The sequence below is a fragment of the Phascolarctos cinereus genome, unplaced genomic scaffold (assembly GCF_003287225.1).
Source record: "Phascolarctos cinereus isolate Bilbo 61053 unplaced genomic scaffold, phaCin_HiC Scaffold_3;HRSCAF=262, whole genome shotgun sequence".
NCBI classification, from domain to species: Eukaryota; Metazoa; Chordata; class Mammalia; order Diprotodontia; family Phascolarctidae; genus Phascolarctos; species Phascolarctos cinereus.
In genome coordinates, this window is record NW_027555736.1 from 144322965 (window position 1) to 144460383 (window position 137419).

General features: G+C 40.9%; 3 protein-coding genes and 1 long non-coding RNA gene across 10 annotated transcripts; 1 reads left to right on the forward strand and 3 right to left on the reverse strand.

Annotated features, from left to right (window-relative positions):
• Positions 1-19614: 19614 nt before the first annotated feature.
• ANKDD1A (ankyrin repeat and death domain containing 1A) lies at positions 19615-74580 on the forward strand. Of its 5 annotated transcripts, none has more exons than XR_013485337.1 (15): positions 19619-20191; positions 27615-27718; positions 30238-30336; positions 33544-33642; positions 37407-37511; positions 43249-43347; positions 56414-56512; positions 58585-58683; positions 60111-60209; positions 63699-63797; positions 64573-64671; positions 66601-66696; positions 67877-68078; positions 72575-73023; positions 73385-74580. XR_013485337.1 is itself a non-coding variant. In XM_020983538.2 (15 exons), the coding sequence occupies exons 1-15, from the start codon at positions 19897-19899 to the stop codon at positions 73444-73446; spliced, it is 1788 nt and encodes a 595-aa protein (XP_020839197.2). In that variant the 5' UTR covers positions 19629-19896; the 3' UTR covers positions 73447-74580. The 5 variants fall into 5 exon arrangements, 4 of the variants coding, with proteins under 4 accessions (XP_078007335.1, XP_078007334.1, XP_020839201.2 ...); XM_020983538.2 differs by having other exon boundaries at positions 19629-20191; positions 72575-72706; XM_078151208.1 differs by lacking the exon at positions 73385-74580 and having other exon boundaries at positions 72575-73378.
• LOC144456312 (uncharacterized) lies at positions 56132-63702 on the reverse strand. Its single transcript, XR_013485338.1, has 3 exons — positions 63488-63702; positions 62792-62909; positions 56132-56494 (listed from the first exon to the last, which is right to left on the reverse strand). It is a non-coding gene; the product is annotated as an uncharacterized LOC144456312 (long non-coding RNA).
• A 1257-nt stretch (positions 74581-75837) lies between the features above and the next one.
• SPG21 (SPG21 abhydrolase domain containing, maspardin) lies at positions 75838-95220 on the reverse strand. 3 transcript variants are annotated; one of them, XM_020983567.2, is made up of 10 exons: positions 95130-95145; positions 93954-94000; positions 90289-90375; positions 86704-86865; positions 84491-84571; positions 83873-84018; positions 81242-81350; positions 79949-80056; positions 76938-77078; positions 75838-76521 (listed from the first exon to the last, which is right to left on the reverse strand). In XM_020983567.2, the coding sequence occupies exons 3-10, from the start codon at positions 90349-90351 to the stop codon at positions 76402-76404; spliced, it is 930 nt and encodes a 309-aa protein (XP_020839226.1). In that variant the 5' UTR covers positions 90352-90375; positions 93954-94000; positions 95130-95145; the 3' UTR covers positions 75838-76401. The 3 variants fall into 3 exon arrangements, with proteins under 3 accessions (XP_020839226.1, XP_020839221.1, XP_020839233.1); XM_020983562.2 differs by lacking the exon at positions 93954-94000 and having other exon boundaries at positions 95130-95220; XM_020983574.2 differs by lacking the exons at positions 84491-84571; positions 93954-94000 and having other exon boundaries at positions 95130-95220.
• Positions 95221-104906: 9686 nt separating this feature from the next.
• MTFMT (mitochondrial methionyl-tRNA formyltransferase) lies at positions 104907-122177 on the reverse strand. Its single transcript, XM_020983516.2, is given in 10 exon segments — positions 104907-105148; positions 105151-105321; positions 107116-107198; positions 107928-108006; positions 109369-109460; positions 110252-110327; positions 117651-117753; positions 119037-119159; positions 119894-120103; positions 121897-122177. Coding segments are annotated over 10 exon segments (1245 nt in total). The 5' UTR covers positions 122142-122177; the 3' UTR covers positions 104907-105085.
• Between the last annotated feature and the right edge of the window lie 15242 nt (positions 122178-137419).

Here is a 137419-nt window from a genome sequence, read left to right on the forward strand (position 1 = left end):
TAGTAATTGATGATGATGATGATGATGATGATGATGATGATGGAAAGGAATAAACATTTATGTAGTGTCTACTACATGCCAGGCATGGTGCTAAGTGCTGTTCAAAAAAAACCATCTCATTTGATCCTTAAAACAACCCCTGCAAAGTAGGTGCTGTTATTATACTCATTTTACAGTTGAGAAAACTGAGGCAAATGAAAGTCGAGTGATTTGCTCAGTCTTAATAGCTAGCAAGTATATGAGGCTGATCCACTGTGCCATCTAGCTGATATTATTATTGTTGTTGTTGTTGTTATTATTATGATTATTATTTTTCAGACAGCCAGCAACTCATAGTGGATAAAGAGCTGACCTTTGAATTAGGAAGATTTGGGCTCCAGTCCTGTGTGTGATACATACTGGTTATATGACCCTGGGCAAGTCACTTAATCTATCTCATTCTCCAAGTGTCTCTAAAACTAAAATAGAAAGGAGGTGCCAATATGTACTGGTAAAGGGAATTTGTCAAAAGGAGTTCTCTAGGCTGATAAAATCACAGGTCCAGTTAAAAAAAAAAGATGATAATGATTATCATTATTTGCTTCTGGGGGCTGAAGGTCTCTGGATGTACAAAATGGTAGCTCCCAACTTACTAGCTGATAGATGCAGCCCTGTCCTCCTATCTATGTGAACAGGAGACGGGATTTCTGAAAAGACTTACAGGGAGTGCATGGGGAGGGCCTCAGACCTCAGAGTAACTGGGGCCACAGAGGTGGCCAAGACTGCCTGCAGTTACCCTTGGTTTATCCGGTAAGGAGAAAACACAGAAACCTCTGTTCTCTTTGAAATCCAGTTCCCCACCCTTGGGCATTTTCTGTGTGGGATTCTTTTTTCTCTTTTGGTTTCAGCTGCTCGGTTCAGGTTTAATTTTCTCTTCTCTGCCCAGTTTTGGGGACTTAGTCTTCTTCTCGGGCCAGTTTTTGTAGTACTATCTTTATACTATTCAGAACAGTTTATCAGAAGCATGATATAAGCCAGAGTCCACCAGCTCCAGCTGTCCCCAGGAAGCCAGGTCTTAAGGCGGCAGAGTGTCCAGAGACCCAGGCCACAGCTGTTCTCTTCTCAGTCCCCTAGGGAAAGGACTAAGAGGATAGGATTCCCCTGCAAATCCCAAGGCCTGGCCTGGGCTGTCTTCTAAAGCTTTCAATGAACCCTTATTCTTGAAGCCCTCCCTCTCTGAGGGCACATTCTCCTGCTGTGGCTCTACAAAACATGGCAGATAGGCACTTCAGTGGAGAGGTTCTGGCCTGAAGTCAGGAAGACCTGAGTTCGAATCCAGTCACAGACACTCACGAGCTTTATGACCTGGGCAAGTCACTTAACCTTTCTGTCTGTCTCAATTTCCTCAGTTGTAAAGTGGGGACCAACAAAAACTACCCTGCAGGATTGTAGTGAGAATCAAATGAGATAATATTGGCAAAGTCCTTAACACAGTGCCTGGCATATAGCAGGTGCTTAATAAATGCAAGTATCCTTCCTTTTTCCCTTCCCTTTTTTCACCCCACCCAAACTAACTTTCTTTCCAATTCTAAATTCTCCCTCTCTCCTCCCTTCCCCTTCCCTTACCATCCCCAAAAGACTCCTTTGTCTTCCTCCATCAGAACTCATTCTCCGGGTGCTCTGCCTCTAGCTAAAGAAGTGTCATAGGCACTAATTCACATAAAAGTATGGATGATTTGAAAGAGTTTCACTCTGGTTATCCCCTCAGGACTCTCCCTTTTATTATTATTATTATTATTATTTTGGTGAGGCAATTGGGATTAAGTGACTTGCTCAAGATCACACAGCTCGTAAGTGTCAAGTGTCTGGGGCCACATTTGAACTCAGGTCCTCCTGACTCCAAGGCTGGAGCTTTATCTGCCGTGCTACCTACGTGCCCCAGGACTCTCCCTTTTAAAGGGGAGAGCCAACATAGCACCTTATTTTGTAGCTTTCTAATGCCCTTACCATGCATGTTCTATTCATCTGTGTTAATGTCTTATCTACCTACAAGAGTGGAAGCTCTTTGGGGGACAGGGACCTTGTGTAATTTAAATTTTCTCTCTCTCTCCTTTCACCTTCCTAAGTACCTAAACACCATTAAGTGCTGAATAAATGTTTGTGGTATACTAACCCAAAGAAATGTGTCGCTGCAAATCATGGAATTTCAGGCATTCTTCTAACTGAAGATATGGAAGATATGTTAAAGCAGGACGATCTCAGCACCCCTAAAATTATGCCCTTTGACTGAGTATAGGCCCCACTGATCTCTGAGAGGACATAGTTGAGACCTACTACAAAGAAGACTCATTTTACAAAAAAGACAAGAAGGTGAGCAATTAAATGAGTGGCTTCAGTGAGGGTTTGGGGTGGGTGTCAGAAGCGATGTCCAGGCTCACAGTACCAGCCTGGTAGCCTCCCCTAATTATCAAAGGGTGGCCTCATGATGCGGGGTCTCAAAGTGAAGGGAGGGGGCGAATGTTTGATGTGATTATCCACCCTGATACCCTGAAAGGGAGTATTCATCAGTCACCAGAGATTATCTGGGCTTCTTTGCAAGAGGACTGAAGAAGACTTGAGTTTCTCTTAACACTGTCCTCCCCTCCTCCCACCTCCTTCTGAGTCATAGAATCCTATACTCAGAGCTGGATGGGACCTGAATGATTATTTAGCCTCTGAAGTCTCCTGACTTCTGTCTGTTGTCCTATAAACCGCAACGCTTGTGCTGGGACAGAAAATTGCATGTATCTCCTAAGTACTCCAATAGTAGTGAGGGTGGGTTGAGCATTTTGGAGTAGGAAAGCCCTTTTGTCCCTCACATCTAATACTCCTCTTATTCCCACCTAAAATGCTCCCCTCTTCCAAAGCAAGCTCCCTCCCTTCCACAGAACCCAGCTCAGAAGAAGCTGTAATTGCTTGGTACAAGGCACAGACTTCAGGCTCTGAATCTCATTCTGGCCTTTGGGTGGGGAGGAGAAGGAGGGCAAGGGGAAAGAGGAAGGAGAAATGGGAAGTGGGAAAGGTCGGGGAAACAAGGAGGGAGAGAATCCAGAGTGGTAGAAGGGTAAAGTTGGAATAGATGACCCCCGAGGTCCCTTCAACCTCCAAGATTCTGTGATTCTGGGGGAGGAAAGGGAGAGAAAAGGAGTGGAAAGAAAAAGGATCAATAAAGGAGGAAGAAGAAGGAAAGAAGAAGGAGTTAGCGGAGGAAGAAAGGAGGAGGAGAAAGGTAAAAGAGGGAGGGAGGAATGGATGAGGGGGAGAAAAGATGGGAAGGAGGGAAGGAAGAGGTAGAGAGAAAGAATGATGAGAAGGGAAGGAGGAGGTTTCGGGGCAAAAGGAAGGAAGGATAGGGAGAAGGCAGGAATATGTGAGGGAGGGGAAGAAAGAAGAGGAAGGAAGAGATGGGGAGGGAAAATCTAGGGGAGAAAAGGAAAGAGGTTAGAGGGTGGAGGGAGAATGGTGCATAACTAATTTAGGCTTCCAGAAAATGAAACCAAAAGTACTGCCAGGTGATAATCTGAAAGAGGATCTATTGCTGAGCTCTTACACCAGCAAATTGGAAACGAGGTTAATGGTGATCGCCAAAGAGAGAGACTGTCCCCTTAGAAGTAACCTGAAAGTTCTCTGTGCTCTTCATATAATAGTAAGAACAGACATTTATCAAGGACTTCAAGTTTTTGAATCTCCTTACAGACATTATCACATTTAGTCCTCACAACAACTCTGTGAGTTATAGAGGAATGTGGAAAACAAATTTCCCTTCCAGATCTTGAAGCCTAGGGCCATCACTCCCAGCATCAATCAGTAGAGAGAGGAAATAACAGTGATAGGAGATTTCCAGTTGACAGTGGACTAGACAGGCTGGCTTTCAAATGACCTGGAGTTAAACTACATCTAGATATGAGGTGCAGTGGGTAGAGTGCCCGGCCTGGAGGCAGGAAGACTCATCTTTCTGAGGTCAAATCCTGCCTCAGACAATTCTTAGCTGTGTGACCCTGAACAAGTCACTTAAACCCTGTTGGCCTCAGTTTCCTCATCTGGAAAATGAGCTGGAGGAGGAAATGGCAAACCACTCCACTATCTCTGCCAAGAAAACCCCAAATGGAAACACGAAGAATCAGACTGCAAAATGACTAAACAACAGGAAAATTATCCTAGCAATTAGAGCTGTCCCAAAGTAAAGTGGCTGCTTTGGGAGGTGGTGGTGGGTCCCTCTTCTTGAAAGTCTTTAAGTAGAGACTGGGTGACCAATGGTCTGGTATGTTATAATGGGAATTCCTTTCATGTATGGGTTGAACCAGATGGCTATTGAGGTCTGTTCCAACTCATAAACTCTGTGATTCTATGTGAAGGATGGATTGGAGGGGAAAGAAAATGAAAGAAGAGATGCCATTGGGAGGCTATTGTCATAGTTTAGGCAAAACATGGCGAGAGCCTCTACTAAAGTAGAGGTTATTCAAGTGAACAGAAGGGAACAGATGTGAGAAATGCTATGAAGGTGGAATTGACAAGACACATGAGAATACTGAATGTGAGGAATGAGGGAGAGTGAAGAGCTGTGAATAACTTTAAGGATGTGGATCAGGGTGACTGGAAGGATCGGGGTGCTCTTGACAGAAATGGGGAAGTTTAGAAGAGGGATGAGTTTTGAGGAATATAAAACAAGTTCTCTTATGAATCCATTACACTTCTTCCAGTGTTAGGAAGGCTAAGGGAGTATATAGCCAGGAGAAAGTGGTTAATGGTATCAAAATTTGCAGACAGGTCAAGTCAAAGTGAAATCTAGGAATCTATTCCCTTTCAGAGACGTGACCTCTCCTTCCTCTGAAGCACTTTGTCCCTTTTGTGACACACATCACATTCTACTTTGTTCTGTAATGATTTGCTTACATGGATCAGCCCTACTAGATTGGAAGCTGCAGGAGGGAAGAGGCTAAGTCTCTGTCCTCTTTGCCTCTCCCACAAGGCTGTGTAAGCAGGAGGCACTCTATAAACACCACACATCCACATGAAGTAAACCAACTCTATCTCACTAATATTTGACTTCAGAAATGCTTTGGGGTTTTTGTTGGCAAAAAACGGCACCTCGCCCAGTTCTCCTGAACAAGGCATTCCTCTGTGAAATCTGCCTTGGTGAGTCTTGGACAAAACTCTTGGGCCTCTACTTTGGGCTTCAAAGGAGTGTTTTATCCATGGCGACCCTTGTTCGTCCTCTGCGGGATGATGAACCAGGCAGAGAATTCTGGCTTCCTCCAGACTATATTGGGGGATCTGTCTTTAGAGTCCCGATAAAGTAGGGAGAATTCGTCTTCAGTGACTTCCTATTTTTCTCTTTGAGTTAGACTTAAACTCGTGTTTCATGACAACTCTGACTTTTTGGAAAGTTCCTCTTTTTTGACAAGTATTAGCAATCCAGGGAGTTTATTACGACTCCAAATCAATGCACAAGGCTGTTTATGACTTCTCTGCCAGCTGCATTGGCTCCCCCGTGTGGAGAGAAATAGTATTGCATCCTGGTAGTCAGCTGTGTCTCTGAGGAATCCTAACGGAATGAATCATTCAACAAGCCTTTGCTATGTGCCAGGCACATACTAGATGATGGAAGAAACTGATCTCTTTTTGATAGTTTTCTTTTCTTATCATGTTTAATCTAAATTTTAATCATCCCCTAGTGCTTAGCATGGTACTCTGTTCAAAGCAGTAGTTTTTTTTTCTTCTTTTAATAAATGCTTTATTTATTTTTAACATTCATTTATAATTTTTTTGAGTTCCAAATTCTCTGCCTCCCTCTAGTCCTTCCCCTGCCCATTAAGCAGGCAAACAATATGATATCAATTACACATGTGAAATCATCCAAATCATTTCCATATTAGCCATGTTGCCAAAAAAAAAAGGGGGGGGCAAGAAAAAAAAAGTGAAAAAAAATGCTTTCGTCTGCACTCAGACTTTATCAGTTTTTCTCTGGGGGTGGAGAGCATTTTTCATCACGAGTTCTTTAGAACTGTCTTGAATTGTATTGCTGAGAATAGCTAAGTCATTCACAGTTGATCATCATACAATACTTCTGTAACAGTGTACAATGTTCTCCTGGTTCTGCTCACTTTATTCTGCTTCAGTTCATATAAATCTTCCCAGGTTTTTCTGAAATCATCCTGCTCATCATTTCTCATAGCACAATAATATTCTATCCTAATCGCATACCACAACTTATTCAGCCATTGCCCAATTATTTCTGATAGTTTTCTAAAGGCAATATTTAATTTCTTATCTTGTGATATTTTTCTGATCCTACTCACAGAGAGGTAGCATGCTGAAGGGGATCGTAGGTGGGAAGTCTGATAATCAAATCCTGGCTCTTACTATTTATGCGACTTTGGACAAATCGCTTCACTCAGTTTCCTCAGATAAATTACTAGATATTAGTTAATGTTGAGTTAAGATATGCAATGATTAGGGGCAGCTAAATGGTGCAGTGAATAGAGCACTGGTCCTGGATTCAGGAATTCCTGAGTTCAAATCTGGCCTCAGAAACTTGACACTTACTGGCTACATGACCCTTGGCAAGTCACTTCACCTCATTGCCTTGCCAAAAAAAAAAAAAGTAAAAACAAGATATGCAATGATTGCCTGGGTAGCCCATTAAGTTAGCCCATCATGGAATCAGAATTGACTGTATGGATTTAGAGGTAAAAAGGACCCCAGAGGCCATCTTGTCCAATCCCTCATTTTGCAGATGAGGAAATTGAGGCTCTGAGAGGTCAAGAGACTTTCCTAAGGTCATACAGATAGTAAATGACAGTTGAGGTTTGAACTCAAATACCAAGACTCCAAGTTCAGTCCTCTTTCCTATGTACATGTATTGTTATTGTTAAGTCATTTTCAGTCCTCTGACTCTTTGTGCCCCCATTTGGGGTTTTCTTGGCAGAGATACTGGGGAGGTGTGCCATTTCCTTCTCCAGCTCATTTTACAGATGAGGAAACTGAGGCAAACAGGGTTAAGTCACTTGCCCAGGGTCACATAGCTAGTAAGTGTCTGAGGCCAGATTTGAACTCAGGTCTTCCTGATTCCAGGCCCAGCGCTCTATCCAGGAATACCTATGTTTAAGTCCTCTTTTAACTTCTCAGTACCCTTAGACAACTCTCTAAATGACCATGAATTACAGATAAGCTGCCCATAGTAGCTTCCACACATAAGGAGTTGTCTATACTGATGAAATTACATGTCCAGACTAAAATAAAAAATGGAATTGTCTGTCTTAATTTTTTTAAACGAATGTAAATCAGGGTAAATCACACCTTTCTGTACAGCATCTGCTGATTTCCAAGGCATAAATGTTCACATCTAAAATGTGAGAATCTGGCTCTAACATACCATTGCCTCTAATCCAAGATCCCCATGAAGGCCATGAATCAAGTCAACAATATTTGAGTGGCTGCTGTATGCTCATTGCTTTACTGGGTACTCTTGTACAAATCATGTTCTCTGCCCTTGTGGGGCTTGTAGTCTATTTCAGGACATAAGATGAATATATACATATATATATATATACATATATATATATGTATATCACAAACAATGAGACAATGATACAAGCTGGTTTAAAATAAAATGCCAGCCTTTGTGATATATAATAATAGAGTCATAGACACAAAGCAAATGCATTATTATCTCCTTTGGACCTTGTCACAGTCTTTGGAAGCCTGTAGCAGCATGACTGTTGTTAGCTTCATTTTGCAGATAAGAAAACACATGCTTGGTCAGGAAACAAGGGCATCTACGTGGTGCCATAGTGCATAGAGCACTAGGCTTGGAGTCAGAAAGACTCATCTTCCTGAGTTCAAATCTAGCTTCAGACACTTACTAGCTGTGTGACCCTGGGCAAGTCACTTAATCCTGTTTGCCTCAGTTTCCTCATCTTTAAAATGAGTTGGACAAAGAAATGGCAAACCACTCTAGTATCTTTGCTAAGAAAACCCCAAATGAGGTCACAAAGAGTAGGACACAACTGAAATGCCTCAACAACGTTAGTAAACAAGCATTTATTCATCACCTACTATGTGCCAGGCAATGTGCTAAACACCAGGGATATACAGTCTCTGCTTTCAAGGAGCTCCCAGTCTAATGAGGGAAGCACTGTACACACGTGTGTGTATAGGGCAGCTGGCTGGCACAGTGGATAGAGAGCCAGTCTTGGAGTCAGAAAGACTCATCCTGAGTTTAAATCTGACCTCAGACAAAGAAAACCCCAAATAAGGTCACAGAGTCCAATACAACTGAAATGACTGAACAACAACAAAATGTACAAACAAGACATGCATAGGATAAATGAAAGATAGATAATCAACTAAGGGAAGGCAATAAGATGAAGGAGGACTGGGAAAGGCTTCTTGCAGAAGGCTTGCCTTCAGCTGAGACTTGAAGGAAGCCAGCAGACAGAGATGAAGAAGGAAAATATTCAAAGGTATGGGGGATAGTTAGTGAAAAGACTTGGAGTTGGGTGATGGAATGTCTTACTTGAGGAAGAGCAAAGAGGCCAGTGCCTGTTAACAAGGAAACACTAGAGTTGACTGACTTTGGGAGGGGGAAGGTGACATGGTCAGACCTTTGTTTAAGGATGATCGATTTGACAGATGAATGGAGGATGGACGAGAGTGGGGAGAGATTTGAGACAGGGAGACCAACCTGAAGGCTACCACAACGATCCAGGATGGACCTACGCTGGCGTAGTTGAAGTGTTGGTGGAGAGAAGGGGTCACAGTTAAGAAAAGTTATGAACGTAGAATTGACAGGACTTGGCAACAGATTAGCTATGGGAGGTGACAGATAGTGAAAAGTTGGGGAAGACACCTAGGTTACAAGCCTGGGTGATTGGGAGGATGGTGGTGCCCTTGATAGAGATGGGGCAGTTAATTTTAGACCTGTTGAGTTTAAGATGTCTATGGAACGCTAAGTTCAGGATGGCCAACAGGCAGCTGTAAATTCAAGATGGAGAGCAGGAGAGAGGTTAGGGCTGGACACATAGATCTGAGAATTAAGTGCTTAGAAATAATAATAGAATCCCGAGAGTTTGTATGACTAGTCTATGTTTGTACGGCTGGGGCGCAAACCAATGTGTTTCAATCATGGTCATTTATAGGTTGAACTGGTCAGGAAAATCATAGAAGAGGTAGAGTTTGAACTGAGCTTTATATTTTTTAATTAAATTAATTTTTTTCAATGAACAAAAATCAACGTTCTCTTTTTCCAATAATGATGATGATGATGATGATGATGATGATGATGATATATAATTTCCAACTTTCATTGGAAAAAAGAAGAAAAACAGATCTTGGTAATATAGTCAATCAAAACAAATTTCCACTTTTCTATGTTGAGCTGAGCTTTGAATGGCAGTTAGAGGAGCAGGGCATTCCAAATGGAATTTTGATGGCAATCAGGATGGGGGGAGGGGAAGGAAGGGAATATGCATTTGTTAAATACCTACTGTGTGCTAGGCATTGTGTTAAGTGCTTTACACATTTTACCTCATTTGATCCTAACAACCCTAGTATGTAGGTGCTATTATTCTCTCCATTTCACAGTTGAGGAAAGTGAGACAGAGGAGTTAACCTCAGAATTGCCCACGACCACATAGCTAGTAAGTGTCTGAGGCCAGATTTGAACTCAGGCTTTGCTGCTCCAGGCCCAGTGCTCCATCCACTGTGCCACTTACCTAGCAGAGAGAGCACTAGTGACCTGAGCCAATAACGCACAGTGAATAGAATATGGGTTTGGAATCAGGAAGACCTGAATTTGCATTCAGCCATTGACATTTACTATTTGTGTAATCCTGGAGGAGTCTCTTAATCTGCCTTGGTTTCCCTCTTTTCAAAAGTAAAACGAAACAAACAAACAAACTGTAATACTTACCTTGCAGGGTTCTTATGAGGTTTGAATGAAACCAAAAAATTAGAGCTCTAGAGGTGGAAAGGGCCTCAGAGGCCAGATGAGGAAACTGAGGCCCAGAGAGGTTAAGTGATTTCTATCCTAGGTCACACATGCAGTCAGCATCGTGCTATATGTAAAACACCACCACCATCATCACCAACAACACCTGCTTTAACGCGCTAAACAGGATGTCCCAAAAAACTTGGGGAAGTTTTAAGCTACTAATATTAATTGTTGTTGTTGTTGTTATTGTCACTGACGCCTCCCCAGTGTAAACCATATTTCCCCAGACTTGTGATGTTTGGAGGCTGACCTGAGGTCCTGCACTGTCTGACTGATGAAGATAAATTAGCGGAAGGGCAACAGCCATCAGCACCACTCGGTTGCTGGCTGTGTGTCTGGAGCTCTGAGCTCTAGGTCACTGGCTGGTCCTCTGGGACTTCAATGTTTCCTTGTAGCTAAGACAACAGGCTCTACTGGGGCTGGCCCACAGCAGAAAAGATCAAAGAGCAAGACCCGAACTAATCACTGTTAGTAGCAGGAAGAGATTTCTTGCCAAAAGTCACCCTGATTTGATTTCCTCTGTGTGTGTGCGTGTGTGTGTGTGAGAAGGGGGGGGAAGAGACAGACGCAGAGACAGAGAGACAGAGAGATAGACAGACAGACAGACAGACACACACACACACACACACACACACACATCAAGGGAAGGAGATGTTTTCCGATATTTTCCCCTGGGTCACATTCATTCAGCTCCACGGTCAATCTGCACTGATGCAGGAGAGGGTCAGAAGATGAAAGGGCGGGTACCTCAACCTCAGACAAGTAGCTCAGAGATAGCCATTGCTGTGGAAACAGGGTATTGAATCAATCGGCACATTCTCTTTCAAGAACCGAAGAAAATTGGACTTAAGAAAGTGAAAATCAAAGATTAAGGCTTGGACTCGAAGTGATTTAATGACACTTGTGAGAAGGTGTAAATGGTTTGTCAGCCTTGGGCCTGACGGCATGTAGTTACTCCAGAGGTCCATGAGGTGGCGCCCAGGTTGGCTCACAGGGATCTTTGCCCAGGCTCTTGCTGGAATCCTCCCAAATGTGCCAGTATCTGGTGAAATGGGAAATGTCGGAATCATAGGATCTCAGAGTCGGAAGGGACCTCAGAGCCTGCCTAGCCCTGAGTAAGAATGCTCTCAGTAATATAACCAACAAAAGCGCATCCGGACAGCGCTTAAAGGCCTTCAGTAAGAGGGAACCTCTTCTCTGCCAACGCTGCCCATGCTCCTATTTTGATAGCTCTGTTGGGAAATTTTTCCTGACATTGAGACTAAATTTGACTTTTCTGTACTTGTATGCATTGCTCCTTCTTCTACCTTTTGGGGCCAAACAGAGCAAGTGCAATCCTTTTTCTACCTGACAAGTAGAAACAATTTTTTTTTTATCAGCAAGCATTTATTTTCTCTTTTCCCCCAACAAATTGGAAAAATAAAATAAAAGCTCTTGTAATAAATATAAATAAATAAATGTGTCAAAACACATTCCCTGAATTTTCTATGTCCAAAAATGTATGTTTCATTGTGTATCTTGAGCCCAACATTTTGTTGGAAGTTGGGAGACATGCTTCATCATATGTCCTCTATAATCAGCTGACAATTTTTAAAATAGAAGACCTGGCTTAAAATCCTGTCACACACACACACACACACACACACACACACACACACACACACACACACCAGCTGTGTGACCCCTGGCAAGTCACTTAACTACTCTGTGCCCTAGTTTTCTTAGGGATTGGATTTGATGGCTGCTAAGATCTATTCTAGTACTAAATCTATGATTCTAAAAGTAGTAGAAAACAGGTATCATGCCCCTCCTGAACCTTCTTTTTTCTAGGCTAAACATTCTTTGTTCCTTCTCTTGATTGTCATATATTCCATTCATGATTCTGGTTGCCTTTGATTAGATGTTCTCGAGCATTCTTTTTATAATTATTTATACTTTTAGAAAGAGGAGTTCTCAGAACTAGATGCAAAGATCCAGCTATGGTCTGACCAGAGTAGGGTATAAGCAGGATTATCCTCTCCTTATTGCTCAAGTCTATATCCTCTGAATGTAACCCAAGGCTGCATTTGCTTTTTTGACCGCCACATCATACTTTAGAAATCCACTCAAATTTCTAGGTCAGTTTTCAGACAAGCTGTTTCACTCTGCCTTCCTGTATTGTACTTGTGAAATTGATTTCTTGATCCCCAATGTAAAATTTGACACTTATCTCTGTTAAATTTCATCTTATTAGATACAGCCCTGTTTTCTAGGCAAATAATAACTAGCATTTAAATAGCATTTTAAGGCTTGCAAAGCAACTTGTAAATGTTATTCTCATTTCTGGATCCTGATTCTATGAATGAATGAATAATGAATAAGAACTTATTATGCATTTACTATGTGGAAAGCATTGTGCTAAGCTCTGGGGATACAAATAGAAAAGTAATCATATACATACACACATGTGTGTGTGTGTGTGTGTGTGTGTGTGTGTGTGAAATGGTGGCCTTCTCTAGCATGGGGTGGGGAGTGAGGAAGGGAGATAGTTTAGAATTTAAAATGTAACAAAAATAAATTAAATTAATTTAAAAAGAAAAGCCATCATATTCTAAAGGAGAGACAACACCCATTATCCTGTGTGTTAACTCTCATTTCTAGCTTTGTGTCATCTGCAAATTCAATACGGATGCCCTGTCTACCTTCTTTACCTTTCTACTCTCAATCTCTCTCCCCTCTCTATTCCGTTCCTTATACAGCTGTCAGATAATCTCCCTCACGCCCAACCCTGAGCTTGTCATTCCCCTGCTCAAAAACCTTCAGCAGCTTTCCAGTAACTATAGAATAAAATCTGAACTTAGCCTGGCATTTAAGGCTCTTTACAATATGCTTCCAACTTACTTTCAAGTTTTATTTCACTTTATTTTTCTTCATGACCTTTATTTTTGCTGTACCTAGCATATCTGACACCCCAAGTAGATAATTTTATACCCCCTCTTCAACAGGAAAAAATTATTCTCAGTAATAATTATAAAATGGAACAAATAATAATGGCCAGAAAAGAAATGCAGTCAGTAAAAATTTTCTTTTATCGAACCTCAAAAATCATGTTGGTTAAAAAAAAGAGGAAAACATATGACAGTTCAACAAAGGGGGTGGGAAGTAATGGATTACACATAAAAAACCCCTCAAAGCAGCAAAAATTAGAAGAAAAGCAGGAACCTGGGGCAGGGGGGAATCATTGCAGTAAATTTCTCTGATAAAGGTCTCATTTCTAAAATATATAGAGAACCGAGTCTAATTCGTAAGGATAAGAGCCATTCTCCAACTGATATATGGTCAAAGGATTTGAATAGGTAGTCTTCAGGAGAGGAAATCAAAGCTATCACTAATTATTTAAAAAAATGCTCCAAGTCACTAATAAATAGAAAAATTAAAATTAAAACAACTCTGAGGTACCGCCTCACACCCATCGAATTGGCTAAGCTGACAAAAAAGGAAGATGGAAAATGCTGGAGGAGATGTAAGAACAGATACAATGATTGTTCTCCTTTGGGTTTGAAGAGGACCAAAACGACACCACTATGTCAGGGCCAAGGCGCAGTGTGTCCGACTGTGGCTGATCAGACCAATGTGAGCTTAGAAGGCTCTACCACAGGTTGGGCACAAATAGTCCGCATGAATATTTGGATTGGAAATGTCTCTAAATTTGTGCATCTCACATATCTTTTGAGCTACTGAAATTCTGCTTCGCTCTTAGGGCACAGTGCCTTCTTTGATGGGAGCATGCCATGCTGGGCAGTTCTATGCCAGTGTCCCCCCATTTCTCACAACTGATTCCAAAGTTCTTCAGAGAGACCTTGAGGGCTCTAAACAAATTCTGAAGCAGCAGAACCCACAAAAAGACAGAGTGAAACAAATTTCCAGCCCAAGACAACCTGGATGATTGATCAGAAAGGTGTATCGCGTCTGGCTGGGGGCGCAGCGCAGCGTGGCATGGGCACTCAGGCCACAGCAAACCTAGAGCAGGCCTCAGAGGACTGAATCTTGGGCAGCTGTGGAGGTTTCCAGAATCCTCAATCCACGAATGCCAAAGACAACTTAGAAGGTCAGTGGGAAAAGTCTGTTTCTGTCGGTGCTGAGAGAGGAAGGCGGGGTTTCAGCTCCATTCCCCCAAGAGCGTGGCCCTGGGGGGGCAGCTGCTTCCTGAGCTTCCAGCCCACAGACTGAGGGGGAATCCAGTGGCTGATCAGAGAGGGATTTCAGGGATCTATTTGCCAGTGCTGAGGCAGTAGTCTCTTACTTTGCCCGTGTTTGGATCTGGGTCACAGTTCTGGGTGGCGGCGCTGGAGTGAGGAGGAACGCTGGCATGGAGGAGCTTGTAGTGGCTGTGGAGAGGAACCCCTCCTCACAGTTACGGGACAGAAAGGAGTACTTGTGGTCACAGGCCAGGAAAGGAGTAAACACCTCGCCCCTTATCACACCACCTTGGAAGAACTGAAAATTTACAGGTCCCTACAAGTATCTCTGAAAACAGCTATACAAACCCCTGAAGCTTAGGACAGTACGCTCTCCACATCGGAAGCAGACTCTTACCTTAACAAAGAGTTTAAAACTCAAGTAATTGGCTGGGATCATGAGCAAGCAGTGCAAAAAGAGTCAGACTATATTATTATCTTACTTTGGTGAAAAAGAAGATCAAAATATACAACCAGAAGAAGACAACAAAGTCAAAGCTCCTACATCCAAAGCCTCCAAGAAAAATATGAATCAGTCTCAGGCCTTGGAAGAGCTCAAAAGGGATCTTGAGAAGCAAGTAAGGGAAGCAGAGGAAAAACTGAGAGTGATGCAAGAGAGACCTTGAGAGTGTCCTTGTATTGCTTCTCCTGACCTCCATGTAAGCACTGCTTTATGTGAATTCTTTGTAAAATAGTCTTTTAGGTAAATGTATGTTTGACGTTTGTACAACATGGCCAGCCCACTGGAATTGTCTCTCTGCTGTAGAATTTGAATGCTTGGTAGTTTAGCTCGAGAAAGACCTTAGTGTCTGATACCTTACTTGCCAGGTGATCTTCAGAATCTTCCTAAGACAATTGAGATGAATCAGCTAATCACTTGCCTCGAATGCCACAGGTATACTGTCTAGGTTTCACGGGCGTACAACAATGAGGTCAGCACAATGGCTCTGTAGACCTTTGGTTTGGTAGGCAGTCTAATACCTCTTCTCTCTTACACTTTCCTTTGGAGTCTCCCAAACACTGAACTAGCTCTGATAATGCGTGTGTCAACTTCATCATCTATATGTATATCCCTGAATAGTATACTGCCAAGGTAAGTGAACTTATCCACAGCATTCAAAATTTTTCTATTTGCTGTAACTGGTGGTACCACATATGGATGGTGTAGTACTGGCTGGTAGAGAACCTCTGTTTTCTTGGTGTTAATTGTTAGGCCAAAATTAGCACAGGCAGCAAATAATCAATCCCTACTGTGTTGTACCTCAGCCTCAGAGGCTGCATTGAGTGCATAATCATCTATGAACAAAAAGTCGAGCATGTATTCTCCCACCACTTTAGTCTTGGCTTGTGGCCCTTTCAAGTTCCTGTCAGTATAGTAGCTGACCTTGATGCCATTTTCATCCTCATGGAAGGTGTCTGACAACACCAAGGAAAGCATCATGCTAGAAAGCATGGAAGCAAGCCTGCTTCAAGCTATCGGTGACTAAGAAATCATGAGAGCCTTGTCCACTATCCAGAATCCATGCAAGCATGCCATCATGTAACTGATGTACAATACCAATGAACTTTTCTGGGTGACCAAATTTCACCATAATTTTCTACAACTCCATAATTTTCCACAATTGACAGCATCAAAGACCTTCATTAGATCGATAAATGTTGTGTACAGACCTCTGTTCTGCTCCTGGCATTTCTCTTGGGCTTGTCAAGCAGCATACACCATATTGACCATTCCTCAGCCCTTTCTGAAGCCACCTTGCTCTCAGGTAGATGACCATCTTCTAGGTAAAGGATCAGTCTATTAAGAAGCACTCTGGCATGAATCTTGCTGGCAATGGCTAAAAGGGAGGACCATCCCCCCCACACATACACCTGTGATTGTCACAAGACAACCTATTTCCCTTTTCTTTATAGAGATGGACAATGGAGGCATCCTTGAACTCCTAGGGAATAATTTCCTCTTGTCATATAACCCAGAAAATTTCTGTCAGCTTTTGTATCACCAGTGGATCTCCTGCCTTGTAAGTCTCAGCTGGAACAGCATCAGCACCAGGTGCTTTGCCACACAAAAGGAGCCTAATGGCATTTAAAGCCTCTTCTTCATTGGAAATTTGGCTAGAGAGGAATTGACTTCAGTCTGAGGTATTCTTCAGTGGCTTCAGCATTGGTTGCTGACAGTCTGTTGAGAGTACTATGGAGTTTTCAGCCCATCTCTCCAGGATCGTGTCTTTATCATTAATCAACGTGGCTCCATCAGCGCTGAGTAGTTGAACTGCACCATTGGTCTCTGTCCCATAAATAGCCTTCAGGGCATCATGAAAGTGCTTTGGATTGTTACTATCAGCATAAAACTGAATCTCACCTGCCTTTTTATTAAGCCAAAAATCCTGCATCTTTCTAAGTTTTGCTCGTACTTTACTTTTGATCTAGTTAAATGCCGCCTTTTTAGAAGCAGATGAACTATCCTGCTGGAAAGTCCTGTGGAGTTCTCATTTTTCATTTAGCAGCTTCTGGATTTCTCTATCATTTTCATCAACCCAATCTTGATGTTTGTGAGTGTTTTGGCCCAGATGAGTAAATTCGGTGCTGTACACCAAATCTCTGAAAGCTGCCCACTCCTTTTCTGCTCCACTTTTGCCAGCCCTGTGATGACTTCACTTTCCTTCCAAGTTAGCAACAACTGTTCACGGTCAGAGAAACATTCTAATCTGTTGACATTCAGTTTTCTGGTAGTTGTCTTGCCTGGGGCCACTGCTTTTGTTGAACGCAAATATTTAGCTTGGAGATGTCTATGGGCAGTCTAGCACTCTGTGGTCACACATTTTCTTTGTCACTCTCACAGCCTGCCAGTCTCTGCTTCTTATAATGACGTAGTTTATTAAATACCAGTGTCTGCTTCAAAGGTACATCCACAAAATTTTATTGCATTTAGGTAAACAAAAGACGGTGTTGATGATGAGAAGGTCATGAGTTCACAAATCTTCAATATTAGTGACCATTTCTGTTGCTGTTTCCAAACCCAAGGACTCCTTGCCATATCTGATAATCTGTGCCTATTCTGGCATTAAAGCCATCCAGAACTACAAGCTTGTCCTCATTTGGAACATTGATGATGAGGGTCTCCAGGTCTTCATGAAATTTTTCTTTGACCTCATCAGGGTTCATCATGGTGGGAGCATACACATGGATGATGGTGGCGTGGTGCTTTCCTTAAAGTGGCAATTGAATTGTCATGTGTCTGTCATTCACTTCTTTTGGGAGGCATACAAGCTTGTTGAGTAGATCAGTTTTGATTGCAAAACCTATGCCAGCGTCATGGCGCTCTCCTTCCCTGTGGCCACTCCAGAAAAAAACACGTATCCAGCTCCAACTTCTGCAAGCTGACCTTTATTTGCCAGCCTTAATTTCACTCAGGGCTGCTATTTGGATGTGATACCTGCTGAGTTCTCTTGCAATGAATGCTGTTCAACTTTAAGGCCTATTGGATTTTGTGTTGTCCATAAGAGTGTGCACATTCCATGTACTGATGGTAAGTAGAATCATCTTCACAAAAGGTTGTGCATATTTTTTTGTGTGCTTTGACAGCAGAGTAGGACCCCAACCTGCTGAGGCAAACAGGCCAGGATTGGGTGAAGTAGACAATTTTTAGAGCACCTTCTCTAGCCCCTTTCTCACACCAGAAAGTGAGCAGTGTGGTCCTCACAAAGGTTGCTCAGACACCCAGGGGGCTGCTGAATCCCACTGCAGCTTTAGTCCAGTGAGATGACCCTGTGACCGCCTGTGTACAGGGTTCTGACTACAGTTCCCAGAGTACCCGAATCTGCTGCTTCATCACAAGCCTGTTGCTATAGGACTTTGAAGTAGGTAAAAATGGTAAAATGGTGTAGGTTATGTCTTTTGACTTGTGCGTAAATTGGATTTAAGGGCAGCAGAGTTGTGCAAAGTCATTGGCCTTACTCTCTGTGTCATCTGTGTCCCGTGTTGACAAAAGTCAAGGTGGTTGGTGATGGCTCAGGATACAGTGGATGACCTTGGCATCTTTGATGTCTAACCAAGTTCTAAGTGCTCCACAGTACCTACCTGACCTGCCTCACTGGCTTTAGAACAAATTGTTCTCATCCATACCACTAGGGAGATTGTGTATTTAGAGCTAGAAGGTCATCCAATAGCCTCCATTATTTATTTATTTATTTTTAAGTAGATAGACAGTATCAGAGCCATCCTGACAACAACCTACCTGGGTAATCCAGCACCAACAGTGTGACCCTTGACAAATTACTTAACTTTTCAGTGCTTGAGGCAATTTTCCAAGACCAGAAGTTGCAGAAAAGGTGCAGACCTCCACTAGAGGAGGAAGATTCGATACCAGGGAGTTTCCTATATACCAGTAAAATCACAGGTCCAATCTTTTATCCCTATCCTTTGGTGCTGTCCTCTTTCTGAGGTAGCTTGTAAAATATGATTCAATACTTTCAAAACTGTGTGGCCTTCAGAAGGGATTTCCTCTGTGTGTGGTCTTATTTAGGACAGTAGCTCTCCCCCACATCTTAAATGCTATTTTGCTTTTCTTTGGGGTAAAGGTGTTAGGTTATATCCACAGTTATGGACCTACTGTGTTGAGTGCACTATGTTAGATTTTGGGAAAGATGATGATAATATTGTAACTGACATTTCTATACTGTAGCAGTTTGAGGTTTGTCAGAATTATAGGTTATCTCTTTTGAGTCTCACAAAAACCTGATGAGAGGTATTCTGTTGTTCAATTCTGTCCAACCACCGTTTGTAGTTTTCTTGGCAAAGATATTAGAGTGGTTTGCCATTTCCTTCTCCAGCTCATTTTACAGATGAGGGAACTGAGGTAAACACGGTTAAGTGACTTGCCCAGGGTCACAGTAAGTGTCTGAGGCCAGATTTGAGCTCAAGAAGATGGGTCTTCCTGACTCCAGATCCAGCACTCTGTGCACTACAGCGCCACCTAGAGTCCCCAAGGAGAGATTGTCTCTACTTTATGGATGAGGAACCCGCATCTCAGAGTTTAAGTGACTTGCCCATGGTCCCACAGTTAGTAAATGAGGACGGCAGGATTTGAATCCAGATCTTCCTGGCTCCAGAAGAATGCAATGTTTATTCAAGACAGTCCCTGCCCTCCTAGAGGGCAGTCTACTTATAGGAATAGTAGACTTACAGTCTACTACGGGGATAAGAGACAACCACATTACACAAGCTGATATGTTGCCTGCATTAGGCAAAACAAAGTGCAATGAGAGGTCTAAGAGAGAAAGACCATTTACTGGCCTGGGAAATCAGAAAAGCCTTCCTGGGAAAGGTGGCTTTTGAGTTAGAACAGCTAAAGCATGCATAAGAATTCAACAGATGAGGAGAGCTTGGAAACCTGTAAATTACGAGGCAGGAAATAAAGGGAGGTGCCCATCCAGAGGACAAAAAGGGGCTCAGAGCAGTGCTGCGAGCACCCCAGCACCAATTTTCACACACCATTTTTGAAGGCCTGTTACATGTAAAGCTCGATTCCAGGTGATAGATGGACAGACTCCCTAGGGTGCGAACTCAGAGCTGGGAGGTAAGGGAGTACTGTTGCTGCCCTAGCATTGCTCCCCGCCCCATTCCCACCTCCAATCGCCTGCCTACCATTCTTCCCCGCCACCCCGAATGCAGCTGAGGCGCCCCCGCCCCTCCCCGTACGCAGCACTGGCGAAGCTGCCCCTTCTGATTCCCGACAGGAGCGCGCCCAGCTCCAGCTGTTCCCGCGCGTCATCGCCATTGACCCGGGCCTGGGTCCGGCTGCTTCTGTGCGCGTTCGGTCCATCAGGCTCCGCTTCTCTCCCGCTGTTGGCAAGGCCAGGGAGCTCTCAGTACTGGGGGGCTGGAGCCGAGGCGGTGGAGGCAGGCGTTGGCAGCGTCACCAGAGTCATGGAGGAGCAGCCAACCTTGGAACAAGATTGCCGTGAGTCCCTGCGTCTGGGGCGCATTGCCCTGCGGGGGTGCTGTCCTCTTCCCTACCTCTGGGGAGGAGGTGTGTGGGGAGGTGAGGGTATCTTCCCTGGGGAAGGCTCCTTCTGTTGCCCGGAGCGCGTCTGAGGAGGCTCTCGGCCGCCTCCGGGCCCGGCTGTAAGCCCAGTGGTTCTGGGCCACTGAGCGCTTTGGTGCGCGGGCTTTAGCGGTTTCCCTGTTCCCAGACAGACAGGTGGGAGGACTAAAAGTGCTTGGCGAGATTTCTTAAGCCTGTGTTCCCTGTGGGGTTGAGGAGTCGCTTGGAGAGGGGTGGGGGGAGGCTTGCACTCCATTTTGGTTTACAATTCCGATTTAGTCATTTGCAGTCGTCCCAAAGAGCTAAGACACCCTTTCCCTGCTCATTCCAACCCATTTGCACAAACTGACCGTGTTAGATACGTGGTGGAGTGGGAGCAGCCCTGAGCTGATCTGGGAACGATTCCCCACACAAATGATGGAAACAGTGGGAAGGGAATCTTACTTAGAAACCTCAGAGGACTTTTATTTGCACTCTGAGGTAGTTTAGTTTCGAAGTCATGGAATTCCCAAAATTGGAACTGCTAGGGTTCGTTTCATTTTACAGATGAGTAAACTGAGGCCCATAGAAGGCAAACGATTTGCCCAGGCTCAAAGAAGGGTATATGGGAAGGTCGATTCCTAAAAATCATCTTCACTTGGATTATACCCAGCGCTCTATATTATTGGAGCAGGATCTGAATTTGGGTTGGTCAGGTCCACACCACTGGAGTCTGCCAGTTCTTTGTCCAGAATGTCCAACCCGGGGTTCTTCTGAGAGTACTCAATCCGTGTTGGCACCTGAGTGGCTGAGACAGAGCTGACCAGCAGCAAAAAAAAAAAAAAGCTGGTTTCACTATGGTCGGCGTTTGAGGTGTTTGTTCGCTACTGCAGAGAGAGAAAAATGTGTTTGCTGAAATTAACCTTAACTCCTAGGAAACATGAAGAGCCTTGGTCAAGCTGGAAAATGATGAAGGGGGTGGATTGGATGGCCTCCAGGGTCCAGCTCTAGATCCTTGATCTGTGACTGAGGGGGGGGTAGACCAGGAATAGTCACAGCATCATGGCAAGACTTTCCCTGACTAGTGTATCTACCATTTGTCTCTAAAGTTACTCTTCTCCTGGTTTGGAGGCAGGGCCCACACAGGCAAAATGTGTCTTGGGGGCTATTCCCTTCCCCTTTTCGTGCCCCTTTCCTTCCTGGCACCTCCAGAGGCCAGTGCCTTCACGTTGTCTGCTAGCTATCCAAAGCTGTCCCTAGCAGTGCTGCACCTAAGTCTCCCCCAGGTGCCCCAGGTTCAAAAATGACCTCCATAGACTGAAAGGTCAGCCCCTTTTCTCCACCACTTCATCTCTCAGTGGAGCTAAAGATCTGGAGGAGAGCAGTTGCCGGCAGTATAGTATAGTAGGGGTTAGGTCACTGGACTTGGAGGCAGGAAGACCTGGCATCAAATCCCACACAAAATACTTACCAGCCATGTGACTCTGCGCAAGTCAATGTGCCTCGGTTTACTCATCTGTAAAATTATGGGGTTGGACTTTATGGCTTCTAAGGTCCCTTCCAGCTCTAACTCTGTGATCTCATATTATAAATTAATTCTCATTTTGGGTAGGCTGTTCCAGATGACTTCTTAAAGCCCATTTTCTCACCTCAAGTTTCCATAAACGCATACTGAGGTGTATAATCTTTCAAGTCAACAAACCTTCAGAGAATATCTGGAAGGCAAAGTGTATATTCTAGGGGAAAATCGCTGCTTGGCAGTTAGGTCTGTTGCCTAGATCATTTTCTTGTTTTATCTGAGGAGTGTCAGCCATCTGCCCCATGAATACACAGTGGAGTCCAGGACCTATCCACAAACATTACAACTTGACCGAGGGTTTGGTCGTAATAAAACATCAAGATTATGGAGACCTGGGTGGTTCTGCCTCTGGCCAGCAAATATTTACCCTCAAGAAATGGAATATCATGTTAGTGAAGGAAAGAGGTCTACAACTGCCAGCTCCATTATTTTTATTTATTTTTTATTTTTTGATGAGGGCAATTGGGGTTAAGTGACTTGCCCAGAGTCACACAGCTGGTGAGTGTTATGTGTCTGAGGTTGGATTCGAACTCAGGTCCTCCTGACTCCAGGACTGGTGCTCTATCCACTGTGCCACCTAGCTGCCCCTCCATTATTATTTTTTAATAAATGCTTACTGATAATCTTTTGTTTGTACATCATCTAGTTTTCCTTCTGTATCCCTTCTCCCCCATCACATAAGAATTTTTAAAAAGAAGAAAAAAATTCAGCAAAAACTACACCAAAAAAATCTGATATTATATTAGTGCTGCAACAAATATCTGATCAACTTGGAGGTTGCCTTTCTTGATCTAACAGAGACACTAAAATGAGTTATCTCTCAGTCTGTGATGTGGACCCCCACATACTCAAACTCTCAAGTCCTGAGAGTTCATTAAAAAAATGAGTTTTATTGGTGTTCTTTTTAAAAATATCATGATTAAATTTGGAACTCAAAATCTTGTGGAAGTAAATGTTGAAAACTAAAAATAAATAAATTTTTTAAAAAAGAAACATAAAAAAAATCACGATCAATACCAAATGACTCCCTGCCTCTCAACAGAATGTTCCGTTGTAACAAATAAATACCATTAAACAAATCAAATCAACACGCGGGCAGGTCTGAAAACAAGTATGCATTGTCCACAACCTGTGCTGAGAAATGGCAGGCATATTTTACCTTTGGGTCATAGTTGGTAACACAACAAAGCAGGATTTTTCCAATCTTGTTTTCCTTTACATTGTTATGGTCATGAGGGCAAATTTTTTGTTTTTTTCCTGATTCTGCCAGCTTCATTCTATGTTAGCTCTTACAAGTCTTCCCATGTTTCTCTGAATTCTTCATATTTGTTATTTCTTAAAGTACAATATTATTCCGTTAATTCTCATGCCACAATTTATTCAGCCATTTCCTAACCCGTGGGGGTACCCAATTTTCTTCCAGTTTTGCCACTACAAAGTGTTGCTATAAATATTTTAGCAACTTTTATTCTGTCTCTTCCTTGTATACATGCCTAGTAATGGTTGTTGTTGTTTGTCCTTGGCCTTTAAGAGGACCAATGACATCAGGAGGGTAATGTTTTGAGTTGCAAGTGAATTGGATTCAGGCAGGGCTATGAAAAGTCATCAGCCTCACTCTGTCCCCCAGAGAGGGAGTCCAGTGGCAAGACATAGGTAAGGACCACTGGTGATGGCTCTGGGTGCAATGGGAGACCCTGGCTCTTTTAAGCTAAGATCTTTCCCAGGTCTCAGTTTGTCTGAGACAACCCCCATTGAGTGATTAAAGGCTAGGTAAGAATTGAGGCAAAAGATGGCCTAGTTGGACTTCACAAAAAGGTGTAATCGGTCTATAGTGACTTTTGCCACAGGAATACTATTAGAACTCAGAACTGTATTAATCAGATGTCTTGTATCTTCTAGGATTTGACATCATATTCCCTAAATGTTACTTTTGCTTTCCGGGGATCTTCACTAGCACCCTGTGCCCACTCAAATTGGCCTGTACAGGCTGTCTTAATTTTGAATTATCTTCTGTGTTCCTTAAGTGGAAGTTTCTCCAAATTCTCTGGGAATTCATATCCAAAGCCCCCAAATGAACCTTCAGACTGTCCTGAGATCTTCCTGTGAACACCCTTCCACAGCAGTGATTCAATTCAATAAACATTTATTGAGTACCTGCTACCAGGCACTGTGCTAAGTACTAGGGACATAAAAAGAGGCAAAAGGTCTCTGCCCTCAGGGAGCTTACAATCTAATGGGGGGGCAACTTGCAAACAAATATCTACAAAGCAAGCTATATACAAGATAATTGTGAGATAATTAAAAGTTAAGAAGGATTGGAGAAGTCTTCCTGTAGGAGGTGGGATTTTAGTTGGGATTTAGAGGAAGACATGGAGGTCAGTAGTAGGAGTGGAGGAGCTAAAGCATTCTAGGCGTGGGGTTACAGCCAGAGAAAATGCCTGGAGCTGAGAGATGGATTGTCTTGTTCATGGAACAGCAGGAGGCCAGTGTCACTAGACTGAAGAGCATGTACCTGGGAGTAAGTTTAAGAAGACTGGAAAGGTAGGAGGGAGCTAGGTTATGAAGGGCTTGGAGGCCAAGCAGGGCACTTCATTTTTGCTCCTGGATGCAATAGGAAGACACTGCAATTTACTGAGTAGGGGAGTAGTGACATGATCAGACCTCTGCTGTAGAAAAAACACTTTAGTAGCTAAATGGAGAGTGGATTGCAGTGGGGAGAGACTTGAGGCAGGCAGACCCACTAGCAGGTTATTGCAGTAATCCAGGCACGAGGTGATGAGGGCCTACACCAGAGTGGTAGCAGTGTCAGAGGAAAGAAGGGGGCACATTTAAGAGATATTGCAAAGGTGAAATTGGCAAGCCTTGGTAACAGATTGGATATTGGGGGGAGGGGGAGGAGAGTGAGGAGGAGAATGTTGCCTCTACACTATCTCCACAAGTGATCAACTTACATTTGCTTAAAGATTTTTAGTGAGGGGCAACCCAACATCTACAGGAATAGGAATTGTAGGCAGGGGGTGGTTTAGAGGGTTTAAGGGAAAAGATAATGAGTTCTGTTTTGGACATATTGATTTAAGATGTATACGGGACATAGAGTTCAGGATGTCTGAAAGGCAGTTGGAGATTCAAGATTGGAGGTCAGCAGAGAAATTGGGGTGGGAAAGGTAGATTTGAGAATCATTAGCACAGAGATGGTAATTAAATCCATGGGAGCTGATGAGATCCCCAAGTGAAGTAATATAGAGGGAGAAGAGAAGAGGGCCCAGGACAGAACCCTGAGGGATACCTACAGTTAGAGGGCATGATCTGGAGGAGGATGCAGCAAAGGAGACAGAGCAGGAGCGGTCAGAGAGGCAGGAGGAAAACCAGGGAAGAGCATAGTATCCTGAAAACCTAGAGAGAAGAGAGTATCAAGGAGGAGGGAGTGATCAACAGTGTCAAAGACTGCAGAGAGGTAAAGGAGAATGAGGACTGAGGAAAGGCCACTGGATATGGCAATTAAAAGATCATTAATAACTTTGGAGAGAACAGTTTTATGAAATACAGTTGGAAGCTAGATTTTAAGGGGTAAAGAGAATGAGAGAAAATGAAATGGAGGTACCTCTTATAGACGACTTTTTCCGGGAGTTTAGATACAAGAATCAAAAGAGAAACAGGACAAATGAAAAAAACCAAACTACTATCTCTAGAAAATCACAATCTCAGAAGCTCTCTAGCCTGACCTCTCTCTGACAAGAAAGTCCTCTGCACAGTATCCACAAGTGATCGATCAACATTTGCTTAAAGATTTTTAGTGAGGATCAACCCACCATCTCCGGAAAAGGCCCATTATGGAAATTTGGACCTTTGGGAAAACTCTCATTGTTGGTCAGTGTTTCCTTATGTCTAGCTTAAATCTGCCACATTGCAATTTCAACCCATTCTCCTACAGAGCAGAAAATCCCTCTTCCAGATGCCAGCTCTTCAGATGCTTGAAGAAAGTTATGATGTCTTCTCTTCTCCAGGAGAAATGTTTCCAGTTGTTTTTTCAACCAGTCCTCTTGTGGCGGGATCTCAAAGCTCTTCCCTATCCCGGTTGCCTTTCTTTAGACAACTTTCAGTTTGTCAATATCTTTATGAAAGTGTGGCTTCAAGAATGGAACAGGATACTCAGGTGGTCCAACCAGTAATGAGTATGGAGGAGGAAGGACAGTCACCTCCCTACTCCTGCATACTATACCTTTCGCATTGTAATCTAAACTCACATTAAACATCTTTGGCTGCCATATCTCCCCATTGATTCCAATGGAGCCTTCAAAGGTCCATCCACACCCCCACATCTTTTTCAGATGAGCTGCTCTGTGGTGACACTTGTTCCATCTTATACTTGTAAAGCTGATTTTTTTTAATTTTATTTTCATTTTTTAGGCAATTGGGGTTAAGTGACTTGCCCGGGTCACACAACTACTAAGTGTCAAGTGTTTGATCTGAGCTGGATTTGAACTCAGGTCCTCCTGACGTCAGGGCCGGTGCTCTATCCACTGTGCCACCTAGCTGTCCCAAAGTTGATTTAAAAAAAAAACCCAACTGCAAGACTTTCCAATTATCTTTAATAAATGTTTAGATGAAATTTTTATTGATATGTTTGGTATTTTTCACACTACCAGAATTTCTCCCAGTATCTCTCCCTCATCCCAAAGAACCAGCCCACATAACAACAAAAAAAAAAAAAGACAAAAAAAAAATCAGCAAACCCAATCAGTGCATCAAAAAAGTCTGAAAACATATGCAGGGTACTATACCCAGGTACTTCCCACCTCTGCAAAAAAGTGGGGATGGGGTATCTTTTCATAGCTCTTCTTTAGGCCCATGCTTGTAACTTTGCAACATTAGCTTTTGATTTTCTGTGTGTGGTTGTTCTTTCCATTTATATTATTGAAGTTATTGTGCATATCTCTATTAAATTTATTTATTTATTTTTAGATTCATTCCAGCATTGCTGTCTGTCAGAATCTTTTTCTGGATCTTGGCTCTAGCATCCATTATATTAACTCTCTTGATAACTAGTCACTTTTACTGATTCCATCTCCTCCCCCTTCCCCTTTCCCACAGCCCTCCCCGCCCTCATTAGGAACCCTCTCTAAAAGCCTAAGGGGTATAGCTGGAGGTGGGGGTGCCGCAGCTGTAAGCCCTCCTCCCTCAGCACCCAGCTGTCCCCTCTTTGAAATCTATCAGTGTGGTGGGTTTCAGATTTTATCCTAAAAGCAATTTGATGGAATGATGGTGAGGAGAGGGGAGAGAAAAGGGACATTACTAAGAGTAAGGTGGAGCAGGGAAGACCAGAGAGGTCTGCATGGCCCGAGAAAAATGATACTGCCTTTATAAGTTGCTGAGGGCCAATCCTGCTTTCATAATAGGCCATTAAGAAAAACTAGGATGTTTGATTCGTTACCTTTTGAAGTTAATGTTAAGAAGTGCCAGTCATGGGCTCCCAGAAGACTTTCATCAGTCTTCTCTCCTAGCCAACTCCCACTGGAGATTGGATTCTAGGCTCAGTAGACCATGGGTGTAACCCAGAGTGGACTTACTCAGGCTCTCAAGTTCACAGACTGCTCTTTGGTAAGTGACTTGGTCTGGATAGCTCACTTGTGGGCCTCCTTGAGGAACAAAAAACAAAGCTGGGGCTGATTCACTTCTTGGATCCCCAGGCCCTTCATTATAATGCCCACCAGTTGTCTACCCAAACCTTCTTTCTTATCCTTTGCTTCCCTCTATTCCATCTTTCTTTCCTTTCTTCTTTAGTGCTTCCTTTGGAGAGACAGTTCCATGAGGCAGCCAGACGGAACAACATTGGGAGGATGAAAGAATTGATTGGGATGGGGGTCAACATCAGAGCCAAAAACAATGTAAGTCATTTTTCTCTCTAGGACCAATTAACTTTTCTGGGCTCTTCTGGGGGCAGGGTCTATGAATACATTTTAGGCAATCTGTGAATGTAGATGGGGGGAAAAGGACATCTTTATTTTCACTAACCTCTAGCTAAAATTAAACATTTATTTCAATTTTGAATGTTGGTAGCAAAACCTTCTTTTGATAAAGGGTCCATAGGCCCACTAAATTGCCAAAGGGGTCCATGATGCAAAAATGGTTAAGCACTTCTGTTCTAGGTCAAAGTAACTTTATAAGTTGAATTTATTATATACTTTTTGAAAAAAAGTAATTTGTATGTACTATTTTGCAGGTTTACACATATCTTTTTCAATTCTACTTTGTATGTGAAAAAGTTCTTTTTTGATCCTTTAATTCAGAATAAAAAATTAATGACTATATTGGCATGTTAAGAGCAGATGTTTGTAGTCAGAAACATAGCAAGTTATCGATTGTGACCTCACTGAGGTCAGGGACTGTTTTTGTCTTTAGCACAGCGCCTGGCACGTGGCAGTCAGTGTGTAACAAATGCCTGTTGACTTGTCTTCTCCAAGCGTCCACCCTGGCTGGTCCCAGTTATGGGGCACATCTATGGGTGCTGTTAGTTCTGGGATCCAGGGTAACATCAGAGGATCATAGACTGAGCTAGAAGAGACCTTAAAGTCCATCAAACCAACCTCCTCCTTACACAGATGAGGAATCTGAGGCTTAAGGAGGCTAAGTGACTTGCCTAGGGTCACACAGCTGGTAGGTATCTGAAGCACTATTTAAAGTCTTTCTCACTCCAAATCCAACTCTATCTTCTGTGCTCCCTAAATAGCAGTGGGCCTAATAAATTTGGGGGCAGCCTGAGAGCCCAGGATGGAACAGAGGTGCAAGATTGGACTGGACCTTGGCCAGGTCCTAGATGCTGGTGATCAAGGTAGAACCTATCGCACCATCCGAATTTATAGATACACATAGGTACTAGTGGTCAGCTCAAGGTCATGAGTCCAAACCAGGTGGGCAATCTGGAGTCAGATCATATGCCATAAGGAGAGTTTGGGGCAACTGGTGAGAGAAAGATTTGGCAGGTAGCCGTGAATCGGGGGGCCATAAACACTATTGATCAGGGCAAGAAAAGTGGTAAAGAGTTTAGGCAAATACATAGTCAAGAACCAGGAGAACTCAGATTATAGAGGCGAGAGCAAGACAGAGTAAATAGTGCAGACCTATAGTCAGCAACCAGGAAGCACCTAATACACATTTAGGGTTGAAGAAGTAGAAAGCCCAAGGCAAAATGTTATCTTCCTCCTTCTTTGCAGAAGTAGAGCACTATGGGTGTAGAATATTACTTATGCTGTCAGACACAAAGGAGGTTTGGTTTTGCTGAGCTGCCTTTTTTTCCACTTTCTTTTAAAAATTTTTGTTAAAAGGAATGGCTCGGTAGAGAGTGGAGGGAGCAGGGAAATATTTGGTAATGAAGGTTATATAAAAACAAAATATACCAATAAAAGATTCTTAAAAGAGAAAGAACAAGGCATTGGTTCTAGAAATAAAGAAACTGAGGCAACTTGCTGCCTTGGGCAGGAAGGTTTTAAATGCAGGTGCTTATGTCCAGAACCAGCCTGGTATGGCTAGTCTGGAATGGGAAGGTTTCGGAAGCAGGTGAACAGAGGCACCTTTGAAGTACGGAGTGTGGGGCAGGGAGGAGCTGAAAGGCAGCTCCTAACAGCCAGATTCTGACAATACCTGGACCTGAAATACATGCCTGCCTAAGCACTTCACAAAGATCCTTTCATTTGATCCTCATAACAACCTGGGAGATACGTGCTATTATTCTCCCCATTTTACAGTTAAGGAAACTGAAGCAGGCAAAGAGTAAATTACTTGCCTGGGATCACACAGCTAGTAAGTGTCTGAGGCTAGGTTTGAACTCCCAGTCGTCTGGGAGTTCTATCCACCATACCAGCCTAGCTGCCTCAGGGGAAGGTGAGCACAATTATACTGTACCCTACCTGAACTTCAGAAGATATGCCACCTAGGCCACAGGTGATGAGCTGAAAATAATTGCACATCGTTCTACTTTTCCTGCCGTTTCAGTTCTTGGGTCAGTAGGAGCTGGCCAGAAGAGACACTGATGACCATACCAGTGGCTCTCATTCATTATTCCCTCCTCTCCTCTCGGACCTTAGGGTCACTTTTTTTTTCCTCTTGCCCACTCCTTTCTGCCATGCTCAAGTAGAAATCCTTTGCATTTTATATTTTTGAAATACTTCTATATCCATTTAAATGTGAAATTCAATTTAAAAAGACTGTAGCAGCCTTCTTTACCCCAGTGAATAATCAGAAGCATGAAAGGAAGCAAGGAATTGGGAAGCTAGAACATGCCAGGAGCCTACTGGGAGGAGAATAAAGGAGAGAAAATTGGGTGTGATTTTTTGGTAGTTTGCGGATAACAGCCAGGAAGGGGGCAGCCCAGGTTTGAGGTTGACGGATTCTCTGTTCTCCTGCACAGATGGGCAGGACGGCGCTGCACTGGGCTTCCGGGGCTGGGCACGAGCAGGCTGTGAGATTACTCCTGGAGTACGAAGTGTCTGTGGATGACAAGGACAAGGTAGGCGGGGGTGAGGAGTCACGGTCTCTTACTCTGTATTTCTGAGCAAAAAAATGGTCTCTTTGAGTCTTAATCTAAAACTCAGGGTTTTCACTCTGAATTTGTTCCACCAACCTGTAGCATTTAATTTACACCTTCCACACTAAAGAGAACACCATTGTGCCTTAATAGTAAGTTATATAGACACATGGCAGCAGACCCATAGGTACCTGGATTAACACAGACGTAGAGAGACCCAGACAGGTTCATGGACAGTCGCAGCTACAGAGGGCCTGGGAAGTTTTGTCCTGAAAAGGCAATATTTTGTGGGCATATAATGGCTGTCTTGAAGCATATGAAGGCCTGCCGCTGTGTGGAAGAGAAATTGGACTTGTTCCACTGGGTTCCAGAGGACAGAATAGGGACAGTGAGCAGAAGTTACAGTCATAGCTAGGTTTGATGGAAGGAAAAACTTACAATTATAGCTATCCGAAAATGGAATAGGCTGCCTCTGGAGGTAGATTTCTCTTCACTAGAGGTCTTTGAGCAAAAACTGGCCGATCATTTGTCAGATATATTTTGGAGAGATTTGTTATTCAGGTATGGGTTAGATTAGATGGCCTGAGATCTCTTCTAGGATTTTGTAATAGGCAAGTACGTGAAGGGACTGGTTATAAAGAATCCCCAAATGTTAGAGCTGCAGAGCATCTCAGAGCCAGGGTCTGTTAACCTAGGATCTTTGAAATTGCTTTTTTAAAAAATTTAATATTTTGATGACTTATTTCAATGTAATCAGTTCCCTTTGTAATGCTATATATTTAAAATCATTGTTCTGAGAAGGGGTCCATGACACCAAAAGGGTTAAGAACCCCTAAACTAATCTAACTCCCTCATTTTATAAATGAGAAACGGAAACTCATGGTTAAGAATGAGGGAGCAACATGTTCAAAGTCACGCAAAAGGTTTATGGAAGAGCGGGGATTAGAACCTTGATCGCCTGATGACACTTTAGTGCTTTTTCCATTACACTGTGATGTAGTATAGTGGAAAGGCCAATAAGAGGATCTGAGTTTGAATTCTGGCCTTTCTTCTTACTACTGGAGTGATGTAGGGAAAATTACTTCCTGTCTCTGGGCCTCAGTTAGCTCATCTGTAAAATGGGATCAGACTGAGTAATCTTAATGTCCCTTCCAACTCTAAATCCTATGAGTCTGTAAGTAAATCTACGGATTATATTCAGTTGTGTCCAACTCTTTGTGACCCCATTTGGAGTTTTCTTGGCAAAGATATTGTAATGGTTTGCCATTTTCTTCTCCAGCTCACTTTACAGATGAGGAAACTGGAGGCAAATGGGGTTAAGTGACTTGCCCAGGGTCACACAGCTAGTAAGTGTCTGAGGCCAGGTTTAAATACAGGAAGATGAGGCTTCCTGACTCCATGCCCAGCACTGTATCCACTTGGATACCCAGATACATCATATGCATGTTCACTGAATTTAAGAAAAGTATTTGGCATTCAATAAAGTCTTTCATGATATTCTTGTGGGGTAAATAATTGCACTTGGATCTGTAGCTAGCCAAACAACTGCATCTAAAGGGATGAACAGAATCATTATTACTCGCCTTCTGCCCTCTCTTTTGGCTTGCTGTAGAAGCGCCAGGTATTAGCCCCTGAGAGTGATTATCATCTACTCACCACCCAGGCCCTCACAAATCCCTCACTCCTCCCCTTCCCACATTCTGCCCATTGAATCATTTCACGGCTGCAGCAGGCGCTCCTCAGTATGCCACTCTGCCCACCTCTCCCCACTTTTGTTTTCAATGGGACAGTGAGGCATGGATAAGTTGGGTTCCCCCCTCCAAACCCATCCTTCCTCTGCATGTCCTTATTACTGCAGAGGGCATGCCATCTTTCCAGCTTATCCTCCTTGACTTTGCACCTTCCCTCACCCCACGTAGCCATTTGAATGGCCAAATCTTGTCATTTTTACCCCCACAATATCTTTCAAATTCGCTTCCGCTCAGGCCTTCAGCACCTCTTTCCTGGACTTATAACAGTCTCCTAATAGGTATCTTTGCCTCGTCCCTCTCTGCTCCAATCCATCCTCCTCTGAGCTGCCAAAGTGCTTTTCCTAAAGCTTAGAGTATAACCTTGATACTCCCTGGTCAATCTCATGACAGCCTAGTCAATAAGCAACAAAAATTCCCTATTGACTCTGGATCAAATACTGCTATCTTTATTTCATCCTTTTTTGTTTGTTTGTTTTGTTTTTAGGCAATTGGGGTTAAGTGACTTGCCCAAGGTCACACAGCTAGTAAGTGTCAAGTGTTTGGCCGGACTTGAACTCAGGTCCTCCTGACTTCAGGGCTGGTGCTGTATCCATTGCGCCACCTAGCTGCCCGATTTTTTTTTTGAGGCAATTGGGGTTAAGTGACTTGCCCAGGGTCACACAGCTAGTAAATGTCAAGTATTTGGTCTGAGGCCAGATTTGAACTCAGGTCCTCCTGACTTCAGGGCCAGTTCTCTATCCACTGCGCCACCTAGCTGCCCCACATCCTTTTAAAAATATCTATTTTTGTATAAGTTTTATAGTGTGGATATTTAGTACAGTAATATGTGTATATATCATTTATAAATATGTGTACATATTGGTGCATGCTCAGATTTTATGCTAATAGGGTATACCATCCAAAAAGCTTGGAGACTCCTATCTAGACATTAAGCAATAGGGCCAGTGTGTTAGTTACAGTCAAATTTTGCCTTAATATTAAGGGTTTTCGGTAGAACAGGCTGTCCTGAGAAAGTGTTCAAACTGAGGCTTGGATGACCATCCCTGAGGGAGCCAGTGAGTTAACAAAAATTTATTTAGCCCCTACTGTGTTCCAGGTGCTGCGCTAAGCATCATCCCTGGAGAGGGGGTGCCTGCCTTAGGTGGGAAATTGAACTGCGTGACTTTAAAATTCCCTCCTGACCCTAAAATTCTGAGACTCTGCAAGTCACAACCATAAAATTCCGTGACATTTAGGTTCATGGACATGCAGATATAGAATTACACAGACCTATAGGCATGAATGTGTACAGATGCCTCAGCACATGGACATGCAGGGGTGTCTGGGCATGTGATACGAGTACATAAGTAAACATGCCTCTATGGAGCAGGAAGAAATAAGCCACAGGAAGAATGAAGAAAAAACCACAGTCTACATCTTTCTTCTTCTCTCCCTCTAGTTTGGGATGAACGCACTGCTTCTCTCTGCCTGGTTTGGCCACCTAAGGATCCTACAGCTGCTAGTCAATTCAGGGGCCAAGATCAACTGTGAAGACAAGGTGAGACCACTGCCTAACTATGGGGGCAGATGAAGCTGGACTACAGAGCTGCCTGCCCCCAGCTGGAAACATGTGCTGGGAGTGAACTGTAGGGAGGCCTAGGAATGTAAGCAAGCAAGGTAATAAAGCAGGATCTCCACCCCTCACCCCAACGCCGTTTCCCCAACTGCTTCTAGATTGAAGTCTGTAAGACTTAAGCAGGGCTATACTGGGGTCCTGGGATACAAACAGGGCCACAGCCTTGGGAAAAAGTGTTGGTGAGTACAATCTTCATGTGTATGTGGGGCAGGGGAGGAGAGGTGAGGGGATGGGAACTCAAGCGACACCTGTCCTCCTCCCCTCTTTTCTCCAGCCTCCTCTCCTCTCCCCCATCCCCCTCTTTTCTCTCTCCCTCTCTTCTCTTCCTCCTCTCCTCTCTTCTCTCCTCTCATCCCCTCTCTTCTCTCCTCTCATCCCCTCTCTTCTCTCCTCTCATCCCTCTCTTCTCTCCTCTCATCCCCTGTCTTGTCTCCCCTTATCCCTCTCTTCTCCCCCCTTCTCCTCTTTCTTCTTTCCCCTCCTTCCCTCCCATCTCTCCTCCCCTCCCCTCTCTTCTGTGCACCCTGCCTCCCCTCTCTCCCCTTTCTTCTCTCCCCTCTGTTCTGTCCCCTCCTCCCCTTTCTTCTCTCCCCTCTCTCCCCTTTCTTGTCTCCCCTCCTCCTCTTTCTTCTCTCCCCTCTCCCCCTCTTCTCTTTCCCCTCTCTTCTCCCCCTCCCCTATATTTTCTCCTCCTTCCCCCCTCTATAGTCAGGGACTTATTCAAAGACCCAAACCATAGAAATTTTTGCTCCCTCCTCCTCCACAGGCCTCCTTACCTATGACCATATTCATATCATATCCATCTGCCAAAGACTCTCTGAGACCTTTGCCCTGTCCTCATTCCTCTCTGTTGCTGCATGAGCTTTGAGAAGCTCACTCCTGCTGTGATAGGATATAGAAAGCATGGGGAGAGGGATGTTTTTAAGGAATACTTGGAGTCTATCAGCATTGCTGGAACTATAGCTGTATATATTCAGTGGACCTTTTGTGGGCTAGCCTTGGAAGTACAGAAGCAGACTAAGGCCCCTCTCAGCTCTCCCTCTTTCAGAAATATTTTTTCCTGTCTTTTTTTTTAAGATTCATTAATTGATTTATTTTTTGTTTTCAACATTCACTTCCACAAGATTTTGAGTTCCAAATTTTCTCCCCATCTCGTCCCTCTCCAAGACAGCATGCATTCTGAATACCCTTTCCTCTAATCTGCTCTCCCTTCTATCTCCCCACCCCGCTTCCCTTATCCCCTTCGTCTTCTATTTTCCTGTAGGGCAGGATAGATCAGAAATATTTTTTAAAAGTACTTAAAAAGAATATCAAGAGGGGGCAGCTAGGTGGCACAGTGAATAGAGCACCCGGCCCTGGAATCAGGAGGACCTGAGTTCAAATGTGGCTTCAAACACTTGATACTTACTAGCTGTGTGATCCTGGGCAAGTCACTTAACCCCATTGCTTAGCAAAACAACAACAAACAAACTAGGTGAGAACTATATCTTATATCTTATATGAAGATCAGATCAATATGGGTACATGATTTAGACATAAAGGGTGATACCATAAGCAAATTAGAGAGCAAAGAATACTTTACCTGTCAGATTTATGGAGAAGGGAAGAATTTTTGACCAAACAAGAGGTAGAGAGCATTACAACATGTAAAATGGATAATTTTGATTCTATTAAAGTTTTTGTGCAAACAAGACCAATGCAACCAAGATTAGAAGGAAAGCAGGAAGCTGGGAAACAATTTTTACAGCAAGTGTCTCTGATAAAGGCCTCTAAATAACATAGAGAACTGAGTCCAATTTATAAGAATAGAAGTCATTCCCGAATTAATGAAAGGATATGAACAGGCAATTTGAACAGTCATATGAAAAAATGCTCTAAATCACTATTGATTAGAGAAATGTAAATTAAAACAACTCTGAGATACTCCTTTACACTTATCAGATTGGCTAATATGACAGAAAAGGAAAATGATAAATATCAGAGGAATGTGGGAAAATTGGGACACTACTATGCGTTATTGGTGGAGTTGTGAACTGATCCAACCGGTCTGGAGAGCAATTTGGAACTATGCCCAAAGGACAATCAAATTGTGCATACCTTTGATCCAATACCACTACTAGGTTGGTATCCCAAAGAGACTTTTTTTAAAAAAGGAGGAAAGACCTACATATACAAAATATTTATAGCAGCTCTTTTTGTGGTGGCAAAGAATTGGAAATTGAGGGGATGCCCATCAATTGGGGAATGGCTGAACAAGTTGTGGTATATCAATGTAATGGGATACTATTGTGCTATAAGAAATGATGAACAGGTGGATTTCAGAAAAACTTGGAAAGACTTGTATGGTCTGATGCTGAGTGAAGTGAGCAGAATCAGGTGAACATTATATGCAGTAATAGCAATTTTGTACAATAATCAACTATGAGTAATAGCTCTTCTCAGCAATACAATGATCCAAGACAATTCCAAAGGACTCATGATGAAAAATGCTGTCCACATCCAGAGAATGAACTGATCGAGTCTGAATACAGATGGAAGCATATGATTTTCGCATTCTTTATTTTTTTGTGTGTTTTTTCTTTTGGTGTAGTTTCTTCTTTTACAATGTGACTAATATGGAAATACGTCTTATATGATTGTACATATATAACCTACATCTTATTGCTTACTGTCTTAGAGAGGGGAGAAGTGAGGGAGAGAGGAAGGGAGAAAATTTGGAACTCAAAGTTAAAGAAAACGAATGTTAAAAACTGTCTCTGTATGTAATTGGAAAAAGTAAAATAGTATTAAAATAAAAAATTAAGTATTTACAATTATCTTCATCTGAAGCCTTTGGATTAATCTGAAAAATACATTTTATCAGTCTTTCTTTAGCTATCAATTCCAAAACAGTGACCTGCATTGGAATCTTTCTACCCTATCCCCAGAGGAAGGACTCTCCAAAAGTGATTTGTATCAGACTAAGAGAAGAAAGAACTCTGGTTACTTTATTTAATAGAAGTATTTCTGGAAACTTTAGACCAGCTGGAAAGGAGAACTCAAAGGGAGTGGTCAGAGAGATTGAATAATTTTGGGAAAATGACAAGGGTGTGCCAAATTAAGTCACTTATTAGTCTGTTTGATAAAGCAAAATGTTGCCTGAATTTTTCCCCTTGGCTCTCTGTAAGCACAGTTTAGTTTAATGAGGAATTCTGTCTGTTGTTTGAGCATAACCCAAATTGAAACTCCAGACAAGCTTGAGTTAGAAGTTTTCAAAGTAATGAGGTAACTGCCCATCTTTGTTCCTTTCTAAGAAAAAATGCTTAGATTTAGAATCATCTAAAGTAATAAAATTGCTTCTAGCAGGCTCATGCCTAAAATTCAGAGTACAAAATTTTCTTCCATGGAACCTAGCCATCCTTTATAACATCAGTTTCATGTACTTTGGGCTCCCAATAGCCACATTACTTCTGGAACCCAACCCATTTGTAAACAGGAGACTGAGTCACCAAGTCCAGATATTAAGTAACACCAGACGTTAGGAAGCAGAAGTGAGGGGCATAGCCAGAGAAGGAATCAGGAACACATTTACCTAGAAGAGAATGTGAGTGACCAAGGCAGTGAATAGTGACATAGAGATGGAGGCAGCATTAGCTGGGGGAGAAGGCAATGGGTATTGAAGAACACACCTTTTTTTTCTTTTGCAGAATGGTCTGAACATATTGCACTGTGCAGCTCAAAGGGGCCATGTACATGTGCTGGAGTTTATAATGGAAGATTTAGAGGATGTGCACCTTGATCGAATTGATAAGGTAAAAGCTATTATGAACCTACTGACATTTTTCATTTTAGGAAAATGAAGAAGTTTGATTCTGGGAGACTGGTCCAGGGGCACAGTCTTTGTAGAGTAGAGGTCTCCAACTCGCTTTCATCCATTATGTAAGCATTTATTGAGAAGAAGGGAGGGAACATTATTAAATGCCTGCTGTGTGCCAGGCACTGTGCTAAGTGCTTTATAAATATTATCTCATTTGAGTCTTACAGCAACCCTGAGCTAGGTACTATTATCATACCTATTATTGTAGTAAGTGTCTTAAATGTTAGCTATTATTGTTGTTGTTTGTGCTCCATTCTTGAAGAGGACCATGTCATCAGGAAGGTGATGCCATGACCAGCAAGTGAGTTGGATTTAAGTGAGGAAGGGCTGTGCAAAGTCACCAGCCTCACTTTCTCCTCCAGAGACATCTGGGTCCAGTGGCAAGATACAGATCAGGACAACTGGAGATGGCCCTGGATGCAGTGGGAGACCATGGCCTTTTTAAGTAAAGGTCTTTCCCAGGTCCCAGTTTGACTATGGGGCATCTAGGTGGTGCAGTGGATAGAGTGTCTGGCTTGGAGTCAGGAAGACCTGAGTTCAAGTCTGGCCTCAGATGCTTACTGGCTGTGTGACCCTGGGCAAGTCATTTAACCCTATTTGCCTCAGTTTCTTCATCTGTAAAATGAGCTGGAGCAGGAAATAGCAAAGCACTCTGGTATTCTTGCCAAGAAAACCCCAAATGGGGTCATGAAGAGTCAGACACTACTTAATAACTAAAAACCAGCAAACAAATGATTTGACTGGAACAGAGTATGTGAAGGGGGTCAGTATAAAGCTAGAGAGGCATTTTGGACCGGACCTGAAATGAGATGAGACACTCACAGGTCATTCAACAATTAACCAAATATTTACCTAGCCATAGCAGAAGAAGGATACTTGGCAAGATATGTGATGAGAACTTCCAGGGTTGGTTCCGATGAGCAAAGCGCCGTTGCCTGAATTGCCCTTTGTGGCTCACTAGCCAAGCATCTGACTACACAGGGAGCTCCTCAGGGATGTTTTGTACCAAGCAAGTGAATCCAGAAGCCTCAGCTGTGATTTCCCTGAGTCGATCACGTTTCAAGGATGAGTTCTATACCATTTAAGGAGAAATTTGCCTAACTCAGATGGGGGGAAGGGTTAGGATATTGGTCCCAATACAAAATGAGTTGGGATCAGATCAGCTCATACATTCAGTCAATCAATAAACATTGTTTAAGTGCCTACTATGGGCCAGGAGCTATGCTAAGCACTAAGGATACAAACAAAGGCAAAAGACTATCCCTGCCTTCAAGGAGCTCACAGTCTAATCGGAGAAGACAATACATAAAAGTCTGAAAAGAGAGTGAGGGAAAGAAGTAGGTGAGGGTAATGATACAGTCCAGTCCAGAGAAGTGTGGCCGGGTGAGAAATGAGACCACTGCCCTTGATGCTCAGGATAAATGGAGGGTGTAGGAGGAGCTCTCAGAAGTCCATTCTCCACCTTGTCCAATCAGAGGGAAGGAGGGCCCCCAGGGCTATGGAGTACTGATGAGGTGTGAGTCTCAGATGTGATCTTGCTGGATGGTCAGCTTCTGGAGACCGTGATGAAGTCCAGGTGCAAGCTGGGTGGGATCATGGAGAATCTTGAATGCCAGTCTGGGGATTTTTAGTTTTGTTTTTCTTTTGGACAATAGAGGAGCCATCAGCCCTCTCACCTGCAAAATGAAAAAGGCTGAACTACCTGATCCCTGAGGGCCTTTCCAGCTCTGACATTCCAAGATTCCAAGGCATCAGAGCAAATTGGTGCCCTGGAAAGATTAGCTCAGGAAGTGGTCTTTGGAGCTGGGAAAGCCTAAGAATAGAGGGACCAGTCAAAAAGCTGTTGTAATAGTCCTCTTTTGTGAGAAGTCCTCGTTCCCCCAGAGCCATGAGGAAAGGATGGTGATGATGGTAACGATTCCTACTTAGATACGTTTGCAAAGCGCTTTACATATATTGTTGTGTTTGATCACCGGGGAGGACGAAAAGTCCAAACGGCAGATTTCCCCTTCTGTGTGTGGGCATCTACCAGCTGCTCCTTCCTTCCCATTGGAGAGCCATAGAGAGGAGGCTATGACATAAGGCATGGCAACCAGCTTGGAGATCCAGCAGCTTCCAAAATCTCCCGATACTGCCAATGCCATGCATAAAGGCCCAGGAATTAGACAACACATGCTTAATCAATGAAAGGAACTCCCCCAGACCGAACTGCTGCTGGTGACCACACGATTCCTTTGTGGGGCTGAAACAGTATCTGCTCGTTCTTCCTCCATCTTGCTACATCGGGATGTGCGTTCACTTGAGAAACTGTGGACAAGCTGACTCTAGAATTGCAGGAAGGGAGACTTTGCACTGACTCACAGGCTGAGTGGGGCTTTGGCTCTCTTATCTTCCCTCACACCTCCTATTCTTCCTTTTAATTTGCTTTTTGGACACTTCTTGTGTCTCTATGCTAAACTATAGAGATTAAAATTTCCATTCCCCTGGCCGTGTGACTCCGGATTGCCTAAACGACTTATTTCCAAAGCAGTCCAATTGGCCTTGTTTATTAACAGGGTTGGGGAATATGACCCTAATAACTTAATATATAATAAGATGCAGCCTAAACTATCTGAAACATAGCTGAGAAGTTAGCAAAAGGTCCTAGGAAAGTGACGTAGAGGCCATGGAGTGGTAGTGCCAGAGTTTGTGCATTTCCTTCACAAGAAAGCCTTTTGGGGGCTCCTCCAGAGCCCATTTACTCTGATTTTAGATGCAGTTTAATAAGCTTGGTTATCTGGCTGCCCAGCTTCCAGCAGATGAGGAAAAAGAGAAAAGCTGCTGGAGTAGATGCCCTAATAGCCATGAGAAAGAGGCCTGAATATCTGGGGCAATGAGGTGGCATAGTGAATAAAGTGTTGGGCCTCGAGTCAGGAAGACTACTCTTCTTGAGTTCAAATCCAGCCTCAGACACTTACTTAGCTTTGTGACCCTGGGCAAGTCACTTAATCCTGTTTGCCTCAGTTTCCTCCTCTATAAAATGAGCTAGAGAAGGAAATGGCAATCCACTCCAATATCTCTGCCAAGAAAACCCCAAATGGAGTCACAAAGAGTCAGACTTGACTGAAACGATTAAACTTGATTTAGTCCTCTAAACCAACTACTCATTTTACAAATAAAGAAACTAGGGCCCATGAAGGGACACTGTCACTTGTCCAGGGTCACACAGGTAATAACCCACAGGGGCAAGATCGAAATCGGGAGATTTTTGAAGCTGCTGGATCTCCAAGTTGGTTGCCATGCCCTGTTTGCCACAGCCTCTTCTCCAGTGGGAAGCAAGGAGCAGCTGGTAGACAGCCTCCCTCCCCAGCCCTCACACAAAAAGGGGAAATCTGCCATTTGGACTTTTCCTCCTCCCCAGTGATCAAATACAATAATATGTGTAAAGTGCTTTGCAAACATGTCTAATACTCTCATTTTACAGCAAGTGTGTTTTTCTCACTGACAGTATACTGCCTCAAAGGTCAAATATGGGCTCTAGCACTTATTACTTGTATTGCCCTGGGCAAGTCACTTGACTTCTCTGTCCCTCAGTTTCCCCAACTGTAAAAATGAGGGAGTTGGATTTGATGACATTTAAGTTCCCTTTCACTTGTAAAGTCCTATAATAAGTTACAGCTCACTACCTGACTTTTAGATAACAGACAGAAAAACTACAAAGAGCTGATGGAGGGATTTGGATACTTCAGCAGGCTAGAAGATAGTCTCATGCACCTCAGCACATCCCTGAGGGTCTCACTGTGTTTTAGCACACAATAACCCTCTGGGTATTGTGACTTTTCCCTAGGAACTCAAATAGCATTTTTTAAAATTAAATTTTTTTTTTCAATGAACAAAAATATTTTCTTCCCCTCCTTTCCCATTGGGGGAAAAAAACCCAAATCTTTATAATATGCATAGTCAAGCAAAACAATTTCTTATGTTTGCAATGTACAGATAATATGCATAGCATTTTGTTTTATACCACTCTAATATACTTATATTATGTTGTAGTTATATTTTATTCATATTATAGAATACATCTCAAAAAGATTTTTAAAAAGGGAAAAGAATGTTTGTACAAAAATATTTATAGCAGCTCTTTTTGTGTGGCTAAGAACTGGAAGTTGAGGGAATGCCCATCAATTGAGGAATGGCTGAATAAGTTATGATATATGATTATGATAGAATATTATTGTGCTTGTCCCCCCTTGATATAAAGTTTGTGGGGACAAGATCATGCCTTTTCCAAGCTTTCTATCTCCCATAGCCTGAATACAGGCTGGTACTTAATAAATGTTAATTGGTTTAAACTAAATTATGATAACTGGAGAAGGAAATGGCAAACCACTCCAGTATCTTTGCCAAGAAAACCCCATGGACAATATTGGTGTGCTATGGTCCAGGGGGTCACGAAGAGTCAGAGGGATTTGGATACTGAACAACAAATTATGATAATGTAATAATATTTATAATAATGGCTCTGAGTCACCAAGAGAAGGTTTAAATCGTGTTCAAAATTCTGTTTGAGTAGGCAGGGAAGTATATTTGATATGTTTTTGAGAGAATCCTGTCCTCAGATTGCTCTTTTAGACAGTTTTGTTATCAATCCTCCGTTACAGCCTTACTCTGATGCCTTATTGTGTAGCAGAGATGCTTCTAGATTCTTTTTTTTTTGTTATTTTAGGCAACGGGGTTAAGTGACTTGCCCAGGGTCACACAGCCAGTAAGTGTTATGTGTCTGAGGCCAGATTTGAACTCAGGTCCTCCTGAATCCAGGGCCGGTGCTCTATCCATTGCACCAGCTAGCTGCCCCGATGCTCCTAGATTCTTGAAGCCTATCGATTCCAGCAGGCTCTACCAAGCTGGATAGGGTTTGAATGCTGTTTGTTCATTCCCTTTTCAGTTGTGTCCAACTCTTTGTGACCTCTTTTGGAGTTTTCTCTGAAAACTCCGATCTCATTTTACAGATGAGGAAACAGAGGCAAAAAGGGTGAAGTGACTTGCTCAGGGTCACACAGCTAGTAAGTGTCTGAGGCAGGATTTGAACTCAGATTTTTCTCACTGCAGGCCTGGTACTCTATCCACTGCACCAACCAGCTGCCTTAGGGTTTGAATTTGGGCTGGCAAACGTACAAGCCATCTGTGTCTGTTGAGGATCAGTCTAGCTAAATTTGAGCCAGTTTGCCATCAGAAGGGAAATAATTTTTTTTTGGCCACCGCAACTTGGAAATACTAATCTGTTTAGATGTACAGCGTATAAGGTGCTGCGGTATATTTGTCAGTAGGGATTGGGGGAGGGATACTTATGTTGATTAAAATCATGGATTCCTGATGTAATGAAGCATTGATATTTAAAGGGGTGAGTTTCAGTTAAAGGAAAAATTCATGAGTGTGCAACAGCTGAGTGCTGGATGAATGAGGCATGTTTGTACTAAGCATTTATTAACATCAGTCCTTTAGAAGGTCAAAGTTGGCTGCCCTGCTTCATAGAACTCTAGGGGTGGCTCAAGACCTTTGTGGTGCCTGCTGGGGCCCTTTTGCAGGGTCTACACCCAAGGAAATGTGATGAGGGGTTGACGGGGTGATGGAGGCTAGGGAGGAAGGGTTGGGTTGCACTGAAAATAACTGTATTCTTCTTCCTGAAATCAAAGCTGGATCGGACAGCTTTCCATCTGGCGGCTGCGCATGGGCAGCTTGACACTCTGGACTTCTTGATCGGCTTCGGCTGCGACCATGGCATCAAAGACAAGGTACAGAGAGCCGAGCCTAGGATGGCGGAGGGGAGGATGCAGAATTCCTCATCTCTTGATGGGCAGTTCTCAAAGTGTGGCCCGAGGACCCCTTGGGATCCCTGAGACCCTTTCAGAGGCTCTTCAAGGTCAAAACTATTTTCATCATAAAATATTTTAATTTCTAATACATTAAATATTGACAGATATAACCCATATAAACAAAAGCTCTTTGATGGGTCCTCACTGATTTTTAAGGGTGTAGACTAATCCCGAGATGGAAACGTTTGAGAATAAATGCTCTAGAATCATTTGATCAATGAGCACTTATCAAGGGTCCACTACGTGCCAGGCGTGTGCCAGGTGCTAGAAATACAACACTGCCCTCAAGGAGTTTCCATTCTCTGAGAGATATATCTATATCTATATCTATATATAATATAAATTATATGTAGATACAACATAGATACAAGATGATTTTTGCAGAGAAAACACTAGCAGGTGGAAGGGAAGATCAGAAATTTTTTTCATAGGGAAACAGACAAGTAAGACAGCTTTTAAAGTTTCATATTAAATTTATTATGTACTTTTTATTTTGGTGAGGCAATTGGGTTTAAGTGACTTGCCCAGAGTCACACAGCTAGTGACTCCAGGGCTGGTGTACTATCCAGTGTGCCACCTAAATTTATTATGTACTTTAAGGAAAAGGAAACTGTACATAACAGAGATTCATGACTTCATGTACAAATCCTTCGCCCCCTCCATTCTACTTTGTGTATAGAAATGCTTATTTTATTTGGTATTTAAATTCAAAAAAAATTTTTTTAAAGAAAATCCCATATAAAAGATCGCCTTTGAGTTGTGTTCCGAAGGAAACAGTGGATTCCAGGGACAGAGGAGAGGAGGGTGAATATTCCAGGTGCCAGGGACAACTAGTCACTGCTGGAAGATGGGGGGGAGGGTCACATATATGTAACAATAACAAGACCAGTTTGATAGATTACCATTTAGAAGGCCATTGCTCACACCCTCACCTGGGGCCTCTGGCTCTAATTGTGCTCTGAAGGCACTGTAGTGGAGGTTAGAGCAGGGGAGCTAAGACCTAGGAAATTCATTCTACAGTCGATGGATGGCAGGTCCTACTCAAGGTGCAAGTATGCTTTTTTTTCCCCTTGATAATTAATTTATTTTTAGTTTTCAACATTCACTTCCATAAGATTTTGAGTTTTAAATTTTCTCCCCCTCCCACTGTTCCCCTTCCCTCAAGATGGCGTACAGTTTGATATAGGCTCTACTTACACATTCATAGTAAGCATATTTTCCCATGATGTAAAGAACAATTAGAACTAATGGGAGGAACCATGAAAAGGAAGCAATAGAACAAAACAACAAAGGAAAAAGAGAGCAAATAGCATGCTTCCATCTGCATTCAGACTCCAGAGTTTTTTCTCTGGATGTGGATAGCAATTTCCTTCATGAGTCTTTTGGAGTTACCTTTGCATTGCTGTGAAGAGCCAAGTCTATCAAAGTCAGTCATCCCACAGTGTGGCTGTTACTGTATACAATGTTCTCCTGGTTCTGCATCAGTTCTATATATCTTTCTAGGTTTTTTTGAAGTCTGCCTGCTCATCATTTCTTATAGCACAATAGTATTCCATTCCATTACAACTTGCTCAGCCATTCCCCAATTGATGGGCATCCTCTCAGGTTTCTAATTCTTTGCCACCACAAAAAGAGCTGCTATGAATATTTTTGTACATGTGGGTACTTTTCCCGTTTTTATGATCTCTTTGGGATACAGACCTAGAAGTGGTATTGCTGGGTCAAAGGGTATGCACATTTTTATAGCCCTTTGGGCATAGTTCCAAATTGCTCTCCAAAATGGTTGGATCATTTCACAATTTCACATTCCACCAACAATGCATTAGTGTTCCAATTTTCCCACATCTTTTCCAACATTTATCATTGTTCTGTTTTGTCATTTTAGCCAATCTGATAGGTGTGATGTGGTACCTCAGAGTCATTTTCATTTGCATTTCTCTAATCAATAATGATTTAGAACAATTTTTCATATGATTCTAGATAGCTTTAGTTTCTTCCTCTGAAAACTGCCTGTTCATATCCTTTGACCATTTATCAATTGGGTAATGACTTGTATTATAAATTTGACTCAGTTCTCTACATATTTTAGAAGTGAGGTCTTTATCAGAGACACTGGTTATAAAAATTCTTTCCCAGTTTTCTGCTTCCCTCCTAATCTTGAATGCATTGGCTTTGTTTGTGTGAAAACTTTTCAATTTAATATAATCAAAATTATCCATTTTGCATTTAATAATGTTCTCTATCTCTTCTTTGGTCATAAATTCTTCCCTTCTCCATAGATCTGAAAGGTAAACTATTCCTTGCTCTTCTAGTTTGCTTATAGTATCAGTCTTTATATCTAAATCCTGTAACCCATTTTGACTTTATCTTGGTATAGGGTATAAGATGTTGGTCTATGCCCAGTTTCTGCCATACATTTTTCCAGTTTTCCCAGCAGTTTTTGTTAAATAGTGATTTCTTATCCCAGAAGTTAGAATCTTTGGATTTATCAAATAATAAATTAGTATAGTCATTGACTATTGTGTCTTACATACCTAACCTATTCTACTGATCCACCATTCTGTTTCTTAGCTAGTACCAAGCAGTTTTGATGATTGCTGCTTTATAATAAAATTTAAGATCTGGTACAGCTAGGCCACCTTCCCCTGCATTTCTTTTCATTAGTTCCCTTGATATTCTGGACTTTTTGTTCTTCCAGATGAATTTTGTTATTGTTTTTTCTAGCTCTATAAAATAATTTTTTGGTAGTTTGATTGGTATGGGGCTGAACAAATAAATTAATTTAGGTAAAATTGTCATTTTTATTATATTAGCTTAGCCTACCCATGAGCAACTGATATTTTTCCAATTATGTAGATCTGACTTTCTGTGAAAAGTATTTAGTAACTGTGTTCATATGTTCCCGGTTTTGTTTTGGCAGATAGACTCTCCAATATTTTATAATGTCTACAGTAATTTTAAATGGAATTTCTCTTTCTATCTCTTGCTGCTGGGCTTTGTTAGTAATATATAGGAATGCCAATGATTTTGGTGGGTTTATTTTATATCCTGCAACTTTGCTAAATATGTCTATTATTTCAAGTAATTTTTTGCTTGATTCTCTAGGGTTCTCTAAATATAGCATCATATCATCTGCAAAGAGTGATAGCTCTGGTTCTTCTTTGCCAATTCTAATGCCTTCAATTTCTTTTTCTTCTCTAAGTGCTACAGCTAACATTTCTAGCACCATATTGAACAACAGTGATGATAATGGACATCCCCGTTTCACCCCCTGCAAGTATGTTTCTTTAATACTTGGTCCCTCAAGATTCTTCAGGGTCTGAAGAGCTTGCCCATGGGTAAAACCAGTCATGAGGCAAATTATTTCTATAAACAGTCTATTAATTTATTTAAGTCATTTAGCAAACATGACATGTTGCTGAAAAGTTTTGAACAACATTCTATAAGTAATAATTAGTTTTTGAAGGGCTGCTAGATGGTACAGTGGGTAGAGCACCGGGCTTGGAATCAGGAAGACTCATCTTCATGAGTTCAAATCCAGCCACAGACTCTTACTAGCTGTGGGACTTTAGGCAAGTCACTTCATTCTGTTTGCCTCAGTTTCCTCATCTGTAAATCGAGCTGAGAAAGAAGTGAAAAACCATTCCTGTCTCTTTGCCAAGAAAACTCCAGTGTGGTTGTGAAGAGACAGACATGACTGAAAACAACTGAGTAACAATAATTAGTTTTAGGTGCTTATTCAACAAGGGGATAAAATAGAGTAGAATGTAATGGAGAAAGTGCTGGGCATGGGTTCAAATTCTGCCTCTGACACTAGCTGCATGAACTTCTCTGTGTCTCAGTCTCTTTATCTTTAAAATGAGAATAACGATAACCTGAATTGCATTTGCCTCAGTGGTTGCTGTGATCAAATGCAAGCATAAGCGAGGTGCTTTGCAAACCTTAGAATACTATATAAATGCCAGTTATTACTATTAATGTTGTTAGCAGTAGCAGCCTCAGTAGTATTAGTATGAATTAATCAATAGGCGATAAAAATCTAATATTATGTTTGTACTGATTGATCACCTGCCATGATTATAGAAATCGATGGGCAGGGTCGAATTTTCATCATTAGATGTAAGCTGTTTAGTCACAATTTTTAGAGCGGGTAAGGACCTTTAGGTTCATTAAGTCTAATCAGCTTATTTTTCACATGAGGAAACTGAGACCCAGAGAGGTGAAATCCCATTTAAGCACATACAGCTAGTTCATGGATGAAGTGGGACTAAAGTCTCACCTCCTAGAGTTGTTCAGTCATTTTCAGTTGTGTCCAACTGTTCATGACTGCATTTGGGGTTTTCTTGGTAAGGATACTGGAGTGATTTGCCATGTCCTTCTCCAGCTCATTTTACAGATGAGGAAATTGAGGCAAACAGGGTTAAGTGGCTTAGCCAGGATCACACAGCTAGTAAGTGTCTGAGACTGGATTTGAACTCAAGAAGATGAGTCTTCTGGCCAGGTACTCTATCCACTGTACCACCCAGCTGCCTTATCTCCCACAGTACTTCTCTTTAAAGATTTTTTATTGATATCTTTTCTTTTTGCATCACCTTTTCCCAACCTGTTTCCGCTTCCCTCATGCAGAGAGCCATCCTTTATTTCAAAGAACAAAAGAAAGGAATGACAACGAGCTTCAGCAAAACTGATGAGCACATCAAAGCTGACATTTATATGTAGTGTTTCAAATCCATAATCTCCTGCCTCTGCAAAGAAATGGGAAGGGTGCATTCTCCTATCTCTTCTTTGGGGGCCAACCTGGATCATTATAATTACATGGTATTCGGCTTCATTTTGCTGTTGTTTTTATTGTTCTTTCTCTCTGCCTTGGTGTAGTCATGGTGTATATTGCTTTCTGCCAATGCTTTTCCTATCTGGGGAAACATTTTTGGAATGGGTGCATAGGAATCCCTTCCTGAAAGGAAGAGTGCTAGAGTTGTCCAGACCCTCAGACATGAGAGGGGCCACCCCCCCTGAGTCCATCAATGGACATTTATTTTCATTTGTTTTAGCTTTATTTAAAAAAAATTTATTTTCAGTTCCAAATTCTCTCCTCTCCAGCCCCTCTTCCACTCGTTGAGAAGGCAAGCAATATATCAATTATACATGTCAAGTCATGCAAAACATATTTCCATATTAGCCACATTGCAATCAAAAAAGTAAGAAAAATAAAGAAAGTGGGAAAAATATGCTCCAATCTTCACTTAGAGTTCATTTGTTCTCTCTCTGGAGGTGGATAGCACTTTTCATCATGAATCTTCGGGAACTGTCATGAATTATTGTATTGATGAGAATAGCAAAGTCTTTCACCGTTGATCATTGTTACAATACTGCTATTACTGCGTACAATGTTCTCCTGGTCCTGTTCACTTCACTTTGTATCAGTTCATAAGTCTTCCCAGATTTTTCTGAAGCCGTCCTGTTCATCTTTGCTTACAGCACAATAGTATTCCATCACAATCATATACAACTTGTTCAGCTATTCCCCAATGGATGGGTATCCCTTCAATTTCCAATTCTTTGCCACCACAAAAAGAACTGCTATAAATATTTTTTGTACATATAGGTCCTTTTCCTTTTCTTAGATTTCTTTGGTATATAGACCTAGTAGCACTATTGCTGGGTCAAAGGGTATGCACGGTTTTATAGCCCTTTGGGTTCAGTTCCAAATTGTTCTCCAGGATAGTTGGATGAGTTCACAACTCTATCAAGAATACATTGGTGTAGGGGCGGCTAGGTGGCATAGTGAATAGAGCTCCAGCCTTGGAGTCCGGAGGATCTGAGTTCAAATCCTGCCTCAGACATATAACACTTACTAGCTGTGTGACTCTGGACAAGTCACTTAACCCCAATTGCCTCACCAAAAAGGTTAAAAAAAAAAAGGGGAATGCATTAGTGTCCCTACTTTCCCTCTCCAAAATTTGTCATTTTCCTTTTCTGTCGTGTTACCTAGTACCTCCGAGTTGTTTTAATTTAAATTGCTCTCATTATTGCTTTACAGCATTTTTATATGACTATTGATATCTTTGATTTCTTCTTCAAACTGCCTATTTATATCCTTTGTTCATTTATCAATTGAGGAATGGGTTTTATTTTTATAAATTTGACTCAGTTCCCTATATATCTGAGAAATGAAACTTTTATCGGAGAAACTTGCTGTAAATCCCCCCTGCCCCGAGTTCCCTGCTTTCCTTCTCATTTTGGCTACAGTGCTTTTGTTTGTGCAAAACCCTTTTAATTTAATGTAAGCAAAATTATCCATTCCTCCCTCCCCTCCACACACACATATCAGTGAGCTTATGAAGTGCCCACTGTGTGACAGGCATTGTGATGGGAAAACAAAGACAAAAATGAAACACTCTGCCCTTATGGGCAGCTAGATAGTGTGGTGGATTGAGCTCTGGGCCTGGAGTCAGGGAAGACCCGAGTTCAAATCTAGCCTCAGGTACTTACTAGCTTTGTGAACCTGGCCAACCTGTTTGCCTCAGTTCCTCAACTGTACAATGCTGATAATAATAGTACCTATCTCCCAGAGTTGTGAGGACCAAATGAGATACTATTTGTAAGGCATCTTTTTGCAAACCTGTAAATGCTAGCTGTTATTTATAGTTGATCAGACTGAAGGTAGCTGAAGAATTTGGGCTTGGAGTACCATGCTCTGATGATGAGGATGATGTGGGTTTACGTTACATCCAGACAGCCTCAACCTTCAAAGCACAGTGCACTGATATTTATAAACCAGAAGCAAAGGAACAAACAAAGCCCGTCTCTCAACCCCTTTCTGGGAGCGGGATGTGTGACATGCCCCGAGCTTTGTCTGTTTCCTTTCTGTCTCTTTGAATGTGAAGAGTCCATGGCTTGGAGATGCTTCCCACAGCCCTGAGACCAGCCACCCCCTGGTGTGTGTGTGTGTGTGTGTGTGTGTGTGTGTGTGTGTGTGTGTATGTGATCACGTAGAAGGTAGGCTCTGGAGCCACGGTGTAAATAAAGCCGTCTGTCACGGTAGGTTCATATTTTTAGACCCTCGATTATTGTCATGCACATTTTCAGACAGGATTATTTACATCAGATTGGCTAAATGCCGGTGACTTGGACCACTTCCGTCTCAGAGGGAGGGACAGCATCCCCCAGCTTGATCGGAGCTTAATTTAGAAAAGTCGGTGGCTGCAGCACAGATGAGATAGTCCAGACTGCACCTTTCCCAGGGAGTCGAGCCTTTCAGAAACCAAGGTTTATTTATGGGTTGGGAAGTACAGGCTGGTCTTTCCCAGTGTCCTGTCTCACCAGCAACACCTGCTGGTGAGAGGCACTAACCAGCCAACCATCGGGCACTGTGCTGCTAGGCGGGGGGGGGGGGGGGGGGGGGGGGGGGGGGGGGATACAGAGATGAAAGTCGTCGATCTTCTCTGCCTTCAAGGGGCTTAAGGTTATGGGGGAAATAACATGTATCCCCAGATTCTCAGCACTTTAGGGCTCTTCTCCTGTTTCAGTGAAGAGGACCAGGAGAACAGTGAAGGCTTTGGGAGAGCAGCAAGCTGGGGATGGGTCAGGGCCCGAGCCTCCATCATTTGGTGTGAGGGGGCTGCATCTGGTGTGGTTCGAACTAGAATGTGACCATCTCTTTGGGCTAACTTCGCATTCTCAAACACAACTGAAAACAAATCAGCAACAGCAACATCAATGCTTTAAAAAATTCTGTGAGTGTCATGGACCCCTCTGGCAGTTGGGCAAAGCCTATAGACTCCTCAGAATAATGTGTTTTTTAAAGCATAAATGTTGTTGTTGTCGATTAGTTTTCAGTTGTGTATGGCTCTCCTTGAGCCCACTTGGGGTTTTCTTGGCAGAGATCCTGGAGGGGTTTGCTATTTCCTTCCCCAGCTCATTTTACAGATGAGGAAACTGAGGCAAACAGGGTTAAGTGACTTACTCAGGGTCATGCAGATAATAAGTGTCTGAGGCCAGAATCTGAAATCAGGATAGGATGACAAATTAACCAATTTCATTGAAATGCAGTAAGCAAAATATTCTTAAAAACAAGTTCACAGACCCTGGTTAAGAGCCTCTGTTGTAGAAGGTTTGCCTGCATTAGGTCTAATTGACCCAATGGTTGGGCTAATTGACGTCTAAAGTTTCTTCCAAAAAGGGTAAATTACATCACATGAAGAGGCACAGAGACATATTATGGCAGAGGGAAAGAAGGGAGGGAGATGAGCGTTATTTGAACTTTACTCTCACACGATTTGGCCCAAGGAGGGAATAACATACTCAGTATGGAAATTTAACTTGCTGTATGGGCAGTAGGAGGGGAAAGGGGAAAGAAAAGGGAAGGGGAGGGGGACACAAGGGAGGGCAGACTGGGGGGGGTCAAAAGCAAAACTCTAGTGAGGGAATAAGTGCCACCTTGGGGAAGGAGGGGGAGAAAATTTAAAACTCAAAAGTTTATAGAAGTGAATATTGAAAACTAAAAATAAATTAGTATTAAAGTTCCTTCCAAGTTCAAGATTCCAGGATTTCATAGGAAGTTTATGAATAATTTTTTTCCCATTGCTGATGTTTTTATATCACATTATTTTTTGTTTTGTTTTGGGTTTTTTTGTGAGGCATTTGGGGTTAAGTGACTTGCCTAGAGTCACACAGCTAGTGTAAGTGTCTGAGGCCAGATTTGAACTCAGGTTCTCCTGACTTCAGGGCCAATGCTCTATCCACTGCACCACCCAGCTGCCCTGATCATATTGTTTTGTGTCATGGTTATGTGTGTTAATGTGTTGTGGCCTGATAGATTGAAAGCTCCCTGAGGGCAGGGGTCTTGTCTTATCTAAACTCTATATCTCTCCTGGAACCTATCAAGTTGTTTTCTCTAAGGGGAAAAAATGAATGGAAAATTTCAGTTTCAGTTACTGAGTGTTATGAAAAATGAGAGGCAGCATGGCTTCACAGAGAGCTGGTCTGAGAGTCAGGAAAACCCAAGTTCAAGTCCTCTGGCAGGTACTGGCTCTGTGCTTCTGGATTAGTCACATAACCCCTTAATACCCCAGGTGATTTTCTTGCACCATAAATTTTGGCATAGTTGCCAGGTTTCATAGGTGAAGTGGTTCACTATTATAATGAAATCATACACAAGGACCAAAAGTGTATATGTGCATGTGTGTGTGTGTGTGTGCACATATACATGTATACGCTACCACACAGTGTTCTACACACAAATGCACACTATGGTCCATACATTTATATTTGTGTCAACATATATTCATGGATATAATACATACTACGTATTGGACAGATATAATATTGTGCACACACATGTGCTTATATATAAACATATATGCATGTTTGTATATACAACTGCGAGTTAGGCCCATATATGTGTAGTTGCATGTAGAAATAATATACACCATAATACATGTGATTGTGTGTATGCATTCATATGTTCATGTGTAAACACACATGCGTGTTGGTATGTACATGCAGATTTTTATCCATGTCTGTCACTGCGTGAACACATCTATAATATGTTATACACGTTATAATATATGCATATGTTTATATATACACTTGCATGTATGTTTATACACATAAATGCAAATTAGGCCGTGTATATATTTTTATGTGGGCACATATCTATACACACAATTAATACACAAAAGTGTATTATGTACTCACATTAATATTTATACATAAATACATATGCGTGTTTATATACATACACTCCAATCCATGTCTATTCGTATGTAAACATGTGTATAACACATTATGCACATGGTAATATACATACTATTATATGTAAACATGCATGCATGTTTATATGCACTGTGGTATTTATATATAAGCCTGCACATATGTGTTTACATATAAATATATGCATGTTCATATTCACTTTGGTATTTTCATATGTATATTTGTGTGTGTTTGCATGTTGTTCCCTGCCCTCAATAAGCCTATATATTCTGGTCGTGGAGACCTTTGCCTGGGATCCAGAATTCTCATCCTGCAATTAATTACCTCACATAAATTACAACCTCTCAATGCCTTAGTAATTTTCTGTCTTTGCCCCTTTACATCCTGGGGCAGCTTTTTTCTGTAGAGGGAGGGATGGGATAAACGTCTCCAGACTTGGCCAGGCTGTTCCATGGATCATCCCTCACCGAGTCTACACTCAAAAACTTTCTAGCTTGTAGGATGTGTTGTGAGAACCCACCTCTATAGGTTGATGAGATGTCAGGGTAGGGGTGAAGTGTGTGTGTAAGGGCTCATGAAATGTTTAAATATAAGTACAGAATCTGGTGTGCCACAGTCTGTGACAGGCTCTTGAGTTTTGCTGAAAGTCAGGAGGGAGAGGGAGGGAGGGAGGGAGAGAGAGAGAGAGAGAGAGAGAGAGAGAGAGAGAGAGAGAGAGAGACAGAGAAGACAGAGAGAGACAGAGAGAGAGACAGAGAGAGACAGAGAGAGAGACAGAGAGAGACAGAGACAGAGAGAGACAGAGACAGAGAGAGACAGAGACAGAGAGAGACAGAGAGAGAGAGACAGAGACAGAGAGAGACAGAGAGAGACAGAGAGAGAGACAGAGAGAGACAGAGAGAGAGAGAGAAAGAGAGAGAGAGACAGAGACAGAGAGAGACAGAGAGAGAGAGAGAGAGAGAGAAGAGAGAGAGACAGAGAGAGAGAGAGAGAGACAGAGACAGAGACAGAGACAGAGACAGAGACAGAGATCACTGTGGACGTCAGTCATGGAAGGCTTTCTGGAGGAGCTGAGATCTGAGCTAGCCCTTCAAGGGTGAGTGGGACGGAGAAAGTGGACAACCAGGGGGGAATGTCATTTTTAAAGAAAGGAATGAGAGATGAAGAATAAGAAACATGACATGTGTGAGGAACCGTAAAGAGAGTGGCCTGATTTTTGTACGGAACCCCAGGAAACAGAGTAATCATTCCATCCCTGAAAGAGCCTGGGTTTTTCTGCCCAGGGAAGTCCCTGGCTCTCTTTCCTCCTCAGAGTTCACAGAGGTATCAAGAGCTAGTTCTGGGAATCATGAGACGTGGAATCTAGTCTTGGCTCTGCCTCTAACTGTGGTCATGGGAGAGGCATTTAGGTTTTCAGGGACTTCGTTTCTTCATCTGCAACAACAGGAGGTCAGGCCCCATTGGAAGTGGCCATGATGCCAGCACTCTCTTAGTTCACTGGATGTTGGGACAAAATGAAGCATTCACCAGTAATTGAACAGCTAATAGAAGGAGGCTTACTTTGCCAGGATACACAAGATAGGGCTCTCTGAACATGGCCACCCTCATCTATACATGGAAATGGATCTGATTATCAGGGCAGAACATGGTGAAGAATGTGGTGACTTGTGTGGTTGTCGGAAGTCCGCCTTGGTGTTGGAGGGAGAGGTCATTTAATGTGGGTAGGGCTTTTTATGTCCTTAAGTGACCAGAAGATGGAGCAGGAAAATAGGAGTCAGTCAGGTCCTGTTTCCAATTATTGTTGTTGATTCTTTTTCTGTCGTATTTACTCTTTGTAACCCCATTTGGGTTTGTTTGTGTGTCTGTTTTTTGGGGCAAAGATACTGGAGTGGTTTGCCATTTCCTTCTCCAGTTCATTTTCCAGATGAAGAAATAGGGTTAAGTGACTTGTCCAGGGTCACACAACTAGTAAGTGTCTGAGGCCAGATTTGAACTCAGGAAGATGAGTCTGTCTTATTCCAAGCTCAGCTCTCTATCCACTGCACCACCTAGCTGCCCTCATGTCTCCAATTAAGAAAAACTAATCCCTTCTGGGGAAGTGTGCTAAACCCATATTGTGGGGAAATATTGGTAGACATTAGTTCTGTCACAAGGCCCCTAATATGCCCAAATATTTGCAACAGCACTTTGCAAACTAGAAAAGAATTGGAAATGAAGCAGAGGCCCATCCATTGAGGAACGTGGTGCATAAATGTGATAGAATACGATTATGCTGAAAGAAGTAATGAGTATGACAAACACAAAGAAGGGGGGAAGATTTCTATGAATGGATGCAAAGCGTAGCAAGCAAAACCAGGAAAGCAGTATACACAACAGGGTCAGCCACAAATAGAAAAAAACAAATCGATTGTAATTGAATGCTGCAAGCTGCCAAACTTGGTCTCAAAGAAGAGGCAGGAGAAGGTACCTCCCTGCCTGCTTCTTGCTGAGGTGGGGGAGTCATGGGTGTGGCCCACTTCATGTGACATCTGATATGGTGGCTGGTTTTGCTGAAACTTTGCCTTTCTTCTTTGTTATGTGGGAATGGCTCCCTAGGAGGTAGAGAGATGAGGGGATACCTTAGGAAATGTAGGCGATATGCAATATTGCATCCCATTTATTTATAAAAATCATAGCTCAAGTTTATATTGCTTCATGGTTTACAGAGAAGGTGGTTTTAGTCATTTCATTTGTGTTGGAAGGTAGGCAGTACAAATACTGAGACGGTAGGTGGCGCTGTGGATAGAACACCTTGGAGTCAGGAAAGACCTCAGTTCAAATCTGGCCTCAGACACCAGCTGTGTGACCCTGGGCAAGTCACCTCATCCTGTTTGCCTCAGTTTCCTCATCTGAAAAATGAACTAGAGAAGGAAATGGCAAACCATTCCAGTATCTTTGCCAAGAAAACCCCAAATGGGGCCATAGACAGTAGATCACAACTGAAAACAAATCATCAACAACAAAAGGACAAATATTTTATTCTTGTTTTACTGAGAGCCCTGAAGATAAAGGTCATGCAGACGGTAAGTGCTGGAGCAGCAACAAAGCTCAGGTCCCCGGATCCTGAGTCCAGGGGTCTTTTTACTGCTCAGTGTTACCTCCCTATAAAATGGGTGGGTGGGACTGGGCAGTCTTTAAATAAGTCCCCGGGATGGAAGTTTTTTGATTCTTTGGTTAGCACGCAGAACTGCTCACCTGCTCATTCCCCACCTGAACTAGAATCTCTTTGCAGGAGGGGAACACGGCCCTTCATTTGGCAGCAAAGAATGGTCACTCTTCGGTGCTCCAGAGGATCATAGAGCTTGGGCTGGACCTAGAGGAGAAGAATGGGGTAAGTCAGGACACTTGCCATGGGCCCTGCAGACTCCCCCTTGCCCTGCGGTCAGTCTGAAGCCTTGGTTTCCCAAGCCAGCGTCCAGGTTTCCCCTCTCAGCTTTCATAAACATTCCCCTCTGTCTTAGCCCTGCTCTCCTTGTTCATTGACTTGTTAAAGTTTATTTATCCCTTAGAATACTGTTATATATGAATATATATGTTATATATATATATTTATATATATATATATATACACATTATATATAAAAAAACAGTGTTCTATATGAATACTAATGTTTCTAAGGCAGGGGCAGCTTTGCATCAGTAATTATAATGATAACAGCAACGACATTTATACTGCACTTACTATGTGCTAAGCACTTTACAAATCTCATTGGGTCTTCACAACAACCTGCAAGGCAGGTGCTATTATTATCCCCATTTTACAGATGAAGAAACTGAGGCGCACAGAGGTTATATGACTTGGCCAGGGTCACCCTGTTAGTAAGTAGCTGAGACCCGATTTGAACTCCAGTCTTTCTTCCTGACTCCAGGCCCAGCACTCTATCCACTGAGCCAACCTAACTGCCTCCTGAGGTGTGGGGGTCCTTACCCTCACCTTCCCTTCCTTTCTACCTATTCAACACTTAATTATGGTATCTGTAGGGCCTAGCAGAGTACCGGGAACATTGTAAGCATCTAAAAATGTTTGATTAATTTGTTGTTGTTCAGTCATTTTCAGTTGTGTCCGACTCTTTGTGACCCCTTTTGGGGTTTCCTTGGCAAGGAGTGGTTTGCCATTTTCTTCTCCAGCTCATTTTACAGATGAGGAAACTGAGGCAAACAGGGTTAAGTGACTTGCCCAGGGTCACACAGCTAGTAAGTGTCTGAGGCCAGATTTGAACTCAGGAAAATGAGTTGTCCTGACTCCAGGCCTGGCGCCATCTTGTATTTGTATTTGATTAGTGTATGATTAATCCTTTTGTTCTAAGGATAACCCTTGAGATATGGGGAATATTCTCCATGTTAGGGGGAATGGGATTTGTTTTCTAGTTCTGTCTTGCCCTCCTCCAAGTGGATGGAGTCTTGGAATTGTTTACACATGCATTGATGCAATAAAAAAAAAAATGTTGAGCACCTATGCTATGTAGCAATGCTGGCTATGTATGTAAGATATATGTGTATGATTGTATATGTATATATGTAATAAGGCTTATAGAGTTAGAGCCGGAAGGGTCCTTATCAGCCAACAAGCCTTCATTTTACAGGAAGAAAATGAAGCACAGAAAGGTTAGACTAGCCCAGAGTAACACAGGCAACACTCACCTAACGGGGGATGTGGGAAAGACACTGAAGTCAGGTTAAAACAATTCTTTACCCTCAAGGAGTTTATAGTCTAGTTAGGCAAATCCTGCTTGTATCTATGGAACGTTAAATAGCAGTGCCAACGCAAGGGCTGTCAGAAGGTGTGACTGGTTGTAGACCAGTGGAACAATCAGTCACCAAGCTTTAATTAAGCACCTACCTGTGTCACATACTGGGGAAACAAAGACAAAGTTAGGCCCCGCCCTCAGGGAGCTTACATTCTAATAGGAAAATAAGGGTCAGAGGACCCGGAAAGCCTTGTGGCTGGAGGAGTCAGGGAATGCTTTTTGGATGAAGTGGGACTTGAGCTGGCCCATAAAGGCAAAGTAGGTTTTGGATAAGCAAAGAGTAGGAGGGAGGGCATCCCAGGTGCTGGGAAGGTCACAAACAAAAGTACGGAGGTACAACTGACCGTAGCATGTGAATAGGAGGTAAGCAGATTAGAGACTTCCTGTTAAATTATGGGAAGTGATAATTATTCTAATCAGAGGTAAGGACTAAAACCTGTGATTTCACTAATATAGGAAACTCCTTCTGTCAATGAAGATCGTAACTTTCTCTGCAACTTAGAGTTTCCCAGAGCATTAAAGGGCTGAGTGCTTGTCTAGAGTCACACAGCCAGGGTATATCAGAGGCTGGAATTGAAGCTAGGTCTTTTCTGGCTTTGAAGCTGGATTTCTATTCGCTGTGACATGCTGCCATCATCTCTACCCTGTGTTTCAGGAAGGCTTGACTGCACTGCATACGGCCACTGAGGGAGGCCACTTGGACTGTGTGCAGCTCCTGATTCAGGCTGGCAGCAAGGTCAACGCCCAGACCCAGGTGACCCAGTCTGCCCTGTTTGTTTTCAGCCTGTTTGGCCACTGAGGACTGCGTATTGCTGACTTTGCCTGATGCTGCTTCATTCTCTGTCCCTTGGCCAGATGACAAATAGTTAAGGGTCATCAAAGTGAATGGCCAGATGAAGAGGCGGGTGCTTGATGTGAACAATTAGGTAACACAGGATTGCAGAGCCATACCTGGAATGGATCTTAAAGGCCATCTGGTCCAACCACTTCATTTTACAGATGAGGAAACTGAGGCCCAGAGGGGCTAGTGATTTGCTCGGTGTCACACAGGTAGTGACAGTGTTTAGCACAATGCCTGGCACAGAGTTGGCACTTAACGTTTACTGATTGACAAAAGCAAGATGGGAACCAAGATATCCTGTGACTCCAAAGGTGGTATTCTGGTTTTTCAGTGTCTTCCTAACACCCTATCTGATTCGCACGAGAAGTTACAAGAAAATGGGGACTTTTGAGTGTTTAAAGCAGCAGCAGCAGGAGGTCCAAACCCAGGCACCTGAACTGTTTTTAGAGCTTTGGGGTTTGGGGGTGGGTGGGCCTCTGGCCTGGGTTTGGGGCCACCAAGGATACCTGTCCCAGGCTGTGGTGCAGAATACTGCCAGGATTCCTACCAGAAGTCTCTAGACGGAGGCCACAGGGGCTAATTCTCCCTTGGACAGGGACAGGGAGGGGGAACATGACTTTGGCAGTAACAGATCCTAGAGTAAACTGGCCAGATTTACCTCTGGTGTGTATAGTGGTTCAGAAGACGAAAGCATAGGATTGACTTTGTCTATTCTGTTCAACTCCCCCATATCCCATCTTCCTAACACACATAGCATCCACGTACATGTACACACACAGACATGCACGCCTCTCTTTGAAGACGCTGGGAGGCAGGCTGTGGCCATGAAATGGAATGGAGTGAAATTTAACTGACTCCACAGGAATTGAACCCACAGTCTGTCTCATCAGTACTATAATCTAATGCAAAGGGAAAACTCAAAAGTATAGTAGAATTAACCCTGAATTCTGGGTAAGAGGAGCTGGGTTCAAATTCATTCATTCAGCATTTATTAAGCACTTGTTATGTGTGGTATTTGCTGGGGGAAATTCATAGATCAAAGAAGATGCAATCCTCACTCCTGTTCACCCGCCTGTCACTTTCAGTCAGCCAGTGAGCATCTTTAAGGTGCTTACTCTATACCAAGCACTGTGCTAAAGGCTGGGGAGTGATAGAAAAGTTAATAAAAACAGCCCCAGCTCTGAAGAAGCACACATTCTAATGGCGCAGGTGGGATGCAAGCTCAGAGGGAAGGGGCTAGCAGCCGGACGGATGGGGAAAGGCATAAACGGTAGCTACAAATGTTACTTTTTTAAAATACGAGGCCAAGAATCATGCTGTATTTCTGATATCTCCACTAGAAGCAAATGAACTGCCTTCACTATGCTGCCCTTCATGGCTTTGATGACATCGCTCAAGCTCTCATTGATGCTGGGATCAGCGTAGATGCTGCAAATCATGTAAGCTGTTTTTAAAAAAACTTGAAAATCTTACATGCAATTGGTGTTGAGTGTGTCAATAGTGGACAACTGGCTTAAGTTGCTACATTGCATAAAATCGAGTGGTAAAATATGCTGCTTTCCATGTGGTTTTTGGATCTTAGAAAACATGTCTAGCCTGACTCTATTTTATAAGAAAAGGAAATCATTATTTATAAAGTATTTTTAAATTAGCGAAGCTTTACTTACATTGTCTCATTTAAGCATCACTGTAATCCTGCGTGGTTGGTACTAAAGGTATTATCCTCACTTTACAGTTGAAGAAACAGGAGGAACACACTGCTAATAAGCATCAGAGTTGAGATCTGAATCCAGGTGTGTGTGTGTGTGTGTGTGTGTGTGTGTGTATATATAAATTTATATGTGTATATATGTATATATAAAAAGTACGTGTGTATATATATGTGTATGTAAATGTATATGTATAAATATAAAGTGTGTGTGTGTGTGTGTATATATAAATTTATATGTGTATATATGTATATATAAAAAGTACGTGTGTATGTATATGTGTATGTAAATGTATATGTATAAATATTAAATGTGTGTGTGCGTGTGTGTGTGTGCGTGTGTGTGTGTGTGTGTGTGCGTGTGTGCGTGTGCGTGTGTGTATATAAATTTATATGTGTATATATGTATATATAAAAAGTACGTGTGTATGTATATGTGTATGTAAATGTATATGTATAAATATTAAATGTGTGTGTGCGTGTGCGTGTGTGTGTGTGCGTGTGTGTGTGCGTGTGTGTGCGTGTGCATGCGTGTGTGCGTGCGTGTGTGTGTGCGTGTGTGTGCGCGTGTGTGTGCGTGCATGTGTGTGCGTGTGCGTGTGCGTGTGTGTGTATATAAATTTATATGTGTATATATGTATATATAAAAAGTACGTGTGTATATATGTGTATGTAAATGTATATGTATAAATATTAAATGTGTGTGTGCGTGTGTGTGTGTGTGCGTGTGCGTGTGTGCGTGTGTGTGCGTGTGCGTGCATGCGTGCGCGTGTGCGTGTGTGTGTGCGCGTGTGTGTGTGCGTGTGCGTGTGTGATCTCTCTGGTGTTAGGAGCTTCCGTTGAGAAGCTTTTCTGCCAAAGCAGAGCTGAAACATGTAATCTGAGGGCCATCTGGGGCACTGAGCCAGTAGGTGTCAGAGGCCGGCTTGCACCCAGGACTTCCTGACTCCAAGCGCAGCTCTGTGTCCAGGATGCCGAGCTGTTCCTCATAATACAGTCACTACTTCTACAGTGTCAACTCAAGGACGTCTGACTTCAGCTCTGTATCTTCAGTACGATAGTTAGGTTGTGAGGTAGATAGTGCCTGGCCTGAAGTCAGGAAGTCCTGAGTTCAGATCTTGCCTCAGACACTTACCAGCTGTGTGATCCTGAGCAAGTCACTTGACCCTGTTTGCCTCAGTTTCCTCATCTGTAACACGAGCTGGAGAAGGAAATGGCCAACCACTCCCGTATCTTTGCCAAGAAAATCCCAGTGGAGTCACACAGAGCTGGACACAGACTGAATAACAATCTTCAATACCTTGCACATAGTAGGTACTTAGTTAACACCTGTTGAATTGAATTGACTTAAGGGAAAACCAAACATAGTGAAAAGGGCGCCGCACCAGGAGCCTGATGACCTGTATCCCATTTTCTTGGGCAAGTCCCTTAAGAGTTTGTCAAATGCCTCATCCATAAACAAGGGGGTCAAGTGAGACCTCTTAGTTTCCTTTCAGCTCTGAAGTTCTGATTGAGTGGTCGACAGGATCACTAACTTGAAGTTTGTGAAGAGCTTTTTAAGGAAAAGGGGAAATCTTTCCTGTAGAATACTATACTAAAGGAAAATAAGTTAGAGCAGGGATTAGACCAAAAAAAAAGGATCAGAATAAGCATTTATTTATTAATATTTTTATTAATGGATTTATAATCAGAGTAAGCATTTATTTAATAAACACCTACTGTGTGCTAGGCACTGCGGATACAAAGGCAGAATTGAAACAGTCCCTCTCCTCAAGGAGCTAACCTTTTATTGGGGGAATCAACACATATAAGAATATGCAAAAATAGATTTCATAAATCCAAGATAACTGGAGAAAAGAAAGACTACTGCTTGGGGATCAGGAAAGGACCCAACATAAGATGAGCTTTGAGGGACTTTAAAGACTCTGAAAAACTTCTTGATTACCTGGGTGATCAAACACAGAAAAGGAAAGTGCAGTCCCCACCTCTAGAAATTTTCCAAAAGAGACCTCGACGAATATAGTTTAGGTATCACAGCAGGGAAACAAAATGAGACTAGGTTAGATGAACTCCTTGGGGTCCTTCTAGCTTGAGTTTTTTGGACTTTTGGACATCAGAAGAGGGTGAAGTAGTAGTAGTAGTAGTAGTAGTAGTAGTAATAGTAATTAGTAGTAGTAGACAAAGAAGATGACTAGGTCTTTCTCACTTTTATCATCATCATAACCAACAAATGTGGTACCTGCTATGGTGCTAAAAGTGTAAGGGTCTAGTTGGTTATATAGGACATACACGTAAAAAGAAAATATATGTTACCTTGTATTGTTATGAGGCTTCATGGGGCTGTTAGGATTCAAGTGGAGTCTTGACCATCTTGAATGAGAGTGGAGGGTGGGGGTGGGTAGCAGATGGTATTGTCGGCAGGTAATAATGCCTAGGGTGAAAAGTATATGGTACATTCTGGGTATAAGGGAACTAGTCTGGCTAAAGTAGAATGCACACATGGCAGAACAGTAGGAGATGAGATCAGAAGGCTTTGGGATGTGGGATTAATTCTGGAGGGGTTAAATTGTAAAGGGCTTTAGTCCATTTTCCCCTTAACTGTTAATCTCAAGAGTGTGGCTACAACCTCTCCAAGACATAGTTCCTTCATCTATATAATAAGGTGGCTGGACTAAATGCCTTAAAGGTTTTTTTTCATTCCAGTTTTAGATGCTATAAATCTATGATTTTAATTCCATTAGTCCCATGGTGAGCAGCTGGGAGCAGAGAGGTATTATATTACTGAGCATGGGGGCACACATCTGTAAACCCTACTAGGGTAGGCTGAGGCCAGTGGATGGCTTGGGGGTAGGGGGTTCTAATTGCTAATGCAATTAATTACATGTGCACCAAGTGCTACACTAAGCCCCTGAGAGGAGGGGGCCATCAGGCTAAGGAGGGGCAACAGTTCAAAGCTTAAGATTCTGTGCTTATGGGCAGTAGGACCGGGCCCAAGAATTAATGCTGTACCTCAAAAAAACAACCAACCAGGGGCAGCTAGGTGGCACAGTGGATAGAGCTCTGGCCTTGGAGTCAGGAGGACCTGAGTTCAAATCCAGCCTCAGACACTTCATACTTTCTAGCTGTGTGATCCTGGGCAAGTCACTTAAACCCATTGCCTAGCCAAAAAAAAAAGAAAGAAAAAATAGAATTCTTGGGCTCACTCGTGATTTCTTCACAGCAAAACGCATCTCCCATCCATACCGCGGTGCTGAACAACTTCCCTTCCGTGGTCAGACTCCTCATCGAGGCAGAAATCGACCTTGATGTCACTGACAATGTAAGCTTTTCTAAGGGCAGCCCTTTGCAGATGCTAAGTGACCAGTGATCATCTTGCTATTTGGAGTTTGGCGGGTTCACTGCTTGATGGCATGGCTTTGTCTTGGGAATATTTTCTTCCCCTTTTCTGGGACAAATTTTGTTTCCATTCATAAAAATCTATTTTCTCTCCCTCCAACATCCCACTTCCCACCCCCATTTGAGAAATCTCAGCCAAAATGTAATTCTAAGTAATTTTTGGAGGAAAAACGACCAACTTACTATTAAAATGTTGGTTCACTTATAAATATGGTTGCTTTCTGACTCTTAAGCTAGCTATTACAAGTCGTTAAACATGCAGGGTCTTTAATCTGGAAGTGGGATGGTTTATTCCATTTGGGCGCTGGCTGTTTGCCTTAGGCAGGTGCTTGTGAGAGCCTTGCTCTGTCAGTAGCCAAAGACCACATTCTGATCCCAGGGACTTAAATCTTGCAAGGAGAGAATGTGTTGAGGCCGAAGGTGCTGGCTGTAAAGGGGCTCCAGATAAAAACCTTCTCTTTGTCTAGTTATCTTTTTTTGCTAATTTACAAATTTCTTTAAGCGAGCCTACAGCAAAGGGATTTTTTTTTAACCTCAAGGCCTAATCAGAGTGCCAATGGCCAATTCAAAGCTTGGCTTCCTTAGTTCAGGGCCCCCGTGCTGGATGGCCCAACTCACTGCTCTACCATTACATCCCAAGTTTAACAGCTTTTGCTCTGAAATCCATTTCTCATTTTTCATGTTATTTTCTCAAACAGAGGCAACAGACGCCCCTCCACATTGCTGCTGAGAATGCGAGACAAGACATAGCAGAAATGATCCTCCTCGCAGGAGTGAACTTAAATTTGACAGACAAGGTGGATTCTCCGCTCATACTCCTGTTATTAAGGCACTGACCCTTCACTTGCTGCCCAGAGCCAGGTCTCATGGAGATACACCAAAAGTTACATACTCTGGCAAGCAATCATTTAGGCTCAGCTCTCTGTGTAGGGACCATGAACCCTTTTGATATCACTGAAATATAATTAAAATTACTATCAAGTGCAGCCCCGCAGAGGGACAGAGGGGTGGAGGTGATGGGTGGAACAACATACAACATTATGTGTGGAAACGGAGTGAGAGTCGACATAGGCCAGGGCTTTTTCGTCTTTTTTTGTGTCCTGGATCCCATCTCACAAAGATGTTTTAAATGCATAAACTAAAATACCAGCAGGTGGTGCAATGAATAGAGTGCCAAGCCAAAGAACTCATCTTTGTGAGTTCAAATCCAGCTGCAGACATTTATTAGCTGTGTGACCCCGGGCAAGTCACTTAACCCTGTTTGCCTTAGTGTCCTCACCAGTAATGGCAAGGCACTCCAGTATCTCTACCAAGAAAATCCCCAAAACGAGTAACGAAGATTTGGACATAAGCGAAAAAGAACTGAACGTCAAAATACATAAGATAACAGAGGAAACCAATTACACTGAAGTAGTTATCAAATTATTGAAGAAAGCAGCTGAAACTTACAAGTATGAGCCTCATTTTTTCTTAATACCAGACGTTCCACCTGCTGCCTCAGTGAGTCACTGTGCATGTCCAGTGGCCTCTACAATCACAACCCATGGGATCTATCTATTGTATAAACTAGCACTGAGGTGGGGTCTTTCACTATTTAATTGGGAAATACATCAGGATCATAGATTTAGGGTTGGAAAGTACTTAATAGGCCTTAGACTCTAGCCTAAGGGAAACCAAGACTAAGTTAAGTGACTTGCCCAGGGTCATTCGTTCATTAAATAACAATACAAGGCAGTATATGATGAAATGTAAGTGCTGAATTGTGTGATAAAGCCTCTAAGTCACAAAAGAATTTAAGGAAGGGATGGATCATTGTCACCTGTGGTAGGTGGTCATGGGAAACTCCATTTTGGATGGCCTTAAAGGATGGTGGAGCAGGGGGGAGGACAGTGAGGATATGATGAGTAAAACATTACACATCTTCTTAGTAGAGGTGTGAGCCATTTTATCACAGCTGTCCCCAGTAAGCAAAGTCCCAGAGGCTTTCGAGGCAGGGAAGAGGTGAAGAGCACTGTCCAAAGGACTAACTGAGGTATTCCAGCATTCGTAGCTTGTTCAAATTAACTCACATTGCAACCTTTCAGCAGCTAGGTGGCATAGGGGGCTTGACGTTAGGAAGACCCAAGTTCAAATTTGGCCTCAAACACGTACTGGCTGTGTGACCCTGGGCAAATCACTTAACCTTTCTCTGCCTCAGCTTCCTCAACTGTAAAATGGGGATAACACCACCTACCTCCCAGGGATTGTTGTGAGGATCAGATATCTGCACAACACTGTGCCTGGCATATTGTAGGCCCTATGTAAATACTAGACAGTGTTATTGTTTTGAAAATGCATTTTGTGGAGACATCATTATTTACATCACGCTACTTATTAGCTGTGTGACTTTGGTGAAGTCATTTTAGATCCCTGTTCCTATTTTCCCTTCTCTAAAAAAGGGATAACTTGCATTGTAATACCAAAGAGGGTTGTTCGTAAGGAAAATGCTCTATAAACCTTGAAGTGGTATAAATGATGTCTATGAATGTGAATATTCTTACTTGAAAACTTTTTAAACATCTAATATCATACCTAAAGAAACCTCTCATTTTCCACTCCCTAGTATAAGCAGGAAATGTTGTCTTTTCAGTGAAAGGGGTTTACAGAGTATACTAAAAATAATCTCACATCTTCATTTTATATAAATAAATATAGTAATGCCATTTGTTCTTTCCTCTTAATTCTAGCAAGGAAAAACATCATTGGATGTCGCTGCTCGTGGCAACCACATCAGCTTGGTAGATATGATCATAAAAGCAGATCGATTTTACAAATGGGAACAGGTAGGAAAGTTCCTCATTGTTGGTGTGTGGAGAACAACATGAATTAGGTTTCAAGATGGAACCTGGCTACAGTCAGCTATGGTCAACCAGTACTGCCTCCAAGTGGTGATGGAAGAGATGCACGTGCAGGTCAGGGACAGGAAAAAGAAACAGAAAATGGCATGGCCACCAACTATGCTCACTCCTCCCACTTTAACAAACTGCCTTGAATGAATGAAATGTGCTTGTGGAATGGCAGTGTCTTGCTTTAGACCCTGCAAATCAGATCCATCAAAGTGCTTCTAACACTAGGTTTCTAGGTTTGGAAATCAGGGCAGCTGAGGCAGAAGAGTAGGGACTGGCATTGTGGTCCATCAGTTGACAAGATCCAGGTAGAGTTTAGAAGGCAGGGATCAGAAATGAGGACTACAGGTATCATCCTCATTTTACAGAGGAGGATATGGAACTTCAAAGGATAAAAGATTTGTCTGAGTTGCCTGATATCACAGGATAGTAACAACAGAATCAGTGACACCATCTTGAAAATGAGCCAATTCCTATCTCATGAAGCCTCTTTTTGGGGATGGGAGCCGGCCCAGGACAGAGAAATGGTAAATGGGGATAACACCTGTAGATCTTTATTTCACAAAAGGCTTTGCAAACATCAAAATCCAATGCAAATATCAGCTGTTATTAGGATGACTTATTCATTTCGGCAAAAAAAAAAATCATAAGACTAAATTTACACCTAATTTCTTTCAATATTTTATTGATGCACTTTTACATTACTTTCATTTCCCAAGGCCTCCCAATTGTTTTCCTTAAAGCCTCTTCTGTTTAAAATGTCACAGAACATACATGATCATATGAGCTATAATGAATTCCATATGGGGGGGGTATTCAAGCCCAAACTAGATAGCTACTTGCAGAGACAGCACAGAAGGAATTCACAGACCAGGGGTGTCTTCCATGGCCTCCCCTGGAGGCAGGGAGGTGGAAGATGGTTTGCAGATGAAGTGTGGTGCCAACAGCCACTGTGGTCCCATGACGGGAATTACCCTCCCCCAAGCAGAAAGCTGGGACACGCAGCAGATTGTTTCTAAACATTTCTTTTCTGGCCAAGCAGACTCTTGTCCCATGATTTCCTCCTGACAGGCTATTTGCATTTTTCACATCACCAGCTTCTATTCTGCCGCTGCAGGACAACCTCAGAACTGATTCTGACTCTTGGGCTGTGAAACCCTTAACCTTTAAGCAGGACCATGGGGTGGAAACCCAGCACATCCGCTCAGTAATGTGGTGCTTGGCCACCAAATACCTCAAGCACAACGACTGGAAGAAGCTGGCACATCACTGGAAGTTTACTGATGCACACATTCGTGCTATTGAACAGCAATGGGCAGGTACTGATTACACACAAACCTATGTTTCTGGGGGAAACTTTTTTTCCTGTGATGCAGTGGAAAGAACAGTGAAAGGCAGTTCAAGAGGCCTCAGTTCTGGTTTCCTCTTTGTACCTGTTTTGGCTGTCTGACCTTGAGCAGGTCACTTGCCTTCTTCTCTGGGCCCTTACAACTTGAACCTTTCTAATTAGGGGACCCCTGAGCATGAGAATAATTTCTTTCTTTCTTCTTCTTTTTTTTTTTAAGTAAGGCAATTGGGGTTAAGTGACTTGCCCAGAGTCACACAGCTAGGAAGTACTATGTGTCTGAGGCTGGATTTGAACTCAGGTCCTCCTGACTCCAGGGCCGCTGCTCTATCCACTGCGCCACCTAGCTGCCCCAAGAATAATTTCTTCCTCCTTGGCTTTCTCCTGGCACCTTGTACCTAACATGGACTTGCCTCAGGTTACACTCTATTATAGTGATGTGTGGGTGTGTCTTATTTTCTTGGGTGAGTACAGCTGTGACCCGACAGAGTCTAACAAAACATTTGTTGAATGATCTGGGTCTGCCTTAGAACCAACATTCTTCTGGGCAGTAGGACTGAAACAGGCTAGCTCATGACTGACATGTAGTTATGAAGAAACTTAATTTATTTTGGTAAAAGTTTCCCAACCCCTCCCCCACCAGCATTTAAAAATAAAACACCCAGTTTTTCTAAGCCTGTGCTGAATTTAACTGTTACAAAAAAATTTCCAGTTCCACTTATAGTTCTTAAAAAGTCATAAGTGGAAGAAATTTTACCATGCAGATTTCTCTGCTTCCTGCAGCCTAGTAAAATGGTAATATATAATAGTTATATATACAAATGAATTTTTACAAAAATCTGTATTGATTTTATGGTTAAGATGAAAGCTGAGCAGATACTCTGAAAGAAACTCAGTGTGGAGGTAGTGATAATCAACATATGTGTATATACACATTTTATGTATATATATAAAAATAAGATATATATTTGTATGTATATGTTTTTAATATGCAGACACATCCCATACTGCCAGCCTCTCTTATTGACTAACGGCTAAATGAAGAGAAGGAGTGAGTCAGGTGGGAATTTGAAAAGTGTCTGTATATTTCCTCATTTAATAAGCATTAGCACACCTTTGGTACTGACATGTCAGCAAGCTACAGCTCTCTTGCTATAGCCCAGTTCTGGTAAGGTGGTGCTAGTGAGACTAATTTCATGCCACAAGCCTCATCTCCCATTCACCAGAATCAACTACCGACTTCATCTTAGGCAGCGACATTATTAAGCACTCCATAAATGAAAAGTGGTTCTCTTTACAACACTTTTACAGATGTTCTTTGATATAAGCCTTGTGATGACCCTGTGCTTCAGGAAAGGCTGGTCTCAACCCATGTTATAACTGCAGAAACGAAGGCCTAGGAAAGTGAAATTACTCAGTGGCAGCACAGCAGACCTCAACCCAGGTCTCCAGGTTCCAGATGCAGACTGTCTCTCTTCTCTCCCCTTTCCCCTGCTATTTCCCATTATGGCCTGACTGAGAACAAGGCATTAACTAGCCTTTGAAATGACATGTACAACATCCAACAACGAGGTGGTTTTGGGCCAGGATGCAAACTGATGAACAATTCCTTCTCGGTGACGCTGCTGCCTAATTTACCTTCTCTTCCCAAACGTCCTCATTTCTGCTGGGGGAGTCACCTTCAAGTCACCTAGATGCAGAAATCTGGAGCCATCTCTGATGCTTCCCACTCCTTCATACTCCACATACAATTACTATTTTTTTAAATTAAATCTAACAAAATTCTATTTTCTCTCCCTCATCTTCAATTAAAAAACCACCACCACCCAATGACCCTTGCAACAAATATGCATAATCCAGCAAAACAGATTCCAGCTCTGGCCACATCCCCAGACCTGACACCTTCCCCCGTCAGAAATCAGGTGGCAGGATTCATCATCAGTCCTGTTGATCCCACATCCACAACACCTCTTACATCTGCTATCACTCATTCAAGCTTTTACCACTCTTTGACTGAATTACTGTACTAACTTCCTAATTTATTTCTTCATCTCTAGTTTGTCCCCATCCTTCACAGAGCCACCAAAATGATCTTCCTAAAAAGCACAAATTTTGACCCATTATTCCCCTCCTCAAAAAATGTCAGTGGATCCCAACTGCCTCTAGGATAAAATACACATTCCTTAAAGAGGCACTGAAGGCTCCATTCTAGCTTTCCAGCCCTCACATTATCTTTCACTATTGTATTGCATCAGAACAAGACAAGCTGTCCATCTCCCACCTCCAGGTATTTGCATCAGCCATCCTGCATGGTTGAAGTATACTCCCTCCTCCTCTCTACCTCTTAGATTTTGTCTCCAGGATTAGTTCAGGTACCACCCGTGATGTCTTCCTTAATCTCCACAAGCTGTTGCTGTTTTCTCCCTCCAAATAGCTCCCCAAACACTTTCATCTCTCCCTCCTTTGCCCCTTCTACTACTTTATATAGTATAGCTTCTGTACATGTACTACATCTCTTCTCAGTAGAACGTAAACTGGGAAGCACAGATTGTTTCCTTTTTGAATTCTCCGTACTGACTACAGTCCTTTGAACACATGGTAGGCCTTCAAAGCAAAATAAACTTTTGTCTATGGGGTCCCTGTACATATTTTGAAGGACTAGTATAGTAGAGGAAATGTACGAAGTGTATCAAATGAAGATAAGTTCTGGTGACGGGTCTGTGGGCTTAGCCAAAAAGTTCAGTGATAGGTGTGGTTTGTCTGTAATGACCTGTAAAAGGGATCCTTCTATTGGGAAAACATGGCTCCCAGAAAACCAGAGCACCCAATTTAACGACTGCATACCCTGATGCCCTTTCCAAATGGTGTTTTCTAAGTATCTAGTTCACATCGCTGGGTCTTGTAGGGGATACAGAGATCTAAGTCAGGATCCTTGTTCTTGAGGCACTTAATAGTGTATCAGGGGGGACAACACCCCTCTGGAAAAGTTGAACCAGAGTTAAATAATTATAAGGCTCTGTATGCTAAGTACTAAATAAATGGCACCAATTATAGAGGCTGTAAAAGCTCAAAAGAAACAAATGGTCAAAGGATATGGTCAACAAATTATAAACATATGAAAAAACTGTCCAACCTCACCTGTAACCAACTAAAATGAAAACAGCTGAGGCATATATGCACAACTAATTGAAGTGGCAACAATAAAGAGGACAAAAGGCTGAGGGTGGGACTGTAGGGAAACAGCCCAGACGTGGCTAATAGCACCAACGGTCTAGGAAGTACCTAACAAAAATAATAAAACTGACATCAAATTATCTCCATCATCCCACTGCTGGAGATGTGCCCCCAAGAAACACTCCTAATAGCTGCATTCTATGCCACTAGCAGAAAAAATCCTGTCAACAACTCAGATGCCTCGTGACTGAAGAAAGGCTGAGTAAGCTGTTACACATCAATGTACCTGACTATTAAGAGTAACAAATATGGGGACTGTAAAGAAACCTGATAAACTATACACTACACAAAATAATACAAAGCAGAACAGCACACACACAATGACTACAAAAACCACCTCATTTCCAAAAATAAATCATGTAACACTGGTGTCAAACACATGGCCCTTGTGGCCTAACACTGGTGAGTGTGACCCAAACCAGATTAAAATGTAATTGGGAAATATTTAACAAAAAGAACAAAAATACAACACAACAATGTTAACATGTGGTTTTCCAGGTCCATATGTGGCCTGTGGGGATCCTTCCACACACGTTAATGGCCCCCATTTCTATCTGAAGGTAACCAAGTAGCACAGTGAATACAACACCAGGCCTCAGAGTTGGGAAGACTCTGGGTTCACTTTCCTGAAATCTGGCCTAAGACACTTACTAGCTGTGCGACCCTGGACAAGTCACTTAACTGTTTGCCTCAGTTTCCTCATCTATAAAATGAGCTGGAGAAGCAAATGGCCACCCAATCCAGCCAAGAAAATTCCAAATGGGGTCACAGAGACTCTAAAATAACTAAACAACAGAATTTCTATTTGAGTTTGACACCCCTGCTCTCACACAGATATGACAGTGCTGCTGAGAAGCTGATATTGTTATTTGTGGTTGAGCACATTTTTGTTATAGTTTGGGATTGAGTGCTAAGTTTTAACAAAGTAGTCTCATTGTAAAAATTATTCTAAAAGAAAGTTCAGGGGAAGAGATTCCTGCAGGCTGAGGTGATCGCAGAGACTCATGGGATTGAGGTCCGTGGAAGACCTTGACCTTCATGGAGGGACTTGCTTTCCCCGAGTGGCTCATACAGCGGCTGTATGAGCTACCTAGGGAAATGAGCTTCGTGAGAGGCGTCTTTTCATTTTCCTTTAAGAAGTTGTTGGACAGCAGCTGAAAACAAACAGACTCACATGGCTGCTGGCAGCTGCAAGTTATTGCTGAGTTTTTTCTTCCTGTTCTCCATTGTCATCAGGCACTAAAAGCTACCGGGAACACGGCCACAGAATGTTGCTTATTTGGCTCCACGGTGTAATCATGGCAGCTGAAAACCCAAACAAAGGGCTATACGAAGGGCTCGTGGGAATTGGCAGAAGAGATCTTGCTGGTAAAATACATGCTCAGCAAATCTGGCTAAGTAGAGCAATGGCATCCCTTGGCGAATCTGATAATTCAATTGCTTTTCTACACAGCTCCATAGGTAGTGGCCTTGGCAGGGCCAGCTTGAATCTGGACCACCACCAGGTGTCCTTAGGATGCATTTACAAAGGGAATTCGATACAAGGCATCGGGGCACCCAGCTGGGAGAAGGCTAGATATGGGTCTAAATCCTGGTTCTGCTGATTCGTTCTGGGGTGACCTTGGACAAGTCAAGCGCTATGAGCTGTTTCCAAATGAACCTCATTGAATTCTGGTGAAGATGAGGTCATTTTTCTTAGGTTTTTTTTGGGGGAGGGCAGGGCTGAGGAGGCTTAGGAAGGGCATACATTTTTTATAAGAAGGTTTTGTAGGTACTACCTCTCTGTTGCTTTTCCGGTAGGCTTTCCCCTCCTGCTCTCCACTCCTATATTTCTGTATGGCGGTATTTTCCTCTTATTCAGAAATGCAACTATAATATTCCTTCCCTTATGAGTCAGATTATACACACAAGTGTTTAATCTGTCATTTGGGTGAAGAAAGTAGAATAAAGAAAGAAGAGTAATAGGTTTCAGGTCATTAAAATAAAATCCGTTCTGAGAGGTAGATCAGACCCTTCCAACACCAAATTCCTTGTCTTCTTTTACAGAAAGCATCAGAAAGAAAGCAAATGCAGATTCCAGTTCCTCCAAGAAGTGCACAATGATGTGACCTGGCCCAGGGGAAGCTAGTGGAGCAGTCCTCCAGAAAGTAGCTACTGTTTTATGGCTCTGTGACACCATTTCTCACTGACCCTAGAACCTCAAGATCAGCAGCAGGGAAATCTCCTGCCAGTAGCCTCTTCCCCCAGGGTTGTGCAGGGATTTGTTTTACTTCTCCTCAGAAACCAGTCACTGTAAATAGCTGCAGGAATAGCTTATGGGATACACTGGGCTTTAGAATCACACAAAATTGACCACTTTGGTTTTATTAGTGCTGTCTGCTTACCCCACAACCGTTACTATTTATAAGCTAGTTTGTCTATTTTATAAAATTTGGAAGGGAGTACACTCCTTGTTAATTGCAATTCAAGAATATGGCTTTTCTGAGTTTTGCTAGAAGAGGACTGGTTAGGACAGGCTGTTATGAATTCTCAAGTATTACAGAAAGAAAAGGCTAGAAAAAATTACAAAGGCCATTTTGAATCTACCAGCTCCAACATTTGTGAAAATCAGAGCTACACAGCTGTGTAAGAATTTAGAAATGTGGCCTGAAAATTACATATGTCCAATTTTTGCTTTATTGCATAATAACTCCACAGAGGGAGATTAGGGGGATTACTTCTTAGGAAAGTAAATTCATTGGCAACGAATTAAACCTTTTTCTGTTGGCAAAAGTTGCCCATTAGGGCAAAGGTCCAGAGAAGAGAAAGAGACTCAGAATTTAGGGCTTGAAAGAATCTTCAAGGAATCATCTAGTTCAAACCCTCCCTCCCCTTTTTCATAAACATGTAAAGAAACTGATCCCATGGCCAGTTAGCAGAGCAGGGACTAGGATTTAGGTCCGATGCATCATCCAATTTACATGTAGTTGGGAGGAAAGTGTATTCTCTCATAGGTGGTTCCCTCCCCGAAATACAAAAAGACCTCTGGGCAAAAGGCGGAGGGCTCAATGCAAGAATGTGATTTTGCCTTGAGTGCTGGCCATGTAACCATATGCAGACATTGAGTTCTCTGGGCTATATGTGTCAGACAGTACTTAGATCATAAGGAATTCAGATCTCCTAGTAAGATGAGTTTTAGAAATGAAATTTTCTAATTTTTTAAAAAAGAAAAAGCTATTAAATAAAACAAACTTTAAATTCAAGACTAACATCTTGGTTGGCGGTTCTATAGTAAAATTTTGAGTTGGACGAGTGTTAATTAATTCATCAAACACAACAGCTACTCTGAACCTCCTCTCAGCTCCACTGACAAGTATTTATTAGCAGCATCTGGTTGGGGAGAAAAGGTGATTCTCAGGCAAATGATGCCAACAGTACTGGCCCAAAGAGCAGCTCACGTCAGCATTATTGTTCCCGCTGGTCTTCTGTCCACTACACCATTTCTAATTCTTGCTCAGAGATGACTTTTCCGTTGTATACTTGGGCTTTTCAGAAAATGACACCTGAATATAAATGAGGGCCTATATATTTTCCTGCGTTGTCTGTTGTAGTCATATTAGTTATTCCTGAGAGAAATCCACCACAATTCACATTTCCCAATAGCTGGGGATTAGATCTTTAGTTCTCTTCACCTTGTATTAATAAATGAGAAGTCACTGCTTGGGAAAAGCAGAAAACTGTGAGTAACATCATAAAAACTATGCATTATTCTCAGTGGCTATCCACAAAAAGGAAGCCTTTTTAGCTTGTGCAAATGTACAACATAAGTAGGCTATCAAAACAGAAGCCATCGGCTGCCATTTACCCTCTATAGCCACCAAGAAAACAGTAAGAACCACTGTGTTGATCCCTGCATTTGAGAAGGCACCATCGAGAGGCTCATTTCATAACTACTGTGGCTATTTCACACCATTTTTAATCATGTGCTTTACATGCCCTTTTAACAGACTCAGGCCCCCTCCATAATGATTCTGAAGCACAATGTTCTAATAAGGGGGAAACAACTCAGCTCAAACTTTCCTTTAATTATGAGTAGTCTGTTCCTAAAGTATGTCCATTATAGTAGAAGTAGGTAAGAAGTTGAAAGTCAAGTGTACTCAGCATGACTATAATCAACTTCTTCTGGGGCTTAGATGCCCAGACCTGCTTCTTCAGGTCTGACTCAACCTGGCTGTCTCCAATTGTTTGCGAAATGGTAGACAAGAGCACTTTCCCACTTCTTTCACAAAGAAAATAAGTGACAGAAGAAGCAAAGTAAACCTTTTGAATGAGTTCTCTCCACAACACTGATGCCACATATTTCCACTTAAAGACTAAGCCCACCCATATGACTGATCATTCTGGGCTCCTATATGGACACAATTACAAAGATCATCTGATAATCTGACAGCAACAGATCAATTTTAAGGAAAGCCACGTATCTACATGGCAGCAGCAACAATCATGATAAAGAAGGCCACTTCTTGAATCTGATGTTTTATTCAAAATGACTATAATAGCTGGCAAGATGGCAGCTAAAAAAGTCCAAACAATTTGTTTTGATTAGAAATAAAACAAAGAGGCAGATGATAGCCTTGGCACCTTAACAAGTTTTAACCAAAAATAGATAAAAAATAATCAATAAGCTTCTAGTACACAATCTGGATTGGCAGTATTTACAGCTAAAGCATTAAAAAACACCCCCAAAACTCCACAAATTAATGTTCCCTTAAATACAGAGGTGAAGACTTTTGGTAGCAAAAATGTTCACAATTCTTAAAATAGGAGGCTTCAAAGATATTTCTTTAAATTCAAAAGCTAAAAGTCAAACCAAAAAAGATACAGTTACACTGGGCTTGGAGGGCTCACTGCCACCGGTAATGCATTTTACAGAATAATCGGTCCTATTTCAGAAGCCAGTGATGACTGGCTAACAACAAAAAAATCCCCCCAAACCACACCCCAGAACAAAGAGGCAGACTGGAAGGCCCTGATTGTACCGGAAGCCTGGTCAATGGATTCGCTGTTGAGCTGCAAACAACCCCCTATGGCTCATCTTGACCACTGACATTAAGGCCTCCTTTTTGTACTTCAAGTTCTTCGGCACTGACCATAGAGGGATCAATGGCTGCATATTTCGTCCCTCGAAACTGCAGTAAATGGATCTGTAGAAATGCAGAGGAACCACTTAAATGGTTGTAGTACAGGGATTACTTTTTCACATTTCTTAACAAAAGATACTACTCAGCCTCAGACATCTGACACTTACTAGCTGTAACCCTGGGCAAGTCACTTAACCCCACTGCCTAGCAAAAACCAAAACAAAACAAAAAGAAGATACTATTTACTCACCATCACATTTGATTCTACAAGGACAAGAGTCCTTGATTTATACCTTATAATTAAAGTGTTCAATGAGCAACAGCCTCAGAGTAGTAGTCAGTTGCTTTCCAAATATCAGAAAATCTAATTGTTTCCTCACGACAATCCAATGCTTCCAAGTGTTGGCCTCTACCTCCACCTTAGCATTAAAATGAGAAAAACAGCCTAATGTTTGAGAAGTCCCTGAGTTGGGACTTACCTGTACATAAAGGTTCACCTCGGCGCTTCTGCAAAGGTAAGGAAAATTGCCTCCAGTTTTAAGATGTGCTCTCCTAGCATTAGGGTATAATTTGTACATTTCTTCTTTAGCTTCAGTTGAAAGGGCACTCTGGTCAAATACCTTTGAGAAAAAAGGAAAAAAGCTAAACATACAGTTGTCTTTAATGGGGTCTCTTCAAATGAAGGGAACGATCAGAAAACAGGACACCGCAATTTTCTCTCTGAAGCATTCTACATTCCCGTCAAAGCAGCCTACAAACGACATGTATCATTTTCCATACGAGACATTCCACTTCCTGTCTTTGGGCAGGCTCTCCTCTTTGCCTGGAATTTTCTCCCTCATTACTTCATTTGGAATCACCAATTCCCTTCAAGGCTCTAAGAGCTCTTTCCTGATTTCTCCACTTATTAGTTATTATATTATTACAGTTATCTCTGGTTATTATTTCCACTGTTCCCTTGGAATTATGGAGGGAAAACTGAGAAGATCTGGCAACTGCCTAGGTAGAGAGAGTTAAAGATAATTCTGAGTTTTTGAATCTCATTGACTGGAAGGATGATGGTGTCCTCAGCATATATGTAGAAATGTGGAGGCAGGACAGGCGGTATGGAAAAGAAGATAATGACGTTTTGGACATACTGCATTTGAGATACAAACGGGCAGGGATATTTCACAGGTAGTGGCAACATGGGCCTGGAGTTCAAGAGAGAAATCAGGGCTGTAATAAAGATTTAGGAAAACATCTATAAATAGATGATAATTAAATACCTGTGGAATCTAATCAGAGCACTAAGAAAGAACAGAGAAGTCCCAGGACAGAGCTCCTTGGGAGAACATCTACCATTGTAAGGCAGGAAATAGAGGATAACCTAAGAAAGAAGGTAGTCAGACAGGTGGCAGGAGAAATAAGGCAGCAGTGCTACGGAAACCAAAGTAACAGAGCCTATCCTACTATGTCTAGTAGTAAGAAAAGGCCAACCAGGTAAAGCTGCAGAGATCTAACAAGATGACTGAAAAAAGGCCACTGGACTAAGTTCTTAAGAGATTACTCACTGGTAATCTCAGAGAAAGCAATTTCAATCACATGGTAAAGTCTAGAAGCCAGATTACAAGGGGCGGTGAAGAACTGGGATCAGGTGAGAGTAGATGACTTTTTCCTAGGAATCTGGCTGTAAAAGGAGGGAAAAAAGGACAGTAGTTGGAGGGACTCCAGAGTATGCAAGTAGAAGAGAAGAAATCAGAAGATAAAGAAAGATTTAAGATACAAGCAGATGAATGATCAAAGGCTCAAGCTCTAGGAGAAGACTGGAGGGGACTGGATCAAGGGCATAAGGGGCTGGCCCTGGTGAAGAGAAGGCTCACCTCTTCCTTGGAGTCTAGAACAAATTCAAAGAATATACATGTAATTTTGAGTCACAGAGAGCAGAGCAGGTGCCTGACAGATGGCCTCTATTTTATCAGTAAAGAAAGAAGTGAGTTGCTCTGCTGCGAGAGAGGAATGGGGTGGCCTGGCGTCTCGAGTTAAGAAGAAAAATGTTTCAAACAGCCACTGCAGAGACTATGACAGAAAGTCAATCAGGGAAGAATAAAATGATAGCTATGTATCAAGGTTAGATAGCATAAATCTGTAATGCAGCCAGTCAGCAGTTGTATGACTTTCTCAAGCCCTGTTCAGCAGCACGTGAATAGGAGCAAAGAATAGGGGCGGATGATGTAATCCATAGTTAGATTTGGCATGAGTACCAATGGGACAAGAGCACAACGGATGCAAGGGTGGAAGAGAGCATACAGATGAACAGGTCAGCTATAGGATCAAGACTGTGGAGGGAAGATAATAAGACTTCCCTTTCCAAATAAGGCACAGTTCATAGCCCCTGAAAAAAAAGGAGGGATACAGGTAATGGAGGCCACAACGAGGACAAAGAATGGTTGTAGAAGGAACAAAGTATATGCTGGAAGACAGAAAGTTATAATTAGAGGGGGAAGTTTAGGGTTCAGAATCATGGAGGGAACACAGATTTGGGTTGTGGTGAGATCCCTGAGGTTATCTATGGTCAAGTGAAGAGAGCTAGAGAAAGCTGAAGAAACGAACAGTTTGATCCATTTCCAATATAACACTTCATATATTTGAAGATAGTTATCATATGCTCCTTAAGTTTTATCCAGTGTAAACAGCCCTTCAATTGATCTTTATAAAACATAGTTTCTAATCCCTCCCCATTTTAGTCCTTCTTCCATATGACGATCCTTCAGAGCTACCAAATCCTAAGTTCTCTCTTGTATCTTCAACTGATCCTGGAATGGCATGGTCTTCAGTCACCACCATGGGTGCTCTCCCTGGAACCTCTACACTTTGTCAATGTCCGTCATGAAATGCCCTAGAACTGACAATAATGCTCTATATGTGGACAAGGACAGAGCACAGTGAGACTCTCACTGCCTACATTCTGGACACCTGACCTCTATACTACTACACCAATTAATTTCATTGTAATCCTAGAGTTCAAAAAGAATGAACAATATAAGAACCCAAAACTCTGTACTAGCCATAAGGCTATCATGAAACTGCCACCTATGAGAGGCCCAAGGTGTGTTCTGGTCATGTGTGGTCAGTGGTTTGGCCCGGCTGCCCTTACAGCTAAAATACTGTCTTAATTAGCAAGTGTAAATAAAATTTGGTATGTTTTGGTATTATTGCCACAGCTGATGTTCTGTTGACACAGCATTCATCAACTCAGAGTGACCTTCCTTGCCACAAAGAGACAATGAGTGGGACTTCAGTGGAGAAATCAAATTGACAATAAAGCTGTTTCCAGGACAAACCTAGGATAAGTAACCAACAACAAACAACTTCTCATTTTAAACATCCATAAAAGTAAAGTTAGGATTCTGGAAGGTGAGGAAAATTCTGAATAAAAAAGATACAAGGTTTCTACCTTTATGTAAATGAAGGTAAAATATCTACTTTAACATACAAAAACAAAACTTACATCCATAATAGTCACAGGAATGTCCCGAATTTTATGAGGTTCCACATAAGAATTCTGACAGTTCAAGGTAAGCCTAGAAGCCAACTCACTTTGCCCCAAACTTTCCAGCTATAGGAGAAAACAAAGGTGAAGATTTGTTAGTTGATATTTAAATCAACAACAGAGGAAGTCAGTGCTTTCACTGGCATGTCACCCAGAGGGGGTGTTTCAACAAATATCACTGATGATGAAACATGTTTAACATGAGAGAAAAAAGACATGGCCTCTTAGTCATCTGCACCAAGCCACTCAGCCTTAATTTTTTTCTCCAACAATTGTAAAATCTCATTCCTCATTCTGGTGATGGTTAAAAAAGAGATAAACTGCAATAGGCATTTGACAGTTTTCAACTTCAATTAATCCCTCAAATGCATGGCTATAAGTGATGAACCTAATTCATGATGTATATATAACATCAGCAGATAATTCTACAAGGTGACAGTTTCCAAAAGACTATCTACTTGGTAAGTATTTAATAAAACAGATGAACACAAAATGGTAGGACTATTAACCCCTATCCTTTCACAATTATATAAAAAAAGAACTGAGAACTAATAAAAGTAAACCTGCTTTATACCTGTTTAAGTATTTAAGTACAAGACCAGAGATCATTCAGGATGAAGGCCCACAAGTATGATGATACCTACTTTGGGCACAATGAGCAATCCTCCATGGAAGACTATTCTGAATGTCTGACTCATGGCTGCCTCCCTCACCCCCCTACTAAAACTACTGGCACCTCCTTCTTTCTTCTCTTCCTCCTCACCCAGTAGGAGAATACTGTCTTCCAGGCATTGAAAACTATAATTGTGAATGAAAACCAAAAACATTCAACGGACTTAGTGCACCCAAAGGAAGCAAAATACACAGAAACCTTTAGAGTTATGCAAGGACCTAAGCTTCTTTAATTTAAATGCAATATAATGCGCTATTTCTTGAAATTCCCCACCGCCTGAGTCTCTGATCTGCGGATGAGTTAGTAATGACAAAATAGGCGATAGTTAACCTCTAAATAGGAAACTACGAAGCATGGAATGAGAGAGATTTCATAAAGAAGAAGTCTTGGGCAATTTTGTAAATGCATGTTCAGATATATGAAAAAGTTAAAACTCAATAATCACCTCTTATATACATTAAACAAAACAACAAAAACCTAAAAACCCCAACCTGTAATATTCAGCTTTAGGAATACAGTGCCATAGGCAGATAGGAGCATTCTATAGCAAAGAACATGGACAGTGAGATACTCCTTACCCTGTCAACCATAAAATCAATGGCATCTGCCATGACAGGATCCACAGGACCAGATGAAAAGTTTCCAAGTACTATTTTCTTGAGCATAAATGCTGGCATTAACCAAAAGCTGCAATGCACAGACACAAACGAAGTATTTTGAACATTTAAGCATGTAACACCAATAGTATACATTCAATCAATCAACAAGCATATATTAAGTGTATACCATGTACTGGGCACTGTACTAGATACTGGGGATGGAAAGACAAAAAACGAACAGTTCCTGCCCTCCAGGAGTTTACATTCCATTAGCAAGTCAACATTCACATCAATAACTCTATACAAGATAAATACAAAGTGATTTTTTTGAAGGGAGGCTCAGGCAGCTGGGACAATCAGGAAAGGTCTCATGGAGAAGCAAGTGGTGCTTGCCTTAAATATGCTGCAGTCCATCCCTACTAGGCCCTTCTCAGCCTCTAACATCTGTATTAGGATTTCACTAAAAACAAGTCAAGAGGGATTCCCAAGTTGCTTTCTAGGTTTTCTTTTGGGTTTCAAAGATTCTTCTAAGGTCTGGTTCTCAACAGCAATTCTAGGAAGTTACTGATTCTATGGAGTCTTTTCCCCCTGTAGCTATGATTGAGCTTAATTTTGCAGAATAAATTATTCTTGAGTATAGGACTGCCTTTTGGTAAACAAACATCATATGTGCCTTCTTCTAGATCATGAAGGATGACAGAATGTTGTTTGTTACTAAACCATCATGTGAGTATCTCAAAGAATTATGGGCAATAATTCAAAACACTTAAAAAAGATAAAAAAGTTGATTTCACTTGGATACTAGTTTATAAAGACCATTACAAGTTCAGCCTAATCCTGTCAGTGAATCAGGCTCTCCCTTTGACAATACTGGTTGCTCTGGGAGATGCGTTAACCCTTTAAGGTTGTCAAAACACCATTTGTGAAACTGCTGCTTCAAAGAAAAGAAGCCTCCTGGCGATCTGAAAAAACATATTTCCCGAAGTAATCTGTGAATGTGAACATTTATGATTACCAAACATCCATTTAATGGTTTTAAATTAATTTTTTCTCAAGCTGAGAATCATTTACAATAGGTACAAAATGGGTTTTGGTTGATGCTGAAATTGGGAAAGCATTGGGAGAAGAGTAATGACTCTTATATTTAAATTATATTATTTAATTAAATTAATTAAATTATATTTAAATATTGCTTTCAAGTTGACAGTGGTTTCCTCCCCACAATCCTATGTAGGAGGTCTTGCAAATATGATCATCCTCATTTCAGATTTCAGCACTGAGGCCCAGGGGTCATGCAACTAGTAAGTGGCAGTGCCCAGTCTCAAAACCAGGTCCTCCAGCACCAAGATTCTTTCCACAATATCATTCTGTGCCAGGGCCCATGTTATCCCCTCCAGTAATAACCAGGTTCTTTCCTGTTAGCTCTTTAATATTTTAAGGATGATATTAGATCAGGTACTGAAAATAAAGAATGATAATACTGGGATAGTTTAGAGGAATATTTCAAAACATAACAGTGTAACACTACCTGAATTGTGAAAAATATGCCAACAGGGTTTTCCTTATGAGAAAACTAGACCAATCACAAAGGTATGTTTAAGTCACTGGGTATTTTTAAAAATGTATAACCTAACCTCACCAGCAAAAATATCACAGACCTGTTAAAACAGAAGAAATAAGTAAAAATAACAAAACCTAATACCAGTCAGAATGTAGGTGCCCACAGTGATTTATTTAGTTATGTAGCACTATAAACTAGTTCACACCTTGTAAAGAGCAACAAGGCAATATGTACCAGGAAAAGCAAAACTATTAATCTTTTCTAACTTGATTCTTCCAGTACGAGGAATATGCCCCAAAGGAAGTAAAACAAAAGCAACATCAACAAAAAACAAAACTTGGATAAGGATTTTCACAGAGGCACAATTCATAACCATGAAAACCTGGCAACAACCTTTGGGCCCCATAATAAGAAAATGGCTAAGGAAATAAGGGTCCATCAACACAACGGACACTATCTGGTTATCAGAAATGACAAGGTGAATTATGCGGATACATATAATCATAGAAACATCTTTATAAAATGGTGTAATATGAGAGGAAAAGTCAATACAGGAGAGTCCATAAATGCTGGTATCAAGTGTATAAAAAAATATATGTGTCATCAAGGTTTGGAAGAGAATATAGTGTTCATTGGGTTTTTTTTTTCCTTATAAAGTTTTCTTTTTTTTAAAGAGGGCAATGGCATGACCATAGGCAGCTAGATGGTGAAGTGGATACAGTGTTGGCACCTAGAGTCAGGAAGACTCATCTTCTTGAGTCCAAATCCAGCCTCAGACACTTACTAGTTGTGTGACCTTGAGCAAGTCACTTAACCCTATTTGCCTCAGTTTCTTCATCTGTAAAATGAGCTGGAGAAGGAAATGGCAAACCACTCCAGTATCTCTGGCAAGAAAACTCCAAATGAGGTCATGAAGAATTGGACACAAGTAAAACAACTGAACAAAAAAGCAACACGACTGTGAGATACAATTATCCTTCCTTCTCCCTTACTCCCCAAAAACTAGACAGTTTTTAAGTGAAATATCAGTTTCAGCTTAATTCTCTTACCTGTTTGCAGTCCAAGTCTGGTTAAAGATGGAGGTGTCACTGAAGGAATTACAGAGGATAAGGGAATGAACTCTAGGAGATTTGTGAGTGTATTCAGCAAACTTCTGCGCCAAAAAGCCTCCCAAAGAAGCCCCAAAAAGATGAACCTTAATTTGAATCAAATATAAATTACTAAAAAAACAGCAGTAAAATGCCTGGAAATTCCATCCTAAATTTAATTTTAAAACAAAACTAAACCAAGTTTAGCAGCTGTGGCTATTCTCTGCCACTTGACATACCTAAACAGACAGGAAATGTAAGATGCTTTTTGTTTAGCTTTAAGTATAGCTTCAAAAACAAATTTCTAAGCAAGAAATATAACATAACCAAGTTACACCCAGGTTTAAAAAAAACTACACAAACCACACACATATCTGGACCTCTGATTTCACTGGTGTGGGAAGTTGCATGTCAGGAAACACTCTCAACCAATATATATGTTCAACCATTAGGCAACTTATAGAGTTACCTTATATAACTCATATAGATACCTGAGGCACTTGGAGGTTAAGTGATTTGCCCATACTCTCTCCATATAAAGCTAAAAGTATGTTATCTAAAAATTTTGAGTGTACTAACTTTATCAAGTTGTAGATGGTCTAATAGTTTTCTGAATCCATCACAGAACTCAAGGTGGTCCCAATAAACTGGATACTGCAGCTGTAATAAGAAGAATTTTAAAATATGCTATTTAAAGTACTAAAACAATGGAATCTAATCCATGTACATCTGGAAAATGACTCAATATACAACAGCATTTATCATTTGATAATTTTTTTCTAACTGAAAATCTACAATAATGAGATTTTAGTTTTTAGTTTCAAGTCATAATGCATTTTAAAGGTTAATTCTGTTGTTTAATAGAAATTAGAGCTAACATTACACTTCTTTGTAGAGGTGGGAGACTGTGTGTGGAACAACGCTGGCTACTTCTACTGAACTGTTTTTTCTCTTTTTTTCCTTTGTTACAAGTGAAATTTCTTTAGGGTAAAAGAGGGGAAGGAATATATTTAGAGATAAAAACAAAAGACAGCAATATTTTTTTAAATTAGAGGTAATAATGTAGTTGGAACAAAAAAAGATTAAGTTGGTGCTAAAGAATGGATAAATATGAGTTTCCTAATACTATATGAATGACAATTTTAATGCAGATCAATTTTAATCCCAAACACTCAAAAAAACCTGTGAGGGTAATGAGAGAAGAGAACCTTTCTTTGAAAAGAAATCATGATTTTGTTCAAATCAAACTTCCTTCTAGGATAAGAGTCAATAGAACTGAAAATAAAATCTACATTAGGTAAAGGCATGAAAATAAATGAGGGTTGTAGCTACTTTTACACAGCTTCCATTGTCTATTCTTGCCACAACATATCTTTATGGAGCTTTTAAACAAAATGTTCCCTGTCTTCTTTTTGGTACTGAGTTTCACTCTGATTTTGTGCTAGTCTTTCTATCTGTGAAACTGACGACAGCATCATGGAGCAGGAACATTCTCAATTAGTGTTCCCTGATGACGAAGAAAAGAGAAGAAATACAAGTTATTAACTACAGACTGCTGAGAGTGAGCAGTTTATCTCCAAAGCCTTCTGTATGTAAACCCTGCCTGCACTGGTTGGCTGTTCAAAATCAATTATATTCATCTGGTCCTTTAACTGACATCAGGTTGAGCTGAATCAATGACAATTTATGGCTTTTATATAATAAATTCTACTTTTATTAAATTCCACAAAGAATTAGAATTTCTACCATTTTGTGAAGAGGAGAAAAAAAGATTTGAACAGCTGAGCAATTAAAGAACTTGGGTTAATGATGACCCAGATATAACTGTTTTGAAGTAAAAAAAACCCAAAAAACTAACCTATTCAATTTCCTTTCTGGGTAATGAAAGAGAAAAGATATGCACACAGGGTACAGAATTCTGACCAAATATATACTGCAAGTCCATCTAGCTAACAGGATCAAAGAAGCCAACTTGATAGCTAAAACCCAGAGAAGCTAGCTAATATATATATAGATAGATATAGATATAGATCTATCTACATATAGTTAATCTATACCTAATACATCTATAGCTAATAATATCTAGCTTTTCATTTAGGCATAATTCCAAAGAAAAAAGAAAAATCAATTACAGACATTTAGCAGACATGAGAAAAGTTAAGTAATTTATACTATGGTTTTAGAGACATAAACATATAATCAACTTTCAGTTACCTGAATAGGGCAGTGGGCTTGGATTTCAATTCCCTACTTGACATTGAAACTTACACACACACACACACACACACACACACACACACACACACACACACACACACACACACATACTCTCTCTCTCTCAATCTTAGTGGCTGAAATACAGTCAGCTATCCAGCAGGAATTGGAAGGAAAAAGGAGGTACCAAATTCACAATTGGATTATACCTTTACAAAAGGTCATTTCAAACCCTACAATGAATTATCTCACTCTCTCACTCTCCATTATCCAGAAAAAGTCTGAACAAAACAGTCAGTTAATTTAGAGAGGGAGACAAATAAGCTTGTGCTGGTGCTATCAGTTCCTACACATAACCATGTCTTTGGGGCTACGATGTGACCTACAGTCCCATGTATGTTATACATCTGAGTATACATGCTACTTCTCTTCAAATACCTGGACAACTTTTTTAAGCATTCAAAACAACTTCTTTCTTACTGAAAAACCAACTGTGAAGCCTGGATTTTATACCTGGCCTGAAATGATAGCAGAAAAAGAAAAATCTGGTCCTTTGAAGCAAGGTCAGTAATACTTACTGCTATAACTCTGTAACCCCATCCAGTCAATGCCAAAATCTGCCGGAAAAACACATCTGCAGTTCCACTTACAGGAGGAAGAAATATGAGGGGACATCTGATACTTCTGGGGCCTGCATCATAGAGTGACCACACTTTACTATCATCATCATCTACTATAATCTGAAAAAAAAAATTTTTTTAAATGAAGACTTTTGTAATGAATTTCGTTTTTAAACAGCTCTTATTTTACAGAAGTAGAATGTCACTGATAATATTAATAGCATTGTCCTGTTAAAAGATAAAACCAGGGGATCCAAACCTTAAAGCCAAATTCCTATTTAATAACAGCTTAGTTGGTATCTTTTGTTTCCATCTGTGTTAATGCCAATAACCAAACTGTAGAAGATGGCTTTGTATTGCTGCAAAGAATATTATCCTTTAGTAGTGTTAACGTTATCCAAATTCAATTTCCATAAAGTCAATGTGAAGAAATCTATTTTGTAAAATCGAATATGACATCTGTAGCAAACTAAGTCTGGGTAGGCCTTTGTGTACAGATGTTGGGGGGAATGGGAGAGGTGATGGAATAGGGAGGAAGGAAGGCAGGTATTGCAGAATCCTTCACTGGTTTCAGCCTCAGAGTTGGTCAGAGTCAGTTGCTAGAAGGGCCACTGGTGTGGGCCTCTATTATAAAAACAAGCCGTTAACAGTTGGGGGAAAAGCACAAGAAGAAATGTGATAGCTTATGATGATGATGTTCAGAAGCTGTTTGAGACTTGCTCCTGGGAGAATCTCAAGGAGACAGAGGCCTGCTACCAGAAATGAACCACAGAGAGGAAGATGGGAGGGAGAATAGATTAACTTTTGTGACCTTGGGGCTTTCTCACAGAGGACCAAGAGGAAACATTAGCCTAGAATTACAAATGGTTATTTATGAATTTATAATCAGTTGGGGGTGGGTTGTTTGACGGAGGTATTAGTGCCAGCACTAGTCATACGTCTAAAGGAAAAAAGTTCACAATTCTGCTTGCTTGGTTACCTTTTTTGTCTATTCTGTATTTTGGCCTCGTTACCTTGGAAAAAGTACATGAATGGCTTTTGCACGGCTTCTGGGTGAGCCTGACCAAGAATTCCCTCTACAAGATCCCTGATAAGAGGTCCTTCAGTTTCTGCTTGAAGAATTCCTTTGTTGTTGGAAATAAAATTTCATCTTGCTTTTATAATTTAAAAAAAAAATTAAGAGTGATGTGAAATTTCCCAAGGTTAGTTAGAGCAACACAGATTAAACAAAAGTGCCAACTCAGTTTGTACCAGCAAAACAAAGGAAAAGTCCATGCAAGAGGCCACACAACAGGTCAGGCTAGTTTCCCTTGACCCCAACCTGAAAGGATGGCCACTGCACTGACCGGAGATACCATACTTGTGCTTCCATTCACGTGCTCACATACTTCCCCAGTCTCAAGCATATCTTTAAGAATAAACTCCTGCTCTCTTCTTTCACTGAAAATGAAGGCTGTTCCAAGATATCTTACTGAACATACCAATTACAGTCTAAAAATTTAGGATCTTGAAGCATATAGTGTAGGAGATCTAGGAGATATTTTCAATTTAGGAGAAACAAAACAAGACGGTATGTACTAACATAAAAACCAAACCCAAAAAACAGTCTTTCAAATAACCCATACTGTCTCATAGCTATTTAAACATTCACTTTCACTTCACCTTTTTAGGAGATCTTTTCTAAGGAAGTAATAGAAAAAAAATGTTAGAGAAAAAGAGAACTGGAGGTGTTCATATTATCTACTGACATTAAATGTCTATCATAAATTCTTCAGCAAACTTGTCATGAATTCTTTATTAAGTGTTCTGGTAACCGGAGATAATTATACCATTAAATCTAGTGTGCTGCACCTAGCAGGTGTTTAAGAAATGTTTATTGAATTGAATAATTTTATGGAATTCCTAAAATATTTAATTCAATTCAAAAGATATTTAACAAAGCACCTACTACATGCAAGGCCCTGAGCTGGGATCTAGGGATATAAAAATTAAGTCTCTTTTTAGAGGAAAAGACTTTCAATTGAGAAGATCAAGGAAATGGTACCTGAGCTAAGTCTGGAAGAAAGGAAAGCATTTCAAAAGGCAGAGATGGGAGGGGGTGAGTTCCAGGCATGGGGAATCGCCTGCATGAATGTTCTGAGACAGGAGAGTGAAGAACCAGATCAGGAAAGTGTCCAGGATGGCTGGCAAAATACAGCAGATGAAGAGGTACACAAACTATTAAACTTGAAAAGGTACACTAGAGCCAGATTATGAAAGGCCTTAAATATTAGGCTAAAGAGATTGTACTTTATGAGCAACAGGAAGTCACTAAAGGAAGCACTACTTGTTTCAAATTCCATTCTCTACTTTTACATATACTTACAGAAAGGGCTATTGACTTCCGAAAAGTTATACCATAGTCCTGACTTTTTTTCTTCTAGTGAGCCTGAATGGAGTCTGGGGGGGGGAAGAAATGAGGATGTTCACATCACCCTCCAAAGAGTATGTGGGGGGGGGGGACGGTTGGGGAGGAGTTGGAAATCAGCAGCTTGAACACAATAAGGAAGTGACAGAGTGCCTTCGAAAGTTATTTGCCCTGTGCCAATGAAACCTGTAGGTTGATGAATTACAGAAATGTGCCTCTGACTTTCAGTATGGAAAATTATTTTGTAACTACTGTAAACTTGAGTCTTCTTCATTGCTATTTGATGTGACAAAAAACCCATAATTTTGTGAATATTATTTCTGCTATAATAAAGGCATATAATATATATGCACAATAAAAAATCTTAATATAATACACTGACAACTCTGTGACAGTTTCAACTTTGAAGACACTTTGTAATTAAAGAAGCCCTTTTCTCCAACATGATCTCAGAACTGTTTTAAAAGATTATCTTTTATCAACATCAACAATTTTTAAAGAGTTTGAGGCTTTTAAATCATCATAGACAAAGGTCTTCTAAAAGACGAATATGGCACCCCATTTTGCTGATCTTCTATTTTAGTGAGAAAATGCACCACTTAACAATATGTAAAAAACAAGGGGCAATTTTGACCCAAAGTAGTATGAAACAATCCTGGGAATAGGCAAGTGCTTTATAATGAATTTTTACCATACTTTCCAGAATTCTGATGGTAATCCATGTCTTTCACATTAAAAAATACAGCAGTGAATAAGCAACTATTTAAAAAAAGCAAATTCTATTTGCAGGAACATGTAATCTGATTAGAGAAGCATGAGTACATGGGGTGGGGGGGCTTACTACCAAAAAATGTATTTAGAAAATAAAGAGGCCAAGTTATCTGCACTTTCAATCTTGAATTAACCTCAAAACATAACCCTACTTCACAGATTATGTAACTTTTCGGCAGAACAGTAAAGCCACAGTACTTAGCAAGAATGGAAATGAGGCAGGCTACACTGGCGTGGTGTCTAAACCACAAAAAACTCAAACCAGGACTTTATAAACAGGTCAATTCAACAGACAATCATTAAATACCTAGGGAACTAGGGAGAGGGGGAACGATACAAAAGAGATAAAACAAAACCACACATACCTTTTTAAGGGGAACTGTACTCCTGAACCAGTTATAATCAGGAGAGACTTTAATCTCTCCCATGATTTGCTGAAACAGCTGTTAACCCTGAAATAAAAACATGTGATGTTTTATACCAAGAATTCATGTTTATACAAAAACTAAACACAAAAGCTATTACTAGTCACATAAATAATGCTTTAGGCAAGGGGATGAGAGCTATTCTATCTTGTTAATACCTTTTTTTGCTCTAAAGAACACACTGCTGTCTAATTCCAAAGTATCACAACGATGTTAGAGGTAGAAGGTGCCTTAGAAATCATCTGGTCACAAGATTTCTTGGGATCTTAAGAGATGATCTAGTCCAATTTTCTAATTTTTCCAGAGAAGAAAACCAAGGCTCCAAGAGGCTCGGTGATTTTTGCTCAAGGTCATACAACTAATTAGTGGCAATACTAGGGCTAGAAGCCAGTCTCCTGACTTCCAGTCAACAGGTTACCTTTTTAATTTTAATGATTCAGTATAAGGTAAACATTTGACAAAAGTATTTTAAAACTAATTTTAGGGGGTTTTTTTTGGCTAGGCAATGGGGTTAAGTGACTTGCCCAGGGTCACACAGCTAGTAAGTGTTATGTGTCTGAGGCCGCATTTGAACTCAGGTCCTCCTGAATCCAGGGCCGGTGCTCTATCCACTGTCCCACCTCGCTGCCCCCTAAAACTAATTTTAATAAACATGTAACCGTGGGACTGTTTTTATCAGCTACCATAAAGCTGCTTTTTAATAAAGTACCCAGATCAGAGGTGTCCAAATGTTGGCCTACATATTATATACGACCCTCCAGAGTTCCATGTTACTTGAAATAAACACATCATAGGGTCACAGATTCAGAGACACAAGGTGACACCACAGTGGTGACCTAGTTGAACCCCCGCATTTTAAAGATGAGGAAACTGAGGCCCAGAGAAGGTAAGTGACTTGCATAAGGTCACACAGTAATAAAGTCAAGGCAGGATTTAAACCCAGAACCTGACTGAATCCATTGTCCTTTCTTCTGCATAATGTTGCATCCTACATATGGGAAAAAGTACTATTATATAAATTACTGTCCTATCTTCTTCAAGAAGGCTTTTGTCAGTCCTTAACCTTAGTGCCATCCTTCTGAGATTACCCCCAACTTATCTCGTATATAGCTTATTTGTACACAGTTGTTGCAATAGTCTCCCCCATTAGACTGTCAGCTCCAGGAGGGCAGGAACTATTTTCTGCCTTTCTTTGTATCTCCGGAGCTTAACAAAATGTCTGGCACATAGCAAGCAATTTAGTTAACTGAATGTCTAATGTTATGATTAAAAATTGTACCATGCATTCTGAGAGGCCAAACATGGCATCATAACAGACCTGTGAGACTACTACCAAACCAGCAAAAAAGAAACATTATTTAAAATTATATGTCCTTTTTTCACCAAATAAGTCCCACTTTGATGCCTCATGGTGGTGTGAGATCTCCAAAGTCATGTCAGGGGAGTGTAATCTCTGGTAGGTACTACTGAGCTGGAAAGACTGAGTAGAGGTCTGGTGAAAGATTCTGACTCTCCTCTGTAGCACAAGTCAAGAGGATCATGTCAACCATTTAGTGATGAACTTTTTTGGCCACAGAAATTCACCAAAAACATCTTCACCAAGGCAAGGAATGGCTACAATCTGTGTTAGTGGAGGGAATAATCACACCTAAAAAAATTGTATACCCTATGAGGTACTGAAATAAGTCTGTACCAATGAGGTTGATGAGTCCTGGCTTTACAGTTATGTGACCTGGATAAGTAACTTCACCTCTCTAGGGGTTAGTTCTCTCATCTATAACATGAAGTCAGACTGAATAATTTCTAATGTCCCTTCTACTGCAAATATTCTAGATACTTGGTCAGGTTAGCCAGCCTTCACTTAAGACAATATTCTTCTTTATTCATCCACAATGAAACCTGAAAATATGTACTAGTTAATTAGCAAAAACTTTCACCATGTTCATCAGCTGCAAGAAGTTTCAGATACAATCATAGGAAGAATTCTGATTAAGTTCAGTATTAACACCTGCACAACTATATAACCCAATACTCAGCATAGTTTGTAAATAACTATTTTACTACATTCTCCAACTCCATAAATCAACTAAGAACTTAGGAAGATTGGTCTTGTAACTTGTGGGGTCTTTGGACTGTGGGGAGCCTAGATCTGGGCAACTTCCTATACTTCAAACATAAGTGGAAATTCTTCCCAGCCCAAAGTCTGTGGCCTGGAACCAAACTATCTTCAAGAAAAACAGGGTGCTAGAGCAGTTTGTTTCCACAAATTATATTCTATGTCAGATAACTACCTGTTACTTTAGGGTTCTATCAACAAAATGTATGTGACTCAAAAGGTAATTAGAGCTAGATATTCTTACATTTCATTCTCAATCCAGACACTTGACTACCATCTCAATTTGATCTTAAGGTGTACTTTTAAAGCAAATCAATTAGGATAAGACATGAATGACTTTGCAAAAACAAAAAGTCAAAGAAATTATCTCATGCATAAATGTGGCCATTAAAAATTTGTACTAAGCAAAAGAAATTTCATGCTTTTTGCATTTGTTTCTAATTTTCTTAAGAATGCATAATTACAGGTGGAAAACAAAACCCATCCCCACTCCCCAAATACAGTCTTTATCCTTTGGGCTAGATATTTTATTAAAATCAAGGCATCTGGTACATTAACTGGGAGTATTTTTACCTGGACAGATTAAAGCTACTGTCATTTTAAAAAATCTACTTAGTTTACAATGAATTTAAAGTTCCATTACTAAATTACATTACAAGAAATAAATTGTCTTTTCTGAGAAGGCAACGTTCCAATCTTGCTTAGGAATGGAAAACTACTTCTTATAATTATAAAACTGTTTTTAGATAATAAGGCCAACAAATGAGCTTTCCTAATCACCAAACTGAGAGCAAAATGAACAGTTTGGAACTGCAAATACGAACAAACAAAAGACACAAGAAATATATTATATATATACATATAACACACACAAAGACATTATACCTATCCTTAACTTCTTTCCCATAGCATATCATAATCATATATACAAAAGAAGCTTCTTACCAATATTTCTTGGTAATGTAGAAAAAATTATTTCATTTTTAACTTTAGACTCTCTAGACTTAATGATTCCCTGGACAGGGACTAAATTACTGCTCAAGACAAGTGATGTTTAACACTTGTGCTGGTTTGGCAGTATATGAAAGGTAAAAGAGATACCAATTGTTGACTGAGCAACTGACTGCTTAGTGAAAAAGCCTCACAGCTGGGAGAGCAAAACAGCTGGGTACAACCAGCATGAAAAAGGAAAGTCTGTTCTCACAGATCCCTTTCATCCCTTTAGAGGGGGTTTAAATCTTCCAGTTCACATGAGGGATAAACCATGAGGCAAAGAAAGCTTAACAGTCTGACCAAGCTGGTTAGGTTTAATCAACAAAGAACACAAATCACAACATGGTTTAATTTAAGACAACTTACGAGGGAAAAAAAACCTTACATTTTGGTAAGTAATGCACTTCATTTTTAGCTCTGACCCTACTTAGAATATCTTCTATGTATGTGTAAACATCAAAGCTTCTCTGTTTAATCCGATTCTTCAGATACCTACCCCTTAACAATGCTTGGCATTTGTAGAGATTTCAGGATGATGAGCACCTGTCTCATTGGAATCCAAATAATGGTTATCAGCTTATTACATGCAGTGAAATGTCACTTTCCTCATTTACTGTAAGTCCCTTATCCTAATCTATAGCCTCTCTACGACTACACCTCATGAATAAATACTATATGCATAACAGCAATAATCATATTAATAGAAGTCTCATTGCTTTAGGGGGACTCCTGGCAGGCCTGCAAATCTAACTAGGCGGAGGCAAATGGGCCAGCTATTCTATCCCGAGTCACAGCCAGGGAAAAATTTCCCCACTTTTCTGTAGATCCATTTTAACATCTGCCAAAATTTATAACCAGAAAACTGACTACCTTAAATCTTTTCTGAAGCAAATTTAAGGCCATTTCCTCTTGTTCTTTGGCTGAGTGGAGATAGAATAGATGGCATAATAACTCAAAGACTTTGGGAACGGCTATTAAGTTACTTCTCAGTCTTACTTGAATTTTCTGTCTACAGGAGTAAGAAGTACTCAAATAGAGGCAAATTAGCAATGTAAAGTGCATGCTATGGATACTACAAAACCTTTCTGGAAAAAAAATGCATGAGAACCTCGAGGTGATTTTTAACAGATGATTTCTGGGGCATTCGTCAAATCCCACTTGGCTCTGGCCCAGCCCTACAGCAGAGATGAAGATATCGAACTGAAGGCTGTGGAGTGATTTCACCTAGAACCAGTGTCTCTGCTGACGGGGTGAAGGCATTTCCAGCCTGCGTGCCTCTAGAAACGCACACCACGATGCGGGCAAAGACGCCCCGGCTTCAAGCGCACACTGTGCAGACACCCGCAGACTCCCGCGGGAGGACGTGTCTAAAAGCACAGGACCCACATACAGTATCACAGGGGGATACAGTTTTTGTTCGTTCTGGGTCAGGACTTGTTTAATTCCTGCTACCAATGCAGTCCACCAACTTACGGTCGTAGACAGTTGCGTGGGCCACAGGGAGGTTAAATGACTTGCCCAGTGTCCCACAGCCAGTGGGTGTCCGAGGCGGGACTCGGATGCAGCCCGGCGTGCCTGCCTCAGGCTCCCAACTTGAGCCCCCCCACCGTCACACAGCCACTTCCACGCCGGCGCCCCCGGCCACACCCCCCGCAGCCCGAGGCCCCCTCACCTGCCGCAGGCCCGCCCCCACTTCCCTTCCCGGCCCCGGCTTCTCGTGGCGAGCCGCCGGGGGCCCAGGCCGTGGATCTGTCTCGGCGTCCGTACCCGAGGCCGAGCCGACGGGCAGGGCGGGAGGGGGAGGGGCCGCCTTCGGGGGTGGAGCGCGCAGCCGTGCTGGCCCGGGCCGCGCTCCGCTCCGCACCCAACCGTCCCCAGCCGCCGGGCCGCGCCGCTTCCGGGGGCGGTGACGAGGGGCGTGGCCTTGCCGGGCGGCAACATCACGTGAGGCGGAAGTCAGCGCGGGGCGGCCGCAGTCTCCATAACTACGGAAATAGCGGCGGGATGCGCCTGGAGCCCCGCGCCGCTGGGGCCCTGCCGCGTGCGCAAGGGAGAGGCCGGCGAGTTCGGGATCTGCGGCCACGCGGGAGCATCGGAGTGCCCCCGACCCCCCAGCCGGATTGAGTCTCATGCTGGGGCGGCGGCGCGGGATCGCTCTCGTGGGCTGGCCTCAGCTGTCAACCAATCAAGCTAACGCTAACCTACGTCTAGGCCTGAGGAGGCCTGAGCCCCAGGGCCTCGCCCCATTTCTAGAAGTAAGCGCTGGGCGTGTCTGCCAGTTTCCCCCAAACCACGCATTCCCCGCTGTGCTTGACGGTGAGAGTTTAAAAGATGCCCTGTAGGAATGAGGATCAGAGGTGTAATGCCGGAAGGCACCTTAGCGGTCGTCTAGTCCACCCCACCCCCGCTGATGACCAAACTGGGACCTTCAAGTGACCAATCCAAGATCAAGCGGCAACTAGCCGAAGCAGGATCTGGGCCCCCACCCCCTAACCCTGACTCCAGAACTAGCACTCTTTCCATTGTAGTCCTCTAGGTGGCCAAATGGCAGTCAGGATTTGAAACCAGGCCTTCCTGACTCCAAGTCCTGCACTTTATCCAAAAGATCTTAAGAGTCAGAAGTGATGGGCCAACCAAAGAGGACAAAAAGGTACCATCTGCCCTGAAATATTTGCAATAATACTTTTTGTAAAAGCAAGTAACTGGAAACAAACCAGACACCCATCAACTGAAGAACTGCTAAACAAGTTCTGAGCTCTGGAAGTGTGACTTCAGACATCATCTGCAACTGAAACTGAATTGAAATCTAATGATCTCTCAGTCCTCATTCTGTTTGACCTCTCTGCAGCCTTTGACTTCACTGTGATCACCCTCCTCTCTTTGACAGAGTGTGTGTGTCTGTGTGTCCTGACACTGCTCTACCTGACTGCTCCATCTCAGTCTCTTTGCTGTTTCTCATTTAGGTCAGGTCTGCTAACCATGACTGTCCTGGGTCCTCTTCTCCTTCTGCACTCTTTGCCTTGATGATCTCCTCAGCTCCCATGATTCCAATTATTTCTAGGCAGATGCTTCTCAGATCTATTTGTTCAGCCCTGACCTCTCCCCTGACTTCTAGTCTCACATCTGCAACTCCCCATTAGGCATTGATCTCATAGACATCACAAATTCAATATGTCCAAATCCTTCTCCCAAGCTCTTTTACTCTTCCTAATCCCATTACTTACTGTCAAGAGTACCATCATTCTCCCAGTCACCCAGGCTTACAACCAAGGTGTTATCCTTTACTCCTTACTTGTCTCTCATATCTAATCAGTTGCCAAGTCCAGTCATTTCTACATTGGTAATAACTCTCATATATGCCCCCTTCCTTCCTGATACTGCCACCACCCTAGTACAGGCCCTTCTCATCTCATGCCTGGACTGCTACAGTAGTCTACTGGTTGGTCTCCCTGCCTCAAATCTCTCCCCCTACTCCAGTCCAACCTCCATTCAGCTCTCAAACTGATCTTCCTAAAGCATAGACCTGACTATATCACACAAACACCCCTTCAATAAAACCCAGTAATTCCCTGTTACTTCCAATATCAAATATAAAATCCTTTGGCATCAAAGCCCTTCATAACTGTCCCTTCTCCCTTTTCAGTTTTCTTACACCTTCAATCCACCAAGTGACACTGGCTTCCTTGCTGTTCTTTGTGATACTCCATCTCCTGCCTATGCTTTTTCACTGGCTATTCCCCCCATCTTCGTGTCCACCTCCTGGTTTCCCTAGCTTTTTTCAAGTCTCTGTTTAAATCCCATCTTCTGCAAGAAGTCTTTGCTAGTCCTCTATATTCTTAGTATCTTCCCTCTGTGATTATCTCCATTGTATCTTGTATATATCTTGCTTGTATGTAATTATTTGCACACTGTCTTCCCCATTAGACTGTGAGCTCCTTGAGAGCAGTGGCTGTTTTTTGCTTTTTTTTCTTTGTATCTCCAGAACTTAGTATAGTGCCTGGCCCATGGTAGGTGCTTAATAAATAAATGCTTGTTAACTTGACATGAATATAATAGACTATAACTATGCTATGAGAAATTAATATGAGGATTATGGAGAAGCATGGGAAGACATTTGAAATGATGCAGAGTGAAACAACTAGGAAAGTGATAGACTTAATTACTACAACAAAGAAAATGGAAAGACAACAAAATAAAAATTGAACACTGTGAGATTATAATGACCAAGTCTGGCCCCAAAGAAAGGATATAAAAAGCACCATCAGACTCCCAAACCCAGTGTAGAACACTACTTATAGTGCCAAAGTTTTAAAAAATAATGCTTTTGTTGAAATTTTTCCTCTTTTAAAAAATTTTGGTTATAGGGAATGGGTCTCAGGGAGGGATATTTGAGATATATAGGTATAAAAAAAAGATAAAATTTTAATAAAATGATGGGCCAAATGGAATAGGACAAAATACAGTTCATCTGCAGAGGACTTAGGACTTGGAAATTCAATACAAGTCAACAGTATAACTTGGCAGTCCCGAAAAGCTAATAAAATTTTATTCATAGTGTCCAGAACAAAGACTTAGACTTTGGGTGAGAGCACCTGGGTGTAGGTCCCAGCTGCAATACTTACTAGGGATGTGACCTTGGGCAATCAATCTGGGTCTCAATTTCCACATCTATAATTTGTACTACCTGCCTCATGGGGTTATTTGAAAAAATGAATTTGTAAACTAATAGATAAATATGAACTATTATTACTAGCCTACTATTTTATGAGATTATCTTAAATTTTTCTTCCAACAATAAAGTTCTATATTTTAAAATATCTTTTGGCTTTAACTACCTCAGTATATCCCACCTACTCTCAATGAGTCAAACCCTTATATCAAAGAATAAAAAATAAAAGGAGGAAAAAAAACAGTTCAGGAAAACCAGGCAACCTGGTAACTACATCTGCCAATATTTACAAGACTACACTCGAGTTCCCACCTCTGCAAAGGACGGACATATATTTTTCTCAACTCTTTTCCAGTGCCAATCTCATACCATGATTACAAATCATTCTAAAATCATCTGATACTATGATGCTATAATGATGCTAGATAGGACTGAACCTATGGTCTATAGAACCTAAATCTCCAGTGCTACCCACCCCTTTTGCCAGCAACAACTATGCCTTCACAACACAAACTGATACATCCATACTTTCAGGCCTTATCTATATATGTGAAAACTTTCCTTGTTTTTTATCATTACAATATTAAAGATAATATTTGGAACAAATATATGAGTAATTTGATTGTATCTCCTTGAAATGGATACCACTGAAATACTGACATTTGTATTTTTAATTATGCAACAACAAATGGTAGACATAGTCTCTAATTCTTTACAAGAATAAGATACATTTATTATCTGTATGTTCCAGTTGCCCCTAATTCACAACTGTTTGTAGAATACTTTTCAAGACAGAAGCCCACTTAAGTGCAAGGAGACTGCATGGCTGGGATACCAAAAAAATCGCTCACTGTTGATTTAACAGTAAGCAAGAGGGGCTGGCAGCTGTTGTGGGTAGGGTCCACCAGATGGCTCTCACAATACTGTCATCTGTTAGAAACTCAGTCGAAAACCAGAACATCTATGAAGTATCCTTTTTTTTTGTGGGGAAGATAGAGAAAAATTTTATTCTTTTGGGTAAATCTTACAAAGAAGCATTAATTGAGAAATTATTTTTTGAACAACATGTGACATGTACATATATTCCTTCCCAATTAGGGTTCTAAAGACAATTGTTGTATAGTTCTCAGCAACTTCATCAAGATGTCCTAATACCTGAAGTATGCTTTTAACAAATAACCCTGTGGCTTCTCAGGATTTGCAAAGCAATAAGTCTTACTGCCAACCTCACATATAGTAAAAACTTCATGCTGAATAAGCATGTGAAAGACAAAAGAGCAGAGAAAACCTGTTTATTAAAAAAGGAGTAATCTCGATTTAAAACTGTCACTATCTGAATTCCCACGAAGATAAAGAACTGCAGTGTTATGAAACTACATTATATTAAGAGACCTAAGGCAGAATACTAATGCCAATTCCTCATTGCCAATACCAAATCTGCCTTGCACATTGTATTGGGTCTTTGTTTTTTGGGGGGAAAAAGTTTTATTGCTGTCTTGTTTTTACAGAAGTAATTTCTGGGTATACCTTCCCACAACACCTCCCACTCCCCACTCCATACTGATCTCTTGGAACAAAGAAAGAATTAAGCAAATTACTGACACAGTGACTGAATCTGACAACACACATATTGTGTTTCTTAGTCCCTTGCTTCTTTATCAAGAGGAAGGGAGAGTATATTATTTGTAACCTGTTCAGTTACTCAGCTTTCATTTACATTGGTGTAGTCATGTATGTTTTCCTGATTCTGCTTATTTTACTCTGCATCAGTTCACAAAATCTCCCCATGTTTCTCTGAACTTCTCATATTACTGCACAATAACATTCCATTACTTTCACATACCAGTTTTTCTGGCTCTTCCTCAGTTGATGGGTACCCACTTTGTTTCCCATTCCTTGCTACCAGAATGGTTACTGTGAATAGTTTGATTTGGGCTCTTCCTTCTGGGGCCTTAGCTCTGGGGATATATGCCCATTAGTAGGATTGCTGAGTCAAAGAAAGACGAACTGTTTAGTCACTTTTCTCACATAATTCCAATATGTCTTCCAGACCAATTCACAGCTCCAAACAGTGCCTTTATTAGTGTGCCTGTCTTTTCATAATCCCTCCAAAGCTCGTGACTTCCCCTTTTTATCCTCTTTGCATCACATGACGTAAAACTGCAGAGCTGTTTTCATTTGCATGCACCAATGTTGCATTGTGCAATCACGGAAAAAGTTCAGAAGTTGTAGAGCTAAAAAAAAAATTGGATGGCTGTTCTACTATGCCATAAATAAGTGCTATTTAACAAGGATTCATACAAAATATACTACAAAACATCATATAAGGTACTATGAATAGAGTGGTAGTATGCCATAACACTGATGTTCCCAAGCTGGGATATAAGCGTATCATAGGAGCCCAGGGAATATTTGATAAATAGTATTATCCTATTGAAATAAATCTATTCTGTTGCTTATGTGCATAGGCATGGTGAACTCAAGAATTTATTTATTCTCACGTTGAAAAGCATTTCAAAGACTACTGAAAGCCAAGGGGCATAGGGATGGAGAAAGGTTGGGAAACCCTGGTGTAATGTATAAAGAACTGGCTGGATTCAAGTAGAATCTCTGACACACTGGCTGTATGACCCTGGGTAAGTCACTTCTCAGTGCTCTAGGCAATTCTCTAATACTGTAAGTTATAGAGAAGGTGCTCACCTGCATGAGTAGAGGAAGCTCCTCATCAGGAACTCTCTGTATTTGAAATTATAGGTTCCCTCCCCATTCCTAATTACATGAATTACATATACACACACACACCCCAACACAAACACATATATAATGGAAGCCAGGAGACCTGAGTTCCAGTATACCTTTTATCTGCTGAATTCTATGCAACTTCAAATGGTAAGGCAGAACTACATTGAGTAACATTGCCCAGCAATCCAAGTTTCTTGGCTAAAGGATAAGGAGTACATTAAACCTTTTTCCAAACTTTTGAGGAAGAGAAATAATAGAAAAAAAAATAAAATAAGGTACCCCTAAAATATAAAGAATATAGGACCACAAAATGTTTTTTCAAGGAAAATATTCTTAAGCTTATTTATATTTATCTGGTTCCTTACTATCTAAAAGCTAGTGTTGGTATCCAGAAGAAAGGATAATTTTTGTGCTATAAAAATTGTAATAAATTCATTGCTTAGTCTGAATAAAATACAAACTAGGAAAATTATATTCATGGAATGTTTTATGAAAATTGTATGGGGGCATAATTATTTTTGAATGGATGCTATTACCACACAAAGTTCAGAAACTATTTCCATAACGTGTTACCATTACAATCAAAATAGCTGTAGTTCCAGATAAGGAGGTAATAAGCTTAGGACCTAGAGGCAGCTGGTGACTCAGTATACAGAACACTGGGCCTGCAGTCAGGAAGTCTTGGGTTCAAATCCAGCCTCAGACACTTCCTGGCTGTGTAACCCTGCATAAATCACTTAACTTCTGATCATCTAACAAAAGGACCATGGGAGAAGGAAATGGCTAACCACTCCAGTATCTCTGCCAAGAAAAGCCCATGGACATCTATGGTCCCTGTAGTTGGAAAGGGTTGGACACAACTGAACAACAAAGTTTAGACCCAAAGAACAGTTGTTATTAGTTCCATATCAACCTGCAAGGTCTCTGGGTACCCCAGGGACTATGACTGGCCCCGTTTGATTTAACATCAGTGTTTTGAGGCACAGATGGCTTTTTTATCTATTTTGCAGAGGACATAAATCTAATAGTAATGACAATAGCTAACATTTATATCATGCTTACTGTCTCAGGCACAGTGCTTTACAAATATCTCATTTGATGCTTACAACCCTGAGAGGTAGATAGTATCATTACTCCCATTTTACAGATAAGGAAACTGAGGCAGATTACATGACTCGCTCACAGCTAGCATGGAAGCTTTATTTGAACTAGAACACAGCTAGAAAGTGTCTAAGGTCACGTATGAACTTCGCTCTTCCTGACTCCAGGCCCAGTACTCTATCCACTAAGCCATCTAGCTGCCTCAGATAGGGGGAAGGGATAACTAATACACTGGAGGAATGACAAAATTAAAAAAGATCTTGGCAGGCTAGAACAATGGGACAAATATAGCAAGATAAAATTTAACAGGGATAAATGTCAACTCTTACCCTTGGTTTAAAAAAATCCACTTGAGAAGTACAGAATGGAAAATATGGTGAGCGAGCAGTTTGTCTGAAAAATGACTACAGGTTTAAGTGGATTTCAATCTGATATGGTGGTGACATGTTATACGGCAACCAAGGGAGCTAGGAGAATCTGATGTCTGCACTGACAGGTACCTTGGTCATATCACATCTAGAATATCATTGTTTGGGGGTGGGAGGTGGCACATTTTAGGAAAATCATGCAAAAGCTAGAGAATGGAAAAAGGAGGCCAACTATGACTGTGAAGGGCCTTGAAATGATGCCGTATGTGGATGGCTGATGGAACTGAGGATGTTTAACCTAGAGATGTGTGAAACTGAAAATTTATTTTAAGATTTAATCAAGCTAGCACAGATTTATTATTCTCCTTCCCTGTATGTGCTCAAAGCCCTTGCTGTTGCAAGTTCACTCAGGTAACCTCTGGTCATCTGGGCAACAATTCTTCTCTTGTGCCTTGTGTCCCCACCCTTGTAACTTCACCAATCACCCACTTTCCAGAGACTCTTAACCAACCTTAGTGTCAATCTCAACTTAAAACTGTTGTAGCAACTCTCATTGCCTACAGACTAAATCTATCACCTGAGAACTGACCTCATCTCCCTATTACAAAATGGGGAGCTGCAAAGATGACATTCATCCCACCTCCTCATTAAAATGTCTAGCCAATCAGAAGACACACCTGTGTTGCTTGAGATTTTGCTCAGTCATCTTGTTAATCACTATAAAAGATTGTATCATCCCTAATTTGTGGTCTTTGGTCAGTGAGAGGTCACTAATCCTATTTATTGGCAAATGCTAGCCGTTCTTTTTGTTTTTTTCAGGCAATTGGGGTTAAGTGACTTGCCCAGGGTCACATAGCTAGTTAAGTGTCAAGTGTTTGGTCAGAGGCCGAATTTGAAGTCAGGTCTTCCTGACTTCTCATAAATGGATGGTGCTTGGAACTTTTCTCTCTCAAATTTCTATTGGGACAGAAAAAAAAGCCTGAGGAGGGCTATTAGAGCTTCCTTCAAATATTTAAAGGACTGCTATGACAGATGTTGACCTTGAAGGAAGAATTAGGTGCAATAGATGGAAGCTGCAGAGACAAATTTAGGCTTAATATAAAGAAATACTTCCTAAGAATGACAAATATCCAAAAGTGAAATGGGCAAAGACTAGAGACCACTTGTTGGGCCCGCCAAATGACTCTTGTTTAGTTGTGGGTGGGACCAGATGGCCTCAGGGCCTGTTCAGAGATTCTAAAATTCCCTAATAGTGAATTCTCTTCAGGCCAAACTGCTTTTAGAACTATGCTCAAGTCTGAGTTTTGGAGTCTAAAAACTTGATATAAACCTAATCATTTACCTCTTTTTTGTTCTTCCTTTTCTCCCATCCACAATATACTTCAGTGTATGCTATAACTTTTTAATGTTTTTTTTAAAGTCATTTGCTTTTATAGCCCTAGATGGCATTTGTTCAATTTCTCTTTAAAAGGGCAAAGAATTTACTTACTACTTTTTTAATTTGATGCCTCATTTCAGAAAAATAGGAGCTGTGACATTTACCATTGTAATTTGTTTTATATATAATTTGTTTTGGAAAAGTCAATTGTTCTGGTAGAAAGTGCACTAGGTTGGAGTCAGAACATCTGGGTTCTAATCCCAACTTGGCGACCAGCTATGTGGTCTTGGATAAGGGACTTCACCTCAGCAGTTCTTATGGTGCAGACATTTTGCAAACACTTGCCAGGAAACACCAGTCTGGAAATTTAACCCTCAAAGCCATCTAATCTGTTGGTCCCTCTTCATTTGGGAATATAATTAAATACTCTGTTTCTTTGTATTGGGAGATAGGGTTTATCTGCTGGGAACTCAGCAGAGGAAATCTGGAAAGCTGACTGATTATGTCACGAAATAGAAATCCAAAAGGTGAGCAAAGCTCCTTCCACTCCATTCTTGGAGGCAAAAAAAAAGATAAGGAACACATACTTAAATTTTGAATTCATCAAACTAATTAGTTATCAATAATTATTCATATTATAGAAGGATTTTTCTGCTTTATAAGAAGATTCACAAAGAAACAAAATCTCTTAGTGAATGGGCTTTCCTCATGTATTTAAATGTTTATATTAATTACCTGAAAGGAAACTGGAGGTAAGGGAGGAGAGAGAAACTTAAAATTCACTACTAACTAAAGATCACTGAGAAATAAAATTAAAGCATTGCTTCCGAAAGTATGAAAAAAAAACTTAAAGGAGATATAATTCAATTTCCAAAAATTCCGTTTACAAAATTTTTTAAAAAGAATACATCAAGGGGCAGCTAGGTGGCGCAGAGGATAGAGCACCGGCCTTGAGGTCAGGAAGACCTGAGTTCAAATTCGACCTCAGACCCAATATTTGACACTTACTAGCTGTGTGACCCTGGACAAGTAACTTAACCCCAACTGCCTTAAAAAAAAAAAAGAATACATCAAGTGGGTAAAGCATGGCACATCTATATCCATAAACATATTAGTGGTCTGTATATGCTCTTGGAAAGATATATAATTTTATCCATTTTGCAACAGTATACACTTTTATTTACTCCCAAGTAAAATAAAAATGTGTTTATTAATAAATTACCTTAGCCATTAAAGTAGACACAGCCATTTTGTAAAGAAGAAGCTGCTAACTATTTTAAAATCTGAAGTAGCAAATGATCTTTTCTTCCCTGAATAGTGCTGCCATCAGCAAATGAAGAGGTAATTCCTAATAAATGAGATTTCTTAAATTAAAGATAGTAGATTTTTGTCCATCTTTTCCCTAAATACTCAATGCACTGTTGCACAGTAACAATTTAGATTTTTTCCTACATTTCTTTTTCGTAAGGTTGAGAGTTTGAAATCTACACTCCTTTAGCTGGGCTTGGGAATTCTGCTGGAACCAAAGGTGCAAATAACCATTGTAGAAATCAGCAGCTGTAAGTTTTTTCTTGAATATAACTGACCGTACGCCAATCCAGCCACCCTGCAGAGAAGATAAGACACATGGCAGTAAGACCAGGCAGTTACAGCAGAAGAGCAAAGCTTAGTTTGATAGATATTCTTAAAAACAATTATTTCCTTAATGCCTAATCACAAAAGGCACAGCCCTAAATCCTACAGGCCAGGTACATAAATACAGTCCTATTCTACGTGAGCTTATCACTTAAGGCAGGAGAGACAGATACAAAACAGGATGCATACACATAACATATAGATAGTAGAATAAAAAACATTAAACATGGATGAACAGAAAGGTATATACAGTCAATATAATCAAGAGAAAGTCTTTTAATTGAGGAGAGATCAGAAATAATAATTATTAAGCAAAAAAATTCCAAACAATAAGTATGTCAGATTCATGTCTGAGCCTAACCTAAATATGTTTTAAAATATCCAGGAATCATGTCTCCACCAATCCTAAATAGCAAGTCAATCAGGAAGACAAATACAGATTTCAAAATGACTATATTTTGTGCTATGAAACTAAAGCTATATTACCTGGGAATGCAAAACAAAAACTCTATTTTCCTCCCTAAGAACTTAAATCACTGAATGTCATCTCTTCTTTAGGTATCACAAAGGACTATTCTGTATACTCTTCCACCTGTCATATTCTGCTTACTTTTCACCCTTTAACACAATTTTAAACTACTCAATAGCAAGGATTGCGCTTCATTTATCTGTACATTCAATATACAATTCAACAAACCTTTATTACATCCCTACTATATGCAAGATATTATGAAAGAGGCTGGAGATACAAAGACAAAACTGAAACTATACCAGCCCTATGGGAGCTCACTTTTGACCAGTGGATAGAGATGTACAGAGATAAGAAAACGCACAATACCCTGAATATTCACAACTGGAGGGGTCCCTGGGAAGAGTTCCCTAAAGAGAAAGTAAGTAGCACATAAGCTTGGTGTTGAAGGACTATAAGGATTCTGAGAGGCAGAGATAGAGACATGGAGGACAGCTTGCAGAAATGCAGATGTGAAAGATGGAGTGATAAGTTGAGAGAATGGACAATCCATTTTGGCTGGAAAATGGAGGTGTGAAGGAGAGTAATGTGAAATAAAGTTGCAAAGGTGAGTGGAGCATCTTGAATGTCAAGTTGAGTAGTCTGTATTTTATCCTAGAAACATCAAGGAGCTACTGAAGATTTCTGAGCAGGGGAGCACCCTGGAATTTTATTTTGCTAGATATATAAAAGGAAGATAGATTAGAAAGGGGATAGCCTAGAAATAGGTAAAGATTGGGAGGCTAACAGTCCAGGCAAAAGGTAAGCTCAGCCTTAAATAGTGTGGCAATCATATCTTCCCCTGAACTTACCATAGTATATTACATAAAAGTAATGTAGTAAGTGTTTATTTAATTTGTTATGGTTGCACATTCTTTCAGATTTTCAGTTAGCAATGTGTGCTCAACTAAACCTCATTGGTTAATATCACTTAACAAATAGTACTCTAGATTAAATGTCTTTGAAGAAAATTAAAGTAGGAATTTCTTTACTGTTTAAAAGTAATAAAACCAGGGGTAGTTAGGTGGTGCAGTGGGTAGAGCACTGGCCTTGGATTCAGGAGGACCTGAGTTCAAATGCGGCCTCAGACATGTAACACTTATTAGCTGTGTGACCCTGGGCAAGTCACTTAACCCCACTGCCTAGCCAAAAAAAAAAAAGGTAATAAAACCAAAGGGGATATGCAATTATGTGCGTACATGTCTGAGATGGTAAAGATAACCAAGTGAAATATTACAACAACAAAGAAAACTATACCTTGCAACAAACCAAGAGTGCTTGTGACTGTTTGTGGTATATGATTGTTCCTGGAAGAATAGACTGTCCCATTAATTTCTGATCTGAAAAAGGAAAGAGAAAAAAGGGGCAAATATTCTTGCAACTTTTTGGCTACTTAATGAAAACGAGGGGAAAAGTTTTTTAAATGATCTTAGCATAGACCTTAAATTGGATAGAAATGCTGGATAAAAAGCAATCAACATTCCCACTTTACACACTAATATCTGAAAGTCTGGACCCTTTGTGATTCATTAATATAATCAGAAATTTTCTAATACAGAGAACAGAATGAGTCTTGTTAAAAATATAATTATTGAGTACGCTAAGAAGTCAATCTCAAAGTGTTAACTGACCATTTTTTGATATAACTACTGATTTGTGGAAAGTGAGATGAAATAGTTTGGAACCCTGATGATACCCCAAATCTCAAATGAGACACATACCAGACTTAAATACTGGGAAGGTACTGATAGGTCTGAACCTGGCCTGAGTTTGAGGACAGTAGGATTGTACAATCTGTGGCTGAAAAGCCCTCCTCCAATAAAAGCATTCGGCAAGCTGCCCATAGATTTTCATTTATGGCATTTACCAGGATGAAATTAATTAGACCACTTGTACACACCAAGGAAAATGCTAACTGCCAACTCTGCCTAATTAATGAAATTATACCAACCAAATTTGAGTTTCCTATAAGAATTATGTTTTAGGCAAATCTGACCTAAAACATAATACATTTTCAGTTAGGTTACCAAGTAAAAACATTTTTATTTTAATTATTTAAAAGTCAGTACCAGCAAGGCCTGGACTATGAGTTTCCACCAAATCCAGAAGTTTAATGGTGCTACCCATCCAAAGTGTCTGCAATGGAATCTGAAAATGAATGCAAAACAGGGATGAAGAAGGAATACACAGCTCCAAAACTTTTTCTCATCAATCATTAGATGTTATCTAGTTCCACATAATCTTCTTTTAATGAAGGAAATGGAGGGTCAATCAATAATGCTGCCTAAGCCTTTTCGGATAGTTTATAAATGTATCCAATCCTTTTTTAATACAAAGGAGTTGGGTTATAGGATATATAAGACCCCATTGGGGAAAAATAATCAATCACGTACTATGGATAGAACACAGTGATGAGTGTTGTAGGCACTGTACTAATTGTGTACATAATAAACTGTTTGGTTAATTCCTAGGATTTAAAAGAACATATGAGAAAGACTTTGTCTCTCTAATATACAGAATCAGAACAGGTGGCTTGAAGAACCTAAATCTGTTTCATGCCATGGAGCAGGTGGTGATAAGAGCATGTGGAGAAACACATGCCATTAAACAGCTTTAGGTCCTTCAGCCACCTGTTCTGACTTAGTGTTTGAGAGACAAATTCTTTGTTCTGTTAAGAAAAAAATTAAAGTAAAAAATACACAGATTTTCTTTAAGGCAGTAAACACTTTTTAAAAAAATACAATGAACTCATTTTCATACACTGTGGAGCTAAGATTTTTTTTTAAGATCTTAAAAACAGTCCTTTTGGTTCCTTGTCCATAACACAAGAGAGTTCACTAAAGTTTTAGAAAACTTTAAGTGCCTGAAACACTTAAGAACTGAAGTAAACCAAAGATATCTGAAAAGCCCAATACTGGTTTCCTTCTCCTCTGACATCCTCCCCCTACCTCCATCAGTATTACTATTTTTTCTCCACCCACTCACCGAAAAAAATTAGGGTGCCCCAGAAGCCTTACTTAAAACTGCACTGAGACTTACAGGACACACTGTATAAACTGTTCTCCATTTCATATTTTCATCAAGAAAACTACTTTTGGAGCCCCCAAAATGTTTCTGAAACATTGTTACTGATTAAGATTTAAGTTTATTAAGAACTCTAAATGCCTTAGGCACTATAGGGGATATTCAGAACATGCAGAAACTAGTTTCTAGAAATTCACATTTTAGGCTCTGCCTTGATGTAATCTTTAGAATCTTTGATAGGAAAACTGGCACAGAACCAGCAAAAAATGGGGATGAATCCAAGTGTTTGAAGAGACTAACATGTTACAACTTCAGTACTTATGATAATATGTGAGACTTAAGAACCTGACTGATCATGAAAACAAGTCAATCTTTTGTTTATATTTAATATACTCCTGAATTTAGTTTTGCACAGTTTAGTCCTCATGCAAATATCCAAAAAAGTGATTTCCATACAAAACTAGCAGATTGAAAAAGATGCCTTACCATGCTGCCAATGGCACGCTGAAGCCGTAATATCTCCTCTGGCGTTTGTTCTTCCCATTTTACACAACTCAAAGCAACAGAGATCTTGGGAGCTATAAAATAATGCCAATGAGGAAAATTAACATTTTCAGACTTACCAGACTATAAAGTCTACAAAGGCATAGACCATGTCTGACCTAACTTTAGATCTCCCCAGTCTAGTTTACTGCTCTGCCACTGTAGGCACTTAAGACATTTTGTTGAATTTCATGCTTACGGTAAAATGAGTAGATCTGTATCAATTAATATATACTCCAGCTCTGTCAAAACACCCTAGTTCTCAAGGGTTACAATCAGTATGATATACTTCAAGTAATAAATGATTCTGTTTAAACAAAATTAGAGAGAGAATAAATGGGGATATAGGAATTATAAGATTATGTGCCAGTTTGATTCAGTGTTTTGCAATCTGGAGAATGGGATTCTTGATTAAATTTTAATTGTAATGACATTGGATAGATCATTTAAAATTCAACTTTTCTATCCGCAAAACAAAAACACACCTCCAAACCCCTGAACTTCAGAAAAGAGTGAATAAAAAACCAACAATTAAATAAGAATAAAACATTTTGAGACACAGTTCATCCCACAATACCACATTTTTTCTCTTCTATGGGTGAAAACATGACGGTAAAGAAGTTTCAAATAAAGAAATGACAGAATCCATTTATGGGATGTGGTTACTGGTGCAGGGTTTGATATGGGGCTTCAGTTTGTTAGCAGCACAAGTAAAAATCTACTGCAGGGTAAACAACTTTCACTTTTGATACAAATAAGAGGGACAAGCAAGAGAGCCAATGGATATGTTCAGCCCAAGGTGGAGTTTTCTGCAATTAGCACTTACCATAAGTCACTCCTTCAGCTGGTTGCTGCCTTTCATTTTTTAAGCTATCCGGTAAGTTTCTCAAAACTGAAATAAGCTACAAAAAAGGAGATTAGGAAAATTAATATTATAATAAATACACCAAATTCTGATACTGCATAATTTCTTTTTACATTAAAAGAACTAAGAGTGAGGGAGCACAGTCAGCTACTACACTGGCTTGAACTACTCTTTTTCTAGTGGTGGTGTACTGTGTCAATCATCCCAGGACCCTGGGGTTGGTAAACCAACAGCATTCTCCAAGTCAATGGCCCAGATGAGGAGTGTAATTCATAGTTACGGCAAAGTTTTTATTCTGTGAGCTAACTGGTCCACATGGGCATTTACTGGAAAGGCATTATTAGGTACTCACCATATACAATATAATGTCATAAATCTGTGTTGACCTTATAGCTGCATAATCTACTCACTTGGTTAAGGGGGCTTTAAAGGATCTTAAAGGCTAAAACCTAAATGTTTATTTGCTAACTTATTCAATAACGCAAATTTCAAGAAGTTCTTACACAGTCTAAGAACAAAGCTTCTTTAGCTCTTTGATTTCTATAAATATTAACAAATGTTAATCTATTCAGATGATTCCCAAAGCCATTCTCCATCACTGACCTGAGTTCCATACCATGTCTGCAACCACCCATGGGACTTATCTGTTTAAATGTTCTTTCAGTAATTAATCACTGATATAATAATTACAAGCATTTACACAGTACTTTAAGGTTTGTAAAGTGCTCTTCAATTATTTGATCCTCATAACAACTTTAAAAAGTAGATGCTATTATTATTATTCCCATTTTATAGATGAGGAAACTGAAGCAAACAGAGATTAGGTGACTTGACCAGGATTACACAGCTAAGACGTGTCTGAAGGCAGAGTTGAACTCAGGTTTTCCTGACCCCAGGCCTGGTACTTTACCCAGTGTGCCACGAAGTTTTCTCTGCTCAGGGATGGTAGGGGCCTAAGTGATTAGCCCACCCTCTCTCCTCCAGGCCCTCCATTTTACATATGAGGGAAATGAAGCCCAGAGAAGTTAAGTCACTTGGATACTAAGTGGCAAAGATGGGATCTGAACCCAGACCCTCTGATTCCAAATCCATCCTCCTCCTCCTTCACCACACGAAGACACTTCCTCAAACTTAACATATCCAAAACAAAACCTCTCTGTCTTCCAAAGCCTGCTCTTATTATGACTTTGTTATTTCTCTGCATGGTACCACCACAACCAGAAGTCTCTCTCTGCTCACAACTTCAGAGATATAGTTGACTCTTTCCTTTGCTGCCCCCCACAGTCAGTTACCAAGCTATGCTGGCTGTAACTGCTACGTTTCTCAGTTTAGCACATCTTTTCCTCTCTAATCGCACCTTGGCACACTCCTTGATTGCCATCCACCTGAACTACTGCAAAAGCCTAGTGGCTCTTTCTGCCTCCATTTTCCTCGCCTTCCTTCAAAATCAATTCATCACAACGCTACCAGAGTGACTCCTAAAGCACCGCAGAATTTCCTAAAATAGATCTATAATCATTCCAAAGAGTTTGGCCTAATTATCCATGCAGAAAAAAACCAGTTGATAAAGTATACCTGTTGTCCTGGGTATGATATATGAAAAACCCACACAGGGGCAGCAGATAGAGCCCTGGCCTTGGAGTCAGGAGGACCTGACTTCAAATCCAGCCTCATACACTTTGACACTTAACTAGCTGTGTGACCTCGGGTAAGTCACTTAACCCCAACTGCCTAGCAAAAAACAAAAACAAAACGAAAAACCCACAGAGCTGGCCCATCAGTACATATAACTTGGATACACATGGTAAATGGGCAGTTATCTTAGGTGACAAATGCAATAGCAGGAGAATGGGTTGAGCTGACTTTGGGAAATTGCATAGTGTTTTTAATTATCCCAAACTTTTCCCAGAAACAAAGGATCATTTTTTAAAAAGAACAGTATTCTTCTGATGCTGACTGACTCTGCGTCATGGGATATCATTTTTCAAAAACAAAAGCTGTTCTAGAAGCCTTTCCTGATTCCCTCAGTTGTTAGTGCTCTGTATATCACTGTATAATTTTTGATATATATTCTACATTTATTTATTTGTGAACATGTCTATCCCATAGAATGTAAGTTCCTTGAAGGCAAGGACTGCCTCCTTTTTGGTTTTTTTTTTATTCCTATCACATCCTATCATAGTATTGGACACTTTGTAGCGATTTAATAAATAGTTATTAATTGATTATCTTCCCTCACCCTAATCTCTCTTATATAATAGTTTATATTGTCCTGTCAATTATACCTCTACAGTATTTCTCATACCAACCCCTTCCTATTTCCATTACCACCACTCTAGTAAAGACTCTCATTTCTATCTGCCTATACTGTTATAGAATTTGATATTGCTTCTCCCTTCTCCAGTGCAGCCTTTACACTATTGTCAAATTCATCTTCTTTATGCATAAATCTGATCATTTTACCCCTTTGGTCAAAAACTTTTAAAAAAATTGGTAAGTTTTAACAACCATATTGTTGTTGTTATTCGGCTGTCTTCAGTTGTGTCCAACTCTGCACGACCCCATTTGGGGTTTTCTTGGCAGAGATACTGGAGTGGTTTGCCATTTCCTTCTCCAGCTCATTTTACAGATCAGAAACTGAGAGTTAAATGACTTACCCAGAGTCACCTAGCTCATAAAGTGTCTGAGGCCAGATTTGAACTCAGGGAGATGAGTCTTCCTGACTCCAGGCCTAGCATTCTATTCACTGTGCTATTTAGCTTCCCCTTGCACATTAACATATACAGATGTTCAAATATATGAATCAGAACCAGAGAGACAGCACACAATAAATAACACTGGCTATAATTTGCCTAGATTTTAGCAACTCATTTGACAAAATAACTTGTGCTAGTCTTACAGATGAGATGTAGATATGTGGGCTGGACAAATCGGACAATTAAGTGGATTTTGAAGTTGCTGAATTGCTGGACACAATTAGTGAACTAACCCAGACATCGCTGCTTGGCCCAATTCTACTGAACATTTTTATCAGTAATAATAAGTTTATATTTATATAGCACTTCAAGGTCTGAAAAGTCTTTTCCATATATTATCTCATTTGATCCTCATAACAACCTCATGACATAACAACGTAACAACCTCCCTATTACCTCCAGCATCAAATACAAAGCTCCTTTGTTTGGTATCTGAAGCTCTTCACAACCTGGCCCTTTCCTATCTTCCCAGTCTTCTTGCCTCCAAGCACTCGACAGTCGAGCCATATGGGTCTATTTGTTCTTCTTCACACAGAACCCTCCATATCCCACCTCCATGCCTTTGCCCTTCATAACCAGAATACTCACTCTCTGAACATCTACCTCTTAGACATTTCAAGACAGCTCATCATACAATAACAACAATACTATGAAGACAAACAATCCTGAAAGACTTAGAAACTCTGATCAACACCATGGAACCAACCACAGTTCCAGAAGACTCACAATGAAACCTGCTACCCACCGGCAGATAGAGGTGACAGATTCAGAGTGTGGATTTTTTTTTTTTTGATGTGGCTACTGTGGGAATTTGTTTTGTTCAACTTACATTTGTAATGAGTGCTGTATCTTGCTTTCTCAATGGGTGAGGGAGGGGGAAGTGGGAGGGAAAGAATTTGGAACAGAAAATAAAAATGAAATAGAATAAAAGATTCAACTCAAATGCTACTTTGTGCAAGAGGCCTTTCTCCCTCCCACAACCACCAGTGCCTTCCCCTGAGATTATCTTCCATCTACTCTGTAAACAGCCTAACCTATACCTATTTATGTACTTCCTATCTCCCCCATTAAAATGCAAGCTCCTTGAGGAGGGACTATTTTTTCCTATGTCCCTAGCATACTGCCTGCCACATATGAAGAACTTAATATTTGTTAACTGATATGTTGTTTGAGGTGGATGCTATTACTATCCCCATTTTATTGATGAGGAAATTAAGGCTTAGGAATAGTGACTTGCCAAGAGTCCCACAAATAATAAATATCTGAGACAGGAATAGAATCGAGGCCATCTTGACTTTCAGCCCAACACTATCCACTACAGCATAATGCCTTTTTGTCCTCAACAACTTATATGAAGGGTCAGCCAAATTCAACCAGTCACTGACAGTTTGTTTTTGTAAGCCCCCAGGAGTGAGGAATGGTTCAGTTTTTACATTTTAAAATAATTTTTTTTTAATTTAAAAATGGAAAAAAACCCCAAAACATTCTTAGGTTGTTGGAGCTGCAGCCAGAATCAGCCCTCTGGTCAGATTTAGCACTTGGGCTACAGCTCACTGACCCCTGACTTAAAGGCAAAAAATGTACCTTAAACTGATAGGCTACACCAAATTGAGGACAGTTAGTCCACCTGACAGCAGGGCCATGATCCCAAAATATGTTGGTAAGCACAGTGAAACAAGCTGGCAGACAGGTGAAGCAAGTGCATGGTCCTGGAAGCAGGAGGACTGATCAAGATGTGGCCAAGGGTTTAGAAGAAGTAGTATGGGTATGCAGCATGACTCTAAGACTCTAAAGCATAACTGAGACTAGAAGACTGGGACTGGTAACTAGAATGATGGGAGTAGAATATTGGCGGTATGTGGACGGTCTTACTCAGCTGACAGAACACCATACGCCCCTGAAAAGTTAACACGCCCCAAGTGTGTTGTCGGGTGTTAATGCATCTGTTGCTGTGTATGGTCTTTGGCTATTTCACCCACGCTTTCATTATGATTTAGGCTCCTACCCTTTAATTCTTTTGCAATTATCATCACGTACAAACATTTATTGAGCAGCTACTATGTGCCGGGTAATAGAGCAGGCAGTTGGGATACGAGGCAGTAAGTCACGATTGAGGAAGGCAATATCATTTGAATGACAGGACATACAGAATGCAATTCACAACAAACAATAATACAGCATCTTAGAATTTCAGATCTTAGAGGTCACACAGTCCTCCTCCTCACCTGAGCAGGAATCCCCTCTAAAACACCCAACAAGTCATTTATCCACTGCTTGAAAGACTTCAGGAACGGGGAACTCATTATCTCTTTAGGCAGCCCACTCTACTTTTGGACAGTTCTAACTGGTAAAAGTTTTTCCTTATATTAAGCCCAAAGCTACAATTTTCATTCATTGTTCTTAAACAAGTCTAATCCCTTTTCTTCAAAAAAAAAAAAAACCAAACCAAACTTTTTTGATGCTCCCTTGTATTGCTGTCACTCCCCTTGTAACTCCCGTTGATCTCAGCAATAAAACTCCCTTCTAACAAAAAATAAAAAATAAAAAACGACATCAACACATTGTCCACATCTGACAATCTATGCCTCATTTTGTACCTATTATCTGCTATTTCCCATGCTTTACTATCACTCCTCTGAAGTCAGGAATGGTCACTGTATTAATCAGCAGGTCAGTGCATAATCAGTTCCTTCAATTTTGAGTCTCTCCACCATCCTAGTCATCGGTTCTCTTTCATTCTGGTTATCAATGTCTTCTAACATAGCTGAACTAAACACAATACTTTAGACGTGGTCTGACAGAATACAGTAGAACTAGAATCTCCCTCCCTCTGTTTCTATTAAAGCAGTCAAAAATTACATTATCTTCTTTGACTGCTGCGGCATATTACTGATTCCCAACGAGCTCAGAGTAAACTAAACCCAAGGTCTTTTTCAAATGCACTAGACTCTGTCCACATCTTCCCCATTCTATACATGTGTAGTTGATTTTTTTTAACCTAATCATAAGATTTTAAATTTATATCTATCAAATTTTGTTAGATTTATCCCAATGCGATTTTTGTATTCTAATTTTGTCATCTAGCATGTTAGCTATCCTTTGCAGATTTGTGTCATTTGACAAGCATGCCACCTGTGCTCGCATCACTGATAAAAACCACTAGACAGAACAGGACCAAAAACAATACTGTAGCACTCCCCTGGAGACGTCCTCCCAAGCCAAAAGCAATCTGATAATTACAACTTTTTTTTAATCACTTATTCAACCAGTTCTAAAGTCACTTAACTGTTCTATCATCCAGACCACATTTTTTCCATACGATGGGATATCTGTCTAGTGCCATACCAAACCCAGGCAAAAGTCTAAGAAATCCCCTGGGTCTACCACTGTAATATGTGAGAGATCAGCAATTTCATTAGCGTAGGAGACTCTTGATACCGAAATTCTTTCCAACCAAGCAGACTGGAATCCATCTGTGATTTAGTACAGAAGTCCTAGGGAGTTCAGCAAGATACACAAAGATTTAATGACTTGCCCAGAATCATGCAACTAGTCAGAGTCAAAGGCAGGACTGCAACCAATGTCTTCCCAACTTCAAGTACAGCAGTACATCCACTATGCCACACAATGCCTCTATGATTCTAATAACACTGCCAAAAAAGGAAAGAGCTTAGCCTAACTTGCTCTTGCCCTACCTGCTTTCAGCCAGTTTCCCATTCTAAGAACTTACAAGCAACTCCTTTAGTGACATGTATAACAGTAACTCTCATTTATAAAGTGCTTTCCCTATAACAACCCTGTGAGGTGGATAATGCAAGTATTATTATCTCCTTTTCACAGACGAAGTAACTTCAGTTACTAAAGAGGTAAAGCGGCTTGCTTTTAAAGCTGGTAAGCACCGAAGTTGGGATTTGAACCCAAGTCTCCAATCCAAGTACAGTATTCTTTATATTTCACTCCACATTCCCTCCAATACAGAGATACAAATTAGTAAGTACAAAGCACACAGTAAGTGCTGACTATGAATTTTCTAACTGAATAAGCTAAGTATTAAATGAATGGAACTAAAGAAGTCTGGAGGAAGGCGAGATCACTGAAGGTTGGGATGGTCAAGGAATACTTCCGATGAAGTGGGGCTGCAGTGGTACAGGCAGTGTAAACCTTTAATAAGAAAAGAGAAAAGGAACAAGAGATTTCAGGGAATTCAAAGAGCATATGCAAAGAGGGTGAGGCAGTAAAGCTCAGGGTGTGTCTGAAGAATGCTAGATATGCTCAAGTACACCAAAGTATACGGGAAAAAATGAGACAGATAAGGCTACAAAGATAGACCACATTACAGAGGACCAAGAATGCCAGCCTAACATTTAAACAAAAATCTGAATCACCCTTTTCCCCCCTCAAAGAAGCTTAAAATGCCTCATCATTCAATTCAGGAAGTATTTATTAAATGCCTACATCAAGGGTGCAAAGACAAAAATGAAAATGGTCCCCGCCTTCAAAGAGCTAACGTTCTCCATGATAAAATGTTCCTTATATTGGGACATTAGATGAAACCTCTATTTGACTGATTAACAGAAATCACAACGTGATGTGGCAGAACTTACCATGTTGGCACCCAACCTTGATAACACTGTTTCCAATTCCTTTGCTGTGCACTGCGGTGGTACAGGAACTGTTTCTTGTTTAATAATTGGACCTACATCAAACCTAGCAGAAGAATTAAAAGGAAAACTACTCTCACTGACAATACTTGTAAAGAATAACACATCACACCCACATTTCTGCTCTGTTGGGCCTTTACTAAAGACACAGTGACATAAGCTACAGGAAGGGGCTAGCACAGAAGGCCAGTCGGACACTTAGTACCTCACAGTTACCTCTAACATCAAAAATAAAGGGAGAAATGCAGTAGTTTAATGGATGATCTGATTTTGACCACAAAAATAAATACAGAATTGAGAGGCAGAATAGGCAGAAACTAGTCTGTAAATTTAATTTGTTTTAAAATTCACATTTGTCTCTAAAAAAGGAAAAAAAGCATGATGTGTCTATAAAAAATACAACAAAAATGTTTAGCCAGATGGCAAGGGGAAGATACCGTTTTACTACAAACATATTCCTCTTTATGAAAAATACAGAGCAGGTTATCATCCAGGGAAATAAGATTAGAAAAGGCATTGTTTCTTTTTATCTTTCTTTCCTGAAAGGTTACCTTTCATTTACCTAAAAGCTCTGCCTTTATGAGTCAAAGTGCAGACCTAGCTTCAAGAACAAAAGTTTGAACACAACAACAATTGGTGAATTTTTCAACTGCTCTTCTCTGCTATAGACATTAACTGATAGTAACGTATGTAAAATTGCTCTACTTAACTTTCACTTTTGTAGTATGTATTATAGGAAATCTGTAACTAGCATTCAAAAGCAAATTTATTACAATTTACAACAACTACATTACACAATTATATATTATTCTTTTTCATCCTGTGAGAAACAAAAAATGGCTATCACAAACAAGAATGTAAGTTCTGGTCTTTGATAAGCAGTCCCCATCATCTGAGAGAATTACCAAAACAAGAGGCACTTGATTTGAATTTAATTTCTAACCGTCTAAATTAAAAAGTTTAAAAACTGTACAAGGACTTCATGAAGGGCCTGCATGTTCTAAAACAGGCCTGTACAAACTTGAGGACTGTGGCTGCTTTTGGCACACCAAAGGATTTCCTCTACGTACAAAGGATGTTTTCCTCTACGTTTTTCGCAGGATGCCCAAAATCCTTTGGCACGAATAAGCTGCCCACAGGGGCTGATAGTTTATAACTTAAGGTTTGGTGTTTAGGATAAAAAAAAATCAGCATACATTCACTTCCATTTTTATGGAGTTAAAAAGTTAACTTTAACACTCTGAAATTGGAGAGAATGGTTAATAACTAGCACTATTAGAAAAGCATATATAAGGATACTGACATTTAAGAAAAGGAAATTTGCTGTACCTTTTAGGTTTGATTTGCATAATTGTTACCCCAGTGACCGTGTCTCCATGAAGCACCGTATGGACTATAGGGGCAGGACCTCGCCATCTTGGGAGATAACTGGGATGGACATTCAATATGCCACTGGATTAAAAAATCTGGGAATTAATATATGTGGGTTCATAACTTACTCATAGGTAAACTGTTACATGACTTTAAATAATACTTACTTTTTCTGATTTATGAAAAACTGCTTTCTATATAAAACCATATCAGTTTATTTACTGTTCCAAAAGTGTTCCATAATTGTTCACTGGGAACTTCATAAACAATTTTTTTAAAAGATTTATCATAATATTCGGGAAAAGATCTCAAGACCCAGTATGCATTTTATTCCCCAAATTCATGGACAATGTGAATTATGTTAATAATCTATTCAAACACTGGCTGCCCTCACTTCATCCAAACAACCTAAAACAACCTTTCTATAGCTCTACTACATTACCTATTTACTTGCATATTCTTCTCCTTAATGTAAACATTACTCTTTCTGTTTATATTGTACATGTCTATCTATGATAATCTGTGTATTTGTTTGTTTTTGTAAACTCCTAAAGGTTTTGGACTATTATTAATTTATTTTAGTAACAGTGCCTAGCACAGTGTCACCCAAAATTAAACATTTACTGCTTTTTGGTGGCGGTGACTCATACCAGTAACAAGTCCTCGTTTGTTTTTTGTTATTTTTAGTGATAAACAGATTCTGTGAGATCAAAGAAAACAAAATTAAAGTTCAAATAGTAACTATTACACCTTAAAAACACCAAGTTCATCTATAATGACTACTGATTTCTAAATTTCTTTAAAAGAGAACTTACTATGGAAATTTAAGAATGAGTTCTTCACTCAAAAGACGACCAAATGAAGCCACTACTCCAACATCAAACTCCCCAGATCCCACATCAGGCCATTCATACACTGGAAGCTGAGCCTGAAGGGCATAACTTTTCACTTGCAGTCCTTTTGGTGAAGGGGAAGGCACTGTGACCACCTCTAAATTTTCTACTATCTGGTCCCCTTTATTTTCCCTTAAGACAGGAAGGAAAATGGCAAGGTTAGTGAGTGACTCTCTTTAGATATATAAAACAGCTGAAAATATTATACTTTGTTACACATATGGAGTGTACCTTTTTGATTGAACTGGTAAAAAGATTCAAGGTTAGACACTTAAACCAAGAGGCTGAGTGAAAAATTTAGGATCAGGGTGAAAGCCAGATGAATTAGTAAAAATGTCTGAATAGTTTAAAGAAACATAGTTTTATTTACTTCCAATTACAGCATCCGATATAGGTCAATCTATAATGTGTTACTGCATTAGTAAGTAAAATAACATATGTACATGAAAAACTGAAATTAGGGTCACAAAATCAGTCAGAATATTTTATAAAACATTATATAATCATAAATGTCCTAATAAGTTCTGAATATTTTATTCAATAAGAATTATGGCAGTAGTGTCAAACTCCCAGCCTCCATGCAGGAGTTTCCAGTGCGGCTCAAACCAGATTATAATGTAACTGGGAGACGCTTAACAAATTTTTAAAAAATATAACACACACACACAAATATATATATATACACACACACACACATATGTGTATATGACACAAATAATGCCAATTAGAAGTTTTCTTAGTCAGTATGCCCAGACATCTGTTTCTATTTGAGTTTGACTCCACTGATGTACAGGATTGAGAGGCAGCACGATGAAGTAGAAAGTGTACTGAATTTGGAGTCAGCAAGACCTGGGTTTAATCCCTTCTGTGCTACTTACTACCTAAGTGACCTTAAGATCTTCAGGCTTAAGTTTTTTGCTCATCTGTAGAATAAGGATAAAACATAGTACCTACCTCCCAGGAAGGTCATAAGGATCTAAGGAAATAAAATATGTAAAAATACCTCACAAACTTTAAGGTATTAGGTCAGTTATTACCTGTAGAGGCAGGTGTTGGGGTTTAGAGCAATAATTTTTAACTTTTTTTCTTCATGGAGTTAAACCCTTTGGCAGGTTGGTGAAGTCCACAGACTCCCTTCTCAGGATATTTTTAAATGCATAAAATACACAAAATAATAACTAGTATATGGCACTTTTCAGGTTTACAAAGCACTTCACAAAATATCTCATTTGATCCTCACAACCACCTTGGGAAGCTGGTGCTTTTATTATTCCCATTTTACAGGTGAAGAAACAGAGGCAGAAGTTAAGTGACTTGGCCAAGATCACACAGCTAGAAAGTGTCCGAACTTGCATTTGAACTCTGGGGATCCTAACTGCTGATCCAGCTCTCTATGTACCGCTCCAAAGGCAAACCAATTATACAGGAATAGTTTTCAACATACTTCAAAAAACGTTCATGGACCTCAGGTTAAGAACCTCTTCGAACCGTAGTCACATCTGAGTATGTCCTGTAGTAAGGGGAGTGAAGCACTGACTGTACATCCTGAGAACAATGTTAGGCTATAAATTACATAGGGTGTCCCGTATTCATATTTATAATTATTTAACTTTAAAAGCTTAAAATTGCACTAAGATTTTGGATACCCTGCACAGTATACAAGTTCTGGAGAGTGTATCCATCTGACTACTCAGGACACTCTCATTTTAGTCTGTGTGACACACATACCACACAGCCGGGTTGGGGGTGGACACAGCCACCTGAGGGTTCTGCATACCCTCCCTCATCCGATAACACAGACACGCACGCGCACGCACGCTCCTGGACCCGAGATAAGGACCGACAGCCAGGGCCCAGAGCCCACCACCGCGCCCGCCATTACGCTGAGCCCGCCAGGCGGAGGCCCGAGCCCCGGCCTCAGGTACCTGGCTGCGCTCAGCGCCCGCAGCGCCTCCCGGGCAAAGTCGTCGGTGCCGAAGAAGAGCACCCGCCAGGGGGGCCGCTCCCGGGCTCGGGGCTGGACCGCCGCGCCATCCCCTCCGCCGGGGCTGGAGGCCCGTCCCCGCCACTGGTGCGCCGGCCTTCTCCGGGAAGCGCAGCACAAGCCACACGGCGGCGCCGGAGCCCGAGCCGGAATCGGCAAGCGCCAGGCCGGCAGCAGCGCCCGCATCGCGCAGACGTAGGCCCACGGCCCACACTCCGCATGCGTGCGCTAGGGGAGGGGCGGGGCCTCGCGGGGACCGGGGAATGGAGGGGGCGCCCTCTTGCGGCATCCCTAACCCTCAGCATCCTGAGACATCTCCCTGGCGGCAGGGGGCGGAGCTCTGTGGGGCCGGGTACTCGGCCTCCACATCAGGGTCGGCCCTGGAGGCATTTCTCCCTTCATTTCACAAAATGTCAGCATAAAATGTCTCAGGCGCTTGTTAAGTGCCAGGCACTGAGCTAAGCGCCGAACATATGAAGAATGGCAAAAAGCCCCTGCCCTTGAGGATCTTGCCTTCTAACATGTGAACTACTAGGTACATACATTCCAATGGACACATTTAAGTAGATGGAAGGGAATCCGAGAGGGAAGGCGGCTCTAGCACTTGGGGCCATGGGGAAGGGTCTCCTCCAAGATGGACCTTGAGCTAAGCCTGCACAGAAGCCAGGGAAACTAAGAGGCAAGTGTAAAGAGGGAGAACGTGGCATGGTAAACGGCCAGTGCAAAGGAGTGAAGATGGGAAATGAAGTGTAGTGTTCTAGGAATGGCAAGCAGGAGCCTGTGCTCCAGTGTGAGGGAGTAAGATTTAAGAAGCCTGGAAAGGAAGGAAGGTGGACAGATGTAAAGAGCTTTAAATGCCAAATACAAGAGTTCACATTTGATGTGGTAACAAGAACCCATTGGAGATTGCTATAATGCCAAGGATTGGATTAAAGAAGAAATGAATAAATAAAAAACCATTTTTAAGTATTTAATATGTGCCCTGAACATTTAATCTTTTTTTTATTCTGAACTTAACAAACACCAAATGAAAACAGACATTTCCATATGCAAAGTAGAACAGAAAAAGAGAATTATGTAAGTAACTTCAAATCTCTATGCTGTACTTCACTTTTTCATTTAAGTGTATGATAAATTCAACATGTAACTTTCAAAACTGTGGGGCTTTTGTTTTCTGTACATTTAAAAATGCTTCAATGCTTCTCTTTTTTTTTCAACCCTATCACTCTCTTCCATTCCCTTCCCCTCTCTTCCCACCAAAAAACAGAAAAGCAAAACTCTTGTAACAAATATGCATAATCAAGCAAAACAAATTCCCATAGAGGGCATATCTGAAAACGTATGTCTCATTCTGCACCTTAAGTCCACCATGTGTCTGCTGGGAGGTGGGTCACATACTTCATCATCAGCCCTCTGGAATGGTGACTGATCATCACATTGATCAGAGTTCTTTCACATTTGTTTTTCTTCGAAATGTCATCCTTGTATAATTGTTCTCCTGGTTCTGTTCATTTCAGTCTGCATTAATTCATACAAATTTTCCAAAGTCTCTCTGAAACTATATTTCCTCATTTCTTATAGTTAAATGATATTCATATACCATAACTTGTTTGGCCATTCCCCAGTTGATGGGCATCTCCTTAGTTTGTGGTTTTTTGCTGTAACAAAATGAGCTGCTTTATTTTAGCAGGGACTTTTTGGTGTCCTTTTCCTCTTTCTTTAAACTATTTGAGGTATAGGTCTAAGCAGTAGTATCATTGGGTCAGAGGGCATGCACAGTTTGGTGACTTTTTGGTGCCTGGCACATTTAGATGTTCTATATCTAAATTTTTAATCCAATGACTTCAGGTGTTATCTGGGCTGGTAGAAGTAAAAGTCCACCCATGCATTAAGCTAGTTTTTCCTTAAAAGTATTTGAGATTTTTTTTTTTTTGATGAAGATACTGGAGTGGTTTGCCATTTCCTTCTCCAGCTCATTTTCAAATGAGGAAACTGAGGAAAACAGGGTAAATCACTTGCCTAGGGCCACATAGCTAGTAAGTGTGTGAGGCTGGATTTGAACTCAGGAAGATGAGTCTTCCAGGCCTGATGCTCTACATACCATGGCGCCCCCTTACTTCAAGCCTAAACTGGGCTGTCATCTGTTGCTTCTAGACTATCTGGTGAAGCCAAACAGAACAATTCTAATCCCTTTTCCACAAGACAGCCCTTCAGATTCTTGAAGACAAATATCTTATCCCCGTCTAAGCCCTGCTGTTGGCCTATATTATCAAGGGGCTCCCTTGCTTTCTAATATGTCCATATTCATTCATTCGATAAATATTTATTAAGCATCTACTATGGGCTAGGCACTAAGTGCTGGGGATACAAAAAGAGGCAAAAGATAGTCCCTGCCCTCAAAGGGCTTACAATTTAATGGCGGAGACAACATACAAAAAATACATCCAAGGCAAGCTATATGCAGGATAAATGGGAAATGACAGGGAAGGCACTGGAATTAAGAGATGTTGGGGAAGGCTTCATGTATGTGGTGAGATTTTGGTTAGAATTGAAAGGGAGCCAGAGAAGTCAATAGTCAGAGTGGAGGAAGGAGAGCATTCCAGACATTTGGGATAGCCAGAGAGGATGCCCAGAGCTAAAAAAAAGAAGAAAAAAGTGGAGTGTCTTGTTCAAGGAACAGCCAGGAGGCCAGTATCACTGCATTGAAGAGTATGTGTCAGAGAGTAAAGTGCAAGAAGATTGGAAAAGTAAAGGCTAGGTTATGAAAGGTTTTGAATGCCAAACAGAGCATTTTGCATTTGTACCTGGAGGCAGAGATGTGTGTGTGTGTGTGTGGTGTGTGTGTGTGTGTGTGTGTGTGTGTGTGTGTGTGAGAGAGAGAGAGAGAGAGAGAGAGAGAGAGAGAGAGAGAGAGAGAGAGATGGTCTATTCCCCCTCTCTTAGAGGACCTCCCCAGTGTTTAACTTCCCCCCACCTCCTGCCTCTTTTCACTTACTGCAGGTTTTGGTATCCATTTCTTTACCACCAGTTCTCCCTTTAATTTTCAGTCCGTTTTGTTTGTTTGTTTCCTTTTGTTTCTTTCACTCCAATAAAACTATATTGTAGAAAGTGACTACTTTATCAACCCCAATGTGCATCCTTACTTAACATCCTCACAACTGGTATATTTATCCCAATGCGCCTGGGGTTTTCTTGTCCTAACTGGCACATTTGTAAAGTGAAAAACTTTTGTTTACTGCTGATGAATGTGATGGGATATGGCCATGCTGTAAGAAATGACAAATGAGATGCGTGCCAAGAAGGATAGAAAGATTTACGTGAACAGATGCAGAGTAACGTAAGTGGAGTCAAGAAAACACTGACACACCAAGTACAACAACCTAAATGGAAAGAATAAAAAAAACCAAAGGGGAATGTTATGCAATTGCAAAGCTCAAGTGGGACTCAAATGAAAACATATGGGAGGACACTTGCAACCCACCTCTTCATTGAGGTCCACAGGTATTGCACATGGCCTATATTTTTGGATTTTTTTCAATGTATTGGTTGCTTGTGCTAATTTTTTCCTCTACTGGTTTTCTTTTCTTTTTTTTTTTTTTGGTCTTTAAAAAGTACCATCTGTTATATGGGTTGGTTGTGTGGGAGGTGGGAAGGGATACTGGGGAAAACCATGATGATGCAAAAAACTGGAAGATATCCATAAAAACTTATTTCAAAAAAAAAACAGCAGTGTAAGCCTAAAGTTTGTGAGTCATTGAGGTGAGTTGTCAATCCTGGCAGAAATGACCAGCTTCTGGATGTACCTCAAATGTGTTGTAATAGGTCACAAATCAAGACAAAAGGGACTCATAGACTGATACATATTCTCTCTGTACCTTTTTTTTAAAAAGATCAATAAACTATAAATAAATGTACTTCCTCTGATTGTGAGATTCTTTTCCATAAAATGGCTCATTACATCCTCAATCTTTATCCTAACTATCAATCTTTATTCTAATTTATAGTTCTAGGCCTGACCTTTAAATGACCTCTAGTTTTTTATCTGCTGTCCCCTCTAGGCACTGAAAATTGAATATATCATCTCCTCCTCAAAGCCATTCATTCCCCCTCTTTGAAAAATTGAATGCTGTAGTGGAATGAGGACCTAGGCTCAAATGCTTACTTTGATTTGACACAAAACCTGTTAGTTGTGTCACCTTGGAGAAGTCACTTACTCTCTGTAGGCCCCAATTTCCTCATTTATGTGTGTTAAGTCATTTTTCACTCTTGTCTAACTCCATTTCCTTCTCCAGCTCATTTTACAGATGAGGAAACTGAGGCAAACAGGGTTAAGTGACTTGCCCAGGGTCACACAGCTAGTAAGTGTCTGAGGCCAGATTTGATCTCAGGAAGATGAGCCTTCCTGACTCCAGGTCAGGCACTCTATCTACTGCGCCACCTACCTTCCCCTTCCTCATTTATAAAACAGAAGAAATAGACTAGATACTGTTTAAGGTCCCTTCCTTTCAGCTCTGTCTGTGGTACCACCGTTCTTGTCACCTAGATCTAGAACCTCAGAAGTGTATCCTTCTTCACACCATGTATCTAACCAATGGTCAAATCCTGTGGATTCTTCCTTCAAAATGTCTCTTAAATTTCTCCTATCTCTGTTTCTCTTCTGTTCTAATAAAGGCATCTCACATTTGCATTGCTGTAACAGTTTCCTAGCTGGACTTTCTTTTTTCAGTCTTTCTTTCCTCCACAACCCCCCCCCCCCCATCGTCCATCTAAATACTACTGTTGAGGTTTAGATGCTAGGGGTGCTGGGACCCCAAAATCACCACACACAGGTCCTGTCTCAAAGAATTCAACCCAAGCCTTTCAGCCAAAGACAAGGTTTAGTAAAGATGAACCATACAGGCCAGGCTCTTAAGGAATCTGAACATTTATGACTCTTAGCAGGCACAAGGAAGTCTCAGCCCCTAAATGGCAGCTAGGATGGATCTTATATACAGAAAGACTATGGGAGGGATCTGGGAGTGGTCAAGTAGTTTTGGGGTGACTGGGGGGAGGCTGGGAGAAGGGGTATCTTGTTGGGAGTGGCCAGTACTGGAGGAGGAGTTTAGGGAGGATCTTGAAGCTGGGGTGACTTGGGGGGGGTAAGGGTCCTGGGAGAATCCCAATGGGAGTGTCTGGGAGGTTGAATGGGGTCATCCAGAAATAGACAATGGAGGGCTAGGCTTAATTAGGGTAACAACAAATAGGGAGATTGGGCCTAGACAGATAAGCAAAGGCCAGTTGAGTGAATTATAACCTCAGGCAACCTCTTGAGACTTCTAAGTGAGTTCAAGGAAAGTTTAAGGGTTTTCTGGGGTCCTTAAACAAATGGGACCCAAATTCTTTTTTGGGGTGAAGGGCAAAGGTCTCAGCTTGGGCCCATATCCCATCACTACCACTAAATTAAGCTTCCTAAAATGGCAATTTCATCATTTGACTCCCTTGATAAAATAGGATGTCACAACAAAAATATTTTAGCCAGGTTATTATAATGAAAAGAGCACTACACTTTCTGTCAGAAGACTGGGACCCCAAATCCACTTACTTCCTATAGTATATGACTGATTACATCCTGATCTCTGGCTCTCCATTTCCTGAAGAGTAGATTATGTGCAACCTGAGGTTCTTTTCCACTGGAGAATCCTATGAAATTGTACAGTTTTTGAAAGAAGAAATATAAACGTGAAAATATGCTCAAATTCCCTAGTAATTGGAGAAATTCAAACCAATCAAGTCAGTCTGAAGATATAACCCAACTAGAATGGCAAAAATAGCAAAAACTGATAAAATTCTGTGTATTGGACTTGGCAGCTGGGTGACTAAGTGGCTATATAGCTTTGGAATGGAGTCAGGAAGACCTAAGTTCAAACTCAGCCTCAGACATTTGCTAACTGGATGTCCCCAGGCAAGTCACTTAACCTCTGTTTGCCTCAGTTTTCTCAACTGTAAAGTAAGGATAATGATAGCACCTACCTCCAGGAATTGTGAGCATGAAATGAGACCGTATTTGTAAACCATTTAGCGCAGTGCCAGGCATTGTGCTAAATAAAGTGCTTAATAAATACTACCTTCCTTCCTTCCTTCCCTTCCTTCTTTCCTCCCTTTTTTCCTTCCCTCCAGCACTTTAACACATCGTTGATGAATCTGCAGACTGGTTCAGAAATTTGGAGAACATTATAATAATATGCAGTGAACCAAAAGATTGATCAAACCCTTTGACCCAACAATTTCATCGTCAGGACTTTATCCTAAAAAGATCATAAAAAAGAAAAAAAAAGACCTACCTGTACAAAGAATATTCATAGTTGCTGTATTTATAATGGCCACAAACTGGAGAACAGCAGAATAAATGATGGCGTATTCATGTAATAAAATATTATGGTGCCATAAAAATGATAAATATGAAACTTACGAATATTTGTGGAACAACCCATACAGAGTCATGAAAAGCAAGATCAGCAGAAACAGGACTGAATGTCAATTAACATTTGCTCACAACTATTTTAAAAAAAGCCAAAGTTACTCAAGATAACCTTAGAAAGGGAAATAAAGCAAATGAAATTTTTGTTTGCTATTCATTTGGTTCTACTTTGCTAAATTGTTAAGGGATGCACGTGAGATTCTATTCCTTCTTTACATCAGTTGTCTGTTGATAGTTATTAAACTTATAATTCAAAGATAAAATAAACCTTGTGTGCTTATTTCTTTTGCATATGATTCCCCCTTCCTAGAATTGCCTTCCTATCCGTCTGTTCAGCTCACATCCTACTTATTCCAAGAAATCTTCCCTGTTAAATTTTTAACTGATTTTCTTTTTTCCCCAAATTCCATTACTAATGATTTTGTTTGATACTGAATTATGTGTAATATTTCACTCTTACTTAACTGTTTTGTGTATCTATCTGACCTCAGCCAATTCCTGGAAAGCAGAGACAATATTTAAAGTCACTTTGTATTCACCTCAGCTCCTAGCTCAAAAAAAAATTACTGAATAAATTATCATGTACTTGGAGGGCAAAGACTGAGTCCTCTGACTTGAAATTTTTATTTGAATGGAAGTGGTTTCAATTTGTCCTGCTTATTTAAAAGGAGGAATTTTATGAAAGGTTGTTTGTTTTTTGAGGTGTTTATGAGTTGATGTTGAGTGAAGTGAATTAAACCAGTAAAACAATTTATACAAGAGCAATAATGTAAAAAACAACAACAACAAAGTTTTCAAAAACTTTGGAAGACTTAAGAATTTTGATCAATTTAATAAACAAACATGCTTCTGGAGGACTTATGATGAAGCGTGTTATCTACCTCCTTACAGAGAAGTGATAGACCCAAAGTATAGAAAGATACATACGTTTTTGGACATGGCCACTGTGTGGATTAATTTTGTTTGACTCTGCTTGTTACAAGATTTTTTTTGTTTTTGTTTTTGAATTTTGTTTGTTTTTCTTGGTTTTTAGTTGGTAGGAGAGAGGGAGGATTGGCTATGCTCATGCCAAATAAAAAAAAAAAAGATGGCCATTGAAACATTTTTTAAAATGCACCGAAGGGCACAGAACCAAGCACAGACAACCAAGACAGTTTTGAAAATAATGTGTGAAATCCTTATGTAAGCTTTTAAAAAATAGAACATGAAATGGAGATTCACGTTTTCATATACAATCTTCTTTTGGTGTTCTGCTGAGTATATGGAAATGCTCTCTTTTGGTGCTTAAGTTAACCCCCCCACACACACACACACAAGTAAAAGAATGACTTTATGAAAAATAAATGTTAAAGATTGCTTTATTTGTAACACCCATACCACTGAGTATGGTATTTTAAGAATAACATAAAAACTGATTTTAAGCAATGAAATAATAGGTTTTATTTCATTTTGTGTCAGTTCAGGTGAACAAAATACTGCCTTATAGGCTTTTACAGCAAGATGTCTCCCATTCATATATCAAGGTCATTCAATATTTCTTGGAAGGTATAACAACAGATATAATAACCTTTTTCAATGATCCTCTGATAATATGTGTCCGGTGAGGCACAAAACAGAAGATAAATGCTTGCCAGAAATAATTGCCATTGTGATTGAGATCTAGTAGAGAATCAGGGTTAAGAAGGGATCTCCAGTGGATGGCGGGACTTTCAGGTGCTCTGTATGGAAGATAATTGTGACTGCATCAAGCTTTGGGATATCAATGAGTGTCCTGGAAGAGATCTGTAAATTATTCAAAGGCTTTTGTCCTGTCCATCCATCCAGGGAGGACAAAATGGATGAAGAATATCTATTGCTCAGATTTTATCATGTATCTGAATGGAAGCCCTATAGAACTTGTCCAACAATGTGTATTTGGGACAGAGGATACAGTAGAACAATGAACTGTACCCAGACTTGAACAGGAGGAAGAGATCAGTTTTGATTGATTTCAGGAAAGTACAGAATCCTTTTATTGATTGATCCAAGCTTCCTGTGAAAGCAAAGGCCCATCTTTTCAAAACAAACGTTTTACAGATGTTGCTGGCTGGCTGGTCCCTTGTCATGGAACATGGTAGACAGACTTTTTGTTCGGGTCTTGATTGGACTACATGTCCTCTGAGGTCATTTCATCTTGGATTTTGTGAACTACTAGGTCTGAGCTTCACTGGGCATAGCTGTGCAGAGTCACATCAGAATGAGGCATTAGAGTAGTTCTTTAATGGAAGAGAGGCATGAATGGAAACATTAACAACTGAGAGAAACTTCCTTATAAGGGAAGTTTTAAAAAAAATCAGTAATACTAGTTAGCATTTAGATAGTGTTAACTGACCCGCTCCTTGCTATTGCCTGAAGGCCAGGTGTGTTGTATTTCACCCCATCCCCAGGATTTTCCAGTATCCTTACATGGATTAGAAAATCTCTTGTTTCTCCTATTGACCTAAACCTCCACCAGCTGTTTCTCACATTTTAGGGGCCCAAAAACTACAGTTCGATTTAACCGGTTAATGATGATGTTGGCTTTTTTTTTAAACCAAAGGAATATTAACTTCAGGTGTATAGCAAGAACAACCATGCAAATATTTCCCTTTAACACCTGAGGGACATAATTCCCCTATGCCACCTCAAACTCAGGGGATGTCCGCAGCTGCTAGATAGCATTGGTCCCATTAGATTCTAAGTCCAAAGCTCCTGTGGAACCCTCGATTCTCAATGCCACCCTGTTGGGCTGGTGGCCACATCTGATCTGGAATCTTGGGCTCTAAGGCCCCCATGGATTGAGCTCCTGGGTTTTAGGACTCCTCCACTGACTATATGTAGAGCCAAAAGGGACAAATGAAACAAGACAAAAGCTGTTTCTTGGGGCCACAAGACATAAGGGGAAGAGGAAAGTGGCCCTTCCCCACCCAGCTTACTGAATAGTGCCCCTACTGTGAGTGAATGAGTCGTTTATCACAGCAAAGAGAGAATAACTATGCCTTGGACAGGTAGATATAAAAATACAGGTAGTTCTAGCTACATAGCCAATAAAAAGAGGCTGTACACAAATATGTGGTAGGCTATTGCAAAATGTCTTCTCTCAGAGCAGATTCTTGGTACTTCCCATGTAAGTGCCTCTATTTTAGATGATCTGGGCATGTGCTATTATTATACCTATTTTGTAGATGTGAGGAAACTGAAACTGAGACAGATTAAGTGACTTGCCCAAGGTCACACAGCTGATGAGGGTCTGAGGCAGGATTTGAACTCAGGTATCCCAACTCCATGTCCAGCACTGTATTGGCTGAGCCACCTAGTTGCCTAATAGACCAAGATATTAACAGACAGCAAATTCCTTATTGTATGAGCGCCTTTTAAAAGTCTGTATGTAGGAGTAGCTAGGTAGTACAGTAGATAGAACACCAGCCCTGGATTCAAAATCTGAGTTCAAAACCAGCCTCAGATACTTACTAGCTATGTGACCCAAGGCAAGTCACCTAACCTTGATTGCCTCTTGGACCCCCCCCAAAAAGCCCTATGTACTCATCAAGTATAGAAGGATTAACAGAAAAGTTAACACACACAGTCTTTTATGTTTGTAATGTCTTTCCCCTAAATATCTTCGCTAAATTGTTACTGGCAGCCCCTGTTGCACAATTCATTTTCAAAAAATTGTTTGAAGTAGACACGAGAATTAAGATTCAATTTTTAGTGCCCCACTTTATTACAATTAAATGAAAGTTTCATAGACTTTGAATTTACACTGCTCTTGGACTCTGATTTACTCAAGACTAACGAAGATGTTTTGTTATTGTGTAACCAGGAACAGGAGAGGTCAAAGACAAGGAAGGAATTAAGAAACATTTGGTTGGGGCCAACGACATCAATCAGATACTGTAGATAAGATAAAATAGGCTAAGGTGGCAGGCTCAGAGGATCCGTTCTTCATAAAAACAAAGGTCCATATTTTGTAATTGCCATTAGAAAAGCTCCACATTTGTACAAAAATTCCTAAAAGGACTCCAGCAAAACTATAGCATTTTAGATTATTAGATAGTTGGCAAGAGAATAGGTTTTGAAACAGAGGACACCTTAGAGGTCATTTAGTCCAATCCCTTCATTTAACAAATAGGGAAGTGGAGGTCTTGAGAGGTTGAACAATTTGCCAATGGTTAACCAAGTAAGAGGTGGCAGACTGGAATCTGAACCCCAGAGTCTCCAGCCAGCGCTCTTCCTACCATTCCACTGACTTCCAACCTTATCGACTATCTTATTTTATGGATCAGGAAACTGAGGCACAGAGAGATTAGGCAACCTGCCTGAGGTCACATAAGGTCACACAGGCAGCTTTGGTGATGATTTTTATCCAACAGACTACTAGCACATATACTAATTTGTTTTTTACCTTTAAAACTTCCATGACCAAAATTTGACTTCCCTAGAGCATTTTCATTTTTTCATTTTGAACAACTAGGCTATAGCTGTGAATCCAGCTGAAAACCCAATAAAGAATCAACAGGTATTTGTTGAGTATCTTCCACGTGACCAGCACTGTGCTAGTCATTCTGAGGGAATGGAAGAAGTTGTAAGAAGCAGTTCCTGTTCTGAAGAAGCTTACAATATGGACACAAGGCTCACACAGACACATATGATATGAAGCAATGATTAGCTTATAAAATTCAGGGCCAAACTGCGAGCAGTTAGAGAAGATCAGACTTGGTTGGTTTGGTAGCAGAAGGGAGAACTTTGGAGGGAGAAATCACTTTCATTTGAGGTCATAGAAGAGGTGGCCTGAGTCGGACCGTGGAGGAAAGCAAATAAGAGACAGGCAGAGGAAAGTCCATTTCAGGCATGTAAATGATGCCCCTAGGGGACAATGGATAGAAGTGGAAAAGAGGCAGATGTAATAATGAAAAGAAGAAAACATAGTAATGATATAGCCTTTATATAGGACTTTGAGGTTTGCAAAGCACTTTACATGTGTTATCTCATTTAATCCTTGAAACAATCCTGGGTGAGAGACTTGGCATCAGGAAGACCTGAGTTTGACACTCCCCGTGTGACCCTAAGGCAAGTCACTTAATCTTTCTCAGCCTCAGTTTCCTCACCTGTAAAATTGGGGTAATAATGGCATCTACCTCCCAGGGTCTTTTTGAGGAAGAAGCTGACACAAGAGGAGTTGGCAATCTTCATCACGTCTCTACACCAGGGGTGGGGACCTTGCAGCGTGGAGGCCACGTATGGTCCTCTAGGTCCTCAAGTTTGGCCCTTTGACTGAATCTAACACCTGGCCTCAAGGCCACAGGTTCCCCACCCCTGCCTTACACCCATCTTGCTATGTGAGAGACTTCAGGGGATTTCCTCTTATTGAGAGCTAGGACTCTACCTGTCTTGGTTGAGCTGAGTTATCTCGCTCCCAATGGGAGAATTCCTTTACTCTGTACTGCCTCCTAAATGTACTTTCCCTGATTTTTGTGTTGCTATAGATTTGGATAAATGGGTTTCTTTGCTATCTGCTATGTGTGTCTTCACTGTGGAAGTGCATCTTGTGGGAAAGGAGTCAAGCCTTGGATATAAAACTTGGGGTCCTTCTTTCTTCATTAATGAATAGTGATCAGGTATGTCACCTGAACTTGAAAACTGCATCCCCTAACCATACTTAAGGAAGCAACTAGATATAATTCTAGCCTGGTGCCTCACATCTCTGAGGAGAGCAGAATGGCCAGGCTTCTAGATCCAACCTCCTGCTTTCCCTCCTGGCAGAAATTAAAGTCTCCCTTAGAAAAGAGAGAAGAGGCTAGAGGTTTTCTGCCTCCCTTTGAGTGCACAATGACATCCCCATGCCACATTCGGGGAGCAGCCCTTGCTATAATCTTTTTTGTATTTCCTAAGTCTCATGCAACACCTTGGGCATACTCATACACGCTCACCAAAAGTGTAATCATAACAAGCCAAGCCAATTCACAGTCATTTATTAAGCACCTAGTCTGTATAAGGCAATGGGGATAGAAAGGCAAATTGCAAAACAGTCCCAACACTTACACTATTGAGGGGGATACAAAATGTAAACAATGGCCTTGCAAGGCATAGCAATCCCAGGATGCACATCAGTGAGATGTTTGGGTACCACTTCAGAGGTTGTGTTGTCTCTCACTAAGTGAAACAACCCACCTCTCTACCCCCACCTCCATTCTCCCTACTTCCATGAAGAGGAAAGTATAGATGAACTGCTCCCTTCAGGATCCAAGTAGGAAGCCCTTTCTGTACCCTGTTGTCAGAGAAACCCCTAGCTGCCATACTTTGACTGCGCTGACCTGCTTCTACCCCATCCTTGACAGAGTGTTCTGTTTGCTTCCCCTTTGAGGTTCTAATGAACCTTAATACATAAAAACAATTTTAGCAGACTAGCCTTGACTATGTGATCGTTTGAAAAATGTTGGAGGTGGGGGAGGAGGAATAAAATGGGTCTGGAATAAATATAATAAATTTACCAGTACTAGGTTTGACAGACAGACTTGGGGTTAATTTAGCTAGGAAAGTATTGAGATGTCTCCAAGAAATAGGTTCTGTTGCAGTACCTGCAACCATTTCATTTTAAGCTGGTCCAAAATAATAAATGGGAGATGTAAATAAAGACCAGAGAGAGTTGTTATAACTGAACCCAAATTCACCTGTAGACAGAACATGAGCCTAACACTATAAGCCCAGTGGTGAGAATGGAATGCAGGAGAGAGATCATATGAGATTCCCCTGGATTCTTCCCCACCCCCCCACCCCCTGCAACTGCCCTTTACAGTGAGCCATTAAAACCTCATTTCAGGAGGAGCAGTTCAGGTTCATTACATAAATAGATGTTGTTGTTCAGTACTTCTAGTTGTGTCTGACTCTTCATGACCCCATTTGGAGTTTTCTTGGCAAAGATACTGGAGGGCTTTGCCATTTCTTTCTCTGGCTCATTTTACAGATTAAGAAACTGAAGCAAACAGGATGAAGTGACTTTCCCAGGATCACACAGCTAGTCAGTGTCTGAGGCTGGATTTGAATTCAGGTCTTCCTGACTGGTACTCTATCCACTGAGCCATCTAGCTGCCCAAACTAGTCATTCTTTCATCTGGTTGTTATCTTATACAGGGATGTTTCTTCTAGGAAAAAAACTTAGATTGCCTTATCTGCATATGAGGACTGGACTTGAGCAATGGGTTTATAAGACATACTCTTGACCAATTCAGTTTTTTGTTGGGAGTAGCATGTTGACTGTTTTACATCATGTGGAAATACTGGATTAGGTTTATGCCAATATGCTGTCATAAATATTCAAATAATATTGCAAACTTAAACAGATTTGTGGTCCTGTTGTGGTTATTCCTTCCAAGATACAAATCACAACCCATCTCTCCATCTTCCAACCCCAAACTCCAGAGGCACTTGACATATACAGCATTACCTCTTAGCTAGGAGGTAACACACTGAGTGTTGGGAAATAGTTGCCCCTTAGAAGGATTTCTGTAGGGTAAAGATGTAGAGAAAGTTGATTCCAGGCATGAAGGATGGCCCATGTAAATACAGGGTGGGGGGAGAAGGCAGAACAAACTCAGGAAATGAGATTTTTACATTCATCAAATTGTTTTCTAATTTGAATACAAACTATTAAATAGGCTTCCCTGCTGGGAAAAGAATTTGCTGATCCATCTTAATAGCAATGGTTCTCAGCACAAATTATAAAAGCTATAGGTTGGCTTGTTAATATATAAATCAATTTTCAGTAAGAGTGGGCAGCCTCAGCTAGTTTTCCAAGGCCTGGCTCATCTTTATTGAATGTTATCAGCTTTGGATTTGACTCATCTGCAAATGAAGGGGCTGAGGTGGTAGTAGGGACAACAGCTTCCCCCCCCCCCAGTTTGTTTCTGTATCTTTTTTCTGCCCATTCGTCTGTATGGCCAAAGAAGAGAGATTTCTGGTTTAGAGACTGAGGAGCCCCAAAACTGCACCCCCCCAAACTATTTTATAATAATTAGGCAAATAACCATTGCCTGTTTTATAGCCTAGATCGAAGAGATGAAAATTTGGAAAGTATATGTTGAACAATTGCCATAAATTAAGGTAAAGTCTCTGACTTAGGAGACCAAGTCCCAAATTAGGATAAATCATGGAAAGAAAAGATGAAGCCTAAGGGCACTATCTAGTTTGGACAACCCTGCTCTTTGTTCTAAAGATCTTGGCACTGGGTTAGAGAATCTCTTGCCAGGAGAGGAGAGATCTTAGATTTCAGACTCGAGGGCAAAACAACAAAACAGAGGAGGCATCTACTTTTTCTAAAACAGATAGCTAAAAGAACACAATTATACCTTAGCTGGGGATTTCAGCTGAGCCAGAAGTTGGACGTGGCAGAAACTCCAGAGGAACAATGCCGGGCAGCAATCAGTAAAGTAGGAACCCAGAGGGGCTTACCATGAGATCAGTGGGGAGCAAGTTATTCAGCAGAAGTGCTTGGCCACTTGTTTCTCTATGTGTATGCCTCTAACAGTGTATGCCCAGTCATACATGTTCCTGATATGTGTCCCTCTCCACTTGTGTTCTTTATGTGTATCCATTCTTCCAGCTAATGTCATATGCATTTGTTGGAGAGTACACCCCAGTTTTATGGATGAAATGTTTTATTGCTACTGTTTTTTAAAACCATACCATTTCATTAAATGCCTTTGTTTGAGTTAATTGTATCCTCTGGCTGACTATTACAGGTAAACACTTTGGTAGGGGCTCATGAACTTTAGTTTCAGGAATATGGATGCTGACCTACAGAGTATCTTGACTGTAAGATAACCATCCACTAAAGTATATATTCTGTAAGTTGGGGAGGTACCCTAGATTTTATACTTGTTTAAGCTAAATGTTGAGCTTCTAAAGAGGCATGGAATTCAATTTCAAAAAAGCTAAACTGAAGTGACCATTAGACTAACATCTAACTGATCATTACTGTATAACTAACAAG

Excerpts from the sequence above, each read along its gene's own strand:
- SPG21 (XM_020983562.2), bottom strand. The coding sequence starts at position 90,351 with ATGGGAGAGATTAAAGTCTCTCCTGATTATAACTGGTTCAGGAGTACA. Across the intron at positions 86,866-90,288 it reads GTACAGTTCCCCTTAAAAAG|ATTATAGTAGATGATGATGA; the intron begins GTATGTGTGGTT and ends TTTTTTTTTCAG. Across the intron at positions 77,079-79,948 it reads TTCCTGTGACTATTATGGAT|GTATTTGACCAGAGTGCCCT; the intron begins GTAAGTTTTGTT and ends TTTTTCTCAAAG.
- ANKDD1A (XM_078151208.1), top strand. The coding sequence starts at position 19,897 with ATGCAGCTGAGGCGCCCCCGCCCCTCCCCGTACGCAGCACTGGCGAAG. Across the intron at positions 64,672-66,600 it reads ACTTAAATTTGACAGACAAG|CAAGGAAAAACATCATTGGA; the intron begins GTGGATTCTCCG and ends TCTTAATTCTAG. Across the intron at positions 66,697-67,876 it reads GATTTTACAAATGGGAACAG|GACAACCTCAGAACTGATTC; the intron begins GTAGGAAAGTTC and ends CTGCCGCTGCAG.